The following is a 141,043-nucleotide window of genomic DNA, read 5'->3' as shown; positions in this document are numbered from 1 at the left end:
AGCTCTCGGGACCCGCCGTTCCCTCTGCAGGAAGTCCTCCCCCCGCACCCCACACGCAGAAGTAGGAAAGCAGAAATGCCCCACGCCTCGCTCGGGTGTTCGCAGGGACAACAAAGAAACACAAATACTCAGAAAGAACAGCTTCCACGTCGTAGCAGCCTGAGGGGAGAAGAGCATCTCACAGCGACAAAATACTGTACCCAAATTTATTCAGACTGACACCGGCTGTCTGAAAACAGGAAAGGTCGTGTAAGTTACTCTGAGGAAGGATTCTTTTGTTTAAATTATCAGCATGACAAGTCCATTCTCTCTGCAAGGTGAGGGGTTTGGAACCAGCGGTCCCACGTGGCGGGAAGACAGGGTCTTGGGTGAGCTCCACGCCTCGTCTTTGTCCTGCAGTGGGGGTGGGGGACCCGTTAGCACCAGTCTCCTGCTGCGTGTTGGCTCTATCGTGCTCAACCCCTTCCAAAACCTTGTGAATCCGAGGAAGCCCCCATGAACTCAGATAAAAAACGGAAGAAGTGATAAATGAGTGATCTCTAACTGCTCCGAGGGTCCCCCTGCCCAGGAGGCATTTCCTCTCTTTACTTTCCTCAGCAGCCCCTGCCCATGGGGTGTCCTGCAGGGACTCAGCCTCCTGCATAATTGCTGACCGAGCTACTTTTCTGGGCAGAAATGGCATTTAAATAACAGTAAAGACTGATTTTCTGAGCAGGATCCAGAAGCCCCTCTCATCTCCCTTTGGGCAAGGTTAGTGTCAGAGGGGAGTTGACAAGTGTGTGAGCCCAGCAGGGGCCTCGGGTGGGCTGGGTGCCATCACCGTCCCAGACAGCAGGACCCTGTCCAGCCACCTCCACCTGCCCCTTGTCCCCCACGGCCCCAGCCCACCAAGATCCCACAGCAACAAGGATGACTGGGTGGGGAGGGCCCAGAGGGAGGACCAGAGCAGGTGGGAACATTGTCCCCTGGAGCGGTACAAACACCCGCTTGGCTGTAGGAGTGCTCCTTTGACCAGCTCCAAAGGGATTACCATCAATGTCGTTATCATCAGCAAGACCACCATTGCTACAAGAGGTTTGTCTGGGAAGGCTGGTCATCTGGCCCACCCGAGCAGCTCTGTTTTCCCACATTGGGGGTCCCCCCTAAAGAGGAAGGAGTCCATGAGGCAGCTGGGGTAGTGGATGGAGCATCCTTCTGCAGCCGCACAGGTGGACTAGGACCCAAGTTCTGCCACCTACGACTTACGGATCTCCCTGCACCTCCATCACCTCTCCCGTAAAACACAGACAATAGCTGTACCTCACCATGGACATTCACAAAGGGCCCAGAGCTGTCCTGACTCACAGGAAGCACTATTTATCTGTTCCTTAGATAAATGCACGTTATCCTGGCTTGGCCCCCGGGCAGCTGAGTGCCAGTCTCCAGCCTGAGTCTAAGCCTGCTTTTGTCCTGAAACCACAGCAGAGGACTCAATCTACTTCCACAGACAGAGGGAGCCTGTGTCTGCTGCTTTGGGCTTGTTCTGCAGAGGCCTGTTACCCGCCTGCAGTGTGAGAGTGAAAGCAGCAGGCAGCTCCGAAGCCATGGCAGGTAAATAAGGGGAAGCCAGAGGTCTCCTCCTTATAAGTTATTTCTACTTCGCGAGCACAGAAATAAGCAAGAGGGGGAAAATCTGCAGCTAAGAAAGTAAATTAGCCAGCTGAGATTATGAACCAGAAAGCAGAGCTGCCCATTGTACTCTGCTGGACACAGATCAGATGCCCAGCAAAGCTTGGTCACAGACACAGATCGCCCACATCCACCCCAAAACCCAGGTAGTGCTTCTGCTGCCTCATGAATTTCAATGCAAAATCACCTTCAAGTAAACATATCTGTGAATGCAAATCAAACGTCTGGCTGTCCCATTACAAGTCTCTGGATGTACGGGGATGAACCATGAACTTTTCATCTCCTACCCAGGGCCAGGTCCTGCTCAACCAATTCTGAGAACAGTGGGCAGTGGGCAAGTCACAGAGTTAGTGCAGAGAACTCCCACACCTCTCACTCTGGGGTCCTCCCTCTGCACCCAGGTCCCCACCCCACTGTCATATATGCTCACCAAGCCCAGTCCTTAGCTCTGTGATGCTATGTCCCCAGCAGATGGATAAGGCAGCAGACTGGCCATCTCAGGCTATGTTACAGTGGCTTTCAGCCAGGAAGCTTTACTCTCTGCTTCCATTTGTGCCCATCGCACAACACTCCACCATGTCTTCTCTGCTTCTGAGTCCTCTGAGAAGCTGACCCCAAGGCAGAGTTCCCTGAGCAAAGAATGTCTTAGGGGAAAATGCCAAAAGAGCAGGGAAGCTGAGTAAACTGTCAGACTATGTGGAGCCTGACCCTCAAGAAGGGGGGGGTGGGGCAGGAGGAAGACCAGGGTACAGATCTAGGGAAGTTTGGACAAAGTCACCACCAGAGGCAACCACATCACCAGGAATGCCCAGCCTTCCTGCCTCAGTATCCCTGCCACACTCTGTCACTGTTGTGGGAAACAAGACCTCCATGCAGAGACATAATGTAAAAATAAATAAGTAAATGAAAATATAAATAAAAATGAATGCTCAAACAACCCAGAAGAAGGCAGAAAAATGAAAACAGACAAAATAAAAGCAGTAGAAAGAAACAGAACACAAATAATAAAATAGTAGAGCTAAATCCAACCATATCAACAAATATATTAAATGCAAATGGTCAAAAAATACAAATTAAAAGAAGAGATCGTCAGAGTGGCTTTTTAAAAAAATCTGAGTGTATACTGTCTAGAAGTCCACTTCAAATATAATGATATGTATGAATTAAAATAGAAGGATGCACTTAGACACACACACACACACACACACACACACCATTAAAACTAATCAAACAAGGGCTGAAGTGGTTACATTAATATCAGACCAAAAAGAATTCAGAACAAGAAAAATTACCAGGCAAATAGGGGACACGACATGATTGTAAAAGACTCGACTCACCAAGAACACATAATATCATAAATGTATATGCTCCTGATAACAGTGCTATAAAAGATATGAGGCAAAACCTGATTGAGCTGAAAAGAGAAATAGATGATTGTAGTTGGAGATTTCAACACTTCTCTCTAAGCAACCGATAAAAAAATAAGTAGAGAGAGAGTCAGCAAAGATATAGAAAACCTAAGCTTTTCAAACAACTGGACAGAACTGATGTTTATAAAGCACTCCATTCCAAAGCAGCAGAAGGCACGTTCTGTTAAACTGCACATGCGACATTTGCCAAGGCAAACCAGGTCCATATCCTGGGTCATAAAACAAGCCAGCACACATTTAAAAGAATAGAAATCATAAAATGTACGTTCCTTGACAGGAATGGATTTAAACTAGAAATTAGTATTTGGAAAATCTCCTTATACATGAAAGTTATACAAAATAATTCTAAGTAGCCCATGGGTCAAAAAGGAAGTCTCAAAGAAACATTAGAAAACGCTATAATTACATGGAAATTAAAATACATTAAAATTTATGGGATAGAGCTGAAGCAATGCTTCAAGGAAATTTACACCATTAGATGCATATATTAGAAAAGAAGAAGGCACTCAAATCAATAATCTTTGTTTCCACCTTCAGAAACCAGAAAAATAAAGAGCAAAATAAACACAGAGTAAGAAGGAAAGGAAAACAGATAAGAGCAGAAATCAATTATCTTGAAAACAGAAAAACAATACCAAAAAAGCAATGAAACCAAAAGCTGCTCCTTTGAAAAGAGTTCAGTAAAATTGATAAATTTCTAGCCAGTCTGACCAAGAGAAAAAAAAGACAAAGATACAAAAATACCATTATTAGGAATGATGGGGGAATGTTCCTATGGACCTCACAGACATTATAGAATCATGAGGTAATGCTTAGCACAAATTCAACAACTTACATGACATGGACCAATACCCTCAGAAACACAAATTACCAAAACTGACTCGAGAAATAGATTATCTGAATCTTCCTATTAAAGGAATTTATTTGCAAGAAAGAGAGAAAGAGATTGGGGGAGGGGGTTTCCAGGAAAGTAAACTCCAGGGCCTTATGACTTCACTGATGCATTCTACCAAACACCTAAGGAAGAAGAAATACTATAATCCACAATCTTTCCAGGAAACCAAAGGATGGTTAATCCTTCCCAACTTAATGTTGTGAGGCCAGCATTACCTTGATATCAAAATCAAACAAAACAGTACAAGAAAACTACAGGCCAACATTACTCGTGAGCACAAACACAAAATGTTCAACATAATATTGGAAACTGGATCCAGCAATATATTAAAAGAACAATACATCACAATGAACTGGGGTTTGTCCTGGGAATGCCAAGTTGATGCAGCACTTGTAAATCAATTAATGGAACCCATCACACTATCAGACTAAAAAATAAAATCACATAACCTTGTAGATTAAGAAAACACACTTGACAAAATTCAACATCTTTTCACTCTCAGGAAAGAGAGAAAAGAACTACCTTATCTTTTTTTTTTAAGATTTTATTTATTTATTTGAGAGAGAGCAAGAGAGATCACAGAGGAAGAGGGAGAAGCAGACTCCCCACCGAGCAGAGAACCCAACATGGGGCTCAATCCCAAGGCCCTGAGATCATGACCAGAGCCAAAGGCTGACACTTAACCGACTGAGCCACTCGGACGCACCCTTATCTTAATAAAGAGCATTTACCCCCCCAAAAAAAATCTATGAATAGCATCTTGTTTAATGGTTAAAGACTAAATGCTTTTGCTATAATATTGGTGACAAGGCAAGGATGTCTTCTCTTTCTTTTGCCATCCCTAATCAATATTGTATTAATTATAGCAAATGCAGTAACACAAGAAAAAGAAATAAAAGGGCACACAGAGGAGAAAGAAAGAAATAAAACTGTCCCTATACACAAATAACATGATTGCAGAAAACCTCAAGGAATCTACACGCCCCCAAAAAGTCCTAGAACCTATACGTGTATTACAAATCTTCTCATAAAATATAAGGTCGACATACAAAAATCACCTATTTTTCTACATACTAGCAATGAATGATTAGAAAAGAAAATTTTAAAAACAATTCCATTTACTTTAGCTCCAAAAAATGAAATATGTAAGCATGAATCTCACAAAATGAGTAAAAGATCTATAGGCGGAAAACTACAAAATGCTGGTTAGAGGAATCAAAGATGAATAAATGGAAAGACAAACCATGTTCATGGATTGAAACGTGCCGTTTACTTAGGATGTCAATTTTCCCCAAAATGATCTATACATTTAACACATTCCCAGACAAATTCACAGCAGAATTTTTTATAGACATGCAGATGCTTATTCTAAAATTTCTATGAAAAGCTAAAGGAACCATAATAGACAAATATTTTTTAAAGGAACAAAGGTGGCAGGTTTGTGTTGCCAGATTTTGACTTACTCTAAAACCATCGTGATTAAGACAGTGTGATATTGGTGAAAGAAGAAGCATATCTCTCAGTGGAACAGAATCAAGAATCCAGAATAAACCCATGCAAATACAGTCGATTGGTCTTTGACAAAAGTGCAAAGGTAATTCAATGGGGAAAGGGTTATCTTTTTGACAAATATTTCTAGAGCAATTGGACATCCATATGCAAAAAAAAAATGAGCTCAACCTATACTTTACACATTATACAAAAATTAACTCAAAATAGATCATAGGCTTAAATGTAACATGAAAAATTATAATACTCCTAAAAGAAAACAGAGGAGAAAATATAACTCTTTAGGCTAGGCAAAGAGTTCTTGAATGGGACCCCAAGAGCATGATCCATAAGAGAAAGTTAATAAACTGGACTTCATCAAAATTAAGAATGTCTACTCCTTGAGAGACACTGTTAAGAAAAGATAAGTCACAGACTGGGGGAAATATTTCAAATCTAGATACACTTGTATCTAGAATATATAAATAATTATCTAACTCAACCATAAGAAATCTAAAAACCCAGATTTTTTAATGGCAAAAGATTTGAACAGCTACTTTTCCAAAGACAATACATAGATGACAAGCGATGGGCAATGATGGCTTTCTTGCTCTCGCTGGAAACTGTTGTCCAGAGCATGGGCCGTGGGTTCCTGCACCGGGGCAGCTTCTCTGCGCCCCGGTCCCCCAGCTTCTGTCTCTGCACACCAGTGCTGGTCACGAAGCTCCTGGCAGCAGTCATAAAGGGGAAGATCTACAGCCAGTCAGGCATGTGGCACGCAAGCTAAGCAGACTCACTTAAATGACTGAAATGGCATTTTCTTCCTCGGCCTTTTCTCAGTCGACCTGGATTTATGAGCTTTGGTAAAGTGCATCTTCGAGAAGGCCAAGTTTGTAAAACACGGTTCCCTTGTTGAAGGACGTTGGCTGTCCAAACTCCTAACTCTCCGAACTTCACACTAATGTTTCTTTGCCTGCACACACTGCAGAGGTCAAGGGCACCCCTGGGACACAGCCTCCCTGGGCAGCCCCGCACCCCACACTCCCACCCAGGTGTAGTTTCCCCCCTTCCCCCAGGATCTCCAGGCCTCCAGCCCACTATGGCCTGATGGCACAGGGACAATTTGCACCAGACAAGAGGCCTGAGTCATATTTGCACCCAACAAGCATCACCCTCATAAAACCCCAGGCTCCAGAAAAGAAAATGTCTACATTAGCAAGACAGAACTTGAGAACAGATCCCCCCCAACCAGGGGGGGCGTACCATCTACAGGGGCTAGAACTGTGTTTCCCAGAAGCCCCTCTCCTGTATGGCTCCAGATTGGATTTGGCCACAGGAGAAATGCGTGCAAGTCCCGGAAGGCAGGAGTGACCCAGGTGACTTTGAGGTCGTAAAAGACACGTCGCTCTACCTTGCTCACTGGAACACTCATGCTTTGCCTCGAGCCACCTCAGGCCGCCATGCTGTGAGCAAGCCAGGCCAGCTAGGAGGCCCTGGTTTCTAGTCCTCCCAGGCCGGACTCCAAGAGTGGGTGACCACGCCTCTGGATGATTCCACTGCCCAGCTGTCAGAGCCCACCCAGCCCCCAAGTCTTCCCAGCTAAGGCCCCGGACACTGTGGGCTGGAGATCAGCCATCCCCAGTGTTCCCTGGCCAATCCCTGACTTTCTGAATCAGTGAACATAATAAGACACCAGCTAAGTTCCAGGGTGATTTGTGACACCACCATAGCCCCTGAGACGCCGCCTGAGACCACCTGTGACCGTCCACCACGCACAAGAGATCCAAAGCTCTGGGCAAGACTGAGAAGTCCAGGGAAGTAATCCTACAAAATATGCTTTGTTTTCTTGCGCTCATAAGGACATAATTTCCCAGTCTAAGACAAATGTTCCACAGCTTTCTTCTTCCCTATTCCAGAAGAGCAGCGCTAGTGGCGTTTTCCAGGCTCGGGTAGTGACCCTCCCTTTGCCCGACTGGCTAGACGGGCGGATAAGCGGCCCAGGTTAACCATCTCAAGTGAAGGCTATTCTGGACTCTGATTGGTTGCAGCCTCCTGGGCGACAAGGAAGCCCCTTCTGTGGGTTTCTTCGCATTTCTGCTCATTTCCATCCTTCTGTTCTGCGGGGGCCTCGGGCAGTTCTACAATGACAAGCCAGGCTGCTGCTGAGCGTCTCGCCTTAGTTCTGCGTGGGGAAGGGGGACGGCGAACGCGGCACTTAGCAGAGCAAAGCTCCAGCTGCCGTTGGCTTTAGACGATGTTTGTTGCAGTAAACACACCAAGATATGTTTCTTCGAGGGTGTTTGACAGACAATCTCTGGAGGCCATCTTCCCACATCATTTTTCTAGCAAAAACATGGTATTTATTCTTTATTCTAGAAGGAGATTTACTTCCTTAATAATGGGAATCGTGATATTGGCGGGTTTGTTGCGTGCTGGAGCTAACGTTCGCTGTTGAAGCAGCATTCCAACATTCCCAGTTGTGAGAGAGGTTTAATTGACAGCTTGAGATTTACCACGGAGAGGCTATGGAACATCTGGGGAACTTGAGAACCGCGTGTTTTTATAGCCTTAAGGCTACCAGCAATTTGATAAGCGTAAGATATGGATAATTTAAATGTTTAAGCATTTAATTACTAGCAAATGGGAGATGTTTTGTTTTATGTTCTGTAGCTTATTATTTCATAAGTTTTCATGTAAAGCATCCGGGAGCTGGAGCCAACTTTCTGTCTAAGTGTCTCTCCCCGGAGCTGTTGCTTTCTGAGAGCGTGCGCGACGCGGTCTGGGGAGACCCGGTCCAGAGCACAGTCTGACCTCCGCCACCAGCGTCTCGCCCCAGCCCCACCTCATCTGAGCGCAGGTGGCCATGACCTGATGGACAGTCTCAGCTGCCGCCATCAGCCCCTACACATCGCTAGGGGGCCTCCAGACCTCCACGGAGACCCAGTGCAAGAAACAGGACCAGCCTTTCCTCGTCCATCGGGACGTGAAAACCTAACGGCAGGGAGCATTTTGGGGTACTTTGGACCCAGGACCACAGATGCACACCCCAAAGACATTGCACCTACGTTTGCATCATACGAACTGTATGGAAGGCCCAGGCGGGTTCCCCTCCACCTTCCTGTCTGCTCCTCCCTGTGCCTGCGGCTCCCTCCGCCGCCTCAGCTCTCCCTCCTGCCTCCAGGAAACCTGTGTTACAAAAGTGTCATATGAATGCGTTTGTCTTTTTCTCCCCACTCATACAGACATAAACGTACAGCCATTCAGGCAAAGACACACTCACAGGGGCTTTTGCTTTGTTCTACAGAAACAAGAGCATGATACATGTTTCTCTGAGATTCGATTTTCTCTCCTAACAAACTCTGACACAACCGCTGGCTGTGTTTCCATCTTGCTATCAGTTGGCTCCTCCTCCACGTCTGTGGTGTCCTCAGCCCTGGACACGCGAGGTGTTGCCAGGGCGTGGTCTCCGCGATCGAGGCTCCGATCCATGTTCTAGAACCCAAGTCCTTCTGGAGTCATGCCTTCCCTTGTATAAGTAGAACATATGTGTTTTCAGTATTACTAGTTGATGCAAGATGAAGCCATATTCCAGAGCAACTGTGATGGAAGGAGCCCACGTGCGAGCACCGTCACTAGTCGAGACCGGCCTCCGGGAGCGGAGGGAGCTGCGGAGCCCGCCGGTGCACCCCACCCAGTCACGTATTCAACCTGACGCTAATTCTCCGTGGGGAGGGAGGGACAACTCCATGTGGGAAGGTTCCAAACCCCACCTTAACAAGAGGTAGCAGCTGTGCCCTGTGTCATCCCAGAACCCGAGTGCATCTACAAGCACCAGCCAAGCTATCGGTCAGCCTCTAATCCTGGCTGTTGCATGTGTCATCGGCTCCGCGGCTCTACACGTGGGGAGCCAGCCATGTGGGTTCCCTCCAGCAACATCGCCACCAAACCTGTTCTCCCAGTCTTGCTGGACGAAGAGCCCCTGCTGGCAGTTTCCGTCTGGCCGTTGTACACCTGACCTCACCCATGATGTCTTCCAGCTGATGGCTTCCAGAGTGGTGCCCGGAGCTGCTCTGGCCACCCGTCCCCTAGGGGAACACCCCATTCCACCACCTACCTGTCAGATGATAGACACTCTGAGCCACACACTGGGCCTTGGGGGAGTCAGACACAGACATATCGGTCATGCACCAAGAGCTGGAAAGGGGATGATTATGGCCCCTGAAGGGAGGAGGGACAGCCTGCCAGGCTGGAGGCAGGCATCCCAAAAAAGGGGAAGAAGGAAGGGATAGACCATTTCTTGCAGAGCCTCCAGGTGGGAAAGGGCCAGCACGTGAGGGGACTGAACAGAGGCAGCCCAGGGTAGCTGGAGCTCAGACAGAAGAGGCCAGGGCTGTGAGTGTGGGGCCGGACCCCAGCAAGACGTGGATGTTCAGCCAGAAGTGGCAGGATCCCTGAGACTGCCAGGTGCCCCAGCCCTCAAGTGGGCATGGCCCATTGGCGGAGTGCCTGGGCAGCAGCGGGGGTGGCCCCCCAGACCAGTGACCACGGCAGCACCACGGTTCCAGCACCCGGTGGGCTCATTCCAATTCAGACTTTATGTGCACAACTCTAAGTGCTGCACTGACTTTTAAAGCTGGCCGGCTCAGCAGAAATTCAGTAAGCAGGGAGCGCGGATGCTGAGAACAAAGGTCACGGGAGCCTGTGCTGGTGGGGCAGCCACGCCCCACAGCTGAGTCCTGCCCCCAATGACTCACGGCTTTATGCCGAGAGTGGTTTCGGGTTATTTACAGCAATGCATAATCCTCCAAAAACCCCAGGAAGCAGCTAAGCAACAAATGATAGAGCAAATCTTCATGATTTAGGCCTCGAGGGGAAGCCTGGTCTTAATTCAGACCCCAGGTAATTGGTGCAGGACACTAACCAGAAGCCGATTCACGGCACTTATTAATGTGGCAGGCTAAGCTGCTCGTTAGTGGCATGAATAGGAAATGTGAAATCCCACAGTTGTGCATAAATTACCTTAAACACTGCACAGTTTTGGTGGTATGTACACCACAGAAGGGCCAGGCGAAGGCAGTGTCCAGAAGGCTCCTTCCCATCTGGTGGGGGCCCGGGGCCTCCCCATTGCCTGTGCCGTGGTAAACACCCCAGGACAGCCACGGGGAGCAGCCACCTCCCAGCAGTGATGGCCGGGGTGCAGCCGGCATGCGCCCCCACCCCGTGCCACCCCTACAGGCTCCCCACCACCCATCTCCCAAACACCCCGCCACCTACGGGTCCCGCCGATCCGTTCTCACTCCAAGGTTAAGGCCCGGGCTGCCTGGGTTCTGAAGGCGTGGGCTCCGTGGAGCGTCAGGATGGCCTGACCGCATCCGAAGGTAAGGTTCACTCACGTCTCCTGTGAGTTCGGTAAACATGTGGGAGCATCAGGAAAACAGTGATTCTGAACTGAAATCAGCAGTGTGAAGGCAGGAAACCTGAGTGAAATATTGATCCCATCCAGGTGCCCGGTTCCCCCAAAGCAGGAAAACACCAAAGACGGTGTTTGAATTTGAGATCATAAGACAAAATAAATGGCTTTCCCTCGTTTTATAGCTCATTTTATTCCCGCCGTAACAAACCTATGTGCGCTACGATAGTGGCACTAAATAATCAATGCCCACGCGCCATGCCGAAGCACCTGCGAAGACGTTGCCTCTTCGATGGTGGGCGGGTGCGCCGGTCCAGCTAGAATTCACCAGATCCAGAGCCGACTGGCCAGCGGGCGAGCCCCAGGCCACTTCCAAGGAGGGGGCAGGAAGGGCAGGGGGCCCACTTCTAACCCACCACTCCCCCGGATGCTCCGGGAAGCCAGGGGAGAACGGGGAATGGGCGCCCCCCCAAGAACCACCTCGCTGCAGCCAGTATGCGCTCTGGGCCCCTTCCAGGCCTGGGAAGGGTGACGGCTGGGCTCGGCCTCGGCCCCACTGGCCAGTATGCGCTCTGGGGACAGTCCCGTGAGCTTCCATAGGCCCCACACCAGAGAGAGGAAGCAGAGTCCCCAAGCCTGCCTAACCCCATCAGGGCCCTCTCTCCTCCCTAAAACATTCCTAATGCCAGACACCCTAACACTGCCCACCCCCACCCCGGGGCCTCTCCACTCCCATCTGCTCCCTGAGACCGAGGCCTCCAGAAGCATCACTTGGAGGCCAATGCTCCCCTGGGGACAAAAGGAGATAAATCATTTGCTTTCAAAGCACAGCCTCAGGAGCCCCAGGCGGCTAGTGAATTATTCCTGCTGCCTCTTCCCCACGTTCAGGAGTGGGGCTCACACTGGTAACGGGGCTGTCGAGGGGCGTCCGGCATCAGATGCTGGGCGGTGACCGTGGAGCAAAGGGAGGTTGTCTTGTTGCAGCGGATGGAGTGGGGGGGGGCGGGCAAGAAGAAGAGCCACCCTCCCTTGGCCCTCAGGGATGGCATAGAGGTCTCTGCGGGGTCTCCAGCGGGGCCTGGCTCTGGCAGGAGCGTGTGGACCCCCGTCTAGGGCAGCCAGCACCTTCCCGCCCCATCTGTGCCTGAGACTTGTTGGGTTCCTGAGGACGCTTTGGAAGGTGGGCCTATTTAAAGTGAACACACACGTCCCGGCTTCAGAAGCGCACACTACACCCAAATGCGTAACCGCAGCGGGGGGGGGGGGGGTTAGGGACGTGTCTGGGGCTGAGAAAACGGGGGGGGGGGGTTAGGGACGTGTCCGGGGCTGAGAAAACGGGGGGGGGGGGGTTAGGGACGTGTCCGGGGCTGAGAAAACGGGGGCGGGGGTGCTCTTGTTTCAGGATAACTGATGCCAGGGATCGGGAGGAGGCAGGAGGCCGAGCCCAGCCGTCATCCTCCCCAGGCCTGGAGGGGGCCCTGACTGCCTTGCAGGGTCAGGCTGCTCGGCCCTCAGCCCCAGAGCTGGCTGGAGGCAAACAGACCACAGGGTTCAGGGGTTAGGGCGCCAGAACTGGGACCGTGGATGGGTCTGAGGGAAGTCACACCGAGCCAGCCGCTACTCCGCTGTTGGCCTGACTTGTGGGCAGCGATGGGAGAGGTTCACTCCCTCCAGCTGAAGTCTGAGGCCAACGTCAAGCCCCTTCCCTGCTCAGGGACCACAGATCCTGAGTTGGGCAATTCTGGGGTCAGGTGGCCTCGGGGACCCCACGGCAGGGGCCCATGCATCCTCACTCCTCCTGAGAGCTGCCCAGGTGCCGCTCAGTCTCTGTTCCACCTGCTCTGAGCCCTTGGTTTCATTTCTACTCAGGTCTCTCCTCCCAGATCTCCCAGCTAAGTGACCAGTGCTTCCCGTTTCTCTCCAGTCAAAGCCGTGAGGGCTGGAAAGTCTTATTGACCAGCTAGTCTACTGACCCTGAGCCAGAGGCCTGAGGTCACTGGTCAGCCTGAGGCTGAGCTGGTGGGAGACATCTTCCTCGGAAGTGAGAGGAGCCAATGGTTTCATGAGCTCACTAGTGAACATGAAAGGAGAGGAGGGGCGCCTGAGTGGCTCAGCCATTAAGAGTCTCCCTTCAGCTCAGGTCATGATCCCAGGGTCCTGGGATCGAGCCCCTCATTGGACTACCTGCTCGGCAGGAAGCCTGCTTCTCCCTCTCACACTCCCCTTGCTTGTGTTCCCTCTCTTGCTGACTGTCTCCCTCTCTGTCAAATAAATAAATAAATAAAATCGAAAAAAAAGAAAGAAAGAATGAAAGAAAGAAAGAAAGAGGAGAGGAGAGGAAATGGGGTCTTCCCTTGGCCTCATCAGACACATGGTGCCTAGCAAGGCCCCCACCCCTGCACTTCCCCCCAACACAGGCGCTCATGGGAACTGCCAGGGAGGCACTGGGGAGCCCGGCAGGAGCCACCATCCACCCCCCTCCATTCCTCCTGGGCCACTCACCAGACAGCCACCCATGAGACCCATGAGAAGCCCCAGCCAGCTCCTGAGAGTCCAGCTGCTGCCCCACACAGGCCCCCGAGGCCCTGCCGGGAGTCTGGGGCAGGATTCCAGGCTGTCCAGGCAGCCCGAGAGCAGTTCCGCATTTAGTGGTCCGAGTGGCTTGTGGGTCTGAGACAGTTCAGAAAGGCCAGACCACAGAGGAGAATCAGCACTTGACTGTAAACACTCAGTTTCCACAGAAGAGCAGCTGTTTTTCTAGAGAGCGAGAGCGCGGCCTTCCCCACGACCAAAAAGCAAACAGGCCTTGGGAAGGGGCATGCTGCTGACCACACGCCCCACGCACGAGGCCTTTGTTACAGGAGAACACACTTATTCCACCCACTGACGTGCTTTTACACCACAGGACACCTGGCATGACGTACCCGCCACGTCGGGCCTGCGGGAGGAGGTGGCCAACATGTCTGGAGCCCCCTTGTCTGCACGGCGGTCACACTGTCCCGACACCCCAAGTCCCACTGGGGAGGAGCAGTGCTGTGCATCTCAGGCCCCACTGGACGCCCCCCACTGCTTTCAAAGCCACCTTCTCTGAGACAGCTGTCCTTACAAGGCGAGGCTGCGCCTCGGCCCCTCGTGCCGCACAGACACCGCATGACCTCCCAGCCACTCACCCCCAGGAGTGTAATATGTCTGGCTTTTGCTTAGGCCTCCATGGGTCCCATCGGGGTTTCCCATTGTCCTGCCATGACCCTCAACAGTTCGGCTCCCCTGTCTGCACCCCTCAAATGCAGGAACCCTATACCCAGCTGGAGCTAACCATCCTATTTCCCGAGGCTAGCAGGGAAAATGCACCAGCACCCCAAACACCTGACCTAGGGAGGAAAATGGCAGGGGCTGGGGGGCAGGATGACAAGTCAGAAGCCTAGGAAATGTTCATGCTCTTTTCCAAAACAATCCCCCTCTGAGACGTTATCTTGAAGCCCTAATGGGGATTTCTGTTGAGACACGACAGAGTCTCATTCTGGCCACACTGTCCTCCAACCCACTGAAACCAGAAGGGATTGAGAAATGGCAACGGGGGAAAGCTGCACCCCACTTAGGGCCAGGGCCATGATGGGGAGATCCCCAGATGTGAGAACCAGAGCCCCAGCCCCTGAAAGCCGTGGTTCGTAGACACTAACATCAGCGGTTCGTGCAGTCCCAGGCCCCCCATGGCACACACAGCCGGCCCAGGGGAGGATGGGGGTGTCCTTCTGGGGAGACACGCAGACTCCACACCCTGGACGCTGGGATGCTGCAGAGGGGCCTGTGCCCCAGAGAAAGGGCCTGCAGACCCTCTGTGAGGACCCAGCCATCCACCTCCACTCCAATCAGGGGCCTGACCCTCAGCAAGCCACCAGGCGCCTGACTTCCAGTCCCTTTCCACTTGCCTCATCCCCTAACACCATGGGGACACCTGAAGACCTGAAGACATCTAGGGAAAGCCTCCTACCTTAGGAGGGATGGAGGAATGGGGTGAGCGGGGGGGGGGGGGGGCAGAAAACACAGGACTCCGAGAGAAACTTCCTAAAAATTATAATTAATCATCTGATATTGATAAGAAAAGATATTTCATTTATGGAAAAGAAATAGGTTCCTATTTTTCAAATGTAGAGAGTAATTTAAAATGAGAGCTGAGGTGGGGGGACTCAATCACCAGAAAAGTGAGAGGGTACAGGAAAGAAAAGACTGGTATTTGGAAAACAGGAGAGAAATGAGACGGAATGTGATCTATTCAGGAAATCAAATCTAGGACTAATAACCATTCCAGAAATTGGAAGCAGAAAAAGAAAGAAGACGAGAGAGAGAGGGGAGGACAATACCAAAGAAATAGTATAAGAAAATCTCCCAGAAAGGGAGGTTCTAAGTTGAATCAATCCACCAAAAACCCAGCATGGAGCCTGAAAACCGGTTTATTCCAACAACAGGGAGTGAAGCTTCAAGAAACAATAAAAGAGGCCCAATTTAAAAAAAAAGAGAGAGAGAGAGAAGAAAAAAGAAAGAAATCTCCTTGTGGTAAGAACTCAGGATTCCATGTTTTAGCGGCATCCCGTGGGTCGCTGGACAGTGTCCCGCCATATGTGGCGTCCCCAGGCCTTCTTATCTCACAGCTGAAAGTCTATACTTTGACCCCTCCCCACCCTCTGCTTCTGGCAGCCACAGGTTCCATCTCCTTTTCTAAGTTTGGTTGTTGGTTTTCGGGTTTTTTAGGTTCCGCGTGTGAGATCACACAGTTTGTCTTTCTGTCTGACTTACTTCACTTAGCATGACGCCTTCAAGGTCCATCCGTGGACAACCTCACTTTTAATGACCAGGGACAGTGCATTACCCATTCCTCTGGCGCGTGCCCCACGAAGCAACCTTACACACCGGCCACGGGAGAGGAAGCCCCACCAGGCACCGGCGTGCTGCGAATGTGGCCGTTAGAAATGATTATGCAAACCCACATTGGTTGATACGAGAATGAGAGAAGTATGTTAGTAAGTGGGAAAGAGCATATTCAGAGATTATTATCCTATGATTCTGCTTATAGAAGTTTGCAAGCAAACCTGGAAGAACACACAGCGGAACGGGGTGAGAGGCGATCTCCGGGCTGAGACTGCAGGTTCCTTCCCCTGGTCCTTGATACTTTCCCGCCTTCGCAGTCTCTTTACAATTAAAATGCAAGCCTTTTCAGAAAATGTGTTCACTGAACTTTCTTGAGAAGGTGTCCCCGATGCAGGCCACCCCCACGGACTCCCTGCAGGTGGCCAAGCACCCTGCGTGGCCCCTTAGTTGGTCTGGTCCTCAGGCAAGTGACAGAGAGGACTCAGAACACTGGGCTAGAAGCCCCTTCCCCTGAGGGCGGCCAGGAGCCGTCACACGCAAGTGTCACCTCTGTTTTCCCCGAAGGTGGCTGGCAGTACGCTGCCCCCAAAGTGCCCCAGCACCCCATGGACCTTCCCCAAGAATGTTCTAGAAAAGAGGCCCACGCTGCCCAGGAGAGTCGCCTTCCCAGGAGGGCGCTGGCTTCTCAGGACCTCGGCATGCCTGGTACCAGCTTTTTGGGAACAGAGAGGGAGCAATGACTAACCCATTTTTTCACTTTGTAAAAATGCATATGCAGTCAAGTTCACTTTTGTGTGCAGTTCTGTAGTTTAGATGTAAACCCCCACCACAATCAAAGTACGGGACACACTCCCACCACCCCAAAATTCCCTCCCAACCCCTTCACCACCGTCAGCCTCTGGCCACTGGGCTGAGAGGAAGAGATCCCTGCTCCTCTCATCTCGCCTTTTCCAGAGCGTCATTGTAGCGCCAGGCGTCTTTAGCCTGGTTCTCCCAGCGCACAAGATGCTGGCGATCCCACGTGGCAGGTGCCCTGTCCCGCTGCCAGTGGCCCCAGGCACTCGTGAGCTCTGCTCACCCATCCCGTGTTCACGGCTGGCGAGGGGTCCCCACACCCTCCCTGTCACCCGGTCTCCGTTCAGATCTCGGGCCCGCGTGTTAAATGGCGTGTACGTTTTCTCATCCCAGAATTTGTTTGTGTCTCCCGAAGTCAAGCTTCTTCAGGAATGCGATTTGCCGAGATCGCCCCCCGTCTGTGCTCAGCTTTCCCTTAACGCCGCCTTTCACTGAGGAATGTTGGCGAAGTTCACGTCTCCTGTGGTTTGTGATTTTGGTGTCCTACCTGAGAAATCTTTACCAAACCCAAGTTCACAAAGATTTTCTCTGGTTTTTTTTTAAGATTTTATTTATTTATTGGACAGAGAGAGACACAGCGAGAGAGGGAACACCAGCAGGGGGAGTGGGAGAAGGAGAAGCAGGCTCCCCGCTGAGCAGGGAGCCTGATGTGGGGCTCCATCCCAGGACCCTGGGATCATGACCTGAGCCGAAGGCAGACGCTTAATGACTGAGCCACCCAGGCACCCCTCTCTGTTTTTTTAACTGGAAAATTTTTAAAATTATTCCCGCGGGTATTTAAAGTTAAATTGGAGAGTTTGTCGCGATGGAGGAAGCCGAGACATCAATAACCAGCAGAAAACCTGCATTCATGTCAGATACAAGGCCATTGTATCCACAGCACATCAGCCTTCTGATTTAGGTAAGGGATGTCCAGGGAACACACAAGAGCACCTAGGGCCCGGCTTTGGGCTTTGCTCCCCAGCAATTGACAGATTGAAGCCCAGGCCTGGTCTGCAGAAAGCCTGCCATCCGCGTCAGGACACTGCCCTCTGCTGCCCACAGAGCAAACAGCGCCACGGTGCCCCCAGCCCGCCGGTCTGCACAAGCCAATCCTGGGGAGCCCACTCCCACAGGGCCGTGAGGCAGGCCCGTGATCTCAGCACACAATCCCAGACAGGCCCTGCTTCCCCCTTGTCTCCTGGCTCAGCTCCCACCCCGGCCTCCCCCAAAAGCAGGAGCCCAGGGATGGTTCCCTGTAAGGCCACCTTGAATGCAGAATGAATGCACGCATGCATGCGTGAGTTAGCGGAAGGGTGCGAAGCAAAGCCCCCTGGAAGCCCCTCCCCCAGGACCCACCACTAGAGGAGAGAAGAGTTTTCAATTCAAACAAAATTTAGGAAACTGGCAACAACATCCGTTGACCCATTTGTTGCACGTCTTATAATGAAATCTAAAAAACCAATGCTAAATATTTGCAACACTTTTGCATAAAAAGACTTCCAATACTGATGTGTGGTGGGGACACCCAGAAATAGCACAAGTGCCCTCCCATGCTGGGGGGCGGGTTATTAGGCTATCATTGAAAATAATGACACAGAAGATTTTTAAATAAGGGGGAAAGCAGGATACAATGTTATATCTACAATTTAATCAAAACATGTAAAAATTACATATGAAAATAAGCTGACCTGATTATTCTGGGGAGGTGGGAGAGTGGCGTCTTTCCTCTGGTCTCCCAACCACTGTGATAACCTATGGGCACAGGCCTGTAACAGGGATGATAAACGTCTCTAAGACGTGTGGCCCCAGGAAGGTCACAGCCTGGACTGAGCCTTTTGCTACCAGCCCAGGGGGCTTCGCTCATTCCAGGGAGGGGCAGAGGGACAGTCCTCAGTGTCCCCAAGAGACTGAGCTGCCTCTGAGTCGTTGAAGGTGGTCATCACCCAAGACACACAGGACAGCGACTGTGACCCTTGTGTCCTGAGGCTGAAAGGGAGCGGGGGGCGCACGCTGGCTCTGTGGATGTGGGTCAGGACGGCACACGTAGTCAGCGCTGAGCTGCTGTCAGGACACATCACTGGAGGCGCGAAGCTCGAGGCAGCCTTCGGTCCACCTGGAACGGGCACCCTGCCTGGGACCCCGGGCGGGGGGGAGGAGGTCCCGCCCCTCTAGCCCCCCACTCCACAGCTCCCCTGCCAGGTGCAGAGGCCCAGAGCAGGGGGAAAGCCCCCCAGCTGCACAAGCTCCAGCCCCATCTGGAGGAACTCACCTGCACACAGGCTGATGCCGGCACGGAGAAGAATCGCTGGCTTCATCACTGTCCCAGAACCCACCGAAAACACTGATGTGTTTTCATTCTTGCTCAGGAATTGCCAAAAGTCGCTGATAAGATCTGGTCTTTTCAAAAACAAACTTCTGATTGAAGCCACTCTGTTAGAAAAGCTCTCTGAAGTCTGGGCTGCTGTGAGCACCCTTCGTGGGGGACCCCCCCCCCCAGCGGCTGGAAGGGCTCCTGGCTTACTCGTGACTCGAGGGGGCTCCCTTCGTCCTTACTCTCTGGGAGGAAAAGGTACTTGCTTTCATCCAGGTGGAAATAATTCTGCAGGCTTATGGGAGGCGCATGCAGGAATGGGAGCCTCCAGGTTATGTGTTCGCGTGTCGGGCACTCAGCCGGATGGGTCAGTGACATTGGAGGGACCCCCACGTGGGCAGTCAGGAACAGTGTCCCTCTCTTAATGTCAGCTGCTCCCTCCCCTTGCCGGGGAGATTAACGTACTCACAGTTTCCGGGGCAGGGTGTGGGCGTCCCTGAGACCCTCATTCCACCAAGCCCAGGGCCACTCTCCAGTCTGGTTGGAATGGAGACGAAGCCCTCCCTGGGTGTGCTCGTGGGGCAGGGTGTGGACCCAGCCCAGGCAGAAGCATCCTGTCAAGACGGCAGGTGTGGATCTGGACAGAAGTCAGGGGGGCCCTGGAGTCAGCGCCGGATCTTTCTGAGCGGTCAATACAAGTGTGGAAATGGGACCATCGTCCAGGTCAGCAAGCCTCCCCCAGTCGGGTCTGTTAGTGTTGAAAATGGTTCAGAGCGCACTTCCCATGACCAGGGGAGCGGGTGGTGATAACCCTCGGCCACTGGACCAGGCAGAGGACCAGCCTGGAGTCAGACAAGGATGTGGTGGGCTCAGTAGCCACACCCGGGGCAGGGGGTGCTGTGGGTGTCGGGGTCCCTGTCCAGGTCTCGGGCAGGCCCCGTGGCCCTGCTGCAGAACTCACGCCTCTCTTAGCTGTTGCCAATCCGAGGACAGGCACCATGATCTACAACTCACGAGGAAGGGCAGCCAGCCATGAAGCCACCATGACACCTGCAAACAGGAACAAGGACAAACGCTCTGGCCTCCGATCTTCCCCAGATAACAGATGCGGAGTTTACACGGAGAGACCAAGTGGAGGGGGGAGAAAGTCGTCTCTACTGAGAAGACACCGTCCATCGTGACACAACGCAATTGCGTGATAGGAGGAGATACTGAGCCCAGCTCTCCTCCCCGGGGACTGACCCGCCCCGAAGAAGCAAGTAGAGGGGAGAAGCTACAAAACTCAGAGGGTTTTACTATGGCCATTCAAGCCCCAGGAATAACATGTCTACATGTGCAAACTCTTAAATGAGTATTTCTGAAGTGTGTCAACTTTGTGCAGCAACCAGTGAGGGCTTCCAGGGGGCAGAGCCACTCTCACTGCCTCTAGGGGCGTGGAGACCCAGTGTGGCTCAGCAGAGCAGCCAAGTGCCATTCCAGGAGGGAGGGGGTGAGCGAGAAATCCAGGCTGCCAGCAGAAGACACCACGTGCCGGCCGACTCCAGGAGAGCGGAGCCGTGGGGGCTAGAGCACTAGCTGCTTTCCGGCATGGAGACCGTGGGCCACACGAGAAAGTGTCATCCAGAGACACAGAACCAGAAACAGGCCACAGGGACGTCCGTGTGGGTGTGCACACACACGTGGAGAGAGAGGTTTTCAGGGGTTGACTCATGCGATGCTGGAGGCCGACAAGTCAAAATCAACACAGTAGACGGGCCCGTTACAGACCCGGGGAGAGCGGATGCTGCAGCTTGAGCTCAAAGGCCGTCTGCCGGCAGAATTCCCCGTTCCTCCAAGGAGGTCAGTCTTTTTCTTAAGGCCTTCAACTGATAGGATGAGGCCCACCACATGATGGAAGGGAATCTGCTTTACTCGATGTCTGCGGACTTAACCGCTGGTCTCATCCAAGAAACACCTTGCCAGCAACATCCAAACATCTGGGTACTGCAGCACGTGAAGGTGACCACCGCAGAGGTCCTGAGAGAGGGTACCCCCGGGAACAGAGCCGCAGGAACGCACAGGCGGGCAGACTCTTCCACCCAAAACCTGAGAGGGGCTGTTGAGTACGTAGCACTCCCAAGAGGAGGGTGAAACCGGGAGCCTCATCTCGAGGTACAACAGCGCCTTCTGCTGGTAGCACACACAGAGCAGGACCTGAGCCTGTGGAGAGAGGCCCGTGATCCCCGGGGGGTTCACCCGTGTCGCTAAACACACCGCCACGTTCCCTAGGAACCAGAGTATGCAGACATCTCGTCCGTCTTCCTTCCTGAAGGAAGCAGTGTGGTGTTTGAATTCGCGTGGGGAATCACTAGTGTCTAAATAGCCAAGGGTGTTTTTTAAACAGCGAGATGGGAATTCCACCTACCAGGTAGGAAAATCCCCACAAGCCCGTGGGATCCCGGCCATGGGGCCAGGAATGTGCAGGAAGGTCAAGGGCCGGCCAGAGCGCCTGGAGCGGGTCAAGTCATTACGGCCAAGTAGGTGGATCCATGACAGCAGCGGCTCAGCTAGCGGGAGCGCTGGCATAGTTGGCGGTGAAAAAGGAAATCCAGAATCCCGTGTCATACCGCGCACAAAACAGACGCCGTGTGGAATGCAGGTGTGAAGTGTGGAGACGCCGAAAGGTGAGAAAGCAGTCTGTGTCCCTGGGAGGGGCAGACCTTCTCCCAGAAGGGGACGTGTCCGGAAGCCACAAAGGAATCAGCTGTCCCGTGGGCTACGAGACTCTTCTGCTCGATTACAGTGAACGTCCCTTACATTGAAGAGCTCGTGCACACTGACAGAAACATCCAGACAACCGTATGCAGAGGCATCCGCAGGACAGACGTGAGCCGCCAATGAAGAGGCAAGGAGACTATTCACCACCTGCAGCCAGACAGTGCCCGGGGCCTGGAGGCCACAGATCAGGCCAGTCCTGCTGACCGGGCGTTTCGGGGGTCCCTGAGCAGAGAAGAGACCGGTAGTCAGAGTCAGGGACCCTCAGACAAAGGGATCCAGCAGCCCCACTGGGCTGTCCCACTGCCGTGCACGAGACAGAGACTCTTGCCATCCTCGGGCTCTACCCACGTTCGGGGACCGTCTAGTGACTGAAGGAAAAATGTCCAGGTCCATAAGGTGTTCACTGAGAGGGTCCCAGACCCAGGAACGGGGCTGTTCCCGGAACTCACTTCCAAGACAGTCCCACCGGGAAGGAGGGGAAATTTCCCTGAGACTCTGTTTGGTAGCGGCCCGGGTGCTCCCCAAGGAGCGCGAGCGTGTCTGGGCTGCGGCTCGTGGGCGGTAACCCCTGGCGCCAGGCAGGGCCCTGCCCGTGGAGCGTCCGCGAGGCCGTCCTGAGCCGCTCGCCATAGGGTCCTATCCACCAGCCGAGGTGAAAACGCTCCTGACGGGAAGCGCCATCCCACCTGGCTCTGTCCCAAAACAAGAGGACTTTTTTGAAGCTAAACCGGTGGCAGAGCCAGTCTCAGCACATTTGGCCCGATGCTCTCTCGTGATCTGCGGCATCTCCTCTCTCCCGTTAGCTGCTGCCTCTTCATTTCCAAGACGCCAAGAAACTCGGGGCAGCCAGCTCTCTGTGCCGTCCCCCAACACCCACCTGCCCCCGGTTAATGGCCCACCAATACGGTTGTCATACTCTCAATAAATCGCATTTCGCTCCGCAGCACACTCGTGACTGCCCGAAAGAGTGCAGTTCCTCGGAGCTGCAGACAGGAAGACAAACACTGTGTTTGAACGGAGAGCTTCCTGAAGACCGGGCCGCAGGGCCCACCGGCCCCCCAGGGAGGTCGGGCACGCCAGCCTCCGCGGCTGGGCCTCCCTCGCAGCTGCCGCTGGCGGGCCGTTCTGGGCACAGGACGCAGCCGTCCGCCGCGGACGCTCTGGGGAGCCCCACCGCGGACCAGGTCGGAGCGTCGGGGAGTAGCCCCCACAAGCCACACACGCCCTAAGCATGCTCGAGTCTCCAAGACAGTTTCTTCTCCGATCTAAGTCCTTCTGTTGCCAAACGGAAAACCATGCCTGATATTCTATTTGTGTCCAATTAATGCATTTGCAAATATGCAAACTTGAGGTGAAAATGTGATTTCAAGTCATTCTTGTCACAAAGTGCGACCCTGTTTCATCCTGAACATCGCGTAAGGGACCGTCTCCATCTGGCCCCGCTTCCCGCGAATCTGAAATGGATTCGGGCGGAGCCCAGAGCGACCGTCCTCCTCATAGTGACACCCCGCAGGGAGGGAGTCGCGGGGATGGCGTCGGAGCCTGGGCAGGGGGCTCGCCTGGAAAGGCCATCTCTGCCAACAGAAGGAGGCCTTGCAATGCCATGCCAGGCTTCCTCACCATGGCCGCACCCGGGGTGCCTCCGGGGGGTGATGAGGTGGGCAGGACCCCAGAACGTAGCTGAGGCCCTCTGGAGCTGTGTCCCCGTGGAGAGTCTGTTAGCGGCCGAGCTGCTGCTGTGGGAGCCTGTGTCCCCACCGCCCACCGCCCATAGCTCGGAAAGGGTCCCTCGTGCCCAGTCTGGAGACTTCCAAGCCCCATTGCCTTCTTCTCCTTCTTCTTCTTCTTTTTTTTTTTTTTTTTTTAGATTTATTTCTTTGAGAGAGAGAGCGTGAGCAGGGAGAGGGGCAGGGGCAGAGAGAGAGGGACAGGAAGAGAAGCAGACTCCCTGCTGAGCGTGGAGCCGACTCGGGGCTCGATCTCACGACCGGAGCTGCAACCAAGAGTCCGACACTTCACGACTGAGCCACCCGGAGCCCCAAGCCCAGCCGTCTTCTGCGTGTCTCTGTGCCTCTGACCTTTGCCGGCCTGGCTGTGGCCTTCTGCCCAGCCCTGCTGTTTATCGGGCTCTGCTTTGCATACAGGGCTAACACTCAAATCCCGGAGTTGTCCTCACGGTTCTTCGAGGTGGCTTTGCTCTGCTGGGACGTGCTCTGGAAGTTGTCGTCAGAGCCCCTAGGACGTGGAGACCGCTTCTGCCCCGGCACGGTGCAGGAGACAGTGGCAGGCTCAGATGGAACAGGGGTGGGTCTGTGAGCCCCACTTGGCCTCCTCCTGCACCCCGGCCCCGCCCCACACATGAGGCATTACCTGTTGGCATGGGAGCTGTGCTCGAGGTGGCGTTCACATCTGGAAGTGTATGCCCTTCTGCAGAAGCAACTGGATTACATTGAAGATTTTCTACATGGTATTTTTAAGTTCCTCTGGCCTGGAGCCATCTCCACAAGCCCACACATCCCAGCGACACATGTTTGACCTAATCAAGGAAATCTCCGTTTGTTCGGTCTCCTGGTATTTGCCAAGGGTCTCCAGAGGCTGGCGATAGGGCAGGAACCCCAACCTGTAGGTCAAGTTTGTGAATAGATGTCTAATATTCCCCAAGTGCGGAAAGATGGAAGCCTGTTTAGGTGAGTCAGAGTGAAGAATTAAGGTGTCGGTCCAGCTTTTTCCTGGGCAACGTGGAGCTGTCATGAGGTTGGAGCAAAGGCCACGTCAGGGCCCTCGATGCCCCGTGCGTGCTGGCGATTGTTCTAGGCAGGAGGCGGGAGCCCCACAGAGGGCCCGGGATCAGAACCCCTGGACCCAGGCAGCTGGAGTAGGGGCCACCTCCATCTGCCTGAGCTCCTGGCTGCTCTGCCTGACGTTCCGGGACCTTCCGGGCCGGTCTCTGCCCCCAGCCGTGAGCACGGACCTCCTTCGTGAAAAGCTGGGGTCAGCAGATGCTCCCTGGCTGGGGTGATGTCAACGCCCGGCCCTGGGCTGCAGGTGTAGCTGGGAGCACAGGACAGACAGCAGGCCTACCCCCTGGGCATGCACCTGAGGCTGGGAGCTCTGATGGAGTGGCCCCAAGTGGGGGACCCACTGCCAACCCTGGGCTGAAAAGGACATGGAAACACGGCCAGGTGAACCTGACAAGTCACTGGCCAGTGGCCCAGGGACGTGGGTGCCAGGGGAGACCTGAGAAGGGCCCACAGCTCTGCTCCACACTCGGAGGGTGGCCACGTTAGATCCCCTTCCCTGCATGTCATGCTGGGTCCAGCAAGGCCTGGGGACCGGTGTGCCAGAGAGGAAGTGAGGAGAAGGGGCGGAGGCCTGACCTCCGCCCCAGGCCCCAGTCCCAGGCACCCGCCCCCCGGTGACGGGAAGGATCCTGAGGATCCAATGGGGTGCGTGGACGAGGACTTTGTGAATGGCCAAGAACTAAATAAATGTTGGGGTTGTTGTTGTTATTATTATTATAACTTATCAGATTAACCGGCCGTATTCCGTAATTGCCAAGCCCTTCTGCGCGGAGCAGATCAGGACACCACAGCTCATTAAAAATGCCAAGCCACTCCATATCATTTGGCTGAGCTTTGCATTAATTCTTGCCTTTTTACTCCTCATTAAATCCTATTCCTGGAGCTGTTATTAGCTCCCCAGTCTCTCCCCTGATTAAAGAATGACCCAGGATCACTCACGCCAGCGTTTCCTGTTTTCATGACACCGGCAGCCGAGGCGCGCCCACTTTGGAGGGGTCCGTGCCTGCCGCCGCGGCTTCACTAAACACCCCCGTTCGTGTGCACAGAGTGGGCTTCTCACACCAGTTATTAAAAGCTTGCGATTTTCAGGGGGGGAAATTCACTTTTACAAATAATTAGGTTGGGATTTGATCTTCCCTGCAGTGGAAGAACACTAATGACTCCGATTCTATTAGCCAAATTCTACCTTGAAGTTTGAGGGAGGACGAGGAGTGACTCTTCCTGGCAGTAGACAGGAGGCCCTCCTCCAGTCATTTCTTCTGAACTGGGTGAAGGCCACCTCGCTAGCCTGTGGGCAATCGTCCAAACGAGCCTCGAACGAAAGTATCTGCCCCCACACATCCCCCCCCCCAACTATTCACTGACTTGTACGAGGAATACAGGACTTCATTCCTTACAGGGGCAAATACTCCAGTGCAGAGTTTTAAAGTGGGTTTGAAGTTCAAGGTGGGTCAAGACCAAAAAAAATAAGCAAACCAATTCAACCATGAGCAAACGACCCAAATACACATTTCTCCAAAAGAGTTAGACAAATGGCCAATAAGCCATGAGAAGATGCTCCCCATCACTGACCATCAGGGAGACGCAAACAACACCACACGAGACGTCACCTCACGTGCACACACAGCAACGGCGCCAACCAGAAAACAAGCACAGGTGAGGATGTGGAGGTCCTGAAGCCTTTGTGCCCCGACACGGGAATGCGAATGGGGCGGCCTCCGCCGAAGGAGTGCAGTGGTTCCTCAAAACACTAGAAACAGTGCCGTGTATATGTTCCTAATCCCAGCTCTGGGCGCACCCCCGAACACTGAAAGCAGGGCCCCAAGCGGATGTTTGCACCCCGTGTTCACAGCAGCCTGATTCCCAGGAGCCAACAGCTGGAAGGCGCCCCAGTGTCCAGCAGGGATGAGAGGAGGGACAGGCTGGCACCTGCTCCCGCGTGGAGGAGCCCCGAGCGCCTGATGCCGAGTGAAAGCCAGACACAGAAGGACCAGGACTGGGTGCCGTCACCCCTGTGAGGTCCCTAGAGCCGCCACATTCACAGAGACAGAGAGGAGACGGTGGGCACCAGGGGCGGGGGAGGGGGTGGGGACAGAGCTTCGGGGGGGCGGGGGATGAGCGAGTCCCGGGGACAGAGGGTGGGGCTGGCTGCACAGCACGGTGAATGTGCTGGACGCCGCTGAAATGTACTCATGAAATGGTTAACATAGGGGCACCTGGGTGGCTCAGTCGGTTAGGCGTCTAACTCCGGCGTGTTTTTGTTTTGTTTTGTTTTGTTTTTAAGCTTTTATTTATTTATTTATTTGACAGAGAGAGAGAGACAACCGGCGAGAGAGGGAACACAAGCAGGGGGAGCGGGAGAGGGAGAAGCAGGCTCCCAGCAGTAACTCCAGGCTTTGGCTCAGGTCATGATCTCAGGGTCGTGAGATCGAGCCCGGCATTGGGCTCTGTGCTCAGCATGGAGTCTGCTTGAGATTTTTCTCTGTCCCTCTGCCCCTCCCCCTACTCATGCTTCTGTGTACGTTCTCTCTCTTTCTCGCAAATAAATAAATAAATCTTTAAAATGGATAAAGAAGACGTGATATATATGCAATGGAATGTTACTCAGCCGTCAGAAAGATGAAATCTTGCCATTTGCAATGATGTGGACAGAACTAGAGGGTATTGTGCTCAGTGAAATACGTCAGTCAGAAAAAGAGAAATACCATATGATCTCACTCATATGTGCAATTTGAGAAACAAAACAGATGAACATACGGGAAGGGAGGGAAAAATAAAACAAGACAAAATCAGAGAGAGAGAGAAACCATAAGAGACTCTTAATCATCGAGATAAACTGAGGGTTGCTGGAGGGAGGGGGTGGGGGGATGGGGTCACTGGGTGATGGGCATTAAGGAGGGCACGTAATAGAATGAGCCCTGGGTGCTATATGCAACTGATGAGTCATTGACCTCTACCTCACTAATAGTTCACTATATGTTAATTAATCAATTTTAAATAAAATGAAATAAAATAAATGGTTAACATAGCAGTTTTTATGTTATATATATTTTAAATAAAAATAAATAATTACATAAACAATTAAATAATTAAATAGTAACAATTAACAATTAAACAATTGTTTAATTGTTAAGCAATTCTTTAATTATCAATTAAACAATTAACAATTAATTAAAAGGTAAAACACAAATAAAATGTACCAAAAAAAGATCAGGGTGGGTCCCTTGGTCCCCCGTGGACAGACCGCAGCAGGACTAGTCCCATGAGGCAAATATATGGGTTCAGGAGCCAAGGGGACACCACGCCCCCACCTCCCACAGCCTGAGGAGAGGGGCAGCCTGCGGGTGTGCGTCACCACCATCCCTGCCGAAACCCTCTGAGCACTGAAAGTACTTTCCAAGCTGACTGCAGAGAAGAATGAATATTGCTTTATGTTCTAATAATAACAAACTAGAAGGCTAAGTGGATGCTACTGAAACTGTCCCGTACTTATGGCCTCACCACATTTTCAGAGCATAGCCGGATAGACTGACAGCTTCCATATGGCTCCGCAGGTGCTGGGCCCCTTAATGCCAGAGTGCTGCAGCCCCAGGCCAGGCCCGCTCTGCCCTTTGACACAGAGGAGAGCACCTGTTTCATGGTCCTCTTCTAAGAAGTTCTCTATTTGAGGGTGCTGAAGAGGTTCTGTATACAGCCTGAAGAATTGAGGGGGACCCCATTTGGGCTCTTGAAATAAGAGTCTTTATTACCAATAATGGCAAGAGTAGACTGATTCCAGCAAGCAGCCTGCGGAGCAGCCTTTGCACTCCACGTCCTGGCAGAGGGGTTGACTTCCCAGTGCTTGCCGCAGAGCAAAGCCACTGCTACAGTGAGGCTGTGGGACAAAATGACTCGAGGTTTCTTGAGGAACTGAGGACAAACGGGGATATGAGACACACACATCCGTAATAATAATCACAGTCAATTTTGTCCTAATCCTACGTTAATGGATATAAAAAGATTTAAGGGGAGCAGGGGAGGACATTGGAGAAAGGATGGGCCTGCAGACAGGGAGGCAGTGACCATCTGTGGCCATCTGACCTCTGGCTGGCCCTTCGAGGTAGCCCAATTTTTCTGGCATGTGCAGCAGTGGTCTGCCCCCCCAGTCCTGGGATCTTCCCAGCATGCACAGTGGTAACGTGCCCCTCTCCCCAGTCCTGCGATTCTCCCAGCATGCACAGCGGTGGCTGGACCCTCCCTGGAGGTGGAAACGCAGGCCAAATGCCACAGAGAGGCTCCTTACTCTTCCGTAAAGAGGGGGATGAGCTCTAAGCCTCCCGCGAGAGTGCACCACACGGTACTACAGCCACATGTAGCTCTGACATCTAAATTCAAATTAGTTACAGTCAGATAAAATCTAAAATTCAGGGGCGCCTGGGTGGCTCAGTCATTAAGCGTCTGCCTTCGGCTCAGGGTGTGATCCCAGGGTCCTGGGATCGAGCCCCACATCGGGCTCCTCCGCTGGGAACCTGCTTCTTCCTCTCCCACTCCCCCTGCTCGTGTTCCCTCTTGCTGGCTGTCTCTATCTCTGTCAAATAAATAAATAAAATCTTTTTTAAAAAATCTAAAATTCAGTTCTTCAGCCACACTAGTCACATTTCAAAGGTTCCATAGCACCGGGTAGCCAGTGGCCACTGTATTGGACAGTGCGAACCTAGAACTTTCCATCTTGGCAGGAAGTTCTGTTCATAGAGTTCTCTTAGGGGTAAAAAGTGAGGTCACATCGAGGATCGATTGCTTCACACCTACTCAGTGGCCCTGAGGCAGTGAGCAATTCCAGAAGCAAGAGAAACTCAAGAGGGCTCCCCTTCCTGCCACATGCTCAGTGGATGTTCCTGGAATGTCCACCATTGCATAAGCAGCCAGTGACGCCACAGTCACGTTCGTGTCCAGGGACATGGAGGGCAGCTGGCTCAAGAGAGTGACGTTGCTGGCGCCTGCGGGAGAGCAAACTCAGAGCCACAAATCCATGTTTACTAATTAAAGACCCAGCGTCACCCATCGGAGGCATGGAGTTGACTTTACACCCCTGAAGCCTTCCTAATTGCTTTTATCATTGTGCTGAAATTTTATCTCTGTTGAAATTTCTCTTTCTGCATTCTATTAAAAGTGTTAATAAGCTGTATTTAAGACCCAACCTTGCAATTATGTTGAGCAGACTAAATAAATCAACACTGGCTCTGACTCTGTTCAACGGAAGAAATCGAACTGCTGTTAATTCAACAAATATTTTAAAGGCAGAGCTGATGAACACTGAAATCCTATCCAAAATAAGCATATTCAATGTATGCCGACAAACACGTGAGCCCACTCCCTGCAGAGTCCTGTGCTGGGGGGCAAGGAAGGCAAGGGGGTGGGCCCCTGCGAGAACTGGGGAGGGCGTGGAGGGTTTGGGAGGGTGAAGGAAAGCAACAAGAAAGCGTCTGATGGGGCCCATCCTCCTCCCTGACGTGCTCATGGGGTCACCTGAGAGCAGCATTTAAAACACAGCCCCCCTTGATCCCTCCTACATTGTTGGTGAAAATGCAGGTTGGTACAGCCACTCTGGAAAACAGTGTGGAGGTCCCTTAAAAAGTTAAAAATTGAGCTACCCTATGACCCAGCCATTGCACTACTGGGTGTTTACCCCAAAGATACAGACGTAGTGAAGAGAAGGGCCATATGCACCCCAATGTTCATAGCAGCATTGTCCACAATAGCTAAATCGTGGAAGGAGCCGAGATGCCCTTCAACAGATGACTGGATTAAGAAGTTGTGGTCCATATATACAATGGAATATTACTCAGCTATCAGAAAGAACGATGTCTCAACATTTGCTGCAACATGGACGGCACTGGAGAAGATAATGCTAAGTGAAATAAGTCAAGCAGAAAAAGACAATTATCAGATGGTTTCTCTCATCCATGGAACATAAGAACTAGGAAGATCGGTAGGAGAAGAAAGGGATAAAGAAAGGGGGGTGATCAGAAGGGGGAATAAAGCGGGGTGCCTGGGTGGCACAGCAGTTAAGTGTCTGCTTTCGGCTCAGGGCGTGATCCCAGCGTTCTGGGATCGAGTCCCACATCAGGCTCCTCCGCTATGAGCCTGCTTCTTCCTCTCCCACTCCCCCTGCTTGTGTTCCCTCTCTCACTGGCTGTCTCTATCTCTGTCAAATAAATAAATAAAATCTTAAAAAAAAAAAAAGAAGGGGGAATAAAGCATGAGAGACTATGGACTCTGAGAAACAAACTGAGGGCTTCAGAGGGGAGGGGGGTGGGGGAATGGGATAGACTGGTGATGGGTAGTAAGGAGGGCACATATTGCATGGTGCACTGGGTGTTATACACAACTAATGAATCATGGAACTTTACATCAAAAACCAGGGATGTACTGTATGGTGACTAACATAATATAATAAAAAATATTATTATAATAAAAAAATAAAAATAATAAAAATTAAAAAATAAGTAAATATATAATACACTGCCCCCCCTTAATGAACAGAGGTCCGTGCAGTCTGTGCGGGTGAGGTGCGGAGGGAAGCCCAGGGTGATGGGGTCGGCACAGAATTCCATGGTGTCCAAGGGTCTCTGGGACACAGCGTGCCAGGCACTTTCCACAGCTCAGCTCGTTGTCCACAATACTGCTTCTCTCTGCCCCCAGACGTGACACAGAGATCGTCTTTAAAAGGTGGAACTGAGCCCTAAGACTAAAATCTAAATCGATTCCAGGGCATCAAGCTTTAACACACTCAGACGGTCACATCTTGAATAAACACAGGTTGGCTTAGGTCAGGGGCCTGAGTGTCTCCCGCTGGGGACGCTGTCCTGCCTGGTGGGAGGGATGGAGGTGGGGAGGGCGGGCCTGCCCAGGCTCGGGTCCCACCTCCGTGCGACTGTGGGGTCGCAGCCAGGAGACAGTCAGGGAGGATGAGCTCTGGGATGCTGAGCTGTGCACCCTGGATGACAGGGCCTGAAGACCACGCCAGGCGGGAGGACACCTACCCCAGGCCTGCTGGAACTTTCTCCAAATTCAGAGGCAAGTCGACTCGCCACGCAGGGATCTGGGGTGTGGCCTGGAGCGGCCTGCCAACACGAAATATAGCCTATGAGTTCTAGTCCCTATTTTTTTGAATTCCAACATTTCACTCCGTCTGTAATACACTCATTCATTTTAATATAGAACTTGATACTTAACCAGTTGCCGCGGAGGAAGGCGGTGTGGCAGGAAGACGCGTCATCCGTCCAGATGCGCCGTGTGCTTTTGGGACACCCGCGAGGCGGGGAAGCCGTCCAGCCCGAGCAGGGGAGGCTGACGCTCAGACAGGCAGGAGGAGACTCAGCAAGGACACGGCCTTCCTTCTGCGCATACCTGCCGCGTCAGGACGAGCTGAGGACAGGGCACTCTTGCTCCCTCAGGCCTCCCGTGTCTGGAGGCCGAAGCCGCTGCCGTCCCATGTGCTGCCGGGCACATGGCAGGACGGGCCAGGCCTCAGCCTTGCACCGTGTGTCCAGCTAATGACAAGGACAGGGCGCCATTCCAAGCCAGCATTCAAGTGCTCAGTATTCTGCAAAGGCACCCAAATTACTCATGTATTGTTACTTATATAATTTATGGAGACTCATTTTTCCAAATCAATTATTTTCTCCACAACTCTGATGTATTGGTCTAAAATGATTAGCGTTGAAATGTTGAGCATGAAATGAGCTTCAAGTTAAAGAGAAATGAATCTCCAGGCCTAGCAGCAGAAGTTCCTGGAAACCTATTTGAAATCCATGTATTTGGAATATCAGACAATTGGGAGATGTTAGAGAGAGGTGGTGAAACTGAGCAACTGACCACTTCACGGTCCCTAAAATAGCCCTCTTCCTAAGAACCCTGCTGACAGTACAGAGCGCTCTCGGGCCGCCTGAGTGTATGACACCAGACGCTCGCTCCTTCAGCTGCGGGGTCAAAACTCCTCACCTGCCACCTGCAAACAAGGGCTGGCAGGTGGGCCGGCGGGCGAGCAGGGCACAGAGTGCACGCGGGGACAGCTCCCATCCTGCAGACGTGTTTGATACCTCCTGTGCGCCCAGCCCTGGGGAGACCGGGGCCCCGGGGGTCACAGGTGGGGGCTTACTTGGGGGGCCCCCCACATTCACCACCGTGGAATGGGGGAAGCAAGGACCCACCCTGGCCCTCAGGTTGTCACAGTCTGGAGGGAAAACTTGCCTAGGATAAAATGCTATTAGTTGTCCAAGTGTCTTCCCCGAAGCCCAGCATCTCCATCTGACCCCCACCCTCAAAGTGACCGCTGGGGAACCTCAGAGACCATCTGCCCTGGTGGCCACCCCAGCTGGCGTCCTGTGTCGCTGTGGAGATAAGTCCCCAAGGTCCTCTAGCTCTCCGTGCGGCCCTCTGTGGCCCTGGCGGCCAGAAGCCCAGGGCCCTGCAGGTTCGTGGGGGCCCTGGCCCTGGCTCTCCCACCGACCGTCAGCCATTCCGCCAGGGCACCCTGTGTCACCACTGAGCCCAGAACAGCCGTTCCCCCTGCCAGCCACCAGGCTCCCCTTTCCTGTGATACCCCCAACGCCTTCAGTCCTTCCTGCTTGGTGATGGGAATGGGGGCCCTCCCAATCCAGCAGAGAGGCTCCCCAATGCTCCACCTCAGGAGGGAAGGGCTGCGGAGCCTGACCGCTGTCCTCTGGAAAGGCTCCCAGCTTCACGCTCTGGTAGCGCTGCTGCCACGGGATGCAGGGAGTCAGGACAGCAGGGGGCTCACCCCCCACCGTGCTCCTTCTGTATGATGAGGAAAGCCGGCCGGGGGACCCTTCCCAGAGTGGGACCCCAACCAGGTCATCAACCAAGAAGGGGTGAGCGAGCCCCTACCCCTCATGCAGCTCCCTGGCAGGAAGCCAGCCGGCCACACAGAGGACAGATGAAGCAGGTCTAGTCCCAGGAGACTGGCTGGTGGGCCATCCCTGCTGGGGACCTTTGTCCTGAGCAAAGAACAATCCACACGTAGCAGGAGGGTCCTCTGATGTGGAGACAGAGCTATTGTAGAAACTGGCCTTGGAAAGGGGGGCCTGGCTCCTAGTGGTTCTGACAATGCCCTCAGGCCTGAGCCCCTGGCTGCTCCAGAAGGAGGCCCAGAGGGTCTGTCCCACCCATCCCCCAGCCCACCGCCTGACCCTTCCCCTCCTGTCCTCTGACCATCCCCCCCCCATGCCCCTGATCGCCTCCCTTCCCCCAACCATCTCCACTCCACCGCTGACCATCAATTCCATACCCCCTGACCACCTCCCCTCCTATCCACTGACTACCACCCCCTAACCCCTGACCACCTCCCCCCTGCCCAATGACCATCACCCCTCTGCCCCTGACCATCATCCCTGCCCCCTGACCACCTCTCCTCCTGTCCACTGACCAGCAACCCCTACCCCCTGACCACTTCCCCTCTTGTCCACTGACCATCACCCCTTAACCTCTGATCACCTCCTCCCTGCCCCCTGACTATCTCCCCCCTGACTATCTCCCCCATGCCCCTGACCACCTCCCCTCTGCCCATGACCATTAACCCCCCACCCCCTGACCACCTCCCCTCTGCCCCTGACCATCACCTCCCTACCCCTGACCACCTCCCCTCTGCCACTGACCATCACCTCCCTACCCCCGACCACCTCCCCCTGCCCCCTAACATCTCCCCCACTGCTCTCTGACTATCTCTCTGCCCAGGGAGGCCTGGCCCAAAGGTAAGAACAAGGTGCCCAGGCCGGGGGGGCAGGGAGATCTCAGAGGCTCTGACCCCCTCCCCCAGGTGAAAGCAGAGGTGCATGGGACCCTAACTCCTGAAGCATCGGCCTACCCAGAAGGAAACACGTCACCAGCTACCCTATGTTCTTCGATGCGTCTCCTCTGTCCTAGAAAGTGACTTTGTTCCCCTCAAGTGCTGGAAATCTAACTAAAACACAAACCGAATGCAACTTTTCCTAGAAAATGGTGGTCCAGTGGCTGGTCAGTCTGTAGGGCTCCTCATTCGCAGGGATGGGCCTGGCCCCTCGGGCAATGCTGCAAAGCTGGGGGGCCCACGACAGCCTGGAGGGAGGTGCCCGGCATCCCACATGCAGTTTCATCGGTGCTTTGGCAAACTTGCCTCTCTCCAGTTCCCAGGACTGGTTCTGCGACACAGAGCCGGGAAGAAGTCCTAAACCTGCCGTCACGGAGGCTCAGCAAGGGCGGTGTGTCCTCGGGGCTCTGAGGGTAAAGTGAGGCAGCCGCGGGGTGTTTGAGAGTGTGCCCCCGGGGCCGCCCCAGGGGGAGGACTCACGAGAAATGAGCGCCGTCCTTGGTTTCCTGCCCAGGGACGAGGACAGTGCCGGCAGGGGTGACGGGGTGACCCTGGAAAATGGAGCCCAGGGCCGGGTGGATTTCAACAGCCCCGCGTTTCCTTCCCTCATTCTCTGGTTGTCGGACATGTCAGCAGAAGGCCGGGAGACACGGGGTTGCCTTGACCAGGGCCCCAGCCAGCCCACAAACGAGGGACAGGAGCGCCACCCTGTGGCATGTCCCTCTCCTGGGCGCCCGCGCTCACGACGCACTGTGAGTGTCCCGCTTGGACTCGTGCCCTTCGCACCTGCTCTTTCCTTTATCCGAAGGCCTGGGAGCCCACACCCACCGGCCGCAGCCCACATCTGGGACAGCGCGAGGGGGCGCGCAGGCTGTCAGAGCTCCCCCTTTCTGCTCCGAAGGAACCCTGCCACCCCAGCCCGGGCCTCACTCCCAGCAATGGGGGGGGGGGGGCTCCGCGGTGAGGGGCTCTCTTCCCTGAGAAAGGCTGGGGCCAACACCTACAGTCACGAATCCGATTAGCCCTGGGACGGGTCTACTCAGCCGGCCCTGCTTCTCTCCCCCAGAAGGACGCAGTAATGGAGCCCAGGTGGTCAGACCCACACCCTCCAATGAGCTCTTAGGGAAACTGAGTCAGAGGCCATGCCCACCTCACACCCACAGCTGCCACTGCCTTGAGTGGAGAAAAGGCTACTTGCCAGTTTTTGCATGTTTTCTTTCTTTGAGGGGGGAGACACCAGGCCCAAAGACAAATGCGAGGCTTTGTCCCCTATCCTGGGCTGTAAGCATGACCCCAACCCCGGTCCTCCAGCCCTGCCTGGTCACCCCAGCGCCCAGCAGCTCCTTCACCCTGCAGGGGTGGGGATGGGCCTTGGCACGAAGCCTTCAGAGAGGCTCTGTGTGTCGCTCCAGCTGGGGCCTTGGTCCACGACACTGTCCCCTCCCCACCAGCCCCAGGGTCAGCAATAGGGGACTTCCTCCCTGGGTGGCTTTGAGAACCCAGGAAAGATGGGGGCAAAGCCTTCAGAGAGGGCATAGCTGGGAAGCACGTTCCCCTCCTGACTCCCCAGGAGCAAGGGTGCTGGGCTCCATTTTGGTTATTTCTGGGTGAGGGTCTGGGCTGCAACGTAGCTGATTCTGGGCCGGTGACCTGGGCCCCAGGCCCGAGGGTGGAGCTGAAGTAGGTTAGAAGCGGGTCCCGTGCCTGTAGCAGGGAGGCATAGGGCTCCCTGCTCCCCTCTTTCTTCTCTATTGTCCCAGGGGCTGGGGGAGAAGGGGCCTGCAGACCTGGCCCCCACCCTCTCTTCCCACTGACCCACCCCTCCTCTGGAGGGGCCAAGGGGGAGGGGTTCAGCTTGGAAGTGAGAGGAGGCCTGGAGGCCTCAGGCACTTCCCCTGTGCGGACTCTTGGCCTGTGGGGGGATCCCAGGAGTCCTTGTAAAAAAAAGTTTGTTTGAAAGGAAATGAGGTACATATGTGGCCTCAGAGGTTTGTAGAACTCTACAATGATCTAGACTACAAATGTTTCATTTTTGACATGACGCTGAGTCGCCTGAGGTCACGTGAGGTCTGATACGCAAGCATTTCTGGAGCTGACCTTGTCCTTCCTAAGCAGCCCGACCACGAGCGGGGACCCCCGGCCGGGACCCACAGGCCGCCACACTGACCTCGCAGGCCGCTGCGCTCCACGCCACAACATGCCTCCCGGGGTGTCCCGGGAGCGTATCCACGTGCCCCTTCCCCACTGCTCCAGGGACTCCTGGAGAGCGGAGGCCTCTTCCCAAGGGATGTGGTCTCCAGCGCAGAGCTGGGCTCCGAGCGCGAGGGCACCGAGCTCACGTCTGAAACATGACCATCACCCCGAGTCCTGCCATCACGGGTTCAGAAAGTGGACACAGAGCCCCCAAGAGGGACCCGCCTCTGTTCTGTGCGGCGGGCTCCTGGGGAGAGGAGGAGCCTGGGCTGGAAGGGTGGCTGGCCAGGAGACGGGTGCATGGGGATGTGAGCAGCCCTGAGGGACAGAGGGGTGGCCACGAGGGGGACCAGTGCTCTGCTGGGAAAACTGATTGTCAGGAAGCCCGCGGTCCTCAGCGCCCCGCTGCCTCAGAGTGTGGCCATGCTCCCCCCAGTTGTCCACACTCTCCCACAGTCCCAATGCCCACCTGCTGAGGCCAGAAGGAAGGTGTGAAATCTCACAGGTGGACCGCAGGCAGGGGTGCCGCCAGTCCTCCCGGGACCCCAGCTCAGCACCCGGGGTCAGCACCTGGGGCCCGGCCATCCCTGCGCTCAGCACTTTGGCCATGTGATCCCAGCAGCTCCTCCTTTCTCAGCCAACGAGGGAGAGGGGCTCCGCACCAGAGGGTCCTGGCTGGGGTGGGCCTGTGTCCTGGCATGCCCTGCAGACCCACCACGTGGCTGGGGCTCCCCCAGGGATACTGACTGTAGACCTCTTACCCACTGTTTCTTCGGTACATACTTTCTAAGAGTCTGTGATTCGTCTTTTCATTCTCTTAACGGCGTGCTTCACAGGGAACACTTTTTGTATTGTAATGAAGTCCGACTTACAAATTTCCTCTCATGGATTGTGCCTTCGGTGCTGCATCTAAAAACTCACCTGCAGGGGCACCTGGCCGGCTCAGTGGGTGGAGCATGCAACTCTCGGTCTCCGGGTCCTGAGTTCCAATCTCTCCACAGATCAGGGGAAGTGATTGTCTTTAAAAAACTCCTTGCCAACCCAAGGTCACCTACATTTTCTCCTGTTTTATTTCCTAGAAGTTTTACAGTTTCACATTTTACATTCAGGTCTGTGATGCATTTCGAGTCAACTTCTGTGAAGGTGTCAGGTCCGGCTCTAGATTCACGATTTTCCAAGTGTTCCAGCGCCATCGTTGAAGAGACCATCTTTGCTCCACTGTGTTGCCTTTGCTCTTTGTCAAACGTCAGTCGACTGTATTTACATGGGTCTATTTCTCTGATCCACTGACCCATTTGTCTACTTTTTCACCAACACCACACCGTCTTGAATACCGTAGCTTCCCAGGGACGCTTGAGGTCGGGTAACGCCAGTCCCCTGACCTTGTTCTTCCCCGTCAGTATTCGTGGCGGTTCTGGGCCTGTGTCTCCTCTCCATCTAAACGTGAGCATCGGGTAGTTGACATCCACACGTAACTTGCTGGGATCTTGATTGGGTTTGTGTTGAGTCTCTAGTCTTCCTATCCATGAACATGGGATTCCTCTCCATTCACTTGGTTCTTCTTTGTTTTTGTTTGTTTGTTTGTTTGTTTGTTTGTTTTAAGATTTTATTTATTTATTTGACAGAGAGAGACAGCCAGCAAGAGAAGGAACACAAGCAGGGGGAGTGGGAGAGGAAGAAGCAGGCTCCCAGCGGAGAAGCCTGATGTGGGACTCGATCCCAGAACGCCGGGATCATGCCCTGAGCTGAAGGCAGACGCTTAACCACTGTGCAACCCAGGCGCCCCAAAACCATCTTTTTTTAAAGGAAAAACTGCCTTTCTAAGTTACATTTTTAAAATAAATTCTATATAAAAGAGACACCTACGTGGCTCAGTCTGTTAAGCATCTGCCTCTAGCTCAGGTCATGATCCCAGGGTCCTGGGATCGAGCCCCACGTTGGGCTCCCTGCTCAGTGGGGAGCCTGCTGCTCCCCCTGCTTGCTCTCTCTCCCTCTCTCTCTCACAAATAAATAAATAAAATCTTTAAAAATAAATACATAAATAAATTCTGTATTCAAGGCAGTGCTATTTGTGGGGCCCCTTCAAGTGCCCACTAAGGACCTGTGTCTGGCCAGGACTCAGGGACCCCTGCCCCAGGGGAGCCCCATGCCCACCAGGGGTCTTGAGGCAATGGAAGGTGGGGTTCCTAGAAGCCCCAGCAACAACTCTATGGGGTCATCAGGACACCCCTACCCTAGACACCCCCAACCTGCTTCCTTCTGGGGATCTTCGGGGGTGGTCAGCACCCACGTAGATGGCAGGTTGGCACCAGCCTCTGTCCCTGGCAGGGGATGTGGGGTTCTCGGGACCCTCGACCTCAAACTTCATTGTTTTATGGGCTCCCTGGTACTCTCTCTGCCTCAGGCCTGAGGAGTCCTGCCCCCTCTTGGTGGGGACTGTTATTTAAACACAAATTTCAGGCACAGAGGTGCTCATGCCATTCAAGTCACTGCTCCTGGGTCGTTCTGTGGACAGAGTCAGGGAGTGTGTGTGTCTGTGTGTGTGTGTGTGTGTGTGTGTGTGTAAGACCACAGGCATATTGACGTAACTTGACGGACAGGTTTCCATTTAACTTCTTTGTTTTATATTTGTATCTCTCATGTCAAAAACCTTCATAGTTATCGACCCCCCCCCCCAAATGGCTCATTCACTTTGTCACACGAGGAGGCACTGAGTTCCAGCTGTGCTCCCTGCAGGGGTGACCAGAAACGGGGCTGGCATCCCCGCCTTCTGGGCAAGGGAACAGCGGGCATTACTGGCTTCCAGGTGGTTGGGGGCAGAACCATCCCCAGTGGCCTCCCAGGAAGATATTGCCAGCCCATGGTTTTGCCCTGGTGACCTGGGACAGCCTGGGTCTCACGGCAGACGATGCCACCTGCCTGGGACCTGGGCCTGATTACCTCTGACCTTCTTAGCCTAAGTCCCAAGCTTTCACCAGGACAGGGCAGCACACGCCTTCTCCTTCTGGAGTCTAGGCTTGATTTTTAAAATTCAAATAAGAATAAATTAAAGAATGCCTTTCCTCCCAGGGTGTGTATCACATTTATCGAAACATCGAACTCACGGGGGCGCCTGGGTGGCTCAGTCCATGAAGTGTCTGCCTTCAGCTCAGGTCATGATCTCAGGGTCCTGGGATCGAGTCCTGAGCCTGTTTCTCCCTCTCCATCTGTGCTCTCTCTCACTGTCTCTCAAATAAGTAATCTTTAAAAAACCACGTTAAACTCACAAACACTTTGCAAGACATTGGCCACAGGGCCTGTCAGCAGAGGCCACACCCTGGAAACCGGTGACCGGAGGACATGCTATGCCTCCCAAAAGGCCAGCCACAAGCACTGTCCACGAAGACCCAGGATGAAGGAGGTCCCGTTTCTGCTTCCCTACGATGGTTGGATACAGGGCAGCTGTTAGAGACGACAGGTGCCTTATTCACACCAGACCTGGTCCTCACCTGTCCCAGGGCCAAAGTCTGAGGGTTCTAGAGCAACTCTGGTTAACACGTATCCCAAGGGTCCTCCGTCCTCCATTCAGATGCAGAGACAAAGTGCTCTGAGTTTGAAGGTGCCCGCCCAGGCACTCATCGCCCGGAGGGTCCTGGGGGCCCCCGTAAACACACACATCCACGTGGTGCCGGGAGCGCGGGGCATTAACTGGGAGGGGCTTTCCATTTCCAGGGTGATTTTTGGGCACAGAGTAACCACGGCTTCCGTGGAGCCACCCCTCGCTGGTCCCCGCAGCACCCTCCTGCTTGCCCCATCTTGGCCGGCAGAGGGCAGCAGCTGCCAGGGAACAGCGCCAGGACTGCCCAGCCCATGTGCCGGCGTTTTCCACGGAGATGTCCCCCCTGACATCTGAAGGGCTGGGCCCAGAATGGGAGTCCCCACCTCTCTAAAGCTCAAGGACAAAACAGGTCACATAGAGTTAGACACATGTAACAGCTGTCAGAGCTTTCGTCCCTCCCTGTGGCCCCTGGGGGCAGGCAGAGCTGGGACGGCGGGTCCATCTTTCTGGGATGAAGAGACAAACGCAGGCAGGGACCACGTGAGGTGCTCAGGCTGTGGGAGCAGAAGGGATTTGGAACCTCGTGGCGGAGTCCACGTGCCCGCAGGGGCCCCCCCGCCAGCACCTGCCCAGGCGGAGCACGCGGCCACCCACTCCCGAAACAGGCATCACCTGGGGCATGTGCTCCCCCCAGTTGTGTGATCCCGGGAGCTGCCGTAACGTGTCTGCACCCCCACGCGCACGACCACGCGCTGGGCCTGTTTTCACAGCGACCTGACCCGCCCTCCGTGGACGAGCCCGGTCAGTCTGGGCACCTTCTTCAGTCCATAGGTGCCCCTGGTCCATAAGCGACCCACCCAGGGGACAGCATGACGCTGGGGCAGACTCACCACCGGCAGACAGCGCTTGGCAGAACGGATCTGACTGACGACACAAGACAGAAAACAAAGGTACTCATTCTGAGCGAGGCCCGTCCCGCAGCACGGAAGCCAGCCAGCCATCAAGCCAACACCCACGAGGAGGCAAGAAGACTCACTGGCAAGGAGCCTTTGAAGCACAGGGATCTTTTTTCAGGATATGGAATCCCTCAGTTGCTGAGATAAATGGGGGAGGATTTGACATTTATTGTGCATAATTTAAATTCAAATCGGCTCCCAATGAAGGAAAATTACCAGATATTCTGAACTGTGGGCCTTTCACTCTGATCCTTTCGCTGACGTGAGGATACGAACCTGCTTTAGAGCTGCCTTAATTTTTATAATTTAGAGGGGAAAAAGCATATTGTGGAATATCGTGAAGCTAATGTTTTTATTTTTGAAATGAAGTTATGCCCATCTGTGAATTATTTCTTAAAAAAAAAAAAAACACTTAAATCAGGCAAGTGTTTTCCACTTTTAAATACCTGATTTAAAAATAAGAAGCACCACACGGTTGACAGTGATCCAAACCCCAGAGAAACACAGGAGCAGGTGCACGTGGATTTAGGGAGGGAAGATTCTGCCCGAGGGTATGTGCAGATGTCTTACAGGCCTCGGCTGCTCCTGGGCACAGGGAGACGTGGGGGCTGGTCACCTGAAGGCCCACGGTCTTGCTCTGTTTCTGCAAGAATGCAAAGCGTAAGAAGCCCGGAGGATTTCTGCGCAGGGCCACGGTGGGAAGTCCCTCTGCCACCTCTGAGCCTGGATGTGACGTGGAGGGACCACGTGGGCCATGCGGGTAGTGCCAGGCCGATCCCCGAGAGCTGCTCTGTGTCCTCCCTCTCCTGCATCAGAAATGAGGTGCCATTGCAGCCGGAACAGGGGAAGACAGCACAGTGTGTCCTCGCCGGGGTTCCTGCAGCTCAGGAGAACAGGGCAGGCAGCGAAGGCCAGGCTGATCCTACCCAGGAGCTTGTCTGACCCAGGTCCCCTCCTCTGCTCGTGCAATGTCCCAAACCCTCCTGGAGCTGGAGGCACCGTGGCCCTGAGAGTTAGTGACCCATCATACAGCCACTCGGGAGGCAGGTAGGGTCGGGTAGCCTAGGATTCCAGATGAGCAGCTCAGATGCCCCCAGGAAAGGCCCACGCTGGTAGCTCCCTCAGGCCAGCCGACTTTCCAGCTGAGGGCCGGTGACTGAAGTGGGCAGGCAGGGCCCTGCCGGTCGCCCCCACAACGGCTCCTCAGGGCTGTGTTTGCCCTGGAGCTCCTGTTGGGCTGCTGCTGGGCCCCACAGACACACCCAACCTGCTTCCCGCCGTCTCTTCCCAAGGGCCACTGCTGGAGAAACTCCTGCACTCCTACCCAGATTCGGGGCCTCGGCCTCGGCTTTGCAGAGACCCCGCCCGAGCCCGTAGGTTTCCCGTGTCTGTAGCAGGGCTGCTTATCATATTCGGGTCCAAATGTCCCAGCCCCGCAGCAGACGGGGCGGGTGTGAGCAGCGCAGGCTCACTGGGTGCAGCTGGAAAGGAGAAGTGAGCAGGGGCTTGCAGAGGTGGGTCTCCTGGAGCACGATACGGCGGAAGGAAGAACAGGGACCCCCCAGCGAGTCACCAGAGCCCGCTATGGCTCTGAGGTCCACCCTCATGGGGACACCCGTCAGCCCCATTAGAGCTTAGGGCCTGGGGAGGGCTGCTAGGACTGGTGTGCCCTTCACAGTGACCAATGGCCCCAGCTCGGTGACAGGGACTGTGTGCTTGCTGCTGTGTCACCTGCAGCCTGAGACCGCTCAGAAGCAGAGGACTTGGCCGTGAGCCCTCAGGAGGACACCCTGACCTCTGACAGCACTCCCCGCTCACAGACTCAAAGAACAGCCAGCGGGTGAGCGGACAGGTTTTTTTCGCAGCTGTAACAAATTGCGACCAATGCAATGGCTTAAAACCACACTATCTAGTATCTCCCACCCGGGGGCGGATTGGCAGCTCTCTGCCTGGGCTGAAACCGAGGTCCCTTTCAGCCCGGCTGTGCTGCTTTTGGGGGGCTCTGGGAATGCGGGTACTCCCTAGCCCTTCCAAACAGTTGGCTGAGTTCAATTTCCTGTGGTTGGTTGTAGGACTAGGGTCCCGTGGGCCTGTGAGCTCGCAGCAGAAACTGGTCTTTGCCCCTACGGGCTGCTTGCGCTCCTTCTAGAGATTTCCATGTGGTCCCTGCCAGCAAGGGCAGGTCGAGTCCCTCACACACTCTGAAGCCCTCTGACTTGCGCCTTCTCTGTCTCTCTGACTCCAGCTGGAGAAAGTTCTCTGCCTTTTTAAAGGGCTTGTGTGACTCGATGGGGCTCACGTAGATAATCTCAGATAATCTTCCTACAGGGCAGTCTGTAACATTAATTCCTTCTGCAAAGTCCTTTTTACCCTGTAATGTCATGTAGTCCTAATGCGGTCCTCTGTTTATTCCTTCTTTCCCTTCATCATTCGGAGAAAAATTCAGGGAAGAGTAAAGGAAAAAGATGGGATGGAGTTGAATGCCTTGTGGAGCTCCAGCAGGAAGGAAGCAGCAGGTTGTGAGGTCAAGGATGTTGATAGCAGCTTCATTCATCATTTCCAACCTTGGAAACGACCCAGATGTCCTTCGGTAGGTGAACAGGTAAATGCACTGTGGTCCAACCAGACTATGGGATAGTATTAATGATAGAAAGAAGTTATTTATCAAGCCACGAAAGCACATGGAGAACCTTAAGTGCATGTTACGAAGCAAAAAAAAAGCCAATTATAAAACATCCTGGAAAAGGTAAAATTATGTAGTCAGTAAAAAGATGAGTGTTTGCTGGGGGTGAGTGGGAGAGAGGAATAGACCGAGCCCAGGGGATTGTTAGAAACTACTCTGTATGACACCATAATGATGGACACATGCATTCTATGTTTGTCCAAACGCAAGGAATGTGCAGCATGAGGAGTGAACCCTGATGGACCTCCAGGGTTAATGACACACCAATGCAGGCTTGTCGTTGGTAAAACACATACCATTCTGATGAGTGACGTTGACAGTGGGGGTGCTGTGCAGCTGTGGGGGCAGGGGGCACACGGAAAATCTCTGTGCCTTCCTTCCCTTTTTATTTGTCAATTTGAAAAACCTGCCCTAAAAAAATTAAGTCTTTTTGAGAAAGAATCAGAAACGAAATTCCAGGCACTGCACTCTGTCAACGACACAGCTGTGCATCGAATGATGAGGGTGAATGGCCAGTGGGACACACACACTGGGGCTTCCTACCGCCACTCCCTCCAGCCCACGTGGCCACCCGAGGAGTGCACACAGGGTGGACCGGGACTCCCTGCACTTGAACAAGTCTCTAATCCCATGCATCTCAGAACAGAAGACTGACCTCTCTGCAGTGGGGCACATCTGTGATCGCTCTGAGCTAGCTACTAAATCCGAACTTGAAAACAATCCTCACTCAGTATTTTAAATGGTAGGTAGGCACTGAAATCTGAATAACTCAAAGAAATTTTTTAAAGTAAAAGTATTCGGGGAGAACGATGAACAGGGTAAGTTCCTCTGTGATTTCCTTCAAACTATTAAGATACATAGTCTGTGTTCGGCTTGGTGGAAAATTAGATATATGCTAAATTAGACTTAAAAACCAATGTATTGAGATATAACTTGCGTAAAATAAAATGGATCCGCTTTCTGAGTATAGTTCAATGGGTAGTCCAACAGCCGTATACACCAGTGTAACCATTTCTCCAACAAGATATGGAACATTTCCATCACCCCAGAAAGCTCCCTTGCTTTCTCCGAGTCAATGCCCTCCCCACCCCACAGTCATTCTTGCCCCTATCATATGGAGCCATTTAGCCTCTTCTAGACTTCAGGGTTCTCCAGAGAAACAGAGCTAATTGGATCTATGTGTATACATTAAAAGACTCGTTTTGAGGAATTGGCTCACATGATTGTGGGTGCTGGCAAGTGTGATATCTGCATGGCAGGCTGCAAATTCAGCCTCGACTCAGAATTTCTTCCCCTGGAAACCTCAGTTATGTGTTCGTAATGCCTTCAACTGATTGGATGAGCCCCCCCAACTATCAAGGGTAATCTCTGTTCATCAAAGTCAACTGATTGGAGGTGTTAATTGCATCTACTAAGTACTTTGACGGCAGCATCTATATTCACGTTCGATTAAATAACTAAGTTCTACGCCCTAGTCAAGCTGAGCTGAGGCTATCGATCATGATACTACAGGTGGAATTACACATCGTGTACAATTGTCAGTGTGGCTCCTTCCACTCAGCGTGACATTTCTGACAGTCATCCTTGCCTGTATCAGCGCCTCATTCCTTTTTATCACAGAATCGTACCTCTTGCATGAACATAGCAGGCTGGAGTCTAATACACACCAGGCACTTCACAATTTGGCCATGAGACCTAAAAATAATAAAACAAGAAAATTGCCAAAAGCCAGTTAGAATCCAGAGTAACTCAGTGAGATATTTAAACCTCTTCAGATCATAAAATAGAATAGCTAAAAATCTCTTGCTGGTCAGCTGACACACGGGGACGCAAGGAAGGCAGCACACCACTTCGGGAATGTGGCACCTCTGTGTGACTTCTGCTGCTTTTTATATTTAATTTAATGGTAGCTAATTAATATTTTGATGCTATTGATTCAAAATACGTATCTGTAACACACATTAGGGCAACTGCTTGTGGGAGAGCCTGATAGTTAGCCAGGCCTTCGACTGCTCAGAGGCAGACTGGCTAAATCTACACGTACAAGGGAAGATTACAGCCCCGTTTCTCTGCTCCTCTTCACAGCAAACTGTTGTTACTGCCTCCAACCGTTCTCCTCTCACTTTCTCTGAAACCCTCTCACAACAGATTTGCACGGTCCACTCCACAGCAACCGCTCTCGTCCAGCTCAGCCATGACATCCCAACTGCTACAACCAGTCCATCGTCCGCACTCATCACACAGCGCTGGAGAGCCAGCCGCTCCCGCTCCGGTCTTCACGGGGCTCGGGACTCCCTGTGATTCTGGTTCTCCAGAAACCCACCTCGTGGTTATTCCTCCTCAGCCTGCCTCAGGGCTCTGTCCCCATCCTGTTCCCTATCCGCCTTCCCTTCTGGGGGGAGCTCGCCCAGTCTCTCCTGGTATGAAATGCCTGCAGACACTCTCATCCTCTGAATTTATACCTCCAGACCCCAGCTGCCCCGTGTGTGCCAGACTTGTATGTGCGACTGCATTTGCAACAGCTCTGCGAGTTCACAACCAACCTCCACTCCTTCTCCGTCACCCCTCCTGCAACCCTTCCCATCTCTGTGCCAAGAAAGTCCTGCCTGCCAGGTGCTCAGCCCACCGGAGCACAGCCATTCCCGATGCCCTTCTTCCTGTCACACTGCACCTACGTCATCTGTAAATCCCAGGGGCTCTGCTTTTCAGGTGCTCATCTCTGAAATCCGACCTGTTCTCACTCCCCACCAGCATAGTCACACAACCCTCATCCCTTTGTGCGGATGACCCAACCGTCTTGTCAGGCGGCTCCCTGATCTGACCCTTGGAGTCACACTGGCCCTGTTAAAACCCAGTCATCACAACTGCCCTCTGCTTATGGCCCTACGGCTTCCTATCTTGTGTGGCGTCCATCCCCCTCCCTGGCACAACCTTCTTCTCCCTCATCCCCCTGTGTCTTCTCCCATCACCTACTGCTACATGCCAATCCCTCCTTCTCTGCTTCATTTTTCTATCCAGCCCCATCTAACTTACTACACGTTTTGATTCTTTTCTCCGTTATCGTCTGTCTACCTGAGACAGAAGCTCCCTGCGCAGTTTGCTGTGTGGGCAGCCGCGTCCTGGAGCCGCGAACAGCGTGCGGCACGCAGCAGGAACTGACCCGTAAACAGTATTTGTGGAGCGGGCAAAAGTTCCTATGTGGGAACGATCCTCTAGTGGTGGGATACGGTCACTGCCGAATTTACAATATCACTGGGAGAAGGTATGATTTCAGATTCATAAAACCCACAAATGAATAATCCCTCCACAAGCCACAGAAAAAGAACACCCATATGTTCTGAACACCAAAAGTTTCCCTAAGACTGCATCCTGGGAGCTCAAAGAAGCTCTGGTGGGCAGCCTGAGCTCTGCGCAGGGCTGCGATCAAAGACGGACACGGAACTCCCGGGGCTCCCTCCGTGTATGAGAAGGATTGACGGTCTCGCCCGCCGGCCGGGAGGACGCGCACAGGTGCGGCGCGCCCCAGGAGCGGCCGGGCCCCGGTGCTCCGCCCGCCGGCCTCCGAGCGCGCCCTCCATTGGCTGCTCCGCCCATGGACCGCGCTCCCATTGGCCGAGGCTCAGACTGAGGGCGGGCCCGGCTCGCGCTGGGGGCGAGGGCCGCCGGGAGTCCTAGCACGACCCGGCGAGTGAGGCTGGCGGTGAGCGGCAGCCTAGCAGCTCGTCTTCAAGGTCGCGCCCACCTCGAGCCCCTGCAGCCCCGCCGCCCTGGACGACCCCGTCGGGTTCGAGTGGAGCCGGGCTCGGGCTGGGGGGGGCGTGGCACAGCAGGGGGCGGCTCGCGCAGGCGCGGTGGGCGCGCCCCGCAGCCCCCGGCAGCCCCCGCGGCCGCGCGCCGCGCCCCGCCCCGCCCCGCCCACGCAGGGGAGCCTCCCGGCGGCCCCGCCCCCGCCCGGGCCTGCGGAGGAGGCGGAGGGGGATGACGTCATCGAGCGGGGCGACGGACATTGGGCGCCATTTTGAAAAGGGAAAAAAAAAATCCCTCCCCGGCGGCGGCGGCGGCGGCGGCGGCGGCCGGGCTGAGGTGCTCGGGCGGCAGCAGCGCGGCGGCCGCCTACTTAGTGCGCCGCCGCCTCGGCGCCCGCCTGCCCGCCCGCCGGCCGGCCGGCCATGGCAGGTGAGGGGCCCACGCGGGGCGGGAGCGGGGCGCCGGGCGGGGGTCCCGGGCGGGCGGGGGGCGCAGGGCGGGAGCGGGGCCCTGACGCGCCCGGTGTGTGTTCGCAGGAGCCGGAGGCGGCGGCTGCCCCGCGGGCGGCAACGACTTGCAGTGGTGCTTCTCGCAGGTCAAGGGGGCCATCGACGAGGACGTGGCCGAAGGTAAGGCCGCGCACCTGGCGCGGGGGCGGGCGGGGCTCCGCCGGGCATCCCCGCGCGGGCGCACGGCTCCCCCTCCCCCCTGCCCGCGGTCCCCGGGGAAGCCCCCACCCCCGGCCGGCGGGGCGCCCGCTCGCAGGGAGGGCGCGGAGGTCTGGCCCCTGGCCGGGGAGGCGGCCCCGAGGGGTTATGTAAGGGAGCCAAGGTCACAGAGCCTCCCGAGGACTCGGGTGCTCTGGGTGCATTCCGGGCTCCTCCCCGCGCAGGTGGCTGCCTCCTGCGCTCGGTGGAGCTGCGGGTACGCGGGACTCGGCGGCGGGGTGACTGCAGGATGGCGGAGGGGGTGGGACGCGCCGTGTGCCTCACTTTCTACGGCTCCGAGAGCAGTCGCTGGGCTCGGTCCTTCAGGCCGCCGTGCAGCGTTCTGCGATGCTGAGTTACTCTCGGTTCTCTCACCACAGTGGTGCATTTTAAACTTCCCTTGTTTCCCTGACATGACCGTACGGGACCCAGGGTCCGGGGTTTTGGGGTGGCCTCGGGCGCCAGCTCGCACGAAGCTACCTGTCCGTTCTTTCCCACGCGCGTAACTGACTGTGGGGCTGACTGTGAGACCCAGAAGTTCATGGCGATGCAGCGACCCTTCCTTTATTCACTCATCTTACTGTTCATCCTAGAAAGGTTCTGTCTTCACCCGAAATACACCTTCCTCGCCCCAAGTAACAGTAACTCTGCTCAGGTGTTTTGTCACCTTTCCTGAACGTCCGCCTCTCCCGTGACCTTTCGCTCCCTCCTCCTTCACCCCTCCCCTGGCAGGGTGACATGTGGAGATTTTAGGGCCAAGACAAACCGCACCCACATTATTAAACAAGTAAAACTGCACTTTAAGAAATTTGTAAAGGTGTATACAATTTGAGGTTTGAAAGTAGATGGTTTTATATCCTGTAAATAATTAGTTTCTTTTATACTCGTTTCAGGTATATTACTTTGTTTTACATGTGCCCAGTGGGTGACAATTCATTTTAACTCAGTTTTTATCAGGAGTGAAGCAAAACTTGTTAGTTTAGAACTTGATGCCCATCTCAGTTTCTGGTTTCCCTTTTCAAAAAAAGTTGTTGACAAACCGAATGAATTAACGGTGAAATCTAATCACAATGATGTGTTTTCAGTGGTATATTGCACTTTAAAAATGGTATTCTTTCCTTGAAAAGGTCATCGCAGAAGTAATCTCATTCACTGAATCAAACTGATTGGAACTTTCTGCAATTTTAAATCCCTACTTCACAATTTTGAATAGATCTAAAAGTTTGGTGTTGCAGGTTATCTTTTTTTTGTAAGGTTTCTTTGTGGTCATTACTCAGGCATTTTTTGATTGTTGTATGTGTTGCGCTCTCTCTTGTCGTCCACGTATGCTTCGACCTTAGTGCTCACTGGGGCGAACACATTCATGACTTCTTGTCGCCGAGTTGTGGCAGTGTCTGTTGAATTGTATCATTGCCATAGAAGTCAGCGATAACGGAAACGGAATTGTTAGGAACTCGTGATTTTTGAGCCAGGAGGATAAAGAAGCTTGTGTCCAGACTCAACCGTGATAGAGAAGTGTTGGGAGGAGATAATTAAGGTTGGGTAATTTGAAGGAGGTTCTCTTGCCCTGACACTTGGGCTGTTGAGCTCAGACGTGGTACCTTTTATTTGTTGAGGTTTGTGGCTTGTGATGTGTTTGTCCCGGTCTGAGCTCCACTGGAACCCTGTGCCGTGGATGTCTTTCTGCTTCCTGCGACCATGACCGAGGTGCAGCAGGGGCCCTGTCCCCACTTGAGTGAGGGCAGCACCTGGCAGCATGAGGCAGTTCAGGGCTCAATGCTTGAGCAGTGTGTACAGTGGACAGAGGCTTTTGATTTCCTTGTTTTTGAAACTGATAGTTTGGGGGACTCAAATCATAACTCCCAAAGGAAGTATGGTACTGTGTAAAAGTTGATGGTTTTTCTTTTCTAAGAGTGGGGTTTTGCTTAGGCGTGGGCCAGGTCAACATAGCACTGTCAGGGATTCCTCATCTCCTGCAGGTAGTAGTAGAGCTGGGCTCAGAGGGTAATTTTCCTGCTGGTGACAGGATGCAGGAGTGACGATCACTGCTTCTTCCCCTGCAGCTCGCTGCCTGTGGCTGCAGTCATCACCCTCTGCAGGTGAAACAGGTGAACTTTTATGCCCAGAGAAGCAAGAGTCTAGAGTAAAAACCAGGGGGAGGCTTCCAAAATGAAGTGAGAAGAGAAGTGGTTTGTTAACTTGTGCCTCCAAATCCTTATGCTCTAGGCAGAGAGCGCTGTGTGGAAGCTGTTAGGTGTTTGTGCAGATTTCCATGTGTGGTGCTCAGTCACCAGGCCCTATGCCCTTTCCTTGGGCAACTTCCACTGGACAAATGCCTTTTGCAGATGCCACACGATACTACAGTCCTTTTCTAGTCTGTCTCCTCCAGCTTGAAGGCTGGCTGTCCCCCCACACGCACCTTGTAGAGGACCCAGTCTGGAGTAGTGATAGCTAACAGACACTGAGTGCTCCCTGTGCTCCAGATGTGGCTCTTTTACCGGCATCCGTTAGTTCCCTCTCCATGCAGCCCTAGGAGGAAGGGACTGTTCTTCCCAGTTTTAGATGCAGAAGCCGAGGCACAGAGACTCTTAACTTGGTCAGCAGCCGCTGTAATGGCAGAGCCAGGGTTTGAAGCCAGGCGGGCTGGTCCAGAGCCTGTGCATGCTGGACTGCTTCAGGGACTGTCTGTGGCCAGTACTGCTGCAGCCCTCGCTGTGGGATGTGGCTGCCAGCCTCGGGGTGGCTCCTTCTAAAGCTCACGAGAGTGCCCACCGGCCGGAATTGTAGGAAACGGCTTCCGACTTCTGAAAGCAAATGAAAATGAGATACCTTGAGAGGAAGTGCCTATTCCAGGTTTGGAAGGTTTAGGAACAAGGGTTAAAACATGACCCTCAGAGAGCAGATGTCCCAAAGACAAGATGGGAAGAGCCTGAAACCCTGTGCACCCACAGACATGCCGTAGTTTTGCGCTCGGTTACTTCAGCACGATTGTACTCACCTTCTTGCAGGGAAGCTTTGGGTCCTGCTGCCTTTGCACATTGATTGCTTTTCCAGAGAAACAGCGGGGAGGGCTGGAGGAGGGCCTTGTAGCCAGCTATGACCTGCTTTTATAGCTTTTGTATAGCTTGATGGCCGCTGTTCATCATCGGTAATTTTACATGTCTCGACTTTTTACTTGATGGTTTTGTTTTAATCTGTTTCTTAATCTGTGAGCTGGTCTATGGTCTTGAATTGGATGTTAATCTTTCTCTAAAGAGATAAAACTAAAGGTTCATCTGTAACTCCAGCTTAAGTCTGGGGAGTTCTATAAATCCTATGGATATCTCAATGATACAGTACGGCCTTTCTAAAGGGGTTTATGTAGATATATTATTAGAGGAAAACCTTGAAGTCGGGGAACGGAAACAAAAATGAAGGGCACGTAGGTACCAATACCAGGAAGATACTGTGTTTCATAGAATGTGAGCTGCATCTGATTTCAGAGCTGTTAACATGTAGGAACCCGTGCTCCCTAGAATCAGTGAAATCCAGTATTTGTGAATGCAGAACTTTCTGATCCTATTTATTATTTTTAGAGTATTGTGGGGTTTTTTTTCTGTATCTAGAAAATGAACATTCAGTATTTATCATTGATTTTTTTTAAGTTGTGTTGAGACACTGTGTCTGGTTACTTGAAGTATTCCTAATCTGATACATTGTCTACATTCCATCGTAGGATTGATTCCCATTTACTTAATATTTATATCTTTGCCATTGAAAAAGCCCTCCAGGAAAGCATCTTGTGGGGGAAAAGCCATCAAACAAGAAAACGATCTAGTAACATTCTGGCTGCTTAATTTAGGAGAGAGCCTCACCGGAAGACTGGGCCATTAGGAAATCAGATACGTGTGGTTTTCTTGAGATTAGGGCATTTCACATACTTAGGACCATAGTTATATTATAATGCTTCCAAAATCAGGCTGCATGTTCAAGAAGCTGGACTGATTGTAGTTATATAATCAGATGTAAGTATAAGATTTAGGGTATTGTTAAATCATACTCCTCGATTTTTTTTTTATTCCTTGATTTTAAAAGTCTTGCTTTGAAGGGAGGTTCTGGGTTTAGTTCGCGTCTACCATTTATCGGTGTGAAGGCCCATTCTGAACCTCAGCTCACTTATCTACAAATTATATCAAAAGATTTTTGCCAGGGGTGCCTGGGGGTCTCAGCTGGTTGGGCTCTGCCTTATGCTCAGGTCGTAGTCCCAGGGTCCTGAGATCGAGCCCCACATCGGGCTCCCTGCTCAGCGAGGAGTCTGCTTCTCTGTCTCCTTCTGCCCCCCATGCTCTCTATCAAATAAAGACATAAAATCTTAAGGAAAAATAAAGGTTTCTGTCAGGATTAAACAGTCTGCAGTGCTCTTGTTTCTTGTGAAGTGTTGTTTGAGTGTTAGGTATGACTGTTAATTAATTCTCACGTATTTCAGGCTGTTTGGGTTTGGTTGTAGCTTTATGTAAACCTAAAAATCGCAGTTTCTTGGTTTTTCCTGATTTCCCCCCGGTCTCTTCACTCACCCCACATCCGTTCAATTAGGCCTGACCTCTTGGCTTTTCCGTTATTACTCAGTGCTCCTTTCTTGCTTGGATTTCTTGTTCGTACTCTTTGATTCTTGCTCATGTTTCTTTTCCCAATGAGAATATTCATTGTGTTTCCTGCCTACTTCCCCACCCTACCAGTCCTTTTCACAGTCCACTTTCTTTATAAATCACTGCTCAGCCACTCTTAACACCTCATGTTCTGTCTTTCTCTTTACTTAGCATATTGTGGTATTTAGCTCTAGGCTCTGTCCTTCTTGTTCCCCAGTTTTAGTGCATGGGTTAGGCTTGCCTGTTCAACTCGTTACTCAGGGTATGGAAAGGCATTTGGTACAAATCCCATTTCAACTCTCTTACTAGCTTTGTGTTAACTTGATGGGTTACTTACTTTCTGGTTTTTCTCTGTACATCCGGGGTACTATTCCCTATGGCCATTACAGGTTGTTAGGAAGATTCCACATAAATGCAAGGAAAGCTCTGGCAAACAGGCACACAGTAACTGATAACTGGGGGAATGTTATCTCAGGAGACACTCTTGCATAGAAGAGCTTACTCTGTGTTGCTCCCAGGAGCCAACTGAAGAAAAGGAAGGGTGTTAACGGGGACCGGCTTTGAGCTTAGTTAATCTGAAAGTTCATGACCGTGCCCTGAAGGGCTGCTGGTGTGGATGTTGGAATAGAGAAACCCTGTTCCTGTTTAAGAAGCCCTCTGTTGAGACAGACAGGTCATTGCACCCTCCTGAGAGCAGAGTAAGTAGAGGGAATGTGCTTGAAGTGCCCCAGACAGACTTGGTTGGAGAGTGAAGGGGAGGAAATCGGGGGGGGGGGAGGGGGAGAAAGGGAAGAGGAGAAGAATGTTCCAGATGGAGGAGGCTCAGAGAGGAGATTGGAGAGCACATGGTGCATTCTGGGAAACCAGAGTGCTTGGCAGGTCTTTGTGCAGAGAGGGGAGTGGCCCTGTTGAGGGGCCGAGTGGGAGGGCCAGAGAGTGCTGAGTTGAGTAACATCCTTGAGCATCATGCTGAGGACTTCGAATTGTATCTGGAAGTGATGGAGATCGAGATCGCAAGCCTTTTAAGATTCTAAGCAGAAGAGTGACACCAGCTTTACCTTTTTTAAGGAGGTCACTCAGGCCCTGGGAGAATGGTTGGTTAAGTGGGAAGAATGGACGCCAGTAGGAAGTTAGTGCAGGAATAAAAGCTGGAAATGTGGACTTACTCGAAGTCAGGTCTGCAAAAAAAAAAGGGGGGGATAGTAAATATTTTAGACTTTGCAGGCCAGGCTGTCTCTCTTGCAATGACTGAGCTCAGCTCTGCCTGTGAAGCTGGAAAGCAGCCACAGACCCCACAGAACCAAGGGGTGCGGCAGTGGGCCAGCATCACCGTTAAAACAGCAGAGGCTGGGTTTCACTCTCAAGTTGTACTTTGCCAGCCCGTGTGCTATACCAGTGGTTCTCAGAGCTTTTGGTTCCAAGAGGATCAGAGAGCTTTTGTTTGTGTGGGTTATATCTGTCAATATTTACTATATTGGAATTAAAACAAGAACTTAAAATATTTATTATTTCACTTTAAAGTAATAATGAGTCTATTACATGTGAACATAACATCTTTAATGAAAAACAACTTTCCCAAAACAAACAAAAGATTTAGTGAGAAGACTGGCATTGTTTTACACTTTGTAAACCCTTAAGTATAGGGGTTAATAGAAGACACCTGGATTTTCAGATGCTCTGCTTCCGTGTTCAGTCTGTTGAAACTGTTTTATTGAAATTCATGAAGAAAATCTGACCTCACACTTACATGTAGTTAGGAAGAGTAAGAATGAATTACTAGCCTTTTCATATAATTCTGGATCTTCTTTAATACTACAGCAAAACTGGGCACATGATGGTTTCTTCAAGTTCAGTTATGCTTTAGAACCCAACACTGTCATTGAACTTCTATTCCCCATTATGTTAACGTCTCTTACTTCTGTCCTGTACTTTGAGTGGATCTCTTGCTTATGTGCACGCTTTGGTAACATCATACTTTGGTCATTTGGATCAAGTCTTCCAAATACTGGTACACTTCAGATCTTCAAAATGTTGGTACATTTCATTATAGAAGATCAAAGAAAATCACATTTGTTAATGTCACAGCAGATTTCATCAGAAAAGTCTTCAAGCGGGAAGCTGTCAAAGTAATAGAAATAGATACAAGTTTTCCAAAATTCAAATTTCCTCTTGAAAGTGTGGATATTAACATTGGCAACAAATGCTGTCAGTTATTTTCTGTGAAGTGAGAAGCTCCCTTTGTTCATTTTCAGGAAACTTCTCTGCCAGATACCCAAGTCTGAATAACCATAGTTGGTGAGTTGTTCTTTCAAATAAAAATGGCATTCCATGAGAAGAGTGACTAGTTCAGCTTGCAACACAGACAGCTGTGCATGTGCTTTTTCCTTGAGACCGTCACTGTGCTTGGATGTGGAGCAGACGTGATTTATGCATAGTGACCATTTTACCACAAAGAATATTAAAAGAACTCAAACCAAAGGGTTGGGATTGAGTAAAATTAATGGGTTTGACCTTAGGACAGTCCTAGGTGAGACTGGATTGCTTGCTTTCACGCGTGTGTGTGCAGGCGTGCTCGCACGCATGTGCACGTCCCGCCGCCCAGTCCAGCGTGGTGCTGCTTCCGTGCGGTAAGCAGAGGTGCCAGTGGTTTCCACCGCCCTTGCTTTTGTTCCTCCGTGCAGATGGCAGCACATTACTATGAAGATAGTTTTGACCTCAGGGACCTCTGGAAGGTTCTTGGGGACCCCCAGGGGTCCACAGACGACACTTTGAGAACTGCTGCTTTAAAGTGAGCTCTAAGCAGTGGTAATAAGAGGGCAGATTTCAAGATTAACTGTCCTCTCTCATCTTTACTGGATTTTATTGGTTTTGTCTCAGTATAAAAGCAGAGCATTCAATATTTAAAGAAAATCAAATGATATGGATGTGTAAAGAGTAAGAGTGAAATGTCCTCTTCACTGCTGTCCAGGAATCCTCCCCGGAGGTAACACTACTCTTAACAGCGTGTGTGTATTTTTGTACCATTTCCTACGCATTTATTTATTCATTTCTATTTTAAAACTTAGTTTGTATATAAGCATTTAAAAAATTTTTCTTTTACAAAATGTGAATCTTGTTACAAATATTGTGTTGCAACTTTTTTGCATCCCTAGTATGTAATTTAAGATTTTACAGTGACCCAGGCTTTCTGCTGAGCTGTGTATATACTTGACCTCATTTGACTGTTGAGTTTCCCCTTGAGATGTAAGTGCTACTGTTGCCTTTGTTTGATAAATGAGAAAACCGACTCTAAGGAAGATTAAGGCATGTTGCCCAAGGTCATAGAGCTAGTGGGTGCCAGCATCAGGATGCATCCAGTCCAGGTGTTCTGAGTCCAAAGCCCATGCCCATACTTAAGTGTTCTTAACCATTCTGTCTTGTTGCATAGCTCTGTTTGTCCCTTCTGATAGCTGCATACTGTTGCATTATACAAATTATCTCATGTATTTAACTAGTTCCATTGGTGGTTTCCAGTTTTTGCTGTTACTGAAGATGCCGCAGTAAACAGTCTGGTCACCCACCTGCCTGTGGAGGCATTTCTGTGGCTAGATTCCTAGGAATGGACACACTGGCAAAGCCCATCGTTTACCTCTTGATGCTGCCAAATTGCCCTCCCAAGGACGATGCCAACTTATACCTTCCCCAGAAGTTCTCCTCACCCCATTCGCTGAGAACGTCAGGCTTTTTCATGTTAGCTGTCTTCATGGCAAATTGAATACTGTAATTTGTGTTTCCTTACCAGTTAGTAATGGAGATGTTTTTATTGACGATTTGTTACTTCTGTGAATTGTTAGATCATATCGTTACTCTGTTTTTTTCTCCTGAGCTTTTTGGAATCAATTTTTAAAAGCTTTTTATACATTATGAATATTAACCTCTAAATATTTTTTATTATAAACTCTGAATTTTAATTCTTCTGCCCCCTAGTTCATATGTTGTCCTACCCAGATTTCAGTTAAGTCAGCTAAACATGTATCTTTTACAAGGGGATTTTTTTTGTTGCTCTCGCTGCTGTTGGAAATTAAGGAAAGTCAGAAATGTGTGTGGGTCAGTAATGGTTTAGACGGGGAATGGTAAGTGGACAGGAGGAGTGGCTCATAAATTGAACGTAAATAGAAGCTGCAGTTCAGAGCTCCGAGTTTCAGATACTGAAAACAGAAATCCTGGACAGGGCTTTGGGCTTAGAGCGTGGAACAGACTGTGGCCTGTTTAATGTCTATCTGTCAGAAAACCACAACTAAAATAAGTTTGCGGGTGTGTGAATGAACACGGTATTTTGCACAATACCGAGCACAGTGTTGGCCCACAGGACATGTTTTAATAAATTGTGAGTTCTCAGTGAGTCCTCATCCTTGCGCCAAAGGTAGCAAGTTCCCAGGTGATAATTAGGAAATTTGGGGTGAAAAAAGCAGGTGAGAGGTCTTCATCTTTAACCTTATCTATAGGCATGTAATTCATTTTTTAAAAGGGGTAAGTGAAAGAGTTAATATAAATCATCAAAGAAATGGTATTAAGCAAAGAAATTTTAATTAAAGTAGGTGAGATTTACTTTTGTTTGACATTTCTGGAAAGAGGATCTCTGTGCTTGTTTGCTGGAGGGCAGTTTAGCGTATGTGTCTGTTAAAGCCAGGTTGCAACCCCTCAAGTCCACCTCCAGGAACCCTGCAGGAGCATGCCTGCACTGCAGGATCATGTGTTTACAGAGTTGTGCACTGTGCAGCAAGCAGACGTCCGGAAAAACTGAAATACCCAAAAGTGGTGAAGTGATTAAAAGCATTATGGTATGCCCATAATGTGCATTGAAGGGGTCCGTGCCTGTTGGAAAGCAGTCTGTGACACAAGGTTAAAAACAGCAGCTTGGGGTGGCCGGGTGGCTCAGTTGGTTAAGCAACTGCCTTCGGCTCAGGTCATGATCCTGGAATCCCAGGACTGAGTCCCGCATCGGGCTCCCTGCTCTGCAGGGATTCTGCTTCTCCCTCTGATCATCTCCCATCTTGTGCTCTCTCTCTCAAATAAATAAAATCTTTAAAAAAACAAAAAACCAACAGCGGCTTGCAGAACAGCACTCCACTGTAAAACAGGAGTGGTTGTAAATGCGTAGGTGTGGAGGTGACCTGCCCAGCGGTTCACAGTGGGGGCCCCTGGAGAGCGAGGGCTCACATTTACACTGACGAAGGACGCCTGCTTTTGTGCTGTACACTTCTGTATCGTTACACGTTTCACACCACGGAGGCATTGTGTTTTGTAATGATAAGGAGAAAAGGGCCATTGGGAAAAGGAGAAGACTAGCTTTCTAGGAAGGGAACACAGGAGGAGGCCCCCTTGCTGCTGCTCTTGAGCACCTGCCGTTGGGCTGCCTCCCGCTGTGCGTGAAAACTCCCGCAACACCGTCGCTGACGTTTCATGGTTCTGCTCCCAGCATCTTGAGTGGCAAGTAGATATCCATAAAAGCACAACCATTAAAAAGCACTAGTATCATTAACTAGATTTAAAACAAAGCCAAACAATAACCCTGCTAATAATTATTGAAAGGTGGGGGGGCTTCAGTGCGTTTTGTGTGTCAGAGCATTCGTAAGCGCACCCAACTTCATAAAGCGGCAGGGGCTACGTCCGGCTTTGTTTCTGCCGTTCGCAGTAAACCATCTACCTGCGTGTTCTAAAGAAATGTTATGATGTCATTGTTTTCAGGATACACCTTACATGCAGGAGAGATGTTTTAAATCTTCAGACTGTTTGCCGCCTCGTGTTTTGATAAACTCTGTAAGTCACCTTTAAACAAAATAACCTACATACATACTATTAACATGATACAATAATAATAAATAGTTATGCTTTCGATATTTGGTCTTATTTGCTTCAGATTGTTTTAAATAAAAGTTACAGGGGTGCTTGGGTGGCTCAAGTCAGTTAAGCCTCTGCCTTCAGCTCATCAGGTCATGATCCCAGGGTCCTGGTTGAGCCCCACATCGGGCTCTTTGCTCATTGGGGAGTCTGCCTCTCTCTCCCTCTGCCTGCTGCTCCCCCTGCTTGTGCTCTCTCTCTGTGTGTCAAATAAATAAAATCTTAAAAAAAAAAAAGTAAAAGCTGCCGTTCAAGTTGAAGTCCTTTTTGTTAACCCCCAGTTCCATTGCTAGCCTCTGTCTCTGTTGCCCAGTGAACTGGGGAAACCCTGGGCTATGGGGTCTCGTCCCAGCCTGTCCCAAAGGAGTTGCCGAAGGTTCATGTCTTGAGAAGGAATTCAAAGACAGTTGCAGCCCAGCAGACAGGAGAGCCACACAAGCGGGAAAGTCTGTTAAAGGGAAGCACACTCTGGAGATGGGAGAGCCCAGAGCTCTAGGGAGAGGGGGCTGTGCGACTTGGGGGTCGGCTTTCTCTTTAATGGACAGTTGTTAATTAGGGGGAGGAATACGCATCAGTTGGGGGAGGGATTTCTTGGAAGGGGTTTTGCACCTTTTCTTCCTTGTTTGGTCAGAGGTCCCGTCCTGGCACCCAGTGTCTTGGGCCTGTCTGGTCTGATCCAGCTGCTTGTGGGGTCTTCCGGGACAGGCCTCCGACCTTCCCCGTTGCTGGCCTGCGAGTACCCCATTAGAACCTAACTCCCTGCCTCATCCCTTCCCTCACCAGCGGCAGCTTCTGCCATGAAATTGGCATCTGGACTATCCCCGCTTATGAATTTGTACGAAAACAGATGCACGGCTCACCTTTTACGGCTTTTCCTCAAGGAAAGATTACTGTATCTGCTTCCCCCACTGCTGCTGCTGTTTGTCAAGCTCTCTCTCTCTCTCTTTTTTTTTTTTAAAGATTTTATTTATTTATTTGACAGAGATAGAGACAGCCAGCGAGAGAGGGAACACAAGAAGGGGGAGTGGGAGAGGAAGAAGCAGGCTCATAGCGGAGGAGCCTGATGTGGGGCTCGATCCCATAACGCCGGGATCACGCCCTGAGCCGAAGGCAGACGCTTAACCGCTGTGCCACCCAGGCGCCCCCCCCCTTTTTTTATTTCCAGCTCTCTCTTTCTTGCCAGACTTCAGTGATCTCATTGTTAGAGATCACATTTCTTAGGTTCGACTTTATGGTACCAGAAAGGATGTGTCTGTCACATGTTGAAGTCATCGGAAATGTCAGAGATAGTCCTGGTAGGAGTAGTAGTTACCAAAAATATTCCTTTTTTTTTTTTTTTTTTTTTAAGATTTATTTATTTGAGAGAGAGCATGCACACGCGGGGGGGGGGAGTTGGTAGAGGGAGAAAGAGAAGCAGGCTCCCCCGTGAGCAGAGCCTGATGTGGGGCTCGATCCCAGGACCCCGGGATCATTACCTGAGTTGAAGGCAGATGCTTAACTGACTGAGCCAGCCAGGTGGCCCTACCATAAATATTCTTGCTGTGCTTTGCTACAGAGCCTGGTTAAATTCAGGTAGTAATCATGATTGCAACCAGAAATTTGAGAGAACGAGAAAGTTTCACCATTTTCAATTTATTTAATGTTCACAGGGGAACATTGGAATTCAGTAGTAAAAGGAAGAATTGACTTGAATTATGAAATTAACTACTTAGAACTTTCTGTGTACTCTTTAATACTGTTTGGGGTAAAGTGTGTCAATAGGTAAAATAGTAATCCTATAAATTGTTGCTTTAGAAATCCACTGACTGCTACCTTTGGGGGTGCTGGCCGTGAGGGCCTGTGGTGTCCTGGTGGAGGGCCGGCTGGCATGGAGAATACATGCCACTGCCTTGAAAACTGGCTCCTGGGGTTGCATCTTTTCATTTGACCTACAGGAAAGTACAGAACACTCAGGCTAACGTTGATTTGGACCTTGTATTTTGAGAACTGAGTTTTTTGTGTTTTTGTTTTTGTTTTAGGTTTGATTTATTTGAGAGAGAGAGAGAGAGAGCATGAGCAGGTGGGGGGGGGTGCAGGGAGTAGCAGAGGGAGAGGGAGAAGGGGACTCCGGCCTGGCCCAGCAGGGAGCATGATGCAGGATCCCGGGATCATGACCTGAATGGAAGGCAGACGCTTAAAGGACGGAGCCACCCAGGCGCCCTGAGAACTGGGATTTTTTTTTTTTAATTGAAATCTGTGTTAGATTCCTGTGTTATATTCTAAGCTTATTTTTATTTATTTATTTTTGTAGAGAGGGGAGTAGAGAGAGAGGGAATCTTAAGCAGGCTCCATGCTCAGTGTGGAGCCCACCGTGGGCCTTGATCTCACCCACCCTGAGACCATGACCTGAGCCAAAATCAGGAGTTGGATGTTTAACCAGCTGAGCCACCCAGGTGCCCCCTAAGTTTATTTCTTTCAATCCCCATCACCTGTTTCACTCATCCCCCCCCCCACCTCCCCACCTCCTCTCTGGTAACTATCAGTTCTTTATAGTTAAGAGTCTGTTTCTTCGGTTTGCCTCTGTATTTTTCTTTTGCTGGTTTGTTTTGTTTCTTAAAGCCCATGTATGAATGAGATTATATGGTATTTGTCTTTCTCTGACTGACTTATTTTGCTTAGCGTAATACTCTCCAGCTCCATCCATGTTGCAAGTGGCACGATTTCATTCTTTTTGATGGCTGAGTAGTATTCCGTTGTGTATGTATATACATATACCAGCTCTTCTTTATCCATTCATCAGTCAGTGGACACTTTGGCTATTGTAGATAATGCTGCTATAAACATTGGGGTGCATGTATCCCCTTTAAATTAGTGTTTTTGTACTCGGGGGTAAATACCCAGTGGTGTGATTGCCGGATAGTAGGGGAGCTCTGTTTTTAACCATTTGAAGTACCTCCATACTGTTGTCCACAATGACTGCACCAATTTGCATTCCCACCAACAGTGTAAGAGGGTTCCCTTTGCTCCACATCCTTGTTGTTGTTTCTTATAAGTTGTTGATTTTAGCCATTCCCACAGGTGTGAGGTGACGTCTCATTGTGGTTTTGATTTGCATTTGCCTCATGACCAGTGATGTTGGGCATCTTTTCATGTGTCTGTTGGTCGCCTGGATGTCTTCTTCGGAGAAATGTCTGCTCATGTCTTCTGCCCATTTTTTATTTGGATCATTTGTTTTTTGGGTGTTGAGTTGTTTAAGTTCCTTATATATTTTGGATGCTAGCCTTTTATCAGATACATCATTTGCAAATATCTTCTTCCTTTCTGTAGATTGCCTTGTAGTTTTGTTGGTTGTTTCCTTTGCTGTGCAGAAGCTTTTTACTTTGATGTAGTCTCAATAGCTTATTTTGCTTTTGTTTCCCTTGCCTCAGGAGACATAACTAGAAAGAAGTTGCTGTGGCTTATGTCAGAGAGTTTACTGCCCGTGGTCTCTTCCAGGATTTTTATGGTTTCAGGTCTCACATTTAGGCCTTTAATCCATTTTGAGTTTATTTTTATGTGTGGTGTAAGAAAGTGGTCCTGTTTCATTCTTTTGCATGTGACCAGTTTTCCCAACACCATTTGCTAAAGAAACGATCTTTTTCCCATTGGATATTCGTTCCTCCTTTGTTGAAGATTAATTAACCATATAGTTGTGGGTTTAATTCTGGGTTTTCTGTTCTGTTCCGTTGATCTCTGTGTCTGTTTTTATGCCAGTACCATGCTGTTTTGATTACTACCTCTTTGTGATTTAACTTCAAGTCTGGGATTGTGATACCTCCGGTTTTGTTTTTCAAGATTGCTTTGACTATTCAGAGTCTTTTGTGGTTCCAGACAAATTTTAGGATTATTTGTGCTAGCTCTGAAAAATGCTGGTATTATTTTGATGAGGATTACATTAAATGTGTGGATTGCTTTGGGTAGTATAGACATTTTATCAGTATTCTTCTAACCCATGAGCATGGAATGTCTTTCCATTTCTTTGCGTCATCTTGAAATTCTTTGTTCATTGTTTTATAGTTTTCAGAGTACAGGTTATTCACCTCTTTGGTTAAGTATATTCCTGATATTCTGTTGGTTTTGGTGCAGTTGTAAATGGGATTGTTTTCTTATTTTCACTTTCTGCCACTTCATTATTAGTATTATAGGAACGCAACAGATTTCTATACATTGATTTTTGTATCCTGTGACTTTACTGAATTCATTTATCGGGTCTAGTAGTTTTTTGGTGGATTCTTTAGGATTTTCTATATAGAGTATCGTGTCGTCTGCAGATAAGAGTTTTACTACTTACCAATTTGGATGCCTTTTATTTATGTTGTCTAATTGCTGTGGCTACGACTTCCAGTGCTCGGTTGAATAAAAGTGGTGAGAGTGGACGTTCTTGTGAGGTCTGGGAATTTTTTTAATTGTGGTAAACTATACAGAGTTTAATATTGATCATTTTAACCATTTGTAAGCATATAATCCAGTGACACGAATTACATTCACAATGTTGTGTGACCATCAGCGCTATCTATACCAAAATCTTTTTCATCATCCAGAACAAAAACTCTGTCCCTATTAAATAATAACTTAAAAAAAAAACAAAAACCCTTTTCCCCTCCCATTCAGCCCCCAGTAATCTCTGTTCTGCTTTCCGTTTCTATGAAAATTCATATGCCTGTTGTAGGGACCTCATGTAAGTGGAGTTATGCAACATCGTCCACCTGTATCTGGTTTATCTCACTGTGCGTAATGTTTCTAAGGTCTGTCCGCATTGTAGCACATATCAGAAATTTTTTTTTAAGACTTTATTTTTTTAGAGCAGTTTTAGGTTCACTGTAAAATTAAGGGGGAAGCTACAAAGATTTTCCATATACCCCCTGCTCCCCTTCTCACCCTACACCCAGCTTCCTCCACTATCAACATCCCCCACCAGATGGTAGATTAGTGACAACGAAAGAACCAACACTGACACATCATTATTGCCCAAAGTCCCATTATCACCCTGTTTACGTTATAGTTCATTCTGGGTATTAAATGTTCTGTGGGTCGGGCAGATGTGCAGTGACTCATGTCCATTATTACAGTATCATGCAGAGTAGTTTCTCTGCCCTGAAAATTCTCTGTGCTCTGCCTTTTCCTCTCCTCCACTCACTCCCGCAACCACTGATCGCTTCACTGTCTCCAAAGTTTGATCTTTTCCAGAATGTCTTGTGGTTGGGGTCACACCATATGCAGCCTTTTCGTTCTGGCTTCTCTGACTTCATTTTATGCATTTACGGTTCTTTCGTGCCCTTCTCTTTCGTTCTGAATAATACTCCATTGTCTGGATGGACCACAGTTTACCTCCTGAAGAGCAAAGAACATATTGGTTGCTTCCAAGTTTTAAAAATTATGAATAAAGTTGCTGTAAACATTTGTGTGCAGGTTTTTGCGTAGACATAAATTTTCAGCTCCTTTGGGTAAACGCCAAGGAGCACAATTGCTGTATCGTATGGGAAGAGAATATTTAGTTTTGTAAGAAATGACCAAACTTTCCTGAAAGTGCTGCCCCCCACCAGCAGTGAAGGAGAGTTCCTGCTGCACCACGTCCTTACCAGCCTTCCGTCCCGCGGGCGATTTGGGGTTTTGCTGTTCTGATAGGTGTGTAGTGCTATCTTGTCTTAATTTTTATTTGCCTGAGGGTGTGATGCTGGGCATCTTTTCATATGCTTAGTTTCCATCTGCATATCTTGTTTGCTGAAATGTCGGTTAAGGTTTTTGCCCATTTTGTAATTGGGCTGTTTTCTTATTGTTGATTTTAAGAGTTCTTAGTAGATTTGGATAACAGTCCTTTATCAGCTGTATCTTTTGCAAATATTTTCTCCTGGTATGTGTCTTATCTTCTCATTCTCTTGAATGGATCAGAATTTCATTCAATTTTATGGCAGAATTAAGTGTGGATTTTTTGAAGTAGGAAATTCCACATCTCTAATTTTTTTTTATTTTTAGTCATTGAAAATTTTAAAAATTTTATGCTTAAAGAATAAATATATTCCTCAAAAGCTATTTGGAAATTGAATTATTTCTATGCACTGAATGAACTTACTGGTCAAAAATAACTTGCTACAGTTTTTCTAATATCACAAACTGGGGGGACGTCTGGTGGCTCAGTCAGTTAAGTATCTGCCTTTGGCTCAGGTCATGATACCAGGCTCCTGGGATCGAGTCCTGCCTCTGGCTCCCTGCTCAGTGGGGAGCCTGCTTCTCCCTCTGCCTGCATCTCCCCCCTGCTTGTGCTCACACGTGCGTTCCCGCTCCGACAAATAAATAAAATCACACACTGGGGGTTAGTAATCATTGTTTGCTTAAAATCTGATAAAACTTTGACTTCTTTTATCATTTACCTTGCAAATATGTCACTTTTTTGATAATCTTATCTATTTCAGGATTTCTTTAACTTAGAAATATCTGTGAGTTCTTCCACATGTGTTTAAATATACTGAACTGTGTTTATTTCGTATAAGGAAGACTGTCAGGACTGTGGGTGTGCCTAGCAGATACTAATAAAAGATGGCACATAAGGGGGTATGCGGCTAGCTCTGTGGGTGGAATATGTGACTCTCGATCTCAGAGTTGTGAGTTCAAGCCCCGCATGGGGCATAGAGCTTACTTTAAAAAATAATAATAATAAAGGTGGCATATCAGGAGAGAAATGATAGCAGCCTAGCTTTTCTAATATGACAGCCTAGGTTTAAAGATCATTTCCCAAATTTAGAGAGGGATTCTTCCCCTTTTGGTACCAATTTTTCAAATTAATGGCCTTTTTTTACATCTATGACAGAAATGCCAATCATTGTCTTCTTGCTACTTGCTAGTTTGAGTCTGAAATTCCAAGGAATAGTTGTGTAGGTACGTGTCTGGGTATGCGACAGGAAGGGGAGTTTCGCTGATAAATAGTGAGTGACCTAGGTTGACAAATGAACCCATTGTTTTGCTTCTTGGTGCATCCATCCTGCAGGTGTGCGTCCCTACTGTGGGTGTACCATGAGCAAAAGCACTGCTACACCACACACATGGTCCTGAGACATACGCAACTAAGCTGCCATTTTGATGAGGGTTCCAGAAGGAGTCAAAGGTCTTCCCTGGACAGTGGAACCTTGGGCTCTGGTGTGAAGGACAGACGGATATGGACAGGGTCGAGGGATAGGAGGAGTTGTCCCGGCAGAGTATACAGCACGAAGGAGGGCTTGAAACAGGAAGAATTATGACCAGTTTAAGAAACTAAGGCCTGAGGGTGCCTGGGTGACCCATTTCCGTTAAGCTTTTGCCTCCATCCTGGGATGGAGCTGCAAGTCAGGCTGCCTGCTTCTCCCTCTCCTCCACACTCGTGCTCTCTCTCACTGTCCTGTCTCTGAAATAAATAAATAAATAAATAAATAAATAAATAAATAAATAAATAAATAAAATCTAAGAGAGAAAGAAAGAGAAAGAAAGAAACAAACAAAGGCCTGGGTGATCAGACCATAGAAAGCAAAGGGGAGAATAGAATGAGGATTTTGATCTTTATCCTAGGGGCAGTTGAGAATTCACCTGATGCATGTTAGTAGGAAAGTGACATGATCACATTTGTGTTTAAAAAATAAAAGTTGCTCTGTTGCACTGTGTCGAGGTGGGCTGGAATCTTTTGGGGGCAAGATTTTCAGTTGGGTAGTGTGTATTTCTAATTTTCTTTGAACGTTTCTAATAAGTACGTTGATGATTGTGTTACAGAGATACTGTCCTGTCTTTGGTAGTTCCGGCGTGCTCTGATTTGCCTTGGCTCAGACTTGTGCTGTGGCCCCCACAGTGGCTGTTTGCTGAAGGAATTACGGTTCGGGGAGTGAGCACACAGTCCCCTAATGATCATTCTCATTATTCAACGTGTCTGCAGAAGAGGGGGGTTGTATTCTGTCAGATGGCCTTTAGGGATAAGAACTTCTCAATTTTTTAGGATGGGGTGAGGAGAGAGCGCATGGAATAATACTCTGTATGGTCAGATTTTCCTTGAAGAGTGGTTAAATCTCTGAGGGGCTTTAACAACACAAATGAAATGTGGTTTCCTAAGTTTTTGAAGTCCACTGAAATTGGTCTGACAAGACTTGTAATTGGGGAATGATGTAAACACTGAAACAAAGGCTTTTTTGGTTTAAGTGAAATGGGATTAAAAATAAATAGTGTTTTGTTGAACAATTCATAGGTTTTTGTGTGCTTAGAAAAAACTTGAAATAATCTGGTCTACTTTCAGAATACAATTGAGAAATGTTACAAGTTGTGAGGGCCCTTCCAGTGGCTTGGTCCAATCATTTTTATCGTATACTTGTAAAAATAACAGCTTTATTGAGATAACGATTCACTCAGCATAAAACTCATACTTGTAAAGTTTACAGTTGGCGGTTTTTTAGTATGTTCACTGACTTGTGCAGCCGTCACCACTGTCTAGTTCTAGAACATTTTCATCCCCCCAGGAGAAACCTCATCAGCAGTCCCTCTTCATTCCCTCCTCCCCCACCTCCTGGCAACCCCTGACCTCCTTCCTGTCTCTCTGGATTTGCCTGTTGTGGACATCTCGTAGAAATGAAATCATGTATTAGGTGGCTTTTTTATGTCTGACTTTTTCCACTTAGCGAAATGTCTTCACGGTTCACCCACAATCTAGCACGTGTCAGTATTTCATTCGTTGTTTGGCTGAATGATATTCCGTCACGTGAATATAGACATTTTGTTTTTCAGTTCATTTCATGAACACTTTGGGCTGTTTCCAGTAGTTGGCTATTTAAATAATGTTACTGTGAATATTCTTGTACAAGTTTTTACGTAGACGTGTGTTTCAGTTTTTTCAGGCATGATACCTAAGAGTGGGATTGCTCAGTCATTTGCTAACTTTGTTTGCCTTTTTGAGAAGATGCCGAACTGTTTTCCCAAGTGGCTGCACCATGTCACAATCTTACCAGAATGTGTGGGAGTTCCAGTTTCTCTACATCCCGGTCAGCAGTTGGTGGAGTGTTTGGGGGGTTTTGTTTAGCCATTGTAATACAGACGTGCAGTGCTATCCCATTGTGCTTTTGATTTGCATTTCCCTAGAGACTTAAGATGTCCAGCATCTTTTCCTGTGCTTATTCAACATTTGTGTATTCTCTTTGGAAAAAATGTCTATTCAAGTCCTTTGCCCGTTTTTTTAGTTGGCTTTTTTTTTTTTTTTTTTGAGTTCTTTATTTATTCCGGATGTGTAGACCCTCACCTGATACATGATTTGCAAATATTTCCTCTCACTCTGTGCATTGTCTTTTCAATCTCTCAGTGTCCTTAGATGCACAAGAATGATGTCCAGTTTATCTGTTTAGATGATGTCCAGTTTATCTGTTTTTTTTTTTTCTTTTGTCTTCAGTGCTTTTGGTGTCGTATCTAAGAAACCATTGTCTAATCTAGGATCACAAAGTTTTCTCCTGTGTTCTTCTGAGAGTTTTATAGATTTAGCTCTTATAGTTAGGTCTTTGTCTTGTTTTAATTTGGTGGGTGGCATTAGGTAAGGGTCCAATGTCTTTCTTTTGCATGTGGCTACTTAGTTGTCTCGGGCACCATTTGTTGAAAATACTGTTTTTCTCCCCCTTGAGTTGTCTTGGCACCTCTGTTGAAAATGAATTGGCCATAGTTGGAGGGGTATCTGTGTGGACTCTGAATTCTCTCCCCTTGGTCTTTATGTCTGTCTTTATGCCAGTACCACACTGTCTTAATTATTGTAACTTTGCAGTAAATTTTGAGATCAGGACGTGTGAGTCCTCCAGCTTTGTTCTTTTTAAAAATTGTTTTGGCTGTTCTGGGTCCCTTGCAGTCCCACATGCATTTTTACATTTCGCTGGTCACTCTCTGCTGGGGGCCGATGGAGTAGGGGAGATTGCTGGGGCTTTGTAGGGGTGTTGCCTGTACTCTGTACATCGATTTGGAGAATACTTCTATCTTCACATGAAATCTTAACATTCCTTTAGGTTTTCTTTAATTTCTTTCAACATTGTTTTATAATTTCTAGTTTATAAATCTTGCAATCTTTTGGCTAAATTTATTCCTAAGTACCTTATTATTTTTGATGATACCGTAAATGGAATTGTTTCCTTAATTTCGTTTTGGATTGTTCATTGCTGGTGTATAGAAATGCAGTTGCTCTTTGTGTCTGTTCATGTGTCCCTAGTCCTCACTACACTGGTTTATCGGTGCTGATCGTGGTTTGTGGGTTCCTTAGGACTTTCTGCGTAAGATAATGCCATCTGCGAACAGAGAAACTTCTACTTCTTTTCAGTCTGGATGCCTTTCATTTCCTTGCCTAATTACACTGGCCGGAGCCTTTGGTCAGGGTAAACATGCTTGTCTTCTTCCTGATCTTATGGGGAAAGCATCCACATTTTCACCATTAAATATGCTGTTAGCTGTGGGTTTTTCTGTAGGTGCTCTTTATCTCATTGAAGAAGGTCCCTTCTGTTTTAGTTTACTGAGTGCGTTTATAGTGATGCGGTGCTGGGTGTTGTCAAATGCTTTGCACAGGAGAGAACCATGTGTTCTGTCTGTTCGTTCTGTTAATATGGTGTATTATGTTGGTTCATTTTCAGATCTTAAACTACCCTTGTATTCCTAACATACAGTTTACTCTTCCTTTTATTAAAATACTGTTTATTCTAGTAGCAGAGGAAATGACTTTCAGTTCTCCTTTCTGACTTGTCCAGTTTATTTAGATAATTTGCCACAAACTGGGTTTTTTTAGTGATTGACTAGAAAACAATATTCAGATTTTTCTGCTTTGTCGATTTTATCCAGTCTACTCATAATTTGGAGAAACTCAGTTTTGAGAGCTTTTAAGATTATAGTGTCTCTAGCTTAGAACCTTACTCTATCTCCTACAGGTGGTTTTCCATTTTGTATGTTTGGTGGAGGCTTATTCACTTCTGTCAGTTCATGTCTGGTTTTTGAAACAGAACTTTTGCCTTCAGTGATCTGCTGTAAAAAGATAGCTAGAAATGCTGTACACTCTCGCACGCACATTTATTTGTGTCTGGTAGTAGAAAATTTTCCACTTTTTTATGGAAATGTGTAATGTTTCAGAGTGCTCTACTATTGTATTCACCATAATCGGAAATTCTCAGATTTATCTGACATTCTCATTAGAGATTTTGTCCTTGGAGAGGAGATAGTACTCCTAAATCTGAATATATAGGAAAGCATCTTCACTATTTTTGAGTGCGATTTTCCCAAAGCCTCTTGTCACTGGATTGATTATCTGTGTTGCTGTTGGAGTTCCTACAATATATACACTTGCACTCTGACAGGTGCTGCGGAGCATGAGATGAATGGTGCGGCCATTGCCCTCGATCCGTGTCTTACGTGTTCACAGATAGGGGAGAGAATGGGTTTGGCCATGGTGGGAAAGGACGTGGGTGGGTTGAAGCAGGTGACCTTGCTGAGTGGTGGAGGCAGACACTCCTTAGAGTGAGCTCCAGAAAGAGTGGGAAGAGAGAACGCGGAGACTGAGGACAGGGCACTGTCCAGCTTTGCTTTAAGAGGATGAAGTGGAGGTCAACTTTTTTTAAGAGGAGAGATTACAGTATTTCTGTGTGACATTGGGACTCATCTGTTAGAGGGGAGAAAGTGGATGGTGCTGCAGAGAGCGGGAAGGTTGTCTTCGGAGCAAGTCCTCGAGGAGCCTAGGTGGGACGGGACCTCTTGATGGCACAACTCTGTGTGGAGGATCTGTTCTGGGCGCTCCTGGTGTGACTGAAGTGGGCGGAATCACTCGCAGGGTGCGGCGGGGGGCTGGCGCGCAGGAGGCGTGGGCAGAGGACGGGTGTGGAGAGGTGCTTGCCCGGTGGTCTGGGTCCGGGGCGGAAGTCCGCGGAGGCGGGGGAGCGAGAGCAGAGCCCCGCCGCTGGAGAGGGCTGCGGGATGGCTCCGGGACTGGAGACCAAGGCTGGGGAGGGCGGGCTCTCGAGTCAGACTCGGGGAAGCCCAGGCCTGGGGGCGGGGGTGGGGGGGATGAGAACCCGGGAGAAGGTGGACCATCGGTAAACAGGATGTAGGGGAGGTGTAGTTGGCTGCTGACGGAAAACACGCAAGCATGGGGTGCACGTTCCCCGGGGGCCGGTGAGCCAGCACCTCGGGCCCTCCTGCCCGTGGAAGTACTCACCCTGTGGGTGAGATCCCCCTGCTTTTGGACTTGATATAAATGGGATCCCACTGTAAGTGCTCCTCAGTATTTTCTTCGTGAGACTAATCTGCTGTGTTCGGTGTGGCCGACATCTATCCGCTTTCATTGCTGGGTGGTGTCACCCTGTGGCGGGCACGCGGGTGGTTTCTCCGGTGAACGTGCCACTGCCGAGTGCCGTGGCGCTGAGCGCCCGTGTTGCTGGCGGCCGCGTGTCTGCAGTGGGATTTCTGGGTCCTAGAGTGTGTGGCTGCTGAGCTCTGGCGGGCACGGCGGGCACGGCCAGTCTTCCCAGCGCTAGTGCAGGGTTTCTCCCATAAGCAGTGTGCAAGAGTTCCCGCTGTTCCCCACCCCGGGCCCCTTGCCACGGCGACTTGGGCAGGTGTGTGGTGGTTTTCACTCACACCGCCTGAGACCCTTACTGGCCTGGGATGCATTCGGATGAGACCTTAAGGGGAAGTAGATGATCGGCTTTCATCGTGAGCACTTTTGGGGACTGTTTTTCACGCAGTCCTGGCAGTGAGGGGAGAAGGTCAGGAAGGGGACAGTTGTCTCACTAGGAGCGTGCAGCAAGTCTGGGTCTCCTGCCCGTCCCCGCACGTCCTGCTGGTACTGTTGGGTCCCCAGAGCTGCGTGCCTTACCTGGAACAGACGGGCCCCTGGCCTGAAGGTGGCGTTTGAATAATCCTCCAGAGCTCGAGCTGCCTGAGGAGAGGAGAGAAAAAATTAAATGGCCGGAAACTGTATCTCCCTTGTCATTGTTGTGGTTTCATTTTGTTTTGACAGTGACTCAGCAATTTAGCTGGTCATTTTGAAGCGGAGTGTCACTTATTTGGTAAACAGTGAGCGGGGATGGTGGGGTGTTGATGGGGCGGTAGGTGGGGCGGTGATGTGATCCGCGCCTTTGTGCAGCTTGAACTCGGCCGGGCAGCGCAGGCCGCGGAGCGGCCCCTTGGGAGGCTGTCCCAGGGGCTCAGCCGGAGGGGACGCTCACGTCGGACGTAGGGCAGTGAAGTAGAGGAAATTAAGTTGTCACACTTTCATGCTTAGTTTTGAAAAGCTTGAAAGTTTGGGAAAATACAAGACTAATACAGCAAACACCTGTGTACTCAGCGCACGCCCGAATCCGCCGCTCAAGCTGTCTCCCCGTCTCCTCGGTTGGACCCCAGGTCCTGACACATGTCACGCCTGGCTCACTTTTAACCTCCCGTCTCTCTCAGCCCCTGTCCTCACCCTCCTGGCGGAACCCCAAACCCGGTCTCCGCACCTGCCTGCCCGCACAACTCCAGCATCTCCACACTGCGTTCACGGAGATGTCGGTCCCCGGGCGGCAGGGACTCGGCCTTGCTCTGTGTGCCCAGTGCCCAGGGCACTGCCCAGCTTACAGTAGTCACTCAGTGTGTTTGCCGAATCGTAAAAACAAGCTGCTGCCCGCAGATCTCACAGGGGCATTGATACTGTGACACAGCCCCGTGTTTCTCTGGTGCGGTTCCCTCCTGTCTGTCCTGAGAACGCTTCTCCACTCGCCCCCACAGCACCTGTGCTCTGAGCAGATGAACCTTCTCTCCTACCTCCTAGAAAGAAGAGCTGCCATCTGATGAGACCACTTGTCAAGGCCCAGGTCCACTCCTGCCTCTCCTGTGCCATGCACGCCGTGACCACCCCCCCCCCCGCCCCGCCCCGTGCAGGTGCCCCTGCTCCCGCCTGTCTGCTAACCCAGCTGTCCTGTGTCGTCAGTCCCCCTCGGCTCGGCCGTGCCGTGGGCACATGAATGTGACTTCATGTTCTCCATCTTTTAACACCTTGTTGACGACATGTTCCCTCTGGGCCCCCCTCCACATGTCTTACTCCTGCTTCCTCATGTCGCACGCACCACGTCCTCTTACATCCAGCGCCGCCTGTCACCTGCCCCCTCCCAGCCGTGAAGCATCCTCAGCAGCCCCTGAGTAATGTCTTGTACTGCTAACTTCCCATTTCCTGATTTTATTTTGAACAGTAAGTACTGACTTCCTGTTATGGTAACGGATGACTTAGCTTTTTTGCTAACATCACCTTCCACCCACATGCAACCCCCCTACCCTGGGGAAAAAAAGAAGAAGAAGAACAGGAAAGGAAAGAAAGAGTTGAGAGGATTCTGTCAGGAGTCTTGTTTCCTCCTCCCGGTGCTGACTGCGCAGATAGTGTTGGTCCCTGGACTGAAGTACACGTTTTCTTTTTCATACAGATTTCATTTTCCCCAGAGCTGATGATTGCCTAGTGGCTCCACAGGCTTGGGTCTGTGTGTCTGGTGCGGCCTGAGGAGAGCCGTGCGGGTCCCAGGCACAGCGGGCACCCGCTAGCTCTCCTCTCCCCCGACGACGTCTCCCCCAGCCGGGACTGCTGCTCCCACAGCTGTTGGCTCCTATCCTGTCTTCCCCAGCATGGGGAGGTCAGGTCCCCCATTTTCCTTTCCCTTGGTTTATTGTCATTTTGCCAAATTGCATCTTCCAGTGGTTTGCTGAGAAAGGGGTTTTTGCCTTTTTTTTTTTTTTTTTTGGCATGTTTGAAAGCATCTTTACTCCTCCCTTTTGAATGCGATTGAAAATTTGGCTAGGTGTAGAATTATGGGTTGAAAATTATTTTTTCTCAGAATTTTGAGGATGGTTGGTATTCCAACCACCATTTTCCTGCGTCCTGTCTGATGCCATCCGATTTCTTTGGTGTGTGACCTGTTTGTTTTCTCTGGAGAATTTTAGAATCTCCCTTTATCCTTGGTGTTGTAGTTTTCTCAGTGAGGCAGCGTGGCCAGGGTCTGCTCCTGGGTCAGGCTCGGCCCTCCGCGGACCTTGTCAGCCTGCAGGCTCCCTGCTCTGGGGCACACTCACCTTAGTCCTTTGATGTTTGTGTCGCTTCCTTTTCACTCGTCTTTCCGGAGCTTCTTACCTGGTGATGGGCCACCTAACCTGATCCTCTGAGTATCTTTTCTCTTGTCCATCTCTTTGTCTTTTTGCTCTACCCTTTGGAAGAGGTGTTGAGTTTTGAAATTATTACCGTTTGAATTTCAAAGCGCGGTTCTTGTTTCCGTCTCTCTGTGGTAGCATGCCGCTCACCCTCCAGGGACCCCGCTGGATGAGGTGGCGCCCTGAGGACTGGCGGGGGGCTGCCACACGGGTGAGCTGGGTACAGTGCCCAGGGCCTGCTTCTCTCCCTCAGAGAGGGGTGACGGGAGCCCTGCTTCCTAGGCTGCTGGGAGGTTCGCCAGCTTCACGCAGGACCGCGCGCAGTCAGAACAGCACCTGGGCCCTGGCAGGCGCCCGGCCAACATTGGTGATGTCATTCCTGTTGGCAGGCATTAGCTCCCTGAGGACATTAATTGTCGTGTCTTCGACATTTTGTTGATGCCCTGTCCCTCTTTCCTCCGACTTCCTTGTTCGGGCGTTTTCTCTCACCTCTGCAGATCCCGAGCGATGGGTGCACGCTTAAGATGCAGCCACTTTGGAGCCAGCAGGCAGTTCTGCGAGCAGGTGGGCTTTCCAGCTGGAGGGCTTCCCTGTGGTTGGTCATTTCTTTAAGGACCCCACGTGTTTGAATCTTGAGGCCTTTTCTCCCGAGATTTATCATTTTGGAGAGGAGCCCTGGAGATGGTGGGAACCCTTCCCTCCTGGCAGCTGGAGTTTGGGAAACAGGAAGGGGGAGTAACTGTGTGCTCCCACCTGACAGGATGGGGACAAGCTTGGGGACCCAGCAGTTCAGGAAACAACCTTCTGCCATCTCCATGCCCGGCACCTGGTGTGCGGCCTGGCTGAGGCCCCCTTTGCGCACTTAGACGGTCACCTACCACGCCTCCTGCCCCGTGCCATCCTCTGCCTGTCAAAGCCTGCCCACCATTGTTGCTTGGTGGACGGACACCTTTCCAGTTCTCTCTGGCACCTTGGTGGTGGGAGGGAAAGGCCCATGCTCACAGTGGGCCACACTTGACAGCAAGTCTGAGCTGGATTCTTAGGGGCTGCCAGGCGGGTGTCATGGTTTCCGAGTGTGACTTCAACATTGACTAAGTAAGTTCTGCATCAGCCAGGTGACCCCTCCCAGCAGAGTGCCTCGGTGTGGCCGTGTGCTGTGGCTCCCAGGAGCCTGGCTGCCCCTCTGCAGAGACCCAGTGCTGCTCCCCATGGCCAGCAGGTGCCTCTGTGGGCGCTGCACAGGGGCCTCTGGCCGCTCAGTGAGAGGGAGCACTGTCAGAGCCCTCCTGTAGTACATGGCAGGTGTAAAGGACCCACTCAGTGCCCTCTGTCAGCATCACACTGGTTTTGTAAAGTAATGGCCATCACATTAAATTCATGTTGGTAATTTAAATTTTGTTGGTTTTGTAATTTTGTTGGTATTTAGTTTGTATATTTATTTTGACTTTACATCTCTTCTAAACTCTATGGACAGTATTTTCTTTTTTTTCTTTTTTTTAAAGATTTTATTTATTTATTTGACAGAGACAGCCAGCGAGAGAGGGAACACAGGCAGGGGGAGTGGGAGAGGAAGAAGCAGGCTCCCAGCGGAGGAGCCTGATGTGGGGCTCAATCCCAGAACCCTGGGATCACGCCCTGAGCTGAAGGCAGACGCCTAACGACTGAGCCACCCAGGCGCCCCATGGACAGCATTTTCTAATTTTAGATTCATACATATTTGCGCAGCTTAATGAAAATAATTTCTCACCAGTGGGAGTCATAGGAGTTTCTCTTTTAAAAGATTCAGTCCATTTTAATTAAGTTTAAAAATCACTGACAGAACTAGAATGCCATTAATTATATAATATCGTACGCCCCCTGGGTATGAATGACAGAGATTTAGTCCCGTTTAGTCCAATACAGAATATTTTAATTTCATTTAAGCAAATTGGGTTATTTTGAGTAATTTAATTTAAAAAGTGGCACTTCTAACAAGAAGCTTTATCCTTTTCCCATCTGTAACTGAAGGGGTGTTTTTGTTTTTGTTTCTAAAAAAGAAGGAAAGACATCCCAGGCAAAAGAATTCAGTGTGTGTTTATTTTTTTTAAAAGAGTTTTATTTATTTATTTGACAGAGAGAGAGCCAACAAGAGAGGGAACGCAAGCAGGGGGAGTGGAAGAGGGAGAAGCAGGCTCCCAGCAGAGCAGGGAGCCTGATGCGGGCTCGATCCCAGGACGCCAGGATCACGCCCTGAGCTGAAGGCAGACGCTTAACGACTGAGCCACCCAGGCGCCCCTTCAGTGTGTGTTTAAAAGTCATGCGCTGGGGGCACTTGGGTGGCTTAGCCGGTTAAGCAGCTGCCTTCTGCTTGGGTTATAATCCCGGAGTCCCGCATCGGGCTCCCTGCTCAGAGAGGAGTCTGCTTCTCCTCTGACCCCCCTCCCCCTTTCTCATGCTCTCTCTCACTCTCTCTCAAATAAAATCTTTAAAAAAATTTTTTTTAAGTCGTGCGCAGTGTAGGTGAGGTGAGAGCTTGTATCACGGGAAGTCCTGTGTTAATAACTATTTGACTAAAATGTGTGTGCACGCCTTCAAGAGCTGTATGACTTCATGGCAGCTTCGGGAGCACGCGGGGGTGGGGGGTTCTTCAAGTACGTTCAGTATTGGGATCTGTTTCTTAGTATTGGACCAGCTGTTCCAGGAGCTGTGCAGCAGTATTGACCTTTAAACACTCCCGCCTCCTTTGTGGGGCCCTGCTGCGTGTGCAGAGCACGCACTGCCATCTGCCAGTCGGACAGGCCCTCCCGCAGCCGGGGTGGGTTTGTACTGATTCAGCCCGTCCTCATCCTCACGGCAGCCAGAGATGAGATTGTCTGGGGTAGCCGATGAAGGTCAAGAGTCCCCGTGCTGGATGGAGCAGGCTGACAGCAGCCCGTGCGGGACCAAACCCATGTCCTTGTCCTGATTCAGCCCACACTCAGCACCCCCGAGCGGGAGAAAACTGTCTTTTCTATTTTTCTTGATCGAGTCCATTTCATGAATTCAGATCTGTTCCCTCTAGGCCTTAGCCTCAGCACTCCTAAGGGCTTTTCGTGCACTTGGCTTTGTTGCTTGTACCCTGTGGCCTTTACCCATAGTGTGCTGATGGCCAAGAACTTTGTGTGGCTAGTGTCAGAAATCTCAGGTATCCAACAGCAGTGTCTCACTAGGTAATGATGATGTCATTATCGATAGTAATGACTATATCCAGTCAGTGAAATAGAGTCTTTACTGTGTGTAATGTTATTTTGTACAGAAGCCAGCAAAAGTTATTGCAAAGAATATTAAAACATCTATTAACGTCATATAAGAATCAGATCTATTTTATAAATTAATATTAGGTATGCATCATAAAATCAGACGACAGTCTTCTAGGACTGATTTTTTTCATTTTTTTTCTTTTCAAAATTAATTTTCTAAATTTTTACTGGATATCCTTATATCGAGACCATGCAGTCCAAATATATCCTGGTGCCCTGGGGCCAAGCATTCAATCCATTGAGCAAAACCCATGAGCCCATATGTGGTCTTGGGTCTGGGTGTCAGAACCAGACTTGGCTGCTTGGTAATGACAAGTGTCCCATGAAAATTTTGCTTTATCCAGGGAGAAGGTTTTATGTGTGTCTTCCTTTTGAACCTTTCTTATTGACCTTTGATATTGATTATGACTCCTTTCACAATCATAATGTGGTAAATTGCTTCTATATTTTATTGACAGCTGACATCATCTCAACTGTTGAATTTAATCACTCTGGAGATCTTCTGGCAACGGGAGACAAGGGTGGCAGAGTTGTTATTTTCCAGCGGGAACAAGAGGTCAGTGACTCACAGTCCACAAGCCATACGAAAGCCAGCCATTCTCATGTCACTTGGAAGGAGGGAAAGACACACAGGCACTTTCTCAGTGTCCGACTTCACTTAGATTCGGTTATGTCACATTAACCGTAGAGAAGCTGCTTATGTCGGGTGAGCAAGAAGATCTGTGTTTCCGCTCACTGACATCCGGCCGCTGAGCTCGATGGAGTCCCCTGTGCCCTTGTCTCCAGGAAAGGAGAGTCCTGGCCCTACCCACGGGCTGTTGTGAGGACCAAGTGAAGAATGTGGGGTGGTGGAATTCCGCATCTCTTTGCTTCCATCCTGTGATTCATTAAAGTGGCTGTGGGTGAAAATCATGTCACCAGCCCCTAGAGGTGCTGGCCCCAGCCCTGCTGTCCAGAGTGCCGTGTGCTCTGAATGGCTCCTGGGCGCTAGCTGCAGGGAAGAGTCTGTGTGTATTGGGGGGGCCATGAATTCTCTCTCCCTCCTCAGTCAGAGGTGAGCAGCCTGCTTCTCCCCCGCCCCCTGAGGGCCCCACTATCAGGGCTGAGAGGAAGGAATCCTCAGAACGGGGCCTGCAGGGCCGCAGAGATGACTCCCACTCATGAGCCATTTTTTAGGTCACTCCCTCTTTGGGGGGTTGGGAGGAAGGGCAGAGAAACCCATCTTTTTCAGTTATGCGTCAGAGGGGAATGGGAGGTAGAACCAGCCTTCCAGCCCCCCCTTTATTTCTGGGGAGCCTCATCAGAGTTCGTGACGGGTGCTGAGCAAGGAAGGGAGACAAGCTGCTGCCCCGCTGGCGTGTCGTGTGCATACTCCGGGCAAGAACACGGTGCAGCCCGACCTGGGTTCCTGTAAAGCATCTGTCTTTTCCCCTGACAGCTTCGCACACGGGGCCCCTTGTCTGTGCCCAGGCAGGTCACTGGGCAGTTACCGTCTCATCTCCAGATTCTAGTCTCCCAACTTTCATGGTACAGCTTTGGTATGGCACCTAGTGGGCCCTTGTCCCCTTCCAGTAGCTCTGCGTGGCAGCGAGTGTCAGCCCTGCCACCAGAGAGGGAGCACTCAGGGGCGTCTGTAAGAGGGTGAGCCCTGGGCCCCCCGCAGTAGAAATGGAGGATTGCGTTGGGCAGTGGGAAGAGATTTACGGAACGCCAGCGCCTCATTATTAAAATATACCTGTTGCAGCTCTAATTTTGATTATGTCCGTGTAGATTTAAAAATGTTTTTAATTCTATTTTTTCTGATTCGGGATGGTAAGAATTCTTTTGTGGATATTATATATATTGTCATTAGTCTTTCTAGATCTTCACAGATGATTTGATAAGCTCATAATTTTACATTCTTTTCCAGAGGTAGATTATTACATGGTGCTGCTTAAAAAGAACTATATTTATTACTTTTAGTACTAGAAGGATTATTTAACAGATTGCTGAGTCAGCTGTCTTAAATTTAAGAGTTCACTTTTAGCTCCTTAAAGTTTGCCATCTTAATGATATCCATAGAGAAAATGAAATTTTTCTCATTTTTGTGAGTCATCATTTAAACCTAAAAAATACTATCTTCAGATTTGAGATAGATGATAGTAAAACTTCAGCATCTTTTTTTTTTTTAAAGATTTTATTTATTTATTTGACAGAGAGAGACAGCCAGCCAGTGAGAGAGGGAACACAGGCAGGGGGAGTGGGAGAGGAAGAAGCAGGCTCATAGTGGAGAAGCCCAATGTGGGACTCGATCCCAGAACGCCGGGACCACGCCCTGAGCCGAAGGCAGACGCTTAAGGACTGCGCCACGCAGGCGCCCCTCAAACTTCAGCATCTTGTTACAAAATGTGTTGGGCATCCCAGTTGTGAGCACCTGTAGCGTAAAGTCCTGAGTCAAGATGTACGAAATCGTTGTAGGTAATGGGGCAGCAGGTTCACACAGCAGCGGGTTGTTAACCTTGTTTAAATTTGATAAACCCGGCCATCTGCAACTTCATAAACCCTGGGCAACTTTTTTCCCCCATCTTTTTCTTGGTATTTTGGTTAACATAAAAAGAGCCTTCATATTCCATCTGTTTTTAAAATATTTTGGTGGTTGCCTTATATAACCCTCACCGTGGACTTGGATTTTTCCAGCACTGTCAGTTCAGCGGCCACTGCCCTCCCTGCAGGGGCCCAGGGCACAGGCCCGTGGGAGCACAGGAGGTATGATGACAGTGCAGGGCCATGCTGGACTGGGGAAGGTGGCGTGGGTGTCAGGCCAGGGGATCAGGGCGAGAGGGAGCCATCGGAAAGTTCGGGGTGTGCATGAGACGTGAGGTAGGGAGCGTAGTTAACAGTGTGGTGGTCGAGTTTTTTTCCTTCTTAGCGGCAGAGCCCTCTGTTTCAGGAAGCCCAGCGTGTCAGTCTGAGGTGAGCAGAGTTTAGGGACGTGGCTCCCACTCTGCAGTTCACTGTGCAAACTATTCGATTTGAGTAGTTCTGACATTAGCACTCAGCATGTCTGAAACCAAAATGTACCTTCCACCAGCTTCCTGTCCTCCTTGCCGATGCTGTTCCCAGCACCTCAGGTGGGCAACCTCGGGACCCAGTTCCCATGGGCAGGCATGTCTTCCTCAAGGCCCTTTCTCTCGCCTTTTCTGTTCTTACCTCTCCCTGGACAGAGCATGGAGACCACTCACTGCCTGGGGGGCCTTGGAGGCTGACGCGGGTTCTCGGCCTAGTGGGCAGAGGTTTTAGGTGTCGGGGTGGGGGTTGGTGCGGTGCGTGACGGGAACACGGGCCTGCAGCATCAGGAGTGTCTGTTGTGGTTCTTGGAGAGCAGGGCCGGGAAAGACAGGCGACACGTGGGGGTGGGTGCCTCATGTAGTTATTCATATTCTGATGTTTTTTCATAGTTGGTTATGGTCTTGAGGCGTGGGACCAACTGATTCCACAGATTTTTCTTTTTTAAAGATTTCAATTTCCTTTTTCTCATTGGCAAGGTAGAAGCGTCTGTTGGTGTAATCTGCTTTCTCATAGAGGTGGTTGCGGGCCTAACACAGCCACGCGTGGAAACCATGTTCTAGATCCTGGGGTCCATGTATGGTTTCCAGGAGTGTGCGGCACATAAAAGTAGAGAGATTCGAGGAGCGGGGGGAACGTTCTCTCATAATACGTGATCTTAATTCAGAAATACTAAGAAATCTAGGTTCCTCTGTTTCATTCGATTTCCTTGATACACAGCCTAAATGTAAAAATGTAAGATTTTAGGTGCTGTTTATATAGCAAGAATTAAACAAAATCTTGGTGTGCTTGGTTTTAATTATGTAATATTTTTACTGTTTCATAGAAAATGTCATTTTGGATACAGAACGTTTTAGAGATTAATATAACTCCATTTATGAACCCACCACTGGGGTTTTCCTCTTTCCTAAAAAGCAAGCCCTCGGCAGGTAGATGAGGTGCCCGTGGTGCTCTCCCTATTTTGTCTTCCAGCTTTGTTCCCAAATCTGCCTCCTTCTCACTCTGCCTTCCCAGAGTCGGTTATTATTTTGAAGACATCATGCATCTTTCCATGTTTTTCTACTTCTACTGTAACGTAGAGGATTGTTTTACGTATGTTAACAATTCCGTCACAGGTGTATCCTCTGCCAGTGCTGGTCAGTCATCCTCTTCCCGGGGGGGAGGGGAGGTGGGAAGTGTTGTCTTGGCGGGCTGTTGCAGAGCTCGGTGCGGCCTGCACGGTGCTGCCCCCTCCGTGGGCCGGCCAGCCTCTCCAGGAAAAGTGTGTGTGTGAAGGAGCCTCGTTGTGTTGAGGAGTCCCTGGCCCCCTACAGGCGGCAGGCGGGTTCTGCAGACCCCGCTCTAGAGTGCAGGGTCTAGAGTGCAGTGCCCACCAGCGGGGGAGAAGTTCTGCGAAATCATCTGTTACTGGTTTTTTCCAAGTAAATTAATTCGGAGTGTCCTCGGTTTGATAATTTTTGATCCAGGATTTTCTTTAACTTTTAAAAATGTGTGTGGTCATTTTATATTCAAATTGGTAGTACTGAATTTTTCTCTGTACTGTGCTTTGTTCATTAACCCAGCTCATGTTTCCTTGCAGAACAAAAGTCGCCCTCACTCTAGGGGAGAATATAATGTTTACAGTACCTTTCAAAGTCATGAACCAGAGTTTGACTATTTGAAAAGTCTAGAAATTGAGGAAAAAATTAATAAAATTAGGTGGTTACCGCAACAGAATGCTGCTCATTTTCTACTCTCTACAAATGGTAAGAGCTTTTTTTTTAAGTGGTTATTTGATTTTGGATTTTATTTTTAATTTGCTGGGTGTAGCAGATTTTTACTTTACTTTTTACATTATTAACCCATTCTAGAAGTGGTTTCTGCTTTAAACTTTGGGGAGAGGGTGAGTGATTAGCCAGGTAGGAGGTGGTAGGCTGAAAACGCGAAAGTATACAAAAGCGAGCAGGCACACGCACTCCCCGCGTGGCATTGCCCGCGGTGCAGACTTGCATGTCTGTACTTACCGTGCAAACAGAATGTCCAGGTTTGTCTATAACTGGAGAGTAACCTTCAGAGTCTCGTAGCTTATCGGTGAACATAGAACCACACAGTTCTCTAATGTAACAGTCGACTAATAGAGGTGCAGCATATGGTTTTTCTTTTAATATGGACACTAAGGTTTTTATTTTCAGATAAAACTATTAAATTATGGAAAATAAGCGAACGGGACAAAAGAGCAGAAGGTTATAACTTAAAAGATGAAGATGGACGGCTTCGAGACCCATTTCGAATTACAGCACTGCGGGTACATGCCACCTTTCCTCAAACTACCCCGTTCTCTTCCTAGTTAACTGCGGACGGTGCGTGAGTCAGCTATTGAGGGAGGACCGCTTGGTGGGGCTGCTGTGGCCTCTGCCTTCTCGATGCGTGAAGCTGTTTGTAATTGTAGTCTTCAGTGTATCTGTGTGTGTGGAAATTGGGATTCCTCGTATTACACGTAGCAGGAAGTCACACGGTAACTTCAGAAAGTCTGATGATACTAAAGACTCAGGTCTAACCCTACAACAGACATCTTTCTCCGTGTATCAACAGCCTTTCACTCCAAAGGTTGTAAGTAGTGTGTTGGTGGTGGTGAGGCCCCCGTGGGACTCAGGACGGTGCCCGGATGAGGCCACGCAGGCTGCGGATGTGCGATGAGCCGCACGCTGCCGGGACTTTCGTGGCATTTCCTCAGTTAGCTGAGGCGCACTCTGCGCTTTCAGAATTCTTTGCCTGTCAGTCCCTAGTATCGCTTCCTTTTCTGATTGTTAAATCTCAGGTATCCCTGGGCACCCTGTGACACGGCGATGTTCATCAGTTCTGATACCTAGATTTGGTTCGCATTGTAACATCTGTGAAACTGAGTCAGGTCATTTGCCCAGTGGTGCACACCCCGGAGGCTGTGTGAAAGGAGGTGGGATACGGGAAAGGAGGTGGGCGCCAGGACGCAGGGCATGCGCGGGACAGCAGCAGGAAGACCAGCACTGGCGTTGGTTCTGAGGTGTTCCCTAAGACCGTTGCCCAGTGCTTGTGAAAATTGTTGGTTGGCTGGTTCTTTAACAAGGTTTAAGAGCTTTCTTGAATGTTGTTTCTCAAGTGAAGGCCTCATCAGTGAACGTGTCACACATCAGTAGTGAGGTGCTGCAGGGAAGGACACCACACCCCACCGTGGTGACGCTAGGGGCAGAGTGCGCATGGTCTGTCTCGGCTCCATTCCCCAAGCGCTCAGTGCTGGGTGCACGTGGGGTGCTGGGATGGCGGGCGCACAGGACAGCCACAGCCCAGCCACGGAGGCAGTGCTCCCCAGGACCCAGGAAACAGCAGCATTGCCAAGGAGAAGCACAGGATGGGCCCATGTCCTCGTAGACTCTTAGGTCCAGAGTGTCACTGTGCCTCCACGGGGTTGACACTGAGAAGCAATGTGAGTGACTCAGGGCGAGTTTCTAAAACCCTGATTTGAACCAGGATGTTTTGATCTGAACACTGGTGGTTTCTTCGCCACCATGCCCTTGCTTCCACGTCTCTGCAGCAGTGAAAAACCATGGTGAGTGACAGCACCTCTCGTATTCCAGCTGCCGATATATGAAACTCCCAAGTGTGACCGCACGGGGGAGGCTTTGGGGGCCCTGTGGCGCTGTCCTGCCTCCTGCCCTGGTCTCTTCTATCCGTCCCCCACCGCCTTCATGGCCTCCCGCCAAGCACACTGTCCCCGCTTTTAGCCTGCTTCACCACACCAGACGCTCACGTGCCTGCTGGAAAAACCACAGGTCTCGTTGGGCTCAGTGTCAGTTTTGTTCAGAGGCCTTTATACGTTCATCTGGATGCACTTGGTCTAACTGGGCCGGACGTGTCATTTTATCAGAAACAGCTGTTATGAACACACTGTGATTTCAGAGTCACAGGCTGTAAAATGACCTTTGTGACTTTAGGCCCATATTTGATTTCTTAATTGCCTCTCTGAAAGCTAAAAAAGGACTATTTGTCTAAACTTAGCTGTGTAGGAGTCAAATATTGCTCTTTTTAAATTTTGTTTTCCTCTTAAATGTTTAGTGCCAGAGAGGGATTTGGTTAGGCAGAGCCGCCTTTATGTCCTAGCCTGAGAGTTGCGTGTGTTTTGGTCATTTAGAGACGCATCGGAGGGCTGTGGTGGCCTGTCCTGTGCCCGGTAGGACGGACACCTCCTGCTCCAGTATCTAGCTGGTTGAAAATGAAGGGAGTATTTATGCATGTTCCCCCCCCGCCCCCAGCTCATTTTTGCAGACTTTTGGGCAGAGAAGACAATAGGAGAGCGCGCCGCCTCGCCTTTCCAGGTGCTCCCTTTAGCTTTAAATTAGAAAAGTAGCAGTTACTACTGTTAATTTTTTATTTTGCTTTTAAAATCCTGCTTTCTTTCCCACTCGGTATCAGTGATGCTGGGACTTTTTTCCTCCTTTTTCACATGTGGACACGAGCGCCCATGATGGCGCCCGTGCTCTCGTGGTGGCGCAGGTGCGCTTAGGCTGGCCCCTTGCGCTCGTCTGTTGCCTGGCTGAGTCCACTGTCCCCACAGTAGTGTAGACGTCCTGCTCCCTGACCACAGCACCCAGTGCAGAGATGGGTTTTTGCACCCATTGTACATACCAAACACCGCCTCTGCCAGAGAAGTGAGCGGCCCCGCGAGCTCTCGGTGGCTGATGAGCCCTCGTGGCCGGCAGCAGATGGAGCATGGCACCTCTTCAGCTCTCTGGGGGCCTTCCTGTGCGCTCTCCCGTCCCTGCACCCCTGCCTGGCGCTCGGCGTGTGCCCTGAGCAGCAGACCACCGGGGCAGAGAAGAGGCTCAGGCGCCCGACTGTCACTCTGCAGGGCAGCAGCTGTGAGGAGGGGAGGGGGCAGTCCTGGGCGGCGTCTCCCGTGAGCGCACCGTGGCTGTGGGACAGACGGGAAAGCGAAGCCCCACCGTTAGCGGCACCCAGGTCCTAGAGGCGCTTGTCCCCGTGCCAGTGTAGCCTGCCCTTCGGCAAGAACGGATCTGCCGCGGGGATGGCCGCGAGGAGGGATAGGACCCCGTTCGCAGCCTGTTTTCACAGCTCTGCTCATTGGTTATTTGGGGTAGTGCCTGTACAGAACTCAGCTCGCTGGCAATGTAGATGTGTTCCTTTTTATTTTGTACTATAAGTGTAATTTTATGCTGCGGTGATCTTTGTTTTGAATTCCTATTTCCTTCCATTTTTAGGTTCCAATATTGAAGCCCATGGATCTTATGGTAGAAGCAAGTCCACGACGAATTTTTGCAAATGCTCACACATATCATATAAATTCCATTTCAGTAAATAGTGATCATGAAACATATCTTTCTGCAGATGACCTGAGAATTAATCTATGGCATTTAGAAATCACAGATAGAAGTTTTAGTATCCTTCATCAGATGGCTGTCTTGGCATCGTTGATAGGTTTGTTCTTCAGGGAAGTTCTCGGTGCACGTCTGCTCGTGCGTCTCGGAGTCTATACCTCTAAACGTGGCTTGCTGCACGTGCCTGTGGTGTACGTTCTCTGATTTAACATGTCCCTAAAAGTGGGAACTGCTTTCTACCTTTGGGGAGAGTTCTCTACAAAATGAGAATGACCTCAAGTCCATTGCCCTCTTGGGCTCATGAGAGACGATTTCAGATACTGTGTATCTGGAGGTTCAGTGTTGCCTGGTCCCTTGCCCCCGACCCCAGACCTGCTCACAGATGCTAGAATAGAAGACACTGGCGTTGGTTAGAGTGGTGCTTAGTTACCCAGCCTGAGGAACGACTGATCATGTGAGAATTCTGTTTTAGAAGACAAGCTGTTTAAGGGATATTCCAACATTGGACTCTCGTAATGCTACAGTGGCACTGTTACTGTTAGGGTGAGAATCTGCGTGTGACTGGTTAGTCACGCATGTTAAAAGTTGTTGATTTCTCCAGAAATGAGAGTCCTGTCACATGTGCACATCGAGGGACTTCAGTCAGGATTTCCCACATTTGGGAGCGATGTCGGGCCGGCCAGAGTGGGTCAGACGTGGCGGGTCGCCTGGGCCGCAGCCGAGACGAGGTTTGGCGTGTGTGCGTGCTCCCTTGTGCTCAAGAAAACCCATGAAGTGAAGTGTATGTGGTGTTTTCAGTTCTAGCATTTCACAGTGCATTTTTATTATCTGTTGTCCTTTTTCTTGCTGTGGTTGTTTACTTAACCTGATGACTTGGTTTGTGACACGAGTGCACGGCGGCGCTGCCACGCGGGCGGCAGAGGCGCGGGGACGGACTCGCGTTCTGACGCCTGTCTTCTTTCTGCAACTTGGCAGAACTTCCCGTCTTACAAGGTTCATGGCCGTGGTTCCTGCTTTCTTTTTATTCTCCTTAAACTCTTACATTTTAAATCCTTCTTTCTTCTGTTAATACGTAACCATCTTGAACAAAATTCAGGTAGTTCCCCCCAGTCCCTCCCTTGGCAGGTAACCGTTGTAGGTGTTCGATGCGCACCTTCCAGCCTGTTTATGTCTGAGGAAGTGTATGTTTAAGACCGTCCTCTACACGGTGGTAATGAAGTTCCAGGGACTCAGGGGTGTCGGGGGCCTGAGTTCAGCTCAGTGACCTTCATTAGCATGAAGTCCCTCTGTCTGCCCAGGTCTTTTTCTTCCTCTGTAAACCCGCACTCCTGGGGTGCCACCTGCGGTTCTGTGGAACCCAAGAGCGGCCTGGGACACGTCAGAAAGCCCCTGCCGTTAGCCTCGTTGCTTTCTGATGCGTTCTAAGCGTCTTTCCCTCTCAGTAAGAATGCGGATTTGCAGCTGCGGGATCAGCTGTGCGCACACGTGAGCCTCGGTCCCCAGCACGTCGGCTGCAGGGCAGGGCCGCGTGTGGGATGCGTCCGTGTGGGCTTTGAGACCCGGGTGCTCCCACCGCCTCTGAGTATTTGTTTCAGCAGAAAGCTGGACCTTCTTTAAAGTAACTTTTCATATTAGTAAAACCAAGATGAGACCATTTTTAATTTATTTGATTATAGGTGAGTTAAAGTATCTTCTGTTCATTTACTGTCCATTAGTGTGAATCTTTTTTACTGTCCTTTGTGATTTTTCTCCTGTTGGAATCTCATCTTTTTTTTTTTTCATGATTTGTGAGAACTCTAATTCATAAATGATTTGTGTATGCAGTCGTACTTCCATTGCCTTTACAAACTTTTGTCCCACCGTCTTGTTTCAGATGCCCTTCCTTGTGACCTGGGTTATGAAACACATAAGGCCTCCATACACGTACTTGTATTTATTAATACTGTTACCTTAAAAGTACCTTTGATGCACTCACGTGAGCGCGGTCCGAGGCTCAGCCCCCTGCCCCCGTACCCCTGCACGTGTCTGCGCGCTGTCAGCCACCCCCTCAGCGCGCTTCGGGCTTCTTGCCTCCTGGTTAACTTTGCAGACCGTGCCCCGTGTGTGAGTGGTGGGGGCGCTGCTCGGTCTGTCGAGGTGCCTCCCCAGCAGCCTGGGTGGTTTCTTCCCAGGCTGCTGCCGACTGCTCCTCTGTGAACCTGCCGGGAGCTCTACTCTGGCACAGAAGGTCCCGGACCTTCTCCAGACTCCCGGCAGCCTCTGGGCCGGCTGCAGGGCTCCAGCTCCTCCGGGACACGGCCTGTGCTAGCATGTCCAGCGACGAGCTGTGGTGTCAGGTTTCTTACTTGCTTCGGTGGAAGGGTTCGTCTGGACCCTGTTGTACCATCCTGACCCAAAGCCAGATTCTACTCTTTCCTCGTTTTTTTTCGGTTGAGTGATTTCCGTGTCTGGCAAGCTACAGTGTTAACACTGTTCTAACAGAAAAAGCAGAATCTTTTGGAACCTGGCAGTTCTCTTCTGTGTGTAATTTATGGATATAAGTGTGGGATTTTTGCACAAGTGGCTGCTTGCTTCCTTTTCTTGTTTACGTCATTAAGCATGTCCGATCTTGCTGGGCACGTCTTCCCGTGGAACGGTAGTGGTCGCGGCAGGACGCAGGCACAGCGTGTGCGCGTGGGGCCGGGCCTGGTGAGGCGCGGGGCAGGGGTGCAAGCGGTGCAGGGACCCGGGTCCTCTTACTGGCGTGCGCCTCTGCGTACAGGGTGTGGGACCGGCTCCTGTACGCGTCTGCCCCCACCTCTTGCTGTGGGGCGGTTCGCCCCTGACGGTGGCTCGAATGTGGACTAAAGCCCGCCACGCGCTCTGCCTTAACTGCGCCTCCAGACATCGTGGACATCAAGCCTGCGAACATGGAGGAGCTGACGGAGGTGATCACCGCGGCCGAGTTCCACCCGCACCAGTGCAACGTGTTTGTGTACAGCAGCAGCAAGGGGACCGTCCGACTGTGTGACATGCGCTCCTCAGCCCTGTGTGACAGACACTCCAAGTGTAAGTCCTAGACGGCTCAGAATGTCTCACGTTAATCCTCTGTTTTCCAGCCGCGAGACCATCTCCAGAGACTTGGCATCTCTTCTGGTCTCCTTATCCCCGTGCAGGCATAGGAGCTGCTTTTGATCCCGAGTCCCAGGGTGGCTCGTTGGGGGGCCACTGCTGGCATCACGTGGGCCGTGAGGCCGTGCTCCCGTGGCCTCCCCGTTAGCTGTCCCCTGGTGGGCAGCCCATAGTGTTCCTCCCGCCCAGAATCTCAGGGCTTCCCCAGAGGCCTCCCCGGCCGGGTCCAGCCGAGAACATCTGTCGCCTCTACCTCCGCGCATTGGGACCTCGGCTGAGGCTGCTGGAGCATCTGTCTCATGACGGCTCTCAGCTGTCGGGATGGGCTCTGTTCACAGTGGGCTTTGCTGGACTTGAACCAGTTCCCTCAGGTGAAGTTCTAGTGCTTTAATCCTCTGAGCCTTGAAGTTTCTTCTAGGTGAGGAAGGTTTTGTTTTTATGTTTAGCCATAAATAGGCCCGACCTTCCAGGAAACCGAATGTGTGTGTGTGTCGTGCGTTAGGTCCCATGAGGGGGCTGGACCGTGTGCTGGAGGCACTGCTGATGTTCCTCACAGTCCCCTGACAGGTCAGACCAGCCTGTCGGAGGAAGTGCCTTGGATTTTCATTTCCTGTGACGCTTTCTCGTCTGGTGAAGTCCATTCGTGGATCGCTGTGTCTGGGGAGTCTCCCGTATGAAATGGAGCAATGCCAGCGGGGCCTGGTGTTAGATGTGCTCGCTCCAACTGGTTCTCAGTAACCTTCTTGCCTTACTCTCGTTTTTCTACGGCTGTGTTTTAGAGAATGCCTCCTGTGGGACTCCCGCAAGGAAGAACGAGCCTCGTGTAACGTTGGCCTGTGTCTTTCAAAAGAATATTCTTTTGTTGTTGTTTTTAGTAATCTCTACACCCAACGTGGGGCTTGAACTCACAACCCCAAGATAAGGAGTTGCACGCTCCACCGACTGAGGCAGCCAGGCGCCCCTCAAGATAATATTTTTGAGTAAATCATTTTAGATTCCAGAAGTAGTTTTTGTCAACAGAGTAGTTTGAGTAAATGCTTGGTAGTGCCACTGGTTAAAATTAACTTCAGGGGCGCCTGGGTGGCACAGCGGTTGAGCGTCTGCCTTCGGCTCAGGGCGTGATCCCGGCGATCTGGGATCGAGCCCCACATCAGGCTCCTCCGCTGTGAGCCTGCTTCTTCCTCTCCCACTCCCCCTGCTTGTGTTCCCTCTCTCGCTAGCTGTCTCTATCTCTGTCGAATAAATAAATAAAATCTTTAAAAAAAAAAAAAAAAAATTAACTTCAAATGCAGAGGCAAGAAACATGGGTTTCTACGTTTAAAAAAATAAATAAGTAAATAAATAAAGCAGCTTAAAATGAGGAAGTGCTCACTCGAAGTTTCCTGAGCTGAGGGCATGGTGGTGCGATCAGGGGTCAGGGGTCTGGTGGAGTCTCTGGGGTCTCTACCACGGTGCAGGTGGAGGGCCATTGAGTTTCTTCTGAGAAAGCAAAACCTGTAGGAGAAAGGAAGGTCTGCTAAGGAAGCATCTGGAATCTTTCTCAAAGGACTAATTCTGTTTTGTTATGTGGAGCTTGACTCCTGAACAGCAGACACAGACCCTTTTTCCTGACGGGCTTTGGTGTATGGGACCATTGTGGAGGTTACAGTCTGGACCCAGTGTTCTAGGTGACGCTGTTTCCGTCTTCCCGTGATATGGACGGGACGGGTCTGCACGTGGCTCGCTGGGGCCTGGGCTGCTTAGACCCGCAGGTATTCGGTAGCAGCCTGTGGTCAGCACAGGAATTCTTGACCAAAAGGCACGTGGGAGTGTGCTGAGGGGCTTTTCCAGCCACAGCCTGGGGCCTCAGGCACGGATGTGGTGCTCCTGAGTCTGAGTGAGATGGTGGGCCTGTGTTTCTGACACTGTCCCTTGGCAGTCAGTGGCACTGGGACGTCTCATCCAAGTCTCTTGAGCTCAGAAATTGAAGGCCGGAAGACATACTGAGATCAGGAAGATCAGAAGCGTGAGTGGTGTGCAGTCTGCAGCCTCTGGAGTCCCCAGGGAAGGCCTAGGGACTTGAACGTGGTTTGTTCTCTGGGTTTGTTGTTTTGTGGGTTGGGTTTGTTTGGGGGGGGGGCTTGTTCTTTTGTTGTTGTTGTTTTTAAAGAGGGTGAGTGGGGCGAGGGGCAGAGGAAGACGGAGAGAGAATCCCAAGTAGACTCTGTGCTGAGCGCGGAGCCCGACACGGGGCTCGATCCCACAACTCTGAGATCAGGACCTGAGCTGAAATCACTTAACCAACCCCACCACCCAGGCGTCCCTGTGTTCTCTGGTTTTTAAACAGAAGCTGAAAACTTTGTGTTTTTCAGTTTTTGAGGAACCTGAAGACCCCAGCAGTAGGTCCTTCTTCTCAGAGATAATCTCCTCCATCTCTGACGTAAAATTCAGTCACAGCGGTCGCTACATGATGACCCGAGACTACCTGTCGGTGAAGGTGTGGGACCTCAACATGGAGAGCCGGCCTGTGGAGACCCACCAGGTGAGGCCACCGCGCAGGGACGGCGCCCACCTGCGCACAACGCTTTCTAACCTTCCTGTGGTTTCATTAAGGTCCACGAGTACCTGCGAAGCAAGCTTTGTTCTCTGTACGAAAACGACTGCATCTTTGACAAGTTCGAGTGCTGCTGGAGCGGTTCGGACAGGTAGGGCACGCGTCGTGACGGACCAGCCCTGGGCGCGTGGGCCTCAGGGCTGCCAGGCTGTGTTCTCCGGGCCACCAGCCTGTTGGAGTGGCTGGTTTAAGGTGGGGAAGAGAGGGCGTCTGAGCAGCTGTTCCCCTTAACGATCCTGTCCGTATTCAGACAGTACCCATGGCACTAAGGTTCCTTTGGGCTGTTTTTAAAATGTTTTTTAAATATTTTCAAAATAATTTTTCTTATATTATTTCCAAGATGAGTAAGAAGGAAGGACATAGGGTAAGTGTGTGGAATGGCCACGTCCCAGTTTGCCGTTTCTTCTAGAGGGAAGAAGAGGGGAAGAGGCCCTCCGAGTTCACTGTTGGCTGTGCTTGAACAGCAGGTGGGGTGGCTGACGTGAAGTCCCAGTGGCCTTTACGAGGCAGCGGCTCTCGTGTCTCGGTAGTTTTTGTGCACGTCCTTTGAAGAGGGGGATAATACCAGTACTGCTGAGGGCTGTGTCTTCGATCTCAGACAACACAGTGCCTTTCTGGTGCCAGAAAGAGACTGTTCCCCATCGTCCATAGTAAAATGGTGTGTCAGGTGGGGCCTCCCTGTGATGTGAGGGGAAGAGGGCCCGTGCTGCTGGCCGAGCCACCACAGATCTCTGCACGTGGGTCACTGAGCGCACACGTAAGCCAGTGTGAAGAGGGGGCAGGAAGCAGAAGGGACTGGGGCACCGGGCTGGCCTATGGACATCTGATCCCAGGACCCTGCTGGCTGGGTTTTCACAGTGGAAGGCTAGTGCGCTTGCAGCCTTGGGTCCACACAGTGCGCAGTGGCAGTGAGACCCTCAAGGATTATGGAAAAGGCATCATCCATCGACGTCCAGATAGGAGTCCCAAGGGAAATGTGTCTGAGACCTTACGGGGTGGGGGAAGCATAAAATCCCCTGAGAGGTGGAGCCATCGGCCCCCCGCCCCAGGATGTGGAGTCTGTACCTGGACTGGCTGCATGGTCTGGGAAAGCTAACAGAGGAGTCGGGTAGTACAAAGTAGGCAGGGCTCTGGGCATTAGGAGGAGCAAACGGCTTTGGGTCCAGGTGTTTCTCTCCTGACACACTGACCGCCGCCTCTTAGTGTTTCATGGACGCTGTGGCAGACGCGAGCCTCCGGGGCACAGGCAGCACTGGACTCCTCCCGGCCCCGCAAAGCAGCGTGTGCTTCATGCAGTCGTTTCCCAAGACCTCCAGGAGCGACACCAGGGCCTGAGCAGTGCTGCACAAGTGGGGGGGCTGGGCCCCAACCAGCACTCCCTGAGCTTCTGCAGAGAGTGGTATGCGTGCCTGCGCTTGGACGCCGTGGGGCCCAGGCACTCAGCCCAGGGAGAGAGTGCTCAGGAATCGCATGCGTGCAAACCCACCGAAAATCTGGCGGTGTTCCTCTCCCAGTACACCCAGGTCTCAGGATTTCCCAGATTAAAATCCATTTATCATGAGTGTACAGGTAAAAAGTACCAAGTACACATAGGGAAGCTACTGTGAACAAGTCAGAAACAGCAACAGAACCTGACGTCTGAGGATTCAGATACTGGAGCCATAAGTTGCAGAGTATAAGACGAGAATGCTGAAAATATTTTCAGATTAACAGAAGGAACCCTAATTATGCAAGACCCCTAAAAGTGACCTAGGAGATTTGTAAAAGAATCCAAGAGAACGTCAAGAAATGGAAAACACAGTGGTTGGAAATCACTGTGGACTTGGTAGGAGGCCCAGAGCAGCAAGAGAGACCTCGGGTTAGTGAGCCAAAGAGCGCCAGAGGTGCCTGGCGCAGGCGCAGCATGGGCTGGCAGGTCGGGCACAGCAGGGGGTATTGCACAGTGAAATGCGGAGGCGTGCCCAGGAGTGTGTGTGGCACGGCAACAGCCCGGGATTTTCTGTAGCTCACGGAAGACTGAGCACGTGCATTCAGGGAGCACAGAAATCCACGTCTGTGTCAGAATGAAATCGCAGGGCAGCAGAAGCAGAGATGATCTTAAAAGCAGCCATCAAAAACCTGACGCGCTACTTTGAAGAACAGACGGTCAGGCTGAGAGGGGCCCGCTCAGCACGGCGGACACACAGAAGGTAGCGTGACGCAGCGCCTTGTCCTCCCTTCAGCGAGCGTGCTGGGACACAGCTGCCGTCAGCCTGGTGGTGTGTGTTGAGACGAGAATCACCCAGAATGTGTGCAGTAAAGGTGCTTTCAGGGGCGCCTGGGGGACTCAGTCAGTTAAGCGTCTGCCTTCAGCTTAGGTCATGATCTCAGGGTCATGGGTTCGAGTTCCCCATCGGGCTCCCTGCTTGGCAGGGAGGCTGCTTCTCCCTCTCTCTCTGCTGCTCCCCCTGCTTGTGCTCTCTGTCAAATAAATAAATAAAATGTTTAAAGAAAAAAAAATGCTTTCAGATGGAGAGCAGTACACCCTGACAGGGAGCTCATGAAATCTAGAGGGCGCGCTTCCAGGAAAGGACACCATCTCCGAAAGCGGGTGTGAGACCCAGGGAGCCAGGCAGGCACCGCTGGCCCTAGCCCTGCCAGCAAAGCTAAGGAACGTTGGCTCTGAATGATACTGATTTGTCTGAATTGGTTGTCTGTGTTTGGGGTGGGGGCCGGTTACAGCTGTCCGTCAGCCAGAGCACACAAGCTCTGAGTGTTGTAAAGGCTGGGCCAGAGCCCTGGGAGAGCACCACTCGTACCCGCGACACTGCCGACTTCCGAAGCCCTGGGTCCCACGGTGAAGAAAACATGAGGAACTTCACCTACATTTACATGGTAAATTTATTTACATTGGAATACAACAATAAAAATGAAACCCGCAAGAGCAGGTATAACTAGCAAAGAAAGAAGTATCCAGAATATGCAGAGAATTCTTAGTCAGTAGGAAAGTGACAGCTTAGAAATGGGAATTCATAGAAATGGGAAGAAAATGGATAAAAATGCTCGTCCTTTGTAGGAGTCAGCAGGTCAGAGTGACCAGGATGCCCTCTCGCAGCTTTCACAACGACAGGGATGTCGGGCTCGGGGGTGGAGGCTGATGGCCTTGACTGTGGCTCTTGTTTGGGTACTGGCAGCGGCCCTCGGGGGTCAGGAACCTCGTGCACATACAGGCAAGAAAACATGTTCAGAAACAGGAAGTAGTGAATGCCTACAGGAGCCCCAGGCACTTGTCTGTTCATGACCTACGATACTAAGAATGATAGATGATCTCACAAGGGTAAAGAGCAAAGAAAGCATGTTGTTGGAAGAATGTGATTTGGTGACTTCTGTGTCATCTAGAACGTACGAGACGGTTGCGTTTTTAAGAATGTGTGACTGTTCGAAATGTAAACATGTATGGGAATGACCCTCCGTGAAGACTGACCGCCCCACTAGGGACCCAGGGTGGGAGACCAGTCTTCCTAGACCGAGCTGGCAGTGGCTGTCTTTATGCCTCTTGGTATATCCGAAATACTGAAAAATGCCCTTAAATTAATTACCCATCCCCAGGAACATCCGAAGGCTTTCTAGTAGCATTTACCTGTTCTTTCATCCCCGCAGACAGGAAGTGCCTGTCAAGGGACGGTGTGACGTGGGGGGGACCTGCTCTCTGCCCAGGGCCATGCTGTCGCGTGCCACCACTTGGCTGTAGTCAGGTTGTCTAGCAAAAATGCACATAGCCACTTGCTCCTGAGTCCACTTGGCCACCAGGGCACAGGCAGACACCTGGCCAGGTGCTCAGGAAGGTGGTCACTTAGGCAGTTGGCGTCACTGGACCAGTGCAGTGGGAACGCCGACCTCCTGTGCAGGCGTGGCGGTCAGAGTCCGCAGAAATGACGAGTCTGTATTGAGGTTGGTCTGCTTTCGTTTCTCCCAGGCCCCAGCAGTTCTAATCAGCGCCCATAATAAAACAGCCTCGTCCTGAAAGAATCCCGTCTGGCTCTGCGTTCCGGGGGCTGCGGTGGGTCCGCTTGAGCGTGAGGAGCATGGGTGTAAGCTGCGCGTCGGCACGCTCCCTGCTTAGCCTTCCGAGGACGTCGTCTTGCGCACGAGGCTGAGCCGCAGAGCGTCGCGGGCTGGGCGGCCCTGGCGCTGTGCACTCCTGGGGTTCAAGAGCAGAAGTAGAACAAGTGGAGCCGCGAGTAGTCTTTCCTGAGTTCACCCTGTTTTCTGGGCGCGGTTTTAGGTGAGGTTAGTGACACCGTGAGGGACTTGCCTGCCACCAGGGTCAGCCGCTAGCCATGCCTCAATGAGACGGGAGGCCGTGGGCTCCTCGGAGGAGACCACAGGGAGCCGCCAGGACCGGGCTGTGCCGCCAACAGGGTCCATGGGGCAAGGTCTGAACCCCCTCCCTGTCTGCAGTGGGGTTTGTTCTAAAGCCACAGGCCAAATCATGGCAGCACTTGCTGTAAGCCATTTTCCTCTAGTGTTATAGAAAAAGACCGAAGTTTCTATCAGTGTAACAAATGTTTTCAGCTGTAGAGACGGTGGAAGCCGTCAGAATTCTGGAGAAATAAGAACGTGGGCAGCACGGGGACGCCTGGGTGGCTCAGTCGTTAGGCGTCTGCCTTGGGCTCAGGTCATGATCCCAGGGTCCTGGGATCGAGCCCCGCTTCGGGCTCCCTGCTAAGCGGGAAGCCTGCTTCTCCCTCTCCCGCTCCCCCTGCTTGTGTTCCCTCTCGCTGGCTCTCTCTGTCAAATAAAATCTTTGAAAAAAAAGAAGATCGTGGGCAGCATGGCAGCGTCTGAGATCCGCACTGAGGTCTAGGACATTTCCCCTTTGTGTTCCTGTTGCTTCCTGGGAAAGAACTTTTTGACGTCAAAATGAATTAAAAAGTATTCTTTGGGCAACTGTGTACTGTGCTGGGACAAGCCTGACTAATGTCCACCGAGCGCAAACCAGCTCTGAACTGTTGACAGAGTTGCAAGTATTCAAGACCTGAAAGTAAATCACACTGTTACTCATGGCTGGGACAGAGGAGTGCGTCGGGTTTTTTACTTTTTAAAGATGCACTAATGTGGAGTTCCTGGCTGGCTCAGTCAGAAGAGCACGGGACTTGTGATCTCCTGGGTGTGAGTTCGAGCCCCATGCTGGGTGTAGAGATCACTTTAAAAAAAAAAAAGTGTAATGAAAAGTGTGACTGTTCTTTTTTCCCTTCTCTGTACTATTTATTTTTGCTGACGTGATTGCACATATGCAGTTCAGTGGGGAATTTTCATTGCATTTCTCTCCTGACCATTCTTAGTGTCGGTTCTCATTCCTAGAAATGGTCTTGTCACATAGAGGAGGGGTGAGGGAAGGTCGCCCGCGCTGGCGTCCCGGGGGCTGGGCCCACATGCGGCGGGGGTGTCGAGCGCGTCGTCCTTGACAAGCGTTACTCTCTCTTCTTGTCTTGAGCAGTGCGATCATGACCGGGTCCTACAACAACTTCTTCAGGATGTTTGATCGGAATGCACGGCGGGACGTCACGCTGGAAGCTTCCCGGGAGAACAGCAAGCCTCGAGCCAGCTTGAAGCCTCGGAAGGTGTGCACCGGCGGCAAGAGGAAGAAGGACGAGATTAGTGTGGACAGTCTGGACTTCAACAAGAAGATCCTGCACACGGCCTGGCACCCGGCCGAGAACATCATCGCCGTGGCCGCCACCAACAACCTGTACATCTTCCAGGACAAAGTCAACTAAGGAAGCCTGCGCGTGCGGGGACTGAGCCCGGCCGTCTTCTCGGAGGAGGGGCGCTGTCCTCCTCCCTGTGAGGAGCAGCAAGCGCGGCCTGGCCCCTCCCAGACGGGAGGGGCCGGCCTTCCGCCTGCAGTGAGGGGGCCCGGGCCGCCGCTCCCGGGACACCTGCTCAGTGCCGAGTTGGCGGATGATGCGCAATAAAGGCCATTATCAAAATAAATGTATTTATTTCAGTCTGAGCCTTCCTTTCCAGTTTGTAGACCAAAAAGTTAACACCTGAGAGAAAAGTTGTCTGATGGAACGTCTGTCTTTCTGCAACTCTTACCCCCCCACCCCCATCACACTCGGGCCTTCACACGCGTGTGCCGCCGTGTCCCCCCGCCCTGCGCCTTCCTCCGAGCCCAGGCGGCCCCCGTTGAGGGCATGGGCTCCCCGAGCAGGCTCAGGCAGCTTTACTCCCCCCACACCTGTATCTACCGTCACACCTTCTGGTGCGGCCACTGAATAAAAGCAACACACTATAAAAAGTGTTTTTAAACCCAAGACAAGTATTGGCTTTTTATTTGCTTTCCTTGCACATGATGAAATTCTGCAAAATCGTGCTTTGGAACAGTGAGAAACGTGTGTCCTCTGAACCTGTCCGTCCCAAACTCGGTAACTCTGCTTTGTTTCTGTGGAAATAGTGCAGGTAACGCGCCAGGTAAGGTCTGCGGACCTGAACTCGGACCGCCTATGAGAAGGAGCCCTGCGAGCAGCAGGACGGCTGCTATAAAACAGCTGGGTTCCGGTACGCCTCCGGTTCACAGCCGGAACACTGACGTGCTTGCTTTTAAAACCTTTTTAGAGTACTTGTGGGAGGGATATTCTTTTTAAAAATTGCTGAAATTACATGCATGCTGAATTTCATATTGCTGAAAATGCGGCAGAGGCAACTGTGACTGCGTGCGGACACCCCGCCTTGGGGTGTATTTGCAAAGTAGGCCCTTTGATACCAGAAATCAGCATTTCCCAAGATGAAACAGACGCATGACGGTGCTAAGTGACTGGCCCTTCCTGGCATTTTTACACACGGGCCCAAATCCCAGTGTCCTCCAGGGGCGGGAGCGCCGGGGCGCCTGCACTGCTCTTGAAATTTTAAGGCGTATTTTGCTTACTTACGATATGGATCTGTAAGAACAAATGTCTCGAATTAATGTTAATGGAATGCCACTTTAATTCACATTCAGTTAGAAATGGAGAATTTAAAAGTACAATTAATTAAAAAAATAATTCCTACTGCATATCCATGGTGGCACAATTGACAGATCTGAGGTGTGGCGCGGAGTTCTCGATCCCCCCTGGTCCTTCAGAAAAAAGGTCTAATGGGATTGTATGTATGTGTTCCCCTATTTTGATCACAAGGTGTAATAAATTTTAAATGTTTACCTGGATTTGCACTGTGTGTTCGGACAGCTTTTCCCACCACGTAGACAGCGGGCCTTCCGTGTCACGGAGGGGACCCAGCCGAAGGGAAGCGCTGTCCCCGCGGCCACCGCAGCCTTGCCCTTTTCTCCTTTACAGTTACAGACATTGTCTCTGTTCCTGGAAGTCCGCTGTGGGACTTGTTTTCATTCTTAGAATTCTGTGCTGCTGTTTTCCTTGACGCTTTCGTGCTGTCTAGGCCCGTGACCTGGGTTGGGGTGAATGCGCTTTATTCATGTGTGGATTTAGACACGCTATTTTTTTTTTTTTAAGAAAAATCAAGTTTCTAATTAGAAGCTAGTGTAAGACTCAAGAGTCTGGTGGTCCGCTGTCCACAAGTCATTGCCGTTCACGGTGGGACAACAGCAAAGGCCAAGTCTCTGCCCGCTCTTCTCCAAGGAGCTCAGTGGCCCTATTTTCACAGCCGGAGGCCGTCCCCGGAGTCCACGCGTGTGGGCAAGTCCTTGCGTAAGGGGGTTGAGGAGAACGTCCGAATTGGAGACGTCTTTCGCACTGTGCTCTGTGCAGAGGTGGGGGGGAGCCCGGACTGAGTAGCCTGGGTGACGGCGACTCCTCGGCTCCGTCGGTGAAGGAACGGCAGGTGCCTGTGGTCTGGAGGACGTCGTTCTGGGCACACTGCTGCAGTCGGAGGTGGGGTTGGCGCTAGGGTCCCGCCAGCGGTGTTAAGTGGGGATGGAACCATCATTTCCGTCACGACCTGGCTTGCGTGCTCAGCAGGAGCGTGTAGAAGTCGAGAACAGTACCGTGCAAGCTGGTGTGAAAACTAACCAAGACCCTGGTCCTTGGGCCTTCGCGGTGGAGGGGGGTGGCACCCGGGGCCCACAGACAGCAGCCTTCAGGCCTCGGCCTGCCAACCCCAAGTTCTGCACTCACTGGAAAGGCCCGCTGGCGGGGGCAGCTCACAGCTGCCTGGCCAGGCTCGACCGTGCTGCCGTGGGTCCCGCCCTCGGTGCACGGGGCTCCTTTGGGCCCACAGCAGGGGGCACCCCCGGAAGCTGAGCGTGTTCCCCCACAAGGGGTCTCCACACCAGCTGGGGACGGTGCTGGGGGCCAAGTATGGGTGGGGTAGGGACCACACGTGGGTAAAAGGCAGCCCCTCCCCCCCCACACACACAGGGCTGTCACGGGCAGTGATGGGTGTCACTGGCCTGGGCGCTAATGCCGGTGGTGACAACCCCCTCCTACTGGGTGCTCGCGGAATGCCGGCCCTCAACTGAGGGCTGTCCTCACACCAGTCTGGCGGTGGGGTACAGGTGGATGCCCTGCGGCCCACGGTCATGGTGGGGGGCTCCGGTCTGCACTCCGTGCGTCTGGGCCCCACGCTGTGTCCCCATGGGGCTGGTGAGGGGCGGGCACGGACAGGGCGCAGGGAAGGCTTCCACACCTGTGGCCCCGGAGGCATGAGCAGGGAATGACCGACAAGAACGTGTGCAGATGTCACCTGGGCCTGGAGTCCGCTGGCATCCTCCGCGCCTCGTCTGGCAGCACGTCGCTCTCCTTGGGGCGTGAGCGCAGGTGGGGTCCCGGCATCGGGTGTCCAGGGCGGGCAGCAGCCCCACTGGCCGGGAGGCTGGACTGCCGCCGTGGGGCGGGGGGGGGGGGGGTGTCACCTGGCCTGTCCTTCGTTTCCTGCCTCAGGTGGCACTCCTTCCCCGAGCACGCACCGTGCATTCACTTTCAGCTCCGTGCCGTCAAGGACGGTGAGAACCAGCGACGCCTGTGATGTCTCCAATGATGCCGAATGATCCCAGATAATCTCTGATAATCTCGGGAAGTCGCCGGAGGAGCCGTGGTCTGCAGGAGATCCCCCCCCAGGCCGCTGAGCTCTGCGTCACACGCGGCCGTGGCAACCTGGGGCACCACCACCGTCTCCACCAGGCTCCGCTCCCAGACCCAGCAGTCAGACGGAGACCGAGTCGCACAGAGGCTCCGAGCCGGTGCGGAGGCCGCTGGAGCGCAGCGGGGCCCAGACGTGCGGGCAGAGCCCTGTCCCCTCGCGGGCTTCCACGCGGCATCACACCCCTCCCCAGAATGTTCGGTGTTCCTCTGGGATGTATGGAGACAATTCACTTGTCTGCCCCAGAGCTCACCGTTAGTGTGTTTTGTAGGACGAGGAGCATGAGTTTGTTATCCAAGCACTTTCAGGGGAAAGCATGTTCTCTAAACTCGAAGTATCTTAATGCCGCATCGTTCTATGGTTGTCGTTAGAAATGGCGTCTTCCTTTGTTTCACTGAGGTGTGACGAACACAGACGAGTTTCAGGTGGACAGTGTGACTCGGTGTTTGCTGTGTTGGGAAGTGACCACCACAGCGACTCTGGTTAGCATCCGTCACCACATACGGTCACAAAATGCTGTATCTTGTGATGAGAACGTCTAAGACCTACTCCCTCAGCAACTTCCACACACACAACTGTGTGACCTGTAGTCACCACACCCCGAATTACGTCCCCACGGCTTTAGTTTCTAACTGGACATTTGTGCCTTTTCACTCATTCTCCCCATTTCTCCCACAGCCCCCCCTCCACTCGGGCAACCACCAGTCTATTCAGTGTGTCTGTGAGCTTGGTTTTTGGTTTTTGCTTTGCTTTTAGATTCCACACAGAGGGGCGCCTGGGTGGCTCAGTCGGTTCAATGTCTACCTTCAGCTCAGGTCATGATCTCAGGGTCCTGGGATCGAGTCCTGCATCGGGCTCCCTGCTCCGCGGGGAGTCTGCTTCTCTCTCTTCCTCTGCTCCCTCCGCCCTGCTTGTGCTCTCTCTCTGCCTCTCAAATAAAATCTTAAAAAAGATTCCACATAGAAGCGGGATCATGCTGTTTGACTTCATTCACTGAGCATCGTGCCATCAAGGTCCATCCGTGTTGAAAATGAAGGAAATGGCAAGATTTCCTTCTGTTTTACGGCTGAGTAATATTCCTGCGCACGTGTAAGTGCGGGAGCGAGAGGGAAGGAGAGACAGCACAGTTTACCCATTTATCCATGGATGGACACTTAGCTTGTTTCCAAATCCTGGCTGTTGTAAATAATACCGTGAACATGGTGGGGTGTAGATACCTTCAAATCAGTGTTTTCCTTTTCTTCAGATGTGTACCTGGAAGTGCAATTTCTGGGTCGCAGGGTGGCTCTGTTTTTAACTGTTTGAGGAGCCCCCATACTGTTGTCCACAGTGGCCGCCCCAGCTTGCATTCCCACCAGCGGCACGAGGGTTTTTCACATCCTCGCCAATACCTGTTGTTTCTCGGGTTTTCTATTTTTAGCCATTCCCACAGGTGTGAGGTGACGTCTCATTGTGGTTTTGATTTGCATTTGCCTCATGACCAGTGATGTTGGGCATCTTTTCATGTGTCTGTTGGTCGCCTGGATGTCTTCTTCGGAGAAATGTCTGCTCATGTCTTCTGCCCACTTTTAATCCAATCGACTTGTTACCATGAAGTCGTAGGAATTATTTAGAATATTAGCCATCAGATATACAATTTACAGGTATTTTCTCCTGCTTGGTAGGTTTGTTTCACCAGGTTGATGGCTTCCTTCAGGGAGCATAAGACCTTTAGTTCAGTGTGGTCCCACTGGTTCATTTTTGCTTCTGTTGCTCTTGCATTTCGTGTCAAATACAAAAAACCATCACCAAGATCAGGGTCGGGGAGGTGACTGCCTATTTTTTTCTGGCTTTTGGTTTCAGGTCTTAAATTCATTGTTGGGTGTTTTTAATAATTTTTTTAAAGATTTTATTTTATTTTTAAGATTTATTTTAGGGGCACTTTGGTGGCTCAGTCAGTTAAGTGTCTGCCTTCAGCTCAGGTCAGGATCCCAGGGTCCTGGGGTCGAGCCCATCGGGCTCCCTGCTTGGCGGGGAGTCTGTTCCTCCCTCTCCCTCTGCTCTCCCCCCACTTGTACCCTCTCTGCCTCAAATAAATAAAATCTTTTAAAACAATTTATTTTAGAGAGTGCGTGAGCAGGCGCAGGGGCAATGAGAGAGGGAGGTTCCCCTGAGTGCAGAGCTTGATGCGGGGATCCAACTCACGACCCCGGGATCATGACCTGAGCCGAAATCAAGAGCCGGCCGCTTAATCCACTGAGCCACCCAGGTGCCCCAAGATTTTATTTTTTTTTTTTATTTTTTTTTTTATTTTTTTTAAAGATTTTATTTATTTATTCAACAGAGAGAGAGACAGCCAGAGAGAGAGGGAACACAAGCAGGGGGAGTGGGAGAGGAAGAAGCAGGCTCATAGTGGAGGAGCCTGATGTGGGGCTCGATCCCATAACGCTGGGATCACGCCCTGAGCCAAAGGCAGATGCTTAACCGCTGCGCCACCCAGGCACCCCGGTGCCCCAAGATTTTAAAGTCAGCTCTATGCCCCGTGTGGGGCTTGAACTCACAACCCCGAGATCAAGAATCACATGCTCCACCCACGGAGCCAGCCAGGCGCCCTGCGTCGTGCTGGGCGGTAGCACAGGGGTCCAGTTCTCCCAGCCCCATTCACTGAGGTGGTGGCCTTCCCCCTAGGGCTCTGGCCGCCCTGCTCGTGGGGTAACTGACCGTGTTCCGGCTCTACTAGGCTTCTTTACCGTCCAACTCCGAGTTTCCGTTTTGTGATGACTCCCCCGTGGGGCAGCCTACTGCCCTCCTACACACCTTTACCCACTCGCTCTGGCATCCACGGACTCGGCGGCTGTTTGCCTGATGGTCCCTTGTCCCGTCAGCCCTTCCGTATGTAGCTGGAATTCTAAGGGAGAAGAACTGTGCCTTTCTCCCACTGTCTGCTGTGTATCAGTGTGGACTCGGGGACGCCGGCTGGAGTCTCTGGGTCAGCGTCCATCACTGTCGTGGCTCTGCTCCTTGGTTGTGCCACTTTGGGCCCCTGCGGGTTCCTTCACCTTGGCCCCTGTGCCCTTGCGCTGTGCTGGCTTCCGAGCCCTTCCTGGCTCCCGCCCCTTGCCCTGCAATCACTGAAGAACAGTGTGAAGAACCCGATCCAGTAACCGGCCAGCCCAGTGCCGTGGACTTGGCGTTGCTCATCAGGCCCTTTGGACAAAGCTAGGAACCCACATATTTGCATGGACACTTGTGCGGACAGCTAGGACTGTGTGCTCAAGACGGTGAGCTAGTACGGCCACCCCCCCCCCATTAAAATCCACCGCTGGCTCTGGCCCACCCTGTCCCCCGTCCCCCCTGGTGCCATGTACGGGTCCTGGCTCGGCAGCTTCGTCCACCTCCCCCGCCCACCAGCGTGGCCTCCTTTACTTGTAGTAGTCAAGTTCCCGTTTGCATTCCACGTGGAATTCCTTTGAAGATGCTGGTTAGTTCGTGATTTTAGCTTTGTGAAGCACTGCTGGGGTTCTGAAGCACTGCTGGGGTTCTGAGTCAGTCACGAAAAAGGCCTATGGCTTCCTTCTCCCATTTCCCATCCCCCTACCTGCCACCACCCACCCCCGGTAGCAGCCAGTCTCCCACATTTCTATATTCGTGGGTTCTTTTTCCACAAGTGAGCAGTTCTGTGTCTATTTTCTTTGGCTTTTTTTTTTTTTTAAGATTTTTATTTATTTGACAGAGAGAGAGACAGGCAATTACAGAGGGAACACAGGGGGAGTGGGAGGAAGAAGCAGGCTCCCAGCAGAGGAGCCAGATGTGGGGCTCGATCCCAGAACGCTGGGATCATGCCCTGAGCCGAAGGCAGACGCTTAACGACTGAGCCACCCAGGCACCCCTCTTTGGCTCTTTTTTGCACAGATGCTAGCACACCATATATATTTGTTTTTCAAATCCTTTATTTTGCTCCTCAGCCTGCAGTTTGGGCTCAGCTCCTCTCAGTGGCAGCAGTATCCCCTGGGGCAGCTCGCCTGATGCCAGAAGGCCCGTGTTGAAGCTGGACCGCCCTCCCCAGGTAGGCCTGTCCCCGAGGCGCTAGGAGCCCCCGGGAGTGCGGCTGGCCCGGAGCACAGCCTCCGCCTGCTGCTGGCCGAGCAGGCCATCCGGGGTGGGCACACGTACAGGGAGACCGGCAATCGGAAACGCGGTGGCCGCTCAACAGCTGCCTGCCGCCAATTCCAGGCCCCGTCTGTTAGGGAACCCATACACCCAGAAATGCGCAGCCGTTTGTTGAAGCCTCTTGGTCGTTCTGAGAAGCCGCACTGGGCTCCAGCAAGGGAGCGCGACAGCGTGGCCACCACCTGTCTGCACACGGGGACCGCGCCGCTTTCAAGCGTCTCCTACTGGACACGCTACTGTAGATTTTCAGGCTTTCAGAGGTGTATCTTCAGGGTAGATTCCTACACGTGGGCATAAGTCAGAAGGAATGAGCAGGTGTTTTTCCAGGTGCTGCCTGATTTTCCTCCAGAGCTGTATCCAACCTGCGGTCCCAGCGTCCAAATGCCCCGCTGGAATCTGCAGGCACCTGGACCAGGAAGCTGCGTTCAGAAGGGGCAACTTACATGTTTAGGTTATTTAACATAATCCAAACATGTAAACCTGCTATTCAGTGAATACAATGACAAGTACAAAGGGCTATTCGCAAAACCTTAAGGACTCCAATGCTATTATCCTACCCAAAAGGAAGAACAAAGCACACACCGAGAGAGCCATGCAAATACAGAAATGTCCACCTCCATGCAGTGTCAGGAGGGGCCTCTAGAAGGCCCAGGTCTTAATCCCCCGTGTCACTCACAGAAAAGCACTTTCCTAACAGCCCTGGAGGACTTCCAGCCAGTTCTGCTCAGTGTTCAGCTAATGCCACCAAGAGGGGGACAAAAGAAACTGCCCTGCAGAGAGCCCCCAATCGCCCGAGCGATGATGGCTCAGAAGGCCGCCGGGGAGTCCCTGTGCGCAGGAAATGCAAGTCCCAAGAGGCTGGCCCTCGCCCGGCCGTGCTGAGTGCAGCCCCCATGGCGGGGTGCTCCCGACAGAAGCAGCAGAGGAACGAGCCCCTTCGTTTCAGACAAAAGCAGATCCATGTGCTGTGAGTCACAAGGGAACTGGCTTGGCCAGAGCACATCCAGGTGACTTGGATCTTTATCTTTCCTAGAGAAGTTACGTGAAGAACTCCGACGCCGTTCAACCGGCTTTCTCCCGATGAGGCGGCTGTCCACTGCTAGGTCCAGGATAATCATTTAATATAAACAGAAATTTTAAAAACTTAAAATGTTATTTATTTTAACACAACTGAACTGAGGGTGGAAATGTGGAATACACAACGGGATACACACAGGATGTCCAAGAGGCAGCCATGAAGATGTCATGCTGTCGGAAAGGTAATGACGACAACAGGGTGGACGCCTGGTTTAATCAGAAAGCTTTTTGACATTTCATTTAAACCATATGTGACTACAGTCCTCTCTGAAGGATTTGGCAAAGATTTATTTTTTTTCTATTTCCAGTCTTTTGAAGTAGACACAGATTTGCTTAGAATGAAGCTGATTCTAAGAGCACAAAACCGAACACGAAGAGTAGGACTAAATTCAGCAATCCAGAGAGAGCTAAGAGAGGGAAGACACTTAGCAGGCGCCCAGGACAGAAGACCGACTGTCCAGGGTGGCTGCCAACACCCTGCAGGGGCTCGTGGCTTAGTGTCCGAGCCAGACAGTGGAGTCTCATCTGTTGCCCGGATTCCACCGCGTGACCAAGAACAGCAGAGTTAAATGCAGTCTTTAGTACAGACAACCTGCATCCCCATAAACATAGTATTTCCTGTAACAGAGTGAAGATAAGGCCACGATATTCATTTGGGATAAACCCCTTATATAATCATTTTAATAAACGTTATTCATTCTTTTCAGATATAAAGTACTTTAACTGAATAACTGGTTACAGACAATTTTTGTTAAAATACTACATGTCGTATCTAGTATGTTAAAATTATTTATACTTCAGTATTTATAATATCAAACAAAATTTACTACCAAATTATTACAGTAGATGTTAATCAGTGGGACATGCTTGTTAACTGACCCCATAGGTATGATTACAGGCTGGCAGGCTTGTCCTCCCTTCCGTTCCGCTAGATTAGGAACGCAGCATCTGCAGAACAGCAGGCCAACCGAGCGGCACAGCCCCCACGGCCCGAGTCGGCTCCCCGGCCCGCGCCGCTGCCGGCTCCGACAGAAACCCCCGCTACGGGACAAAAGCCAGCTTCCGCTTCTTCATCAGAAGGTGCTGGTGGAAGTTGTTAGACGCCTTCCAATGTAGATCCTTCACAGAAAAAGCAGTCAGCGGTTAGCGTGGGGCTCACGACTCTCACAGCTGAGACCTGGCCACTCGAGCTGCCTCGAGCTTCTGCGGTAGGGGACCCGCTACCTTCGACCTGCTTCTGAGAACTTTGTGAGGACTCTCTTACCAAGTGCTTCATGATGTATCGTTACGTATTTTATAATCTAATTCTGAAACCCCGCCGTGCTCTACCGTCCGCGTGCTCCGTACCGGTACAGAGGACGCCACCGACCTGCCACAAGTGCTCTCCCGACACAGAACAGCTGTTTTCACATTCATGCAGTAACACGCTGCTGGGGAGTCACCCATGGGGCATCACCTCCCACCTCACCAAGGCCTTCGCTGAATAACAAAGCCCTGTCCTTGGGCAGAGAAGAGCCCACAGATCATGCTGGGGAGCCTCCTCAGATGAACGAGAGGGGGGACTTCATCCCAAAATCCACGGGCAGCCCTGACAGGTTCAGGGCACCAGCGAGTTCTGAGAGGCTGGCAGAACAGAGAAAGGCAGGGACGCTAGGTGGGAGCAGGCTGCAGGAATTTACCCTGAAATGAACGTGCACCGGGCCCTGCTCCCACAGGACCTAACCTACTAGTTCTGGAGAAAACTCCAAGCCCAGCTTGATGATGCACTGGCCAGAATGAAGCCGGTGGGGCTGAGCCAAGAGACAGAACTCTGAGCAGGAAGGGGGACAGGGTCTGGCCCAGGACCGTGGAGGACTTTCACGTTGGACGCTGACGTCCAGGAGCCTCTGGCCGGTTGGGAAGCCAAGTCCCTGGCATAGTTCCCAGAATGAGGGTCTGAGGCTCTGAAGGGAGGGTGGTGAAGGGCAGCCCTGCGCTCACTGCCCACAGGAGTGGTAGGCAAGGTGGAACCTTGCAAGACCAGGAAGCGCCCACCCGCCCTGAGACTGAACAGCCCAGGTCTCATCCACCCCATTCACAGGATCTGGGAAAATAGGGCCTGTCTCAGGGGCTTTCTCATCCTGTTCCCCTCTGGGCCCTGGAGGCCAGCATCCGTCAGATGCCCTTGGGGACAAGCGGTCTGTCCGGCGAGCTGCACGCACAGAACACTGCGGCACATCGGGACAGAGGCACACGGGGCTCACTTCCCTGCTAAAGCCACGCGGGACTGCCACAGCGCTGCGCTGTGGGAGGTGTGGTGGGTTCCTGAACCCAGCCAGCTGCAAGGGGAGGGACAGCTTAGAGCATCCGTCCACTCAGTGCCAGAACCAAAGCAGTGAGGCTGTGGTCCACACCCACACAGGACGGTCCAGACTGAGAAGCCAGGCATCAGGGAAGCACCAGACACACGTGGTCTCAGGGCTCCATTGGGGCCGCCCCCACAGCAGGGCCAGAAGTGAGGGGGCCGGGGCCCCTCCACGGTCAAGGCTCCGTGTCCTGTGCCTTGTTCACGTGCTCACGTTACGTAAGCTGACTTACGACCTGTACCTGAAGGAGAGGTTTCGAAATTCCCCGCACTCAGAATTATCCGGAGGCAGGCCACGCGCGGCCTCACTCACCCCAACCCGATGGCCAGCAGGTGAGAGAGCAGCAGGGACGGGAGGAAGACCTTCAGGAACTCGGCCGAGAAGATGCCCCCCTTCTTCATGACGCTCGTGTTCCTCATGCTGAGCGTGGCCGCGCGCTTCGGGTGCTTGAACAGGAGCTCCCTGGGGAGGAAGACGGGCCAGTGAGCCGCCGGCGCCGCGGGCACAACACCCCGCGCCACTGGAGACACTCACTTGGGGGGGATGTTTTCCGGCCGACTTGACCAATCCCAAATCCAGTCCGAGTTTTTCTTCAAGATGCTCTCAACTTCTTTCCTTCTCTCGATATAATCTTCCTCAGACTACGACAGAATCAACGTGAACAGCCGCTCAGCGGCGCAGAGCCGCGCGTCCCCCCCGCACCCCACGTCAGCTGGCCGGGTCCGGCCTCCACGCACATCCGTCCCTTCCAGAAGGACACGGAGGCTGCGCACACTGTCCGAGGAGGCGGTGCGCAGTGAGGACAAAGGCATCCACGCACATGCTGCCCGCGGCGTGGGTTTTCAGAGAAAATGAAAGCCATCCGTAGGCCCCACGCGGCAGTGGTTCCAGACGGCGGCGTGCGCGGCAGCCTCTGGAACAATTCCGTGTTCCGCGGGAGACACACTGTGATTCCAAGCTGCCTCCTGAACACTTAAAACACTGATCACAGGTAGTTTTGTGGGTTTTTGCATTAAAAAAGGTCTGAACCTAAGCACATAATTCCTTTTGCAAATCAGCAAAAGCACAGCTTAAAATTTTGGAAATACTCTAGAAGCAGTAGCAGAACCAACCAGCGGCCCTGAGGACACCGTCAGAGCCCCTGGGAGACCCGGGACGGTGCCAAGAAGGTGTGCGTGGGAGAGAAACCCAGAGGGGAGACCCCACGGGATCAAGTGCCTCAGTGGTACTGACCGCAAGAGCTCCCTTCCTAAGAGATTTTGAAATAAATACAGGAAAAGGAGTCAACTGTTCATGTTCACATCATCGCTGAAAACACCCAAAGGAAACATTCCCCGCGCATCCCAGCTTGCGCAGGTGCGGCAGTCCTGGGGGCCAGGGCCCCGAGTTCTGAGAGGCAGGCCTCCCCGACAACAGAACGTAGCCCTGGCGTGTAAAGACCCAGGAAACATTTGAGCACATGGTAGGCAAGTGGCCTCAGCTGTTTGCTCCTAACACTGAACCACACAAGCGCCAGTCAGCACAGCTGGACGCATGGTTTCTGGAAGCAACGGCGGCGTCTGGTGCAGAGGCCGTGTCAGCGCCACCCCCACAATGGCAGAACCCCCCAGGGGCTCCGCAGGTCATGCCAGGCTCTCCTGAGCCTGAGATGCGAAAACCCACTCACCGCCCGACTGCTAGCCAACACAGGGGCCAACCACTAAGTGGCTCCCAGGTCCCCTCCCCACCGGTCACATGGTCCCCGCCAGGCTGCAGGCCCGACTGCGCTCCCCGAGCGTCCTTGGGTGGCACGTGAGGGCAGCGGAGCCCGTACTTACTCTTGTCAGCTCAGTGTGAGGCCTGCGTGTCCGGAGGCCCCCACCCCATGGTTTTAAAAAAGGCAAGAGACCCTCCTACAAAAACACACTTTCTCTGCTCAGTCCCATTGACACCGTCCAGCAAGCCAACAGACCACGAGCACCTGCCGCAGCCCACCTGAGAGCTGTTTTTCTCTCCAATGCTGTGGGTGTCCATTTCCGAAGCTCGGTTCGTATCTTGAGGGGTCTGTGAGCGAGGTGGGCTTGGTAGGGACACAGAGGACAACGGGAGAAATAACAGGATGTTAACATGATTTGTCATGAGAAGCAAATCCCGCACAGGCCCGGGACCCTCTCCTCAGAGAGGAGGAAGCGCCAGCCCCAGCACCCAGGTCCTCCCCACCCCCCACCCGGTCAGCTGAGCCTGGCAGGCGTCCAGGAGCCAGTCCCGGGGGAGGGGGGGTGTTGTGGACACAGTTCGGGGGCGGGCGTTCTCGCCAGCTCTGTGCTCCGCGGCACAGCCTGAGGGCACCTGACCTTTGATTTCTGACTCAGCCATGCTGTCCACATTCACTGGCAGCGCTGACACTCAGCAGCTCGCGGTGACCAAGCTGACGGAGCCAGGACGCGCCAGGCGCAGAGGCTCGGGAACTGCGTGCGTGCCGTCCACCCCCCAGCTTCACCACAGTCCCTCCCACGGGAGGCCCAGGCTCCCGCGATCCAGGGAGGGATGGAGACGCTGCTCCGGGACTTGGCCCGTGCTCAGCATAAACCAGCGCTTCCAGCCTGATGCCAGCACCGGAACAGACGTGCTTGTCTGCACCCACCTGTCACAGTGAGAGCTCTTGGAGCTACTCCGTCCAGACTCATGCTGGGCATCCAGCAATATTTTTTCCAGGTCACCGTTATAAATAGAAACAGAGGCTGGAACACTGCTCCCGTTCCCGTTATTGCTGAAGTGCAGTTCCACCCAGGAGCCTGATGGAGACACAGAAGGGCACCATTGGGATTTTCTGCCCACTGTGGAGCCTAGTCCTAACATACAACCAGCCCACCCTTCCATTTCTAAGAAGTGCCGGGGACACACAACAGGCTGAGTCCTTGAAACACACCAAAACACACCGCTGGCGCCCATCTCTGGCAGGTGCATCCCCGTGGCCTGGCCTGGCCCTCCCAGGGACCCAAGGCCGGCCCCTGGCACCAGGGCACGCGTGTGCGTGTCTCCTGCCATTCCTGGACACCAGGCAGGTGCCTGGTAACCTCCTGTGCCAGCAGAGTCCAACAGACCGTGACGCTTTTTTCCACTCAACTTTTAGAAGAAAAAGGGCATCAACAAGAGCTTAAGAGATTTAAATTTTTTTAAAGGTTTATACACTGTCTCTAATCCACTTATTTCCACACCAGCATCACATTCTGATCCTGAGGCCCCACAAAACTCCCGACAGCTCTTCTGTATTTACTTCCCCCAGAAGCCAGATGAACATACTCTGCCTAGAACAAATTTCTCACTAAACGTGACTGAGCAAGCCATCCCCCACGTATCCAGTTAGCCACGTCGTTACAGGAAGGATGTTGGCCTTCTTAGTTGAACTAAAAATTGACAATTGTTACACATCCCCAACTGCCTCTACCCAGAATCTGTAGATTCAGAGAGCTGTCTTAGCACCAGATCATCTGCTTACCAGAACCGAACCACAGCACCTACCACCCCCGACCCACCACCAACCCTGCAAGTGAAGCCACTCTCTCCAGCCAGGCTGGTCTCTGGCTTGCCCACCGGCTGCGGTTCCGTGGTAAATTCAACTCCAATCTCAGCACCGTCCTGGGCACACCGTGCTGCACACGCACACGTCAGCACCGCAGTCACGGGCCGGCAAGGACAGGCCGGGGAGCGGCGGCCGGCGGCTGTGCCTGTGCGCGCCTGTGTCTGGGGAAGCCGACAGGTGGGAGAGCTCAGGAACGGTCCTGGCCCATCCCGGAGAAGGGTGGACGTGACCCCTACACAGACGTCCTGAAAGCGCCCCAAGTAGCAGGCTCGGCACAGCTGGGGATGTGAGCCGGGCCCCAACAGCAACGTCTGGGGGGGGGGCTGTACTTGGGGGGCCCCCAAGTGCTGGTGGATGAGCACCTCACATGCTGCTGCTACGGGACAGGACGCACCGTCGGCTCCACCACAGACCGTCCACTCGTCAGGTATGTGGTTGCAACCATTAGTGCTTCCGTAACCGCTAGCAGGGTTTTTAAGATTGATTTATTTGCGAGAGAGCGAGTGTGTACCAGGAGGGACCCCGATCATGACCTGAGCTGAAACCAAGAGTCAGCTGCCTCGCCAACTGGGCCACCCCGGCACCCCTGTAACCGCTCATGTTTCATGGTGGCCACACTCTTGTTTCTGTCAACACAGACTCGGGAGCAGGACTGAGGCCAGAAGGAGCACGTGCACATTCAGAGCTATTGGGAAAGGCCTGCCCTCTGACACGGCTGAACCAGGAAACCTCCCAATAAACCAGTCTTTAAATTTTGCCATTCCGTGACGGTGTCTAGTGTGGTTTATTTTCTATTTCTCTGATTTCCACTGAAACTGGCCATCTTTTCCTATGCTGACTGGCCACTTGGACGCATCTTTGTAAATGAGTCATTCAAGCGGCGCTGCGTGGCTCAGTCAGTTGAGCATCCGACTCGGTCTGGGCTCAAGGCATGAACTCGGGGTCCTTAGATCAAGCCCTGCATCGGGCTCCGTGCTCAGTGGGGTGGCTGCCTGAGATTCTCTCTCTCCCTTTGCCCCTCCATGCACTCTCTCTGAAAAAAGAAAAACAAAATAAATTAGCTCTTCAAAAATGTCTTCCTCTTTCCGTAGGAGCTCAGTGTTCGAGATACAAGACTTTCTTCATGTGAACGTGCTGCAAGTACCTTTCCCTCCGGCTCGCCTTCTCAGGTTTACTGTCATGTTCTGACCAACAGAAGTCTTTGATTTAAATTCAAAGTTACAATCTCTTCCTACTCTGAGGCCGTGGAGACCTGTCTAGTGGGGACCCTCATGCAGATCGGGGTTTAAGGAGCTGGGGTTCAGTCTGTGCACGTGGTCCCCAATGGGTGAGGCTTTCCCTGCGGACAGCCAGCTGCCCGGCACCACTCACTGACCACACTGCCCTCACCCCCCTCTGCCAGAAATCAAGCTGGCGACACGCACAGGTCTGTTTCTGAGCCTGAGACAGCTAGACAGTTTCTCTGTTTTGCATCACAGGTCTGTGTATCTCCAGCACCGTCTGTCAAAGGCCACTCTGGGTGCCCACGGAGGGCAGGGGCAGTATGGGCAGGGTGAAGGCGGACTACAGAAGACAGAAATGCAGACACCAGAGCCATGAGATGAGCCATGTTCACAGCTACTCTCATTTTATTCCAACAGTCGTGACCCCGAGCCGCCACTCTGCTGACCCCAGCATGGCCCTGCACAGCACTGTGTGATCGCGGTGCGCTCAGTCGTCTGGCCTTCACCCCACACAGGGGTACACGACACTGTGCGGGCGGCGGGGACAGAGCTGCCCACCCCGCTCCACCACATGAGCCGGAGGCACAAGCAGGTCTCCACCTTCCCAGCACGCCAGATGGGCATCTCTTTGGAGTCCTAACCTGCCCTCAGTAGTTGCTCGAATAGGTTACCTTCATCAGAAAAAAGCAGATCAAAGACCCGCCACCCAGCCTTCCATTAGTCTCCCAGTTAGGGAACAAAACACTCACGCAAGCTTTCCAGTTAGCACACTCTCTAACGTCTCAAGTGCTTCACGCTGGCCTGGCCCACGTGAGCGCGTCACTAATACACAAGGAGGCCAGGGCCTGTCTAGGAGCCCAGGCCACGCAGCCACGGCACATCCACAGAAGCTGCAGTGACTTCAGGGCATCTCACACCGCAGCAGCCCTGAGACCGCACGTCTGAGCGCATCTCCAAGAGCTCCGGGGCCTCCTGACCCTGAAGTACTGTGATAGAAGCTCCAGAGTGGGAGTCCTGCCTGGGGCCACTCGGACAGCTAGGACTCCAGCTCGGGCACGGTTCCATTCCCCCAACCTCCACCTGTCATTCGGGGGCCAGGCCTGGCTCCACTTACTCGACTAGGCCAAGGCACGCTGTCGGTGGCCTGTGCTGGGTGACATTGACGGAGTGTGAGGGGTGCAGTATCTTTTCATGACATCACTTCTGACATGAAATGGGGGGGGGGGGGTTGTTCACCAATGGGTTGTCCAGTGATTCAGCCCCACAGCCACACAAGCCGGAGCGAGGCGGGGCCCGTGCACCAAGCGTCAGGAGACGGGGCCTCCAGTGGAGAGCAGCTGACACGGGCCGTCCAAGCTGCAGACTACAAATGTAGGAGCTCCTACGACACCCGCCCGGGTCCAGTAATTCCCTAGAACAACTCACAGAACTCAGGAAGACACTTTACTTCCATTTACCCATTTATTAGAAAGAATACAACTTAGGAACAGCCCACTGGAAAAGACACACAGGACTGAGTGTGAGGAAGGGGGGCCATGCTCCACGCACGTCGGCTCATTCAACACAACTCTCTCTGAACCTCGCTGCGTGGAGTTTTTCTAACCCATCTCCAGCCCCTCCCATCCCTGGAGGGGGGTGTGCACCCTCTTATCCCACCTCCATGTGGTGGCCACCCAGGGCCCCACCAAGTCACCTCAATACCAGACTCCATGTGTTCCAAGGGGCCTCCTCACAAAAGGGGCTCTTTATCAAAAAGCCACTAATATCACTCAAAAAATTCTAAGGGTTTTTGGAGCTCTGCGCCAAGAAGGAGGGAAAAAGATCACATACGAACACTTGCTTTAAGCAGATACCATTGGAGCACCCGCTGGCTCAGTCGGAGAAATATGCAACTTTTGATCTCCAGGTTGTCAGTTCACACTTCATGTTGGGTGTAGAGATTACTTACAAATAAAATCTTCAAAAAAATTAAAATAAAAAACCCTGAGATATAATTAACATGTAACACTATTAGATACATACAGGTATGTATGGCTTTTTTTGTTACATCACAAGGGCCAACTCAAGACTCCAAGAAGACAAACTCATGTTTTTTAAAACACGCCCTAAAAAGTCCTAAGCATCCTGAGAAAGCAAAAAAATCCCATTCTGGACGGTCTATAGTTTTGAGTCCAGAAGCTGTATTCCAAGAATGATTTACTAGGACGAGAATTTTATTATTAACCTGCAGCAACGGGGCAGGAAGCATACTTCCTGGCGAGGGAGCACCGGGCTTGCTATTCGTCCACCTACATCATGCAAGTGTTAGGATCACTCATCTTATTGAGCAAGAAAGGTGGGGATTAAGGTGGCTTCGAGACCTCGGAAAGCTTCCTCAGAATCACAATAACGGATCAAGTAACTTGGTATCATCGAAGAGACAGACCGTGGTGTTAACCGACCCGAGGCAAGACCTCCTTCCTCACTTCATCTCCCTCCCCTTGCTGTCTCCCCCCACACACACACCTACGTGCCCTTCACATCGCTACCAAGACACCGGCACACAAACAAGTCCACGTCCCATCTCTCCACAAGCTAGAGACGAAGAGCCCAGCACAGCTCCTGCCTCTTGTGTGACAGAGGACAAGTCAATCCCCTAGCCCCACTGCCCACTCCCCAACCCAGAGCAAGCGTTTCTCTCCAGCTGCAACGGCTGTGGAGCCCCACAAGGCCACCCCACTGCGTGGCCCTGGCAGCTGTGAAGAAGCCCCGTGTGCTCTCCCAAGGCTCCCCAGAAGCCTCGCCCAGCTCTCTGAAAATTCTGGTTTGGAATGCTGAGCCAGAGCCCCAGCACACGTAGGTTTTGAAAAAGTTGTAATGGCGATGTTGGGCATCCAGAGTGGAAGAGCACTGATGAGGGGAGCAGCAGGCATCCCATAACCTTCAGGATGGAAAGTCAGAACAGAGGGATGTTGGAGAAGGCGTGGCATTCCCGAGTGGGCGTCTTCCCTAGGAGAGGTGGGTTTTATTTACGAAAGTGAAGGTTGTAAAAGCTTTCTGTAAACACGACCACTATTTACAAGTAAATAAACAGTGTTTTAGAAAATAAATAAAAAATAAATAAAAGCTTCTCAAGGTAGGTGAGACAGGAACCAAAGAGACCTGATGGACCCATAACTTTGAACTTAAGAGTCAAAATGGGGTGGAGCACTTAGGATCCTGGTTCCCAAGGGGCTGCTTAAGCCCTCATTTCCTCCCCAGGAGGTGCGCCAGGACCCTGCTGCCTGGGATGTTATTCAGGCTCCCAGCATCCCACTGGCCCTTCACTGGAGGCCGACTCTTGCCTCACTTGTTGTCACCTACCCTCTTTTCCACTTAGCCTCTGGGCCTCACAGTGACCATCTGTGAGATGCGGGGATTGGGGTAGGATCTCGGCGGCTGAAACCCCTTCGCTGTCAAACTTCACAATACTACAATTTCCCTTCAAAAGAAATTTAGTTTTTCTCTTCAGACACCTCTGCCCATGGTGGCCTGCCTGCAACAACTCAACCATGGGGCTGGCCGCAGAGAAAGCGCGGAGGGGAGGGGGCTGTCTCAGAGCAAAGCGGTGGGCACCTTGCTGAAACCACACACTCAAGAATAGCTCAGCTTCTCATTCAGGGGTCCCGTGGGAGTCAGTGATGCAAGCCCCTCCCCCATGAGACTGACACCATCAGCACACAACTCTATCTCCCGATGGGACTGGGGCAGGTGTAGGTCTAAAGGGAAAAGAAAGGCACAGACACCATCCTGCTAGACAAAAGCTTAAACCAGAATGGCCCGGGGGTTGCTGTTAACCCCTCAGGGAGGATGTCTGCTGTTGTCTGCGGGCTGCGCTCACCAGGGCTTGCTCTGTACTTGGTTCGAATATAAACAAGAGGTAATCAAATCAGAACAGACAGGGGACAAGCACTGCCTCAGCCAGGAACCAGGCCCGGACTCACATTTCTCAGGGCAGCTGTGAGGCCCCACGTGATGTGACCAGGGGACTCCACCCACTGGGGGCCGAGGCTGAGCTAGTGCCCCGCAGCACGTACACTCGAGAGAAGGGCCCAGAGAAGACTCAACACGAATTTCCACTCAGTGTGTAACCATCTTTTTATAGAATAAGCAAAACACAAAAACAAATCTTTTAACTCAGAAGCTGGCAGTTTTGTATTGCCAATGACTCAGCAGTTTGGGGTCAGTCAAGGAATGGCGATCCGAGCCCCCTCAGGAGGGCTCAGAACAATCACAGAGACTAAATCCCAGCCTGTGAGGAAAACACTGTTGGGAAATAAGTAGCTTGATCATTAGAAAAAGGATGATCCTAAGGCAGAGGCTATACAACCGTACCTTACAGAAGAGACAGAGAATTTAAACCCTTCATCCCTTTATCTGTTTCAAAGAAAACCAACTGATGTCGAATTTTAAAGAGCTTACAGAACTTTTTAAAAGTGGTTGCAGTTTTTAAGTACATGTTACACACTGCGTGGCACTGCGTCTTGCCCAGTAAAATCATGTCAAGGAACAAGAAAAATAATTAACATCTCACTAGATTTTTCTGAATAGAAGGATTTTAAGTCCTAATGAGCTGAAAAATTCACTCCCAAACGTTTGCACAGCCCTCTCTAAAGCTTATTTACATGCTCATTTTGCTTACTGAACTTTTGCTTCAGAGAATACAAAGGTCGTGGGCCAGCAGGCTTCTCCTGGGCCCTGGGGATCACTACAAGGGGCCACAGAGAACAAGGCTTGGGTAGCGGCCCTACTGAGGAAAGAACCAGGAGGCAGATCTCAAGGCTGCCGCCCACTTGGTTGTGCAAGTGAGCAGTGCCCAGCCTTCTGGGCCCGGCTCCCTGAGATGCAAAAGGAGAGTCTACAGATCCAGAAACAGCAGGCGCAGGGCTGGGGACAAGCATCTGCTCAGGGGCCCTGCATGGACTGGGACAGTGTCATTCTGCTTGTATTTTTCTTAACCCATAAATCAATTTCCAGCTCTGTTTTGGAATGACGCTCTAGTACAAGTGAAACCTGAACTTAAAAAAAAAAAAAAAAAAAAACACCCTTATTACCTGCCCATACCATTTTTAAGCTGTTTATCTTACACTAAAGAGCGGTGGATGGACCTGAGCCCTGTATCTCCAGTAACCCCCTTCATCCTTTCCTTCCTTCCAAGAAGTCCTAACAGTCACCACGGACAGAACTAGTAAGGTTTAAATCTGAAAACCGCACGATTCAACTTGAACCACCTTGGCCTCTGCTCGCTAAAACCAACACTTAAGTACCGGATTGGGAATAAAACACGCCTTTAGAAAGCTATGCGGACGCAGAGAGCTGGGACTTCAAGGAAGGACTGCCAGTCACCAGAGCGGAGTTCAGGCTTGTTGGTGGGATCCAACCTGCGTCCCGGCCTGCGAGCCCCCAGCCCTCAAAACCACAAGCCCTCAAGTCCCCCCCGCCCGGGACTCGAGAGCCCCCAGTGCGGGTCCTCCCCGCGAGCCCCCGGCCGCCCAGACCCCGGCCTCCCCGCGAGCCCCCAGCGTGGGTCCTCCCCGCCGGCGCCCGGCCCGCAAGCCCCCAGCCCGCGAGCCCCCAGCCTCCCCCCGCCCGCGACCCGCGAACCCCCGGCGCGGGTCCTCCCTGCGAGCCCACGGCCCCGAGCCCCTCCCCGCGAGCCCACGGCCCCCCAGCCCCTGACCCCCGAACCCCCGGCGCGGGTCCTCCCCGCGAGCCCACAGCCCCCTAGCCCCCTAAACCCTCAGCCCCCGGCCCGCGAGCCCCCAGCCTCCCCCTGCCCGCGGCCCGCGAACCCCCGGCGCGAGTCCTCCCCGCGAGCCCACAGCCCCCGGGCGCCTGGCCCCCGAGCCCCTGACCCCCGAACTCCCGGCGCAGGCCCTCCCCGCACACTCCGTGTCCACCCCGCCCCGGCTCCCCCGCGGCCTCACCCTGCAAGTTCTCCTCCTGCAGTCCGGGGGTCCCACTCTGCGACATGGCGCCAGAGGGACGGCGCTGCGGCAGCGCGTCGGGGTCGGGTGGGTGCTCAGAGGCGGGCGGCCGGGCGGGCGGGGAACCAAAGCTCGAGCGCTGGGCCCAACGGTGCGGGAAGCCTCAACCGAAAGGCCCGACCGACTGACGCGCAAAGACGAACACACGACAAATAAGCGGCGGATAAGCCGCGGCGTCGCCAATTGGCCGCGGGGCGGGGCCTGGGCGTGCGCGAGAACGCGGGGCGCGCGGGGCGCGTGCGGCGCGTGCGACGCGTGCGCGGGGCTCGTTGAGGCCCCACCTAAGAAGGGCAGCGCGCGTGCGCGGAACGGGATCTGATGGGCGGGGCGCGCGTGCGCAGGGCGGATCTGAGGAAGAGGACGCGCGTGGTTGACGTGGGGCTGGGGGGCGCGTGTGCGCAGGCGCGGCGAGGGGCGGGGACTGAGGCGGTGTGGTGGTCCAACTGCGCCGGGTGGGGTCGCAGGCGGGGACTCGTCTGGGGAACCACAATCCCGGCTGGCGGAATTGGGTACCCAAGGCGCTTCCAGAAGGCAGATGGGCTGAGTGCCCGCCTCTCACCTGCAGAGACCATCAACCAATCCAGACCCTCACCTGAGTAACCAGTCCATAAATCCAGACCCTCAGCTGCAGAGACCAGCCCCAAATCCAGACCCTCAGCTGCAGAGACCGGCCCCAAATCCAGACCCTCACTGCAGAGACCAGCCCCCAAATCCACCCCTCACCTGCAGAGACCACTCACCAATCCAGACCCTCACCTGCGCAGACCACCCACCAGTACAGACCCTCACCTGCAGAGACCAGCCCCCAATCCAGCCCCTCACCTGCAGAGACCACCCACCAATCTAGATCCTCACCTGAGTGTCCAGTCAGAAAGCCAGCCTGCTACAAGTCAGACCCCCAGGAAGTCAGCCCAGCATCTGTAGCAACTGGTGCAGGAAGCCACAAGGCAAGCCCTGTAACAATGAGCCCCGAAGGGCCAGCACCGGCTCAGTCACCGAGGGCTTCCCCACTTCCGGTCCCTTCCTCCAACTCAGGACCAACCAGAGAAAGCTAAAATGCTCCTTAGCGGGTCCTGAGGACCGCTGCTCTAGTTCCCCATCCCGGCCTCCATCAGGATCTACCTGAGTCCCCTTCCCACTAGGACATCTCTCACTCTGCCTCTGGGTCTCTGCCACACACAAGTGCCGTGGGGCCCCTGCTGCGGCTGCTGCTCTGTCTGCTCTTGAGAGAGGCATTCGTTTTTCCAGCTTTCCTTCCAGCTGCAGAGGAGCTGGCCTTTCCTTCAGTTTGACTCTTCTCCTTTATTCAACAAGTTCTTAATCACACCGGTCCCTGTCACAGCAGTGCGGTGGATGAGGAGGGCAAGGGAACACACAGAAAACAGCTTCCCCACAGAGACACAGATTGCAAAGCCCCTCAGGCCATGTCCCCAGCCCACACCTGTCCTCCCACTATGTCCCTCAGCTCCCCAGGCCCCCTTCCTGGGAAACCCCAGAGCTAGCCGCCAGTCCTGTCTTCTGACCCACAAATACAGCGTCCTGCACCCTGATTTAGGTGTGGTTTTCTCTTGGCCAAGTGTCGTAGTTTTCAGCATGCAAGGCTTGCCCATCTTTTGTCTGATATATCCCTAAATAGTCATGTGATGGTATTGTAATTGCTATTACATTTCATTTGATTGCTTATTGCTAGTATAGAAATATGACAATTTTTGTCTATTGGCACATCCTGCAATCTCACCAAAAGTTACACATTTTTTTAATAAGCCTTCTGACCTCTCCATAGGCAATTACCGGGAAATGTTTAAGCAAACATGTTCCTTCCTGCCACCTGGTTTTGCCTCTCCACGTGGGACCTTGTAGCAACTGCCATCGCTTAGAGGACCCCCACATGAGAGTGGCCGGAGCCTACCTGTAAACCAGCCCAGTGCAGCTCACAGCAGAGCTGGGGTCGGCTGCCCCGGGGAAGCCTGAGGAGCCCCAAAGTGGAGTCAAGGTCCAAGAAAAGCACAGTGGGAAATGGGGAAGGGACTCAGTGATGTGAAGATCGGCGCACCTGACCCCTGCTCTCACCTTTCCTGCCCCAGAGACAGGGCTGTTTTTAAGGCAGTTGTCATCAAACTTTTCTGCTCCTGCACCCCCTGAAAGAACTGTGAAAAATTCGCCTTCCACTCTTAAAGTAGACATTTAACTTCTACTCTACGTCGTAAATGTAAGCGGTTGCAAAGGATATTACCGCTGGCCTACCATCATTATTACTGTTTTAATCGAGGTTGCTCGCGTTCAGTCTGCAGGGCTTCCGGGAGAAGGGCAGCTTTTATTCTGCAGTGATTCTAAGTCAGAAAGGTGAGAAAACAACGTTCAGCCTCAGAATTGTAGCCGGGCGGCGGCGGAGGCTGCCTGAGGACATCCGTCCAGTCCGGTTCACGGTGAACAGTATTAGAAGCAAATTTCTACAATCTATAATCACCCTCATTTTTACCAGAGATTTTCCCATTAACATTGATTTGTTGACAAAACAAGTCTAGTTTTGAGGAAACCTGACCTGATTATTGACGTAAGTACGGCAAGAATCCCCGTCCACAAGCCAGCCTCCCACCTGTGTCCTTTTACACACCGAACAGGACACAAACATGCTCGCTGAGTTCCTGAACTCTGCGGGGTGCAGGTGCAGAGACAGGGTGAATGTTTCGTTTGTTCGCAAAGGAATATGTTATCAATTGTCTGTAAATCGGCTGAAGATAAAAAGTTGTCTAAAATCTGGAAAGACAAACACTTTTTTTTTTTAAGATTTTATTTATTTATTCGACAGAGATAGAGACAGCCAGCGAGAGAGGGAGCACAGCAGGGGTAGCGGGAGAGGAAGAAGCAGGCTCATAGCGGAGGAGCCTGATGTGGGGCTCGATCCCATAACGCAGGGATCACGCCCCGAGCCGAAGGCAGACGCTTAACCGCTGTGCCACCCAGGCGCCCCCAAGACAAACACTTTTTAAACGTCAGCAGAAATTCATAAAATTAGAATAGTTCTCCTTAGCTCATTCAGTCCTGGGGAATTGATTCTTGTTCTTCTCGGATATCGTTTTTTCACTAGTTGTGAAGATTTTGACCCAGCTCAGTTTATGATCTTCACGTTACTAGAAACCTGTACTCGCCGAGCATGAAACGCGGTTGCAGGAGGCTCTCAGGAAAGCACGTGAGTAAAAGCAGGATGGTCCGCGAACGGTGGAAGGTGTACCGTGCCCTCGCTTACAGGTCTGATGGGAGCTCAGGACAACGCAATGAAGGAATTTGGTTATTTCTGTGACACACAACACTTCAAGATGATAACATCCCAGGATATCTGACTTCTGGGAGTTTCATACGATTTTTAAAACACTTGTTTTAACAACATATCCACATAAATCCATTCTCCGAGGGTCTAGTATCGCCTGCTCAACAAGGCTTCCATGTAATACACCAAATACGCCTCATTAGTTTACTTTCTCAAAAAAATCTTTAAGATGTTCCAGGAGCTCTCTGGAAGATTTCAGCAAGATTGTGGTCAAAATACTGTATTTCAGGGGTGCCTGCGTGGCTCAGTCATTAAGCGTCTGCTTTAGGCTTGGGCCATGATCCCAGGGTGCTGGGATTGAGCCCCGCATCGGGCTCCCTGCTCAGCGGGGAGCCTGCTTCTCCCTCTTCCACTCCCCCTGCTTGTGTTCCCTCTCTCACTGCCTCTCTCTCTGTCAAATAAATAAAATCTTTAAAAAAATACTTTATTTCATTTTTTTAAAGAACTATATTGGGTTGTAACTTTATTTATTGATTTACATTTTTAAAGATTTTATGTATTAGAGAGAGAGAGAGAGAGAAAGAAAGAAGTAGGTTCGCCTCTGAGCAGGGAGCCTGCTGTGGGGCTCGATCCCAGGACCCCAAGATCACGACCTGAGCCGAAGGCAGGTGCTTCATCTCTTTACCGACTGAGCCACCCAGGCACCCTATTTATTTATTTATTTTAAGTAAGCTCCCTACCCCATGCAGGGCTCGAACTCACAACCCTGAGATCAAGCATCACATGCTCTTACAACTGAGCCAGCCAAGTGCCCCCCCACCCAAGACTTTATTTTAGAACTTGATTTTAGGAAGTATTTCCAAACAAAACATTGAAAGGTTTGAACATTTGATTAAATAGGATTACAAGTCGTTATGAACCGTAGCAGGTGTTCGTTTCACCACAGTGACAATAAAGATAAAGAGAAACGCAAGACCCTTCCGTAGTGGGAGCACAGTGTAGCTCTTGAAATGCTGAGACTCAGTTTCCTTAAGTTGTCAAAGCCGTGGTAAACAGAGGAAAATATGTTGCCAAAACATAGAATCCTTTGTATGAGGGAAGGGGGGATAACTTTCAAGGAAAAGAAAAACTTTCATCGATAATTTTTCATTAACTCAAAACTTTCATCGATAATTTTTCATCAATAGTTGAGGAAAACTTGGTTCTTTTAACAGAGAAAACACTGCGCCGTGACTCCTCGATTTACTTGCATCGACCTTCCTTTGCCCTGGAACCGACCACGCAGGCCCTCCCTTCCAAGATTTCTTTTCTAAAAGCCTTTCGAACTTCCCTGTTTACATCTAGATATTGCCCTAATGATGTGGTTTTGGAAGGTAGGCGAGGTTTGGTAGGGTGAGGTCCGGAGCCGACAGCCCAGAAAGAATTCTTGCACCATCTTTGGTGCCAAATGGTGATTTTATTAAAGCACAGGGACAAGACCCCGTCAGAAAGAGCTGCTGCCCCGGGTCGTGAGGGGTGACTGATTATATACTTGGCAGTTGGGGTAAGGAAAAAAGGAGGTTTTCAAAAGAACTTACGTATGCTAAGGAGGACCGACAAAATACTGGAGACCTTGCCACTGTCAAGTTAAGGTTGTTTTCCCCTCCAGCGAGGCATTAACATTAAGGCAGTTGGGAGTTTCAGGAGGAATATTCTACTCCGTCTGCCCCAAGGACTTGTCAGTGAAGGTGGACCGTCTCTTCTTCCATAACATCCTCCTGCTGAACAGGAGCGTAGAGGTGTCCCTACCTGCGGGTCCCCAGTTGGGGAGCACATAGGGGAGTTACGAAAGGGGGAGGCAGGCGAATCCAACGCGGACAACGTGGATGGGCCTCCTTGAGTAGAAAGGCTCGTCTGTTGGCTGACGTTACAGAGGGGAAGGAGTCTTGGCGCTCGGCAGGCAGGCACTGGAAAGACAACAAAATAGAGTTAAAAATGAGAAGAAAAGAAGCCTGATAAAAACGCCCATTGATAGTTGACCGTAATTTTCCTCCAGTCCAAGAGTTTTAACCAATCATTAAAGGAACGAGAGGGGATGTTTAAAGCGCCACTTTGAGTATTCGCGTCTGTTAGAAACCCAGAGGTACTTTTGTGGAAGTCGGGAACGTACACACGGCGCTGTGTGCTCATGCCAGCCTACATTCTACCTTGTGCGGCAGTTACAGCATCTAACGCCGTCCTGTTTTGTAGAGTGGCTTCACGCATTTGTGTTACTTCGGTATTTAGCAGAGAAATGGCTCTGACTATGTGCTTATTAAGAGCTTCCATGTGTCAAACAACACCCTCCCGTCCCAAAGAGGGAACAAAGACGGGTGCTAGGTGGTCATACCAATGAGACACAGAACGGGTCCACCATTGTTTTAAATTTGGAAGGTTGGCTGGGTTGGCAACAGTGTTAATAATGTGTCTGTGCGGGGCGCCTGGGTGGCACAGCAGTTAAGTGTCTGCCTTCGGCTCAGGGTGTGATCCCGGCGTTGTGGGATCGAGCCCCACATCAGGCTCCTCTGCTAGGAGCCTGCTTCTTCCTCTCCTACTCCCCCTTCTTGTGTTCCCTCTCTCGCTGGCTGTCTCTATCTCTGTCAAATAAATAAATAAAATCTTTAAAAAAAATTAAAAAATAATGCGTCTGTGCATCGAGGCAAAACCCAGAGTACAGCGGGCTCTCCAGCCCAGGGGAAGCCATGGACACGACTTATAGCCGTAGAGCCGTTGGGTCCCAGCCAGGAGCCAGTCGTATAATACTGGGCTTTTCTGAAGTGCAGTCAGGATTGTCAAGGACTATTCAGTTTTGGAGGGCTATCCTTTGAATTTGTATAATTTCAGGCCCATATTTGATTGGGGAGTTATGGCTTGATAATAATCCCCTTGTCTTCAAATTGCTCCATGGGCACATAGGACTTGGGAGGCGTATTTGGAGTCAGTATAAAAATTCATTTTTAAGACTTTCGCCAATTATAAAGCATAGGTGGGCACGATTAACCCTGCTTTTGGGGGCAGACGTGTTTGCTGACAGGGCTTTGGCCTCAACAGTCAGAGTTAGACTGACTATAACATAACCCGCTTTTCTTACCCCCTTTTCTATGAAACTACTGCCATTGGTAAACCAAATGTCATCTGCCTTTTTGATAGGGGCGTCTTTTAAATCCGGTCGACTAGAATAAACAAGATCAATAACCTCTGAACAGTAATGCTCTGTGGAAGTACGATGGTCAGGTCCAGGCATAAGGGTGGCTGGGTTTTAAGTTTGACAGGTTTTATGTATTATTTCAGGCATATCTATAAGCACAGCCTGGTATTTAATAAGTCAGCCTCCCATCATCCATTGGTGGCCTCTGGTCTCTAAGACACTGGGCCTGATATGAAGTCATTACACTCAGGGACTGTCCCGCAGTGAGCTTTGAGGCTCCCTTTACCAGGAGGACTGTTGTATGCTTGGCTAAATGCTTTACTTGCAATTATATATCAATAGAGGTGGCTTCTAGGATAAATATGACTATGAGGGATGAAACCATCAAGAAGCCCTTTTTGTTTGAGGTCCAGCCTTAGCAATATCTTGATTACAAGGAATCACTGGCAAGTGGGAGAGGACTTGCCTCAAGAGATAAGGGAATCCCCAAGTGCATCCTCTAATTGAATCATACAGAAAGTGGGGTCATCCGTTACCTCCACAAGCCCACAGTTAACCCCACGGAGTGGAGTACACTCTGGCTTTTAAGGAAAAACTTAATCATCTCAGCCACACAGAACTGGTCAAGGTGCTACTTAGGGTTATATGATCTTTTGGGAATTAATCCTGAATAATCATATACCCACGGGGTCCTGTTATTATCCCCACAGAATAAAAAGCACAAGGATCATCTGTACATGAGCTGTTGTGGAGAAATAGGAAAGCTGTTTCTCTGAAGTTTACCTCAGGTTGGCCGGGCTCAGTTTTTAGGGCTTTAGGGGAAAAAGCCAGTTTTAGTTTTTAAATGACTTTAAGTCAAGAGAATGGAAGAAGATTGGAAATCTCAGCTGGAGAGCCATAGCCAGACATTTGAGGAAGCCAGAAGAGATCCAGCCTGGTTTATAATAGTATTGAAATTTAATCTTTACAAAGATAAGTTATTGAAACATTTTCTCTCTATACTATCCCTCATTTTTAATTGGAGATAGCCAAATCAGGACTAATTCATTGTAAAACAAGTCCAATTTTAACAAACTTGGCTTAATAATTTATAAGCAAGGATAGTGACAGATCATACAGCTCTTTCAGAATCTGTTTTGCTGGAACTTTTATAAGGAATCTCTAGGGTGAACTTTTAGGAGCCTGTCCAGGCCAGAAGCCAAGCCAAGCACTTGCCATCAGACATGCCTGCGATTCCTGTAGATGTGGGCGGATTCCTCTCCACGAGGTCCCCAAAGTAGCCTGAGGTTCCTGCACCTGCCAGGAAGTGACATTCTTTACTCACCTGGTGAGGCTGCTGGGAACTCTGTAAGCAAGGAATCCGGCCAACATTTCCAAGGGGCTTTATGGCTCCAGGTTTCATACAGTCAGCCTTAGTTCCTGAAAGCTGTTTGGTCATATCTGAGTCTATGCAAGTCTCTCTCTCAAATGTGACATTCCAGTCAAAGCCTTGATAAAATGACCACTGTTTCCAATGGTGTCCTGTTACAAGGAGAACAGGTTCTCTCTCTCTCTTTTTAAAGATTTTATTTATTTATTTGTCAGAGAGAGAGAGAGCACAAGCAGGGGGAGCCGCAGGCAGAGGGAGAAGCAGGGAGCCGGATGCTGGACTCGATCCCAGGACCCTGCGATCATGACCAGAGCTGAAGGCAGACGCTTCACCGACTGAGCCATCCAGGTGTCCCAAGGAGAACAGATTCTTACAGAGTTTCTGCAAATGACTAGGATTGCCTGGAAGAAAGAATACTTGTGGAGACCTTTTGAATTTCTGAGGGTTCAGGTAGAGAGAAAAGTTAAAGGCTTCCATTTGTTCACAAATGAATACTTAATCATGTTTTTGTAAGTCATGGATATCTTAAGAGCAGTTTCCTTAATCTGGGAGAGTACACATTAGAGAAGCAGCAATGTTTCAAACAAGAGTCACAAAACTATAATCATCGTTTTAGTTCATCTAGTCCCCGGTTACTAATTCTTGTTCAGTTTGAATGCAGCTGTTAGTTAGTTCTGGAAATTCTTACCCATTCCAGTTTTAAGATTTTAAAGCTATCAAATACTTGTATTTGTCCTAAGTCCTTTATATGACTCACCTTGAAGATGAAACTCATTTTGCCAGGGAATAAGAACAATTATAAACGACAAAAACTCAGGAGGGACACGGTTAGAGATTTGAGGAGAGGTGGCAATGTGGCTGGCGAGGAAATCACGTTATTTCTGTGACACACAACCCTTTAATAAACAAAATACCCAGTGATGACCTTGGATTAGAACATATAAAACTTCAGGAACTGTGTTCACCTCTACAAGAGTTACATCATGACCCCGCAGTACAGGCTTCCGGAGAAACTGAACACACCAAATAAAAAGGCCCAATGGGTCAAAGAGACTTCATTTACAATTTAAATCTTGAGAAGCTTGTTAAAAACAGCAACAACTCAGGAATCTATAGCACGAGTCTAAATTGGATTGCAGATCATTACAAAACTCAAAACTGATTTAACCAAGGTGACGATAAGAGATTCCAAAGACAAGTACGCGGGGTTATATAGTTGTTAGCAAAACTTAGCTCCTTTACTATTGAGAAGTTTGGGGGTTTTTTAAAGATTTCATTTGTTTATTTGAGAGAGAGAGACAGGGCACTAGTGGGGGGAGCGGCAGAGGGAGAAGGAGAAGCAGACTCCCCCCTGTGCAGGGAGCCCGATGTGGGGCTCGATCCCAGGACCCTGAGATCATGACCTGAGCCGAAGGCAGACCCTTAACCCCCTGAGCCACCCAGGCGCCCCGACACGTCTGTTTTAATTGAACCAACATCCCTAAATTTGCTTTAGGAGCGACTAGTTCCCAGATCATGTGAACTTGACACCCCCCCCCTTAGTTTTCGTCTGCGTTTTGGAGTGTCCCCTCTTCACCTGCACCTGCCATCAGACCCCTAACTAGAGCTCTCGGGGCGCTCTCCTGCAGTCCCCACTGGCGGCCGAGAGCACCTCACATTTACGACGTGCACGGACACCCCTAGACGAGATAGCGAAGCCCGCTCGTGCTCGTGCACAGGACGGCGTGGGCCCAATTTTCAATACCTCCTCTATTTTCCTTGGAACATGGAGGAACATGTTTCCTGGAAGTTCGCATTTCAAAGAAAGGCTCTCGGGGTCCTGGAGGAGCGGGAGGGGCAGGACGTAGAGAATCTACATCCTACAGACGCAGGGGGAGCAGCTCACGTTCCTCGGTGGAGGCGGGGCTCCTCTGCAGGGTCGAGAGGCGCCAAAGTCTGGGCCCTTTTAGCCGATTGCTGTTTAAAAAGACCTCTTCCTCCTTCTTTTCCTTCAGTCTCAGGTGATTCCGAGCTGTGTTTACGTTTTAAACATCTATAATTTTAAGGGACAGAGAAAGGATGTAAAGAGTATTTTCTCTAGAAGTTTCAGAGTAATTGCTATTTAAAATGTATCCTTTTTCTTAAGTACAGGACCATTTTGTTCCCATACCCTGGTCTTTTATAAAACCCGCAAGTGTTCTGAGAGGAGCAGGTGAGGTGTGGGGACGGGAAAGGCCTGTGGGCTTGGACTTGATTTCAGGGCTGCATTCCTGGCTTCGTAGAGATTTGGAAGACAATGGCAGTTGTCTCTAATTCCCAAAGAACTGGATTACAGCCTGAATATCAAGAGATTGGACCATCTTTAACTAATGTTTGTTTTCTATCAGGTGGATTTTTAGCTAAAATGAGAATCAAAAGACATATATCTTTATATGTGTGTGCTTTTTAAACTTTTATTTAAGTCATCTCTACACCCAATGTGGGGCTTGAACCAAGGACCCTGACCTCAAGAGTCCCAGGCTTTACCGACTGAGGCAGCCAGGTGCCCCACATTCTATCTTTGTAAAGTGTGTATGAAGCATTTTCACAGAAGCCTTCTTTCTGGCTACGGAACTGATCCCTGGCTTCTGTTAGCTCCTGAGTAACTGGCCTTTGGAAGATCCGTGGTCGGAGGGCCCGGGGAAGTCGTGCTCCTGTTTTGTCTGTGAAGGGCGTGAGTGACTTCTCTCTAAGGCTGGTAGAGTATTTTCAAAGCAGAGGTAAAGGGGATTTATAATTTCCAAGCTGGGTTGCTGTCGGGGGACAGGGACTGTCTGGCGGTGGGGGGTCTGGGACGCAGCGGCTGGTGGAGCCACACAGCCCGGATGGCAGGGCCCCCACCAGTCCCCCTGCCTGTGTTTGATTAGCTCAGCTTCCAGCGTTTGCTCGAGCCGCCCGCACGAGCTGAACCTGGAGTGTAGGCCCGAGTGCTCTCTGTGAGTCTTGTAGGGAAAGGGAAGTCGAAACAGCAGATGAGGCCGAGTTTTTTGTTTTTTTTAAGATTTTAGTTATTCGACAAAGATAGAGACAGCCAGCGAGAGAGGGAACACAGGCAGGGGGAGTGGGAGAGGAAGAAGCAGGCTCATAGCGGAGGAGCCTGATGTGGGGCTCGATCCCAGAACGCCGGGATCACACCCTGAGCCAAAGGCAGACGCTTAACCGCTGTGCCACCCAGGCACCCCAGAGGCCGAGTTTTAAGAAGAGGAGTTTACACTGGATGTGATTTATTTATTTTTTAAAAAATATTTCATTATATTTTTATTAGCTATAGGGTTGTATGAGTGGCCAAGATCTGACATACTTCTGCATGATACAATCCTCACACGTCGAGAGCTCTCTAGAAAGGAAGTTTTGCTTTTAAATGTAGCCAGTTTGAAGGATCCGTTGTCTGGCCATTGACAAGTAGGGTCTATTCACAGGGACTCAAACCAAAAGCCTTTTAACAGCTTAACCGAAGACCAAGACGTGTCCAGACGGGGCAGGGATGGCGCAGCCCCCATGATCCAGAGTTTACTCCCAAAATTCATCTAAGAAAGCAAAGGCTTCAACCCCGGGTGGTAAGGGTCCTGTGGTGAAAGCGGCGTCTCTGGTCTCCCTCGAAACTGGGAGACCTGCAGCCACAGAGCCACGTCTGGGAGGCCGGGCAGGCGCTCCTGGAACAGGGCTCTGCAGCACCAACCAACAGCGGAGGTGGAGACACGTTCCTGGGGGCGGGAACCGCCCATGACAAACAGCCGAGAGCTGGCCAGGGCAGGCGGCTGCGGTCCCCAGCCTACTCGATGGGCCACGTAGGTGCACCAGGTACGCGCACCCTCCAGAAGGGGGAGACCGCACACCGTGTTCCCACTCAGGCCTTGGGTCTTCGGGGCCACACTGAGACCGAGGACGTGCCTGGGGGTTGGGGACCGTGTGCTGTTTTACCACGTACCTCACTGCATGGACGGTTTCTTGAGGTTGGCAGGTCACCTGTCAACCTAACCCATTCCGTGACCAACGTACCCAACACAGGAGTCTTCTGCAGGGGGCGAGCCCTCTAACAGCTGGGCCACCACCTCTGTGGCTTTGGCTTCCACGATGTCCCTTAGCAACAGCCTGGAACCCACAGCAGTCTGTCCCCACTGCCAGCGGGCTGGCGGGAGCCGTGAACTCCCCGTCGGTGGGGCTGGGTCAGCAGCGGCAGCTAGGGCCTGCACCTGCCTTCCGCCCTATGGGAATCCCTTTTCAGGACAAACTGCATCAAGGACACAAAGGAAAACAAAGACCAGCTCTGGGAGGAAGTGGATCAGAAACCAGAGTATCGGCCAGATCTAACCAGAGTCGCTAGGCCCGAGGAGCTAGCCTCACAAGTGTCTCCTCCTAAGAACTGAATTTAGGAAGAGAGGACGGGGACTGTCACCACTCTCTCCCTCCGACTCCGCAGATAGAGATTCCAGGAGGCTCACATGGAGAGAAATCTTACCTTCTGCCAGCCGCTGTCCACGTGTCCAGCATCTCTCAGCTGCTGTCACGTCCAGGGCGAGCGCAGTCTCGTGAGTTCAAGTATCTTGCTGGCTACCCCATCTGCCGGAGAGCAAGACTCCCCGTCCCCTTCTAGGTCCTTCTGGCCAGACTAGAATCACACTGACATGAGACAGATTCACGGGAGGAAATCAAATGTAATGGCATGAGTGTGGGGAACCCACACACACGTGAAAATTCCAGAGACACGCGGGCACGAGGAGGTCCCTGTGTCATCGTGAGCTCAGGAGAAGGGGCTGCGGGTCTGGGACGTCAGAGGGAAGGAACGCAATGCCCAGGAGGGTGAGAAAGTCAGTGTTGGGGTCACAAACATCTGCGGCCGCCGGGACACTGTGGGACCCCGAGGACTGGGATCCGACAGACCCTGCCCGGTCCCCCCCGTCCCCCCGACCTGGTTCCCATCACAGTGCGGGTCACCCACGCCGGCCACACTCCTCCCGGAGCAGGTCCTCTATCGGAATTCTTCTTAGGCGGTTGGTTGAGGGGAAGGAAAAGAGCTGGTCCTGCGGCTGCTGGATCGTCTTCCTGCCCAAGTGGCTGGGGCCGCCCGCCTGGGGCCCTACAGTAGAAACTCTGGAGAGGCAGAAAAACAGGAAGGTAGTAAAAAGCCTCCTGCTCCAGAGACATCCGAGGTGGACAGCTCCAGGTGACCACTGCCCCCAGAGGCGTCCGACGCAGACGGTGTCCAGGAGAGTTCTGGGGAACCTTCGACGTCTGGGTGGTTCCTGTGCTCCGAGGCTGGAGTCACACGGAAGCACGTCACCAGTTCATCCTATGACATTGGTGGGAGCCTGAAACTAAGTTCGGATCGTGATACCACAGTAAGAAAAAACGCTGGACCATTTTCCCTGAGGAACGCACGTGCAAAAAACCTGAATCGAATGATAGCAAATTAAATTCTAGAGATTACCGCCTCACAACCAAGTAGGGTCTCTCCTGGGAATGCAAGGACGGTCTAATGACATACTTACTAAAAGCTAAAGAAGAAAAACATTTGATCATCTTCAGGAATACCTGACAGATCAAAGAGCAAGAATAATCATCATTTTAGAAGCAAGAATAATTCCGTAAAGCGTACATGACAAAACACGCACGCGCTCCCCAAAACACGCTTCGGACCGTGGGAGGGGCCGGTGGGTCCAAGACCTTTATTAACTATTGTTGGCTGCCCTACACGGGGAGCCCCCTCAGAGCCCGAATTCCTAGTCCTTCATCTACAGAAATGCAGGGTCCCAGCCTGCCGCCAGGCCGGGCGGGGACACGGGGGTTTCCGTGTGGTGCCGGGCTTCAGGCCAGGCTTCCCCTCTGAACCACGTGTGCCGTCCCGCCTGTCGCTGCTCTCAGCTCCCGCCTGTTTGGAAGGCTGGGACGCGGGCCTTTCCAGCAATTCTGCACGCTCTCCGATTTTCCTTCCACACGTTCCTTTTCCGCTGCATCAGCCAGGGCTGGTTTCGGCTCCTTCCTCGTGAAGGGTGTTTGTCAGAAATCCGCAGTCAACATCGCGGGTAACTGTGACATACGAGCAGGTTCCCTTCTGTCACTGACAAGCCCGCCACCAGCGCCACCCCCGAGAGTGGGGGCAACGCAATCAGACGGGACGGACGAATGACATTTGTTTTTTTTGTTTGTTTTGTTTTTTTAAAGATTTATTTATTTATCTGAGACAGAGGGAGAGGGAGAAGCAGACTCCCTGCAGAGCAGGGAGCCCAGGACCCTGGGATCATGACCTGAGCCCAAGGCAGACACTTAACTGACTCAGCCACCCAGGCGCCACGACCAGTGACATTTTTTAAATGCCGGAAAGGAAGAGGTGGAACTGTGAGTGCTGACCCAGCTCACTGGCCCCCAAGGTTCCAGGAGGGCAGCGTCCTCCTTTGCTTTTCTTAAAGATTTGTTTATTTATTTGAGAGAGGGCGAGAGCAGGGGGAGGGGCAGAGGAGAATCTCAGCCGACTCCCTACTGAGCGTGGAGCCCAACACAAAGCCTGCTTGACCCCAGGACCCCGAGGTCATGACCTGAGCTGAAATCCAGGGGCCAACACGCCCCACCGCCCCACCGACTGAGGCTCCCAGGCGCCCGCCCGAGGGAAGGAGTTTCGTCCTCCTGCTCGCGATGTGGGTTGAACCGGGCCTGACACTTGGTAAGTGTTCAGCTCATATTTGCCAATGAAATCAATGGATTAACCAAGAATAATAAAATTGAAGACAATAAATGGAGAAAGTCTGAACAAATAAGAATTCAATAAAATGTGTGCTGCTAGGGAAGCCTATAAAAATCAGGTCTTTCTCAAGTACTAGCAGTAACAGGTTTGAAAGTGGAAAACTTCTCACCCATGAGAGCACAAGAACAAAATACCTAAGGATAACTACAATACGACTTGTTCAAGACATCGAGACACGTCTGAATGTCGCAGGGATGTGTGCGAGACGTCATTCGTGACAGCAAAGACGGACAGGAGCTCCGGGCTTGCTGAGAGCCTGAGGCCTCACCGTGGGTCCAGAGAGATCCGTGACCCTGCCTGAGCCTCCTGGCGCCTTGCGCACGCAGACGGCATTACTGCTCCTTTTCGGTGGTTGTTTTTTTTGTTTTGTTTTTAATTTTTTTTTACAAGTGTACATTTTACCGAAATAGAGCAGATTTGTCACATGAAGTGACTCAGACGGGAGGAGGACATGTGGGTTCCGTGGGGGAGGCGGAGGAAGGACCAGCACTGGGAACACCTAACTGGTCCCAGGAAAACCAGGCGCCTCACCGGGAACCCCAAACATAGGAAGAGGAGCCAGGGAATCCAGTCAGCGTGACGATCGCCCCTCCCTGGCCCGCCCCCGGGTCCAGCAGCCCCTCACGGCTCCCCCACTGCCCCCCACAGCCCCTCATGTGCTTGGTCACTCCCTGCGTGAGCCCTCAGCACCCTCGCCCCCTCTCCCTGAAGGCTCCCCACTGACCACCCACGGGGCACCTTCCACGAGGCCGGGAGTGCGCCCGAGGAGACACCACGGTGACTGGTTCCATTTTCAGCTCCTGCACACTCACTGAGGCTGGTGGGAGCACGGTTTCCACCTGGCCCCCACGCCCAGAGCCTCTGCCACGGTCACAGCACCCGGAGCTGGACATGGCGCTGGCCTTGCCCCGCGTGAAGGCGCTGTGCTGGAGAGGGACACGCACCCTGTCGCCAGGTCCCTGGAGCTCTGGGGGGCGTGGCCTAGCAGGGTGACCCAGGAAGGCAGGCGGGGGATGGAGGCAAAGCCTCTGGATGGGCAGTGCCCCAAAGGGGACCTCAAGGGACAGGGGCTCAGCATTCCTGGAGCCTCCAAAGATCCAGAAGGACCATCCTGAGGACAGTCGATCTGTCCCCCCTCCCCTCCCTGCCCTGCCCCGCCCCTGGCCGTGCAGGGGAAGGGCTGCAGCCCCTCTCCTGCCCACACGCGGCTTTCCTGGGGGCCTGGTCGGGGTCCTCAGGGCTACACTGGGCACAATATTCTGAAGGCCCCGGGGGTGTTTTGCAAGCTCTGGAAGTGACTAGGAAAGCCTTGGCCACGGTCTCTGGGGGTGGTGGGGTGGGGATACAAGCCCTTTGTTTCCCTAGAGACCTGGGGCAGCCCTCCCCGCTCTGCCTGCCGCTGACCCTGAGGACAGAACGTCCGGCCCCAGAGGAGGGCTGATCCGCTGCCTTTCTAGACCCTCGAGAAAACGCCGTCCTGGGGAACGAGCCGCCGCGCTGACCGTTCTGTTTCCCTTTCTCTTCCAGGAGAGCACAAGCTTTTCCACGAGTTCCCAGGGATGTCTGTACTGTGCCGGGCTATTTTTGGGAGTCGGCGTGACGAAACCATCAGAACTGTAAACAACCAGCTGTCACTCCGTGTCCCTGGTGCGTAAGGAGCCGGTCTTTCCAAAGGAAGGGCGTCAGGTGACGGGAGCCTGGCCGGCCCTCGCCTGGAAATGTTCAAAACAGGAAGGAGTCCCTAGAGCAGAGGCCCGTTCCTGCCAAGGGCTAGACAGCAGTCCCAGGGGCCGGAGGCTGCTGTTGACTCACCTCTGGCCGCGTGAAGCAACAGCTCAGCTGCTCGTCCGAGAAGAGGCTGTGTGATAACAAACAAGGTGGCGCGGCCCGCAGGCGGAGCAAACACTGCCCTGTGGCCCCGGCACGTGGCGGCCGCGGAGGGAGACCAGAGAAGCACAGATGTGGCCCGCAGCCACACCCAGAGGCTCAGACTGTGGCTCCAGCTCCCGGCGCGCGGCCGCCGTGCCCGCCGCAGGGGCCCCGGGGAAAGAGGCTAAGGGGCTGGTGTGTCCTGGAGGGGACGGAGCCGGCTCCTGAATGACCTGAACGTGCTCAGGAACCCGGGCCGCCCTTGGCTGAGCTCCGCAGCCTGCTGTGACCAGCACCCCCAGGGTCAGGCCGGCACGCGGAGGCCATGCGTCGTCCTGACCGGAAGCGGCAGGGCTGAAGGTAGTCGTGCCCCCAGGCAGCGGTGGGAGGTACAGGCTCCCCGTTTTGCAAGGAGGACACAGACAGGTGCAGTGATGAGCTGGTTCTCAGCGAATGTTGGATCCCCAAGACAGGGTCAGTGATGAGCCTGGGGGGCTGGGGGCAGTGGTGCACTAAGGGGGCTTCGTGGAAGCCCCCTGACCACAGCCAGCGTGGTGGAGTTCTGACCCCCAGCACTTCGGCCCTGCTTAGCCTGGCTCTGTCCTATGTGCAGATCAGTGGGGCTCTTTCTGGCATCGTCTGGAGGGGCCAGGGTCGGACTCTGCAGGGAAGGCCATGACATGCCCGACAGAAGAAGAGGGACCCACCAAAGTTGCAGGGACGGGCTGGCTCAGGTGGCTAGAGAAGAGGTGGTCACACCAAGTGTGGGAGGCAGAAAAGGAGCTCGCTGAGCCGCGGCAGGGGGAGGGGAGGAGGCTTTGCTGGCGCTCCGGGAGCTGGACGTTGCTGTGGAATGACCCCAGGTGCAGCGGACACAGTCTGGGAACCACAGCAGGCTCCTCCAGGACTGGGGGCCAGGGAGTGACCAGAGGGAGCATGAGGGGCAGCAGTGTGTGGACTGGGAACAGGGCGGGGAAGGGTGGGAGGTCAGGAGCCCGAGTGCCCAGAGTGGAGCTGGGTGGCACACCGGCAGGGCCCAGGATTCCCACCAGGGCCGCGCTCTTGAGCTCAAAGCCAGCGCGGTCCCTTAGGAGGATAAAACCAGCCACCAGTGGCTTGTTTCCTTGGCCAGACGCTTTCCCAGGACTGGGGTGGGTGGAGCTGGCCAGAAAGACTGTGCATGCCCACGGGAGCCGAGGGCCACCCACCCAGGAGCACTGAGGGTGGTGTCACTCCCAGCTGAGGGTGAGCGCTGGGCTTGGACAACCGCAGAACTCACTCCCGAGCCAGCCCTCGGGCTCTCGCATCACCCTGGACACCCCCGGGCCACATGCCAGCCTGGGATTAGCCACCTGGGGTCCTTCTCTCCTGCTCACCTGCTGGGTCTGGAGGTAACCAGCTGGTAATGGACACACACATGTCCCCATTCCATGTGCACCGCCCCAGTCAAGAGTTTCACTTTTTCTTCTTTGATTTCCCTCCCTTCACGCCCCTGACCACCTTGAACCCACTGCCAGAGGCATTCTTCTACCAGACAGCAACCAGCGTCCAGGAATTAAAGCAAGTGCCCGGCCCCCACTCAAGGCTGTGAGTACCGTCCATGGCCACACCATCCACACTGTCCCATCCACAACCACACCGTCCATGGCCACACCGTCCACACCATCCCATCCACAACCACACTGTCCATGGCCACACTGTCCACACTGTCCCATCCGTGGCCACACTGTCCAAGGCCACACTGTCCACGGCCACCATCCACGGACTCCTTGCTGGCACCCTCCTCACTGCCCCTCCCTGTGCCGAGCGGGAGCCAGGGCACCCCTCGGTGTCTTCCCTCCATATCCACCACATTTTTACTCCTTAACATTATCCTTCTGGGGAAAGAAAAGGAGAGGCGCAGGTGGGGTTTCCCATCCTGTGTAGGAAAGCTGCTCAGAGTTTCTGTCCTTCCTTCCTGATGGCCTGCCTCCTCTGGACCTCCCTGGACCAGCCTCTGCGTTTTCCCACCCCACCCCCAACCTGCCGGGTGTGCGGCCCACACCACTCTCATGCATAACACCTGGCTGTCTTCCCGAGCCCCCGTTGCCTCTGCGGCTGGGGGAGAAGGTGACCACAGCCCTCCTGGGAATTCGCCCTGGGAGCGCCAGTCTGTGCTCATCCTTGGGGAGGGAGCTGGCCACTGGTCCACAAGCTGGCTGGCAGATGTCCTCTGTCTCCGTTGACCCAGGGGCCCACCATTTCCCTTGGACACTCTCCTTGTGCCTCACAGGAAGTGGAGTGGACCAAACAGGCTCCTGGGCGGCCCACCTGCCTGGAGGCACCATCTGGCCTCAGGCTGCGGCCCCTTTCTGGCTGACCCCAGGGAGAAGCTGACCCCCAAGGGGCCCCATTGTCCCTCCCATGGGACAGCTCCAAGGGCAGGACTTCTGCCTGAGGTCGTGATAAAGAGAGAGAAGGGCATTCCTAGGCCTCCCCCACTGTTCCCATCAGTCACCCGCAGATAATGGTAACCCTGACACCTCTTTCCGAGACTGGGAAGAGTCACTTGCTGGGAACGCAGGGGATGGCAGCGTGGAGGGTCCGGGGGGACGCGGGGGATGGCGGAATGGAGGCTCCTAGGGGAACGCAGGGGACACGGGGCAGCGGCGTGGAGAGCCTGAGGGGGACGCAGGGGACGGTGGCGGGCGTGGAGGGCCCCAGGAGGACACCGTCCTAGTGCTTCAGCGGCCCGAGGGCAGGCCTGTCCTGCACGGCAGATCTTGCCTCCTGGTGGTCTGCACCCCGGCTTTTTAAAATGGCGCGTGGGCCCCACCTTTCCCACGTGATCTCCTAGAGGAGGCACTGGGCTCCTGAGCTTTTGCCTGCGTGCTTACGGGCCTCAGGCATCCCTTAAGGCATCAGGTTAACAGGAGATCTTGGGCAGCTTCCTTTGTGTTTCAGACGTCTAAGCTCAGCCACGGGAGGGAAGCCAAGGATCTGGGACGCTGTCACTGTATGACTCCCGAGTGCTGCTGTGTGGGTAGGAACGGGGAACCCCTTGCCTGTGTCACTTGCATCCATGTGATGTCCCGCAGGAAGATGCCTACGAGTGTCCCGTCGACGTGGGTGAGTCAGATGGGCCCTCCACCTCCTCTCCTCGTCCAGCCCTCCTCCACGCGCGGATAACCAGCTCAGCGGTCGGTGATGCGTGTCCTTCTGACGCATCCACTGATGTGTTGTGTAACGACCTACAGTAAAGAACGGCTGCGGGCAGGGGTGTTTCCCCCCTGCTGAGCACACCTGCCTTCCCTTCCACTGGCTCGCGGCCGCCCCCTGCTGCCCAGGACACGGAAACGTGGCTGCGCCCCAGAGGGGAAGCCGGAGGCAACTTTGTTCCTGAGAGACCCAGATGGGAAAGACCTTGGGTGGCCTCAGCAGGTGGCCAGAGGGACGTGTACAGCATGATGACATCAGCGGGAAGTAGGAGCGCATTAGGAAGCCTTCCACAACGTAGCAGCCGTGCTGGTCTGCTTACACGAACCTCCAGGCGGACCTGGTCCACGCTGAGAGGTCAGGATGGTGGCTCTGGGACGTGGGGCAGGGCTGGCTGGGAAGGGCCCTGGGAACGCTCGGGGAGGGGGTCCCATTCTGTGTCCCGAGGGGGGTCTGCGTTACACAGATGGACCCCGCTGGCCAGACCCCCCCCCCCACCGTGCACCTAAGATCTCTGCCTTTCTGGGGATCCTCACTTCACCGCTCCTCCCCCAAAGAGAAGCTGGAAACGAACCTTGAACCCCAGCGAGTGACGAGCAAGCTGCGGTGTTCGCGGGTGACGGGTCCTGAGGGCTGCGGCTCACGTCTCAACGCGTCACAAAGGAAGGTGGATTGGTGACGGACAGAGGGACGGAGGGGTGGTGACAGAGCAGACCCTGCCGCGCGCTGATCCCGGAAGCTAGACGCAGGGGTGAGTGTGGTCCCACGTGATGCTTTCAACTTTCCCAGATGTGTGGAAATTTACATAATAAAATGTTGGGGGAGGAAAACCCAGACTTTCTTTAAGAACTGAACTTTGCTGTCAAGGGAGAGAAAGGCGGGTGTCTCTTGGGCACGGGGACCTGAAGACGTTTCCGCCCGCGACACCGAGAGCATGCAGACCAAGCGGAGCTTTTCTGGGGATGTCGAAGCAGGGCGCGTGCACAGGTCTGCTCGGGGTGGAAGGAGCCTGCCGTGCCCGGGTGCCGTGGGGGCCGCCGGCTGGCCTGAAGGACAGTTTCCCCCATAAGACTTGTCCTTTGTCTGGGGACGTGGGCGTGTGTGTTTGCAGGCTTGGTCCCTTGGTCGGCTCTGGTCGTCTGTGGAGCACGTGGTTTGAGTCCTCGTGAGGCTCCAGCAGCTGAGGTGTGGCTCTGGGGGAGGAGGAAGAGCAAGGGGGAACCAAGCCCTGGAGGGACTGTGCATGAACAGGCGAGGGTTCCCGGGAAAAGACAGACAGACATAGCTTTCTGGACATAAGCAAAGTCATCTCAGGACCCCGGCCATCCCGCAGAAGCAGAGAAGGACAAACAGCCACGTGAGACAGGAGAGAACCCAGTCACGCGAGGGACAGTGGATCAGGGGCACGACGCCCAGGGCTGGTTCCCAAGGGAAGACGGACCCTGGAGCCGTGAGCTTGGCAGGATCCAAACCCCTCTGAGCCCTCAGATGCGGGACCGACCCGAGCCAGAGCATGGAGGTGCCGACCCCGGCCGGCCTCGCGTCCTGACCTGCACTCGGTCACCTTCAGATGCCCTCTGCCCCGACTCCACGCTGAGTCCCGTCGGCGCGAGGCCCTCGGTGCCTGTGCGCCCCCTTCGCTTCCACCCTCCCCAGTGCTGTCGTTGGGGGAGACGTGGCTTTGGGAAGGCTCCAGGGTTCTCCTTCCTCGTTGCAGGTAAAACCCTTCCTTTTCCCGTTCTCTGGCTTGGTTGTGTCTCTCGGCTCGACGCCCCCAGAGGGACCCCAGTCTCAGGTGACAGCCGTGGTCTCGGGGTGGGGGTGGGTCTTGAGTGCGTCGCAGTGAGGGCAGCGTGTGCCGGGGTCACCGGTAGCGTGTGACTTGCACGCTCGGTGCACAGGCGTGTGCAAAGTGCCGCAGAGCGGGCTTGGAGTCGGTCCAGACCAGGTGGAGCTGCAGGCCGGGGAGCGGGGTCTGTGGGGTGAGTGAGGGGGGTCGGAGGCTCAGGGTTGGGGCGTGCCCCTGGCGGACGTGGGCACACGTGGAGGGGGCGGGCAGGGGAGGCGCACCAATTGTTTGTTGAAGGAACCGAGCGGAAGGCACAGACCCGTGCGCAACCACGGAAGAGACGCGTCTGTCAGCCCAGGCGCCTGTAACAGATCATCACGGAGTAGGCGGCCTAAGCGACTGGTTTCCCCCAGCCCCGGAGGCTGGAGGTCGGGTCCTGGGGGGCCCTTCCTGCTGCAGAGTGCTGACTTCTCGCTGAGTCCCTCAGGGTGGAGAGAGAAGGAAGCCGCTCTCTCTGATGCTGATTGGCCTCGAGTCCCATCACGGGCCCCACCCTCATGACCTCTGCCCCGAGTGACCTCCCAAAGTCCCCAGCCCCTAAAGCCATCACCCAGGGGAGGAGGGTTTCAACATAGGCATTGGAGGAGGGGCAGCACACGCGTTCCTTCCATATCAGAAGCTGGGACGGTTCGGGCCAGTTTAATCAAGTCCTGATTTTTATGCCAAAGAGATTTGGTATTGGCCGTAACAACAGGACAACAGCCCAGCGTGGGCGCGTCTGTCCTTCATGAAGACGGCTGACCTCCATTTTGCAGGTGAGGAATCAAGGCACCGTGGGGGTGAGTGTCCTGGTGACCAAGAGGAAACGGCAGAGCTGGACTTGGGACCTCCTGAGCCGATGCACGGAACCGCTAAGCCACCGTGCCAGCGTCTGCCACTTAGGACGAGGGAATGTGCCCCTCAGCAGCGTCGTTGGAGAGGACGCTGGTGGGGGCAAGGTTACAACAGCAGGTCTGGGCTACTGAGCTAGGCTCGG

At 52.1% G+C, this 141,043-nt stretch overlaps 2 protein-coding genes and 2 long non-coding RNA genes across 6 annotated transcripts; 2 read left to right on the top strand and 2 right to left on the bottom strand.

Moving 5' to 3' along the window:
- The first annotated feature begins 47,750 nt into the window (after positions 1–47,750).
- PPP2R2D (protein phosphatase 2 regulatory subunit Bdelta) lies at positions 47,751–97,457 on the top strand. Of its 2 annotated transcripts, none has more exons than XM_026494422.4 (10): positions 47,751–47,856; positions 47,964–48,056; positions 77,520–77,617; positions 81,686–81,851; positions 82,278–82,390; positions 85,338–85,515; positions 88,338–88,502; positions 90,917–91,086; positions 91,158–91,249; positions 96,638–97,457. In XM_026494422.4, the coding sequence occupies exons 1-10, from the start codon at positions 47,850–47,852 to the stop codon at positions 96,915–96,917; spliced, it is 1,362 nt and encodes a 453-aa protein (XP_026350207.1). In that variant the 5' UTR covers positions 47,751–47,849; the 3' UTR covers positions 96,918–97,457. The 2 variants fall into 2 exon arrangements, with proteins under 2 accessions (XP_026350207.1, XP_026350208.1); XM_026494423.4 differs by lacking the exon at positions 47,751–47,856 and adding an exon at positions 74,281–74,347 and having other exon boundaries at positions 47,972–48,056.
- Positions 97,458–104,144: 6,687 nt separating this feature from the next.
- BNIP3 (BCL2 interacting protein 3) lies at positions 104,145–118,899 on the bottom strand. The gene is made up of 6 exons (XM_026494427.4): positions 118,535–118,899; positions 110,428–110,578; positions 109,779–109,863; positions 108,339–108,445; positions 108,117–108,266; positions 104,145–106,578 (listed from the first exon to the last, which is right to left on the bottom strand). The coding sequence occupies exons 1-6, from the start codon at positions 118,578–118,580 to the stop codon at positions 106,533–106,535; spliced, it is 585 nt and encodes a 194-aa protein (XP_026350212.1). The 5' UTR covers positions 118,581–118,899; the 3' UTR covers positions 104,145–106,532.
- Positions 118,900–129,633: 10,734 nt separating this feature from the next.
- Positions 129,634–135,259, bottom strand: LOC130543063 (uncharacterized). Its single transcript, XR_008958089.1, has 3 exons — positions 134,967–135,259; positions 130,875–131,506; positions 129,634–130,646 (listed from the first exon to the last, which is right to left on the bottom strand). It is a non-coding gene; the product is annotated as an uncharacterized LOC130543063 (long non-coding RNA).
- LOC113252073 (uncharacterized) lies at positions 134,621–139,030 on the top strand. 2 transcript variants are annotated; one of them, XR_003314711.4, is made up of 3 exons: positions 134,621–135,383; positions 138,101–138,575; positions 138,776–139,030. It is a non-coding gene; the product is annotated as an uncharacterized LOC113252073 (long non-coding RNA). The 2 variants fall into 2 exon arrangements; XR_006408974.3 differs by lacking the exon at positions 134,621–135,383 and adding an exon at positions 136,544–136,610.
- The last annotated feature ends 2,013 nt before the right edge of the window (positions 139,031–141,043 follow it).

The sequence above is a fragment of the Ursus arctos genome, unplaced genomic scaffold, assembly GCF_023065955.2.
Source record: "Ursus arctos isolate Adak ecotype North America unplaced genomic scaffold, UrsArc2.0 scaffold_7, whole genome shotgun sequence".
NCBI lineage: Eukaryota > Metazoa > Chordata > Mammalia > Carnivora > Ursidae > Ursus > Ursus arctos.
The sequence above is the reverse complement of the archived record's forward strand: the minus strand, read 5'-3'. Positions and strand labels throughout refer to the sequence as shown.

Bases quoted from the DNA above. Each gene is read 5' to 3' on its own strand.
- BNIP3 (XM_026494427.4), bottom strand. From the start codon at position 118,580: ATGTCGCAGAGTGGGACCCCCGGACTGCAGGAGGAGAACTTGCAGG. The intron at 109,864-110,427 runs GTGGGTGCAGAC...GTCCCTACCAAG, and splicing joins AAGAGCTCTCACTGTGACAG to CCCACCTCGCTCACAGACCC. The intron at 108,267-108,338 runs GTGAGTGTCTCC...CTTCCTCCCCAG, and splicing joins CCGGAAAACATCCCCCCCAA to GGAGCTCCTGTTCAAGCACC.
- PPP2R2D (XM_026494422.4), top strand. The intron at 77,618-81,685 runs GTCAGTGACTCA...GTTTCCTTGCAG, and splicing joins TTTTCCAGCGGGAACAAGAG to AACAAAAGTCGCCCTCACTC. The intron at 81,852-82,277 runs GTAAGAGCTTTT...TTTTATTTTCAG, and splicing joins TTTTCTACTCTCTACAAATG to ATAAAACTATTAAATTATGG.